The sequence below is a fragment of the Littorina saxatilis genome, linkage group LG12 (assembly GCF_037325665.1).
Source record: "Littorina saxatilis isolate snail1 linkage group LG12, US_GU_Lsax_2.0, whole genome shotgun sequence".
Taxonomy (NCBI): domain Eukaryota; kingdom Metazoa; phylum Mollusca; class Gastropoda; order Littorinimorpha; family Littorinidae; genus Littorina; species Littorina saxatilis.
In genome coordinates, this window is record NC_090256.1 from 4,867,928 (window position 1) to 5,005,639 (window position 137,712).

Below are 137,712 nucleotides of genomic sequence, written 5' to 3' on the forward strand. Positions count from 1 at the left end.
CTGTTGATGTACAGGGATGACTTGTTTGTAATGAATCCTTGTTTCCTCCACATTGAGTTTGCATTGCAGTTGGACAGAAATGAACAGGTGTTAATTGATAAACACATTGATAATGGCTTTTGAGAAAATCAATCAATTCTGCAAAGGAATTAACTTGATGACATCAAAACTGCAGCGCCATTTGAAGAATGGTTACCATTTCTGTTTCTTTGATGGGAATCAAACAAATAAAAACATTGACTATCCAAGTTACCATGAATGGCAATAGTTGACTCCTGAAAAGTAGCAAGGATATAATTTGAGACGATAAACGCCTGATGCAATCCCTCCTCAAGGTCAGTCAACTCAAAACCTTCATCATTCGCAACATCAGTAGGCAACACAGCGGGATTCGTATGTCCAGAAATCATGTCGAAAAAATATTACATTTCAAAAGCATGTCCAACCACAGTTGTTGGCAAGTGTTCGTGTCCGAAGTAGCCTTCAGTGTGTGTATATGTATTCATGTGACAGAGAACGTGACCTCATTGTTCAATCCTCTCTCTCTCTTCTTTCTCATTCGAACGCACACACGCAAGAACGTAGCCTATGCACGCGCACGCACACACACACTCACACACACACACACACACACACACACACCCCGCTGACGCACACGGCAAACCACGCACACACACACTGACTGTCGGCAAGCATCTCTTTTTGTTTTCTTTACCTTTGTTTATTGTGTTTTCGATATTTGTGTTTATTTTTTGCTTGACTTATCTGTTTTATTTTAATGTTTGCTATCCACATCGTGTGATAAATGTTTCTTCTCAGTCTCCGAGTCAGTTTAGTTTCTGCACGCCGCTTTGGTACTCCTTGTTTTTCTAACTGGTGTATTGTGCGCGACTGATTTGCGGATTTATTTTTATTCCTTTCATATGCAGTTGAAGTGTTGTGGGTGTTATTGTCTGTATATGCTATGATGCGTCTGTGTATGCCTACAAGAATTTTGGGTGTAATGTGCCTGTGGTCTGCTCGCAGTCGAGCACAGAAAACATGGCGGCGCCCTGTGGCAAATTCGTGGAAAGTCTTCCCGACCGCAGATACCAGCGTCGTCCGCGACGCTGGAACAACAACTACAACCCCTACAAACAGGGCCCGACGGTCGAGCAACAACTGAAAGCCTTCCAGAGGCAGGTCAACAAGCGGCTAGGTGTCCTGGAGAATGCTGTGACAAGTAGGGGGAATATCGCCCCCATTCTATACGGATAGTTTAGAGGTTGACCATGGGCAGCGCCATTTTGTTGTGAAATACGTCATCAGTTTGTGTACACAGGAAGTTGTGACATCCGTCACCCTATGGGAGGGGTGAAGGCAACATTGTTCATCTGTAGAAAGTTGTGAAATCCGTCACCCTATGGGAGGGGTGACGTCAAAATTGGTCATCACAGAGTTTGTGTAACACAGGAAGTTGTGAAATACGTCACCCTATGGGAGGGGTGACGTCAAAATTGTTCAACAAAAACATGATATGTCGCATTGTGCAGGGTCAACTGCAACAAACTCAAACCGAGCCATTCATACCTAGCTGTATTTGAGAGACTTATATACCCGACATTTTTATTTCTTATTTTTAGCACAGGTGTAGGAACAATCATGAACCAAAATGTTATTTATTTTCTAATTTAACATTTTTTTTACAAATATGACCATGGTCTTTTAAACATACAGTGACATTAAACATTGTTATGTTAAAAAAAAGAAAAAAGAAATAAAGCTTTTGTGCACAAATCAGAAAATACATTGTACATTTTACCTACAGGCCAAACAGTGTCTGTTGGCGGCAGAGGGCCCAGCAAGTTGCTATTTTTAGATCGATTAAAAGTTGTCAAGAACAGGCGCTTACATTTGGATGTGTCCACTGATAGTAGGTTTGGTTGTGATCAATCAGAATGATGTAGGAATAAAAATGTATGACAGTTTGGTATGATGACATGTAATTCAAATATGCTGAAATGTAATATTATACATGATATAATATTATTATGGCTGTTGCCATGACCATGAACCCCAAGAAAGGTTTAATGTTATGTCAAATCAAAATACCAAAATCAAGCACCTACTAATCTGGTCTTCGGTGCGGCTTGGACCAAAAAAGGATGGACACGCAACTCGCTCAGCCAGCCAGCGCTGCGAGACTTACAGCGGCCAACTTCGCCGCGGCGCGCTCATTGGCTAAGTATTGAACTTGCGTCAAGGCCGATGCGCGTAGATTCCCAGAATGTTTACTTTCGGTTAGATTCTTCGACAGCATTCGCAGAGGTGACTGCCGTATTGTGTACCGCAGTCAGAAGTAATTTATTACTTTTGGGAGTTTAGTAACGTGATATCAGTTTTCAATTGTTCGTTCACTTATATTGCTTTCAGATTTAACACACAAGAAACAGTAGCACGGTTTTCGTTGCGAAAATGTGCATTGGCAGTGCTACGCGATCGAATTGTGTATTATGTACACGCGGTGTTCTTCTCAGGAAAAGACCGAAGCGACATGTGACGTCAGTCGTTCAGCCCGCGAGCGGTGGGATGGGGGGGTTCACATGGTTTGTTTGTTTCAGAACCACACCCATATACACACATTTCACATGTAAACCATTTGTCCGCCCCCTGTCGATATTTATCGACTAAGTTCCTTGTTGTTGTTGTTGTTGGCGGTGGTTGTGGTGGTGGTGGTGGTGGGGGTGGTGGTGGTAGTGGTGTTGTTGTTGTTGTTGTTGTTGTTGTTGTTGTTGTACTTGATGTTGTTTTTGAGAGTACCTACGCTTTCCACTCGCGGGGGCACTTGATGCAGAGTGGGTAATTGTCAATCAGAAGATCACGTGAACGAACGTATACAAGCATGATACAGTGTGTGTGTGTGTGTGTGTGTGTGTGTGTGTGTGTGTGTGTGTGTGTGTGTGTGTGTGTGTATGTGTGTGTGTGTGTGTGTGTGTGTGTGTGTGTTTGAGTGTTGGTGTGGAATGGGGTGCGATTGTCTTAGGGGGCACTTGTCACGTGGGGGAGGGGGGATTGACCCAGGGGAGCAATTATTGTTCAGTGGGCACTTGTCGGGGGAACTTGTCCGGGGGGGGGGGGGGGGGATAGCCTAAAAACATGATTGGTACACCGTATCACAGTGGTAACAAATGCTGTGAGGGGCTGGGGGAGGAGACGGGGGGAGGTAGAGGTTTACGGGTTGGTTGGTTGGTTGGTTGGTTGGTTGGTTGGTTGGTTGTATTTTCATGTATCGGGGGGCAGTTTGGGTAAGGTAATGTAAGGTGAGATAAGTTAAGGTTAATAAATACCAAATGGTTCTGTGATGTTACCCTCGGGAAATTCGGGTTGCCTTTTCCCTGTCAAAAGCGAGCTAGCATTCAGTAGTACGGCGCTATCCATATTTGTGTCTTTTTCCCTGTCAAAAGCGAGCTAGCATTCAGTAGTACGGCGCTATCCATATGTGTGTCTTTTTCCCTGTCCAAAGCGAGCTAGCATTCAGTAGTACGGCGCTATCCATATGTGTGTCTTTTTCCCTGTCCAAAGCGAGCTAGCATTCAGTAGTACGGCGCTATCCATATGTGTGTCTTTTTCCCTGTCCAAAGCGAGCTAGCATTCAGTAGTACGGCGCTATCCATATGTGTGTCTTTTTCCCTGTCCAAAGCGAGCTAGCATTCAGTAGTACGGCGCTATCCATATGTGTGTCTTTTTCCCTGTCCAAAGCGAGTTAGCATTCAGTAGTACGGCGCCATCCATATGTGTGTCTTTTTCCCTGTCCAAAGCGAGCTAGCATTCAGTAGTACGGCGCTATCCATATGTGTGTCTTTTTCCCTGTCAAAAGCGAGCTAGCATTCAGTAGTACGGCGCTATCCATATGTGTGTCTTTTTCCCTGTCCAAAGCGAGCTAGCATTCAGTAGTACGGCGCTATCCATATGTGTGTCTTTTTCCCTGTCCAAAGCGAGCTAGCATTCAGTAGTACGGCGCTATCCATATGTGTGTCTTTTTCCCTGTCAAAAGCGAGCTAGCATTCAGTAGTACGGCGCTATCCATATGTGTGTCTTTTTCCCTGTCAAAAGCGAGCTAGCATTCAGTAGTACGGCGCTATCCATATGTGTGTCTTTTTCCCTGTCCAAAGCGAGCTAGCATTCAGTAGTACGGCGCTATCCATATGTGTGTCTTTTTCCCTGTCCAAAGCGAGCTAGCATTCAGTAGTACGGCGCTATCCATATGTGTGTCTTTTTCCCTGTCCAAAGCGAGCTAGCATTCAGTAGTACGGCGCTATCCATATGTGTGTCTTTTTCCCTGTCCAAAGCGAGCTAGCATTCAGTAGTACGGCGCTATCCATATGTGTGTCTTTTTCCCTGTCCAAAGCGAGTTAGCATTCAGTAGTACGGCGCCATCCATATGTGTGTCTTTTTCCCTGTCCAAAGCGAGCTAGCATTCAGTAGTACGGCGCTATCCATATGTGTGTCTTTTTCCCTGTCAAAAGCGAGCTAGCATTCAGTAGTACGGCGCTATCCATATGTGTGTCTTTTTCCCTGTCCAAAGCGAGCTAGCATTCAGTAGTACGGCGCTATCCATATGTGTGTCTTTTTCCCTGTCCAAAGCGAGCTAGCATTCAGTAGTACGGCGCTATCCATATGTGTGTCTTTTTCCCTGTCCAAAGCGAGCTAGCATTCAGTAGTACGGCGCTATCCATATGTGTGTCTTTTTCCCTGTCCAAAGCGAGCTAGCATTCAGTAGTACGGCGCTATCCATATGTGTGTCTTTTTCCCTGTCCAAAGCGAGCTAGCATTCAGTAGTACGGCGCTATCCATATGTGTGTCTTTTTCCCTGTCCAAAGCGAGCTAGCATTCAGTAGTACGGCGCTATCCATATGTGTGTCTTTTTCCCTGTCCAAAGCGAGCTAGCATTCAGTAGTACGGCGCTATCCATATGTGTGTCTTTTTCCCTGTCCAAAGCGAGCTAGCATTCAGTAGTACGGCGCTATCCATATGTGTGTCTTTTTCCCTGTCCAAAGCGAGCTAGCATTCAGTAGTACGGCGCTATCCATATGTGTGTCTTTTTCCCTGTCCAAAGCGAGCTAGCATTCAGTAGTACGGCGCTATCCATATGTGTGTCTTTTTCCCTGTCCAAAGCGAGCTAGCATTCAGTAGTACGGCGCTATCCATATGTGTGTCTTTTTCCCTGTCCAAAGCGAGCTAGCATTCAGTAGTACGGCGCTATCCATATGTGTGTCTTTTTCCCTGTCCAAAGCGAGCTAGCATTCAGTAGTACGGCGCTATCCATATGTGTGTCTTTTTCCCTGTCCAAAGCGAGCTAGCATTCAGTAGTACGGCGCTATCCATATGTGTGTCTTTTTCCCTGTCCAAAGCGAGCTAGCATTCAGTAGTACGGCGCTATCCATATGTGTGTCTTTTTCCCTGTCCAAAGCGAGCTAGCATTCAGTAGTACGGCGCTATCCATATGTGTGTCTTTTTCCCTGTCCAAAGCGAGCTAGCATTCAGTAGTACGGCGCTATCCATATGTGTGTCTTTTTCCCTGTCCAAAGCGAGCTAGCATTCAGTAGTACGGCGCTATCCATATGTGTGTCTTTTTCCCTGTCCAAAGCGAGCTAGCATTCAGTAGTACGGCGCTATCCATATGTGTGTCTTTTTCCCTGTCCAAAGCGAGCTAGCATTCAGTAGTACGGCGCTATCCATATGTGTGTCTTTTTCCCTGTCCAAAGCGAGCTAGCATTCAGTAGTACGGCGCTATCCATATGTGTGTCTTTTTCCCTGTCCAAAGCGAGCTAGCATTCAGTAGTACGGCGCTATCCATATGTGTGTCTTTTTCCCTGTCCAAAGCGAGCTAGCATTCAGTAGTACGGCGCTATCCATATGTGTGTCTTTTTCCCTGTCCAAAGCGAGCTAGCATTCAGTAGTACGGCGCTATCCATATGTGTGTCTTTTTCCCTGTCCAAAGCGAGCTAGCATTCAGTAGTACGGCGCTATCCATATGTGTGTCTTTTTCCCTGTCCAAAGCGAGCTAGCATTCAGTAGTACGGCGCTATCCATATGTGTGTCTTTTTCCCTGTCCAAGGCGAGCTAGCATTCAGTAGTACGGCGCTATCCATATGTGTGTCTTTTTCCCTGTCCAAAGCGAGCTAGCATTCAGTAGTACGGCGCTATCCATATGTGTGTCTTTTTCCCTGTCAAAAGCGAGCTAGCATTCAGTAGTACGGCGCTATCCATATGTGTGTCTTTTTCCCTGTCCAAAGCGAGCTAGCATTCAGTAGTACGGCGCTATCCATATGTGTGTCTTTTTCCCTGTCAAAAGCGAGCTAGCATTCAGTAGTACGGCGCTATCCATATGTGTGTCTTTTTCCCTGTCCAAAGCGAGCTAGCATTCAGTAGTACGGCGCTATCCATATGTGTGTCTTTTTCCCTGTCCAAAGCGAGCTAGCATTCAGTAGTACGGCGCTATCCATATGTGTGTCTTTTTCCCTGTCAAAAGCGAGCTAGCATTCAGTAGTACGGCGCTATCCATATGTGTGTCTTTTTCCCTGTCCAAAGCGAGCTAGCATTCAGTAGTACGGCGCTATCCATATGTGTGTCTTTTTCCCTGTCAAAAGCGAGCTAGCATTCAGTAGTACGGCGCTATCCATATGTGTGTCTTTTACATGCACGTGTTTATGTTTTCCAAGCCCTGAAACTATCGCTGTCAACTTCTGGATCTTTGCCGTGTGCATGTGTGCAAATGGGATTATTCCAACACCGAGGAGAGTCTGCAAAAAGTTGACTTTAGAAGAAAAATCCTTCGCTGAATCCGAAATTTGAAACGATCTCGCTTCCAACTTAGCTACCGACTAACTAGTACGGTTGCTAGAAGCGCTGACCAACAAGTGTTCAGATATTTTTCTAATTGTCGTTTCTAGATAGTAAAATATGTGCTGAAAACGGTCAGCTATCGCACCATCAAGAAATCGGTTCCCTAGTACCCTTTTAAGGCTCTGGAACCACCCCGGGTGGCAATATCGGGTCGCAACAAAGAGTGTTCCCCATAGCCGGAAAGAGCCTCAACCGTGAAAGATAGAAAGAAAGGTATTGAACAAAAAAGACGCACAACACCAATGTGAACCATTTGTGTTATCATACTTATATTAAAATATTGATGACCATGGAATAAATGGGTTATTTTTAGATTTCTGACAAAAAATCGCGAAAAACATGACAAATTGTCTTTTTTATAGCCTAAACTATGAAAGATTTAAAGACAAGTATTGAACACAAAAGATAGCAATGGATAATGGCAACAACATTTGCTCTCATTGCTGTACAAAATTGTTGATTGTTTTTAATACTTTTTCGTTTTTGTGGATTTCACAAAGCATACCAATTAAACGGCAGTCCAGGTAACTCGTCCGAATTTTTGCGGCTAAGAGCCTCAACATTTGAAGATAGAAAGACTATCATTGAACAAAAACTATGGTAAACACTAATGTTAATAACTTTTGATCTCACACTGATATTGAAATATTGATGACCATGCAATTAATGGGCTATTTTCAGATGTGTGGGTACAAAATCGCCCAAAACATGACAAATTGTCTTTTTTCTAGCCTAAACTATGAAAGATTTAAAGACAAGTATTGAATATAAAAGATTGCACGGAATAATAGCAACAACATTTGCACTCATTGTTGTACAAAATTGTTGATTGTTCTTGAATATTGTCTGTTTTTGTGGATTTCACAAAGCGTACCGATTAATCGGCAACCCGTGTCAATCATCCGAATTATTTCATGCTGCGCCAAAACGATTGAAAATGGATGGAATATTAGTGTTTGAAGACAAAAGACGCACATTGTCATGTTAAGCATATCTTGTTACACCGTATACACATCAAAATCGTGATAGCTCTTGGTTTGAATGTTACAATGTTTGATTTTGTGCAAGTTACACACATTGATACTGACAAAATGTAATGATATTCCAGGACAATATATCCAGCGCGCTCTTTGGGTCCCCAAAACACTGTACATGGTGAGTCCCATTGTGGTGCCAAAGTAGAAAATAATTATATTCACTTTAGCGATAGTCCGCAGTGGACGACATCAAATGACACAGACTGTATTGATAACTCAAAACTCGTCATCGCTTTCAGCAAACGCGTTTAAGTCAACCTCCTCATCTTCTTCCTCGTCTTCCTCGTCATCCTCTTCTTCACAACCACCATCTGCCAGAAGATCGATCAGCGACACAGGTAGGATGGGCTTGAGGCACCACACGGGTTCCAGGACACCGTCTGCATTTTTCGTCCATCCCTGCCCCTGGTCGTAGGGTTTGGGCCTCTCCAGAATGCCTTCATGAGCACGCTTGTACAGGGCAACGCGGTGGTTTACTCGCTGAATGTGCGGCATCAGAGCAGATTGGCAGGGAGGCATGTGGGCTAGATCGACCTTACACTTGGACATGAGTTTCTCGTTGTCTCCCACCATCTTGCGGAGTAGCTTTCCACGAACGACATCAACTGATTTCTCACGACTGTAATTGTACATCAGGCACGTAAACTCTTCCAACTGCTTCACCACCCGAAGTTTGACATCCCAGTCTAAGAAAAGACCTTGGAGATGGTGAACCTCCTCGACGATCCAGACTGTCCAAAGGTGGGGAGACATCGCGAACTGGAGAAGGCCGAAATCAAAAAAAGCGAGGAGGCTGTTCAGAGAGTCATCACTGCTGTCAAGAACTTCACGAACCCGTTTTCCATCTCAGACAAAGACAGGCTCTACTCCTTGGCGTCTGGTGCCCCTGTCCGCATGGACGTCGAACGGGACTTGCTTCAGGCGGAAGCTAAAGGCATGGTCGCCAAAACTGACTTCATCACCCGCCTTCAAAGTGGAGAGCCAGGAAGCTTCTTTGACACTATAAAGAGGCAGAAACTTAAGACAATGGAGGCTTGCAGCAAGAAGGTCACGCTCACATCCCCACAAGGAAAGGCCCTCCAGTACCAGGTGCAAAGCGACCTCGCGTTTCTACTTCTCGTCAAGTCACAGCAACTAGACGAACCATTGGACTTGGACAAAGTCATGATGGGTGGTGCTGAACCTCCATCATGCCGCAGCGCTGGGATACAAGAACGCTGTGGTCAGAACCCCGGACACGGACATCTTTGTCATTCTTCTCTACCACGCTGAAGCCATCAAGTTGACTGTATACCTGGATACGGGATCAGGAAAACATCGGCAACTGATCAACCTCTCTGAGCTTGCAGAGTCCCTGGGGCATGACTACTGTGCCACTCTTCTTGGGTTCTATGTGTACAGCGGAGAGGACTGCACCAGTGCATTCAAAGGAAAGGTGAAGGTGGGGCCATTAAGAAACTGAAGAAAAATCCCAAGTTTCACACGGCATTCAGGCAGCTTGGTGACGACTGGGATGTCAAACTTCGGGTGGTGAAGCAGTTGGAAGAGTTTACGTGCCTGATGTACAATTACAGTCGTGAGAAATCAGTTGATGTCGTTCGTGGAAAGCTACTCCGCAAGATGGTGGGAGACAACGAGAAACTCACGTCCAAGTGTAAGGTCGATCTAGCCCGCATGCCTCCCTGCCAATCTGCTCTGATGCCGCACATTCAGCGAGTAAACCACCGCGTTGCCCTGTACAAGCGTGCTCATGAAGGCATTCTGGAGAGGCCCAAACCCTACGACCAGGGGCAGGGATGGACGAAAAATGCAGACGGTGTCCTGGAACCCGTGTGGTGCCTCAAGCCCATCCTACCTGTGTCGCTGATCGATCTTCTGGCAGATGGTGGTTGTGAAGAAGAGGATGACGAGGAAGACGAGGAAGAAGATGAGGAGGTTGACTTTGACGCGTTTGCTGAAAGCGATGACGAGTTATGAGTTATCATTACAGTCTGTGTCATTTGATGTCGTCCACTGCGGACTATCGCTAAAGTGAATATAATTATGTTCTACTTTGGCACCACAATGGGACTCACCATGTACAGTGTTTTGGGGACCCAAAGAGCGCGCTGGATATATTGTCCTGGAATATCATTACATTTTGTCAGTATCAATGTGTGTAACTTGCACAAAATCAAACATTGTAACATTCAAACCAAGAGCTATCACGATTTTGATGTGTATACGGTGTAACAAGATATGCTTAACATGACAATGTGCGCCTTTTGTCTTCAAACACTAATATTCCATCCATTTTCAATCGTTTTGGCGCAGCATGAAATAATTCGGATTATTGACACGGGTTGCCGATTAATCGGTACGCTTTGTGAAATCCACAAAAACGGAAAATATTCAAGAACAATCAACAATTTTGTACAACAATGAGTGCACATGTTGTTCCTATTATCCCGTTCAATCTTTTATATTCAATACTTGTCTTTAAATCTTTCATAGTTTAGGCTAGAAAAAAGACAATTTGTCATGTTTTGGGCGATTTTGTACCCGCAAATCTGAAAATAGCCCATTAATTGCATGGTCATCAATATTTCAATATCAGTGTGAGATCAAAAGTTATTAACATTAGTGTTTACCATAGTTTTTGTTCAATGATAGTCTTTCTATCTTCAAATGTTGAGGCTCTTAACCGCAAAAATTCGGACGAGTTACCTGGACTGCCGTTTAATTGGTATGCTTTGTGAAATCCACAAAAACGGAAAAGTATTAAAAAACAATCAACAATTTTATACAGCAATGAGAGCAAATGTTGTTGCCATTATCCATTGCTATCTTTTGTGTTCAATACTTGTCTTTAAATCTTTCATAGTTTAGGCTATAAAAAAGACAATTTGTCATGTTTTTCGCGATTTTTTGTCAGAAATCTAAAAATAACCCATTTATTCCATGGTCATCAATATTTTGATATAAGTATGATAACACAAATGGTTCACATTGGTGTTGTGCGTCTTTTTTGTTCAATACCTTTCTTTCTATCTTTCACGGTTGAGGCTCTTTCCGGCTATGGGGAACACTCTTTGTTGTGACCCGATATTGCCACCCGGGGTGGTTCCAGAGCCTTAAAGGGGTACTAGGGAACCGATTTCTTGATGGTGCGATAGCTGACCGTTTTCAGCACATATTTTACTATCTAGAAACGACAATTAGAAAAATATCTGAACACTTGTTGGTCAGCGCTTCTAGCCACTAAACTAAACCTCTTTCTTCCCCTTTGTATTATGTTGTAATTTCTTCTCTCTTTCTTTTTCAGGTCTGGCTTCTGAGTCATGTGAGTACTCAACAGTCGATTTCTCAACACAAAACTGTTCATTTGTTTGGTGATTGTTGGAGGAATTTGTTTGCTTGCCAAGGTCGTCTGTTTGTCTGTTCGTTCGTACGTTTGTTCATGCTTTTATTCGTTCGTTTTTCTATATGTTTGTGTGAAACAGGTCCAGCTATTATTGACACAATGCAAATTTAAAACATATCAACAACAAACAAACAAAACACGCTTATACAGTTAAGACATTACTGATTGCAAGATACACAGAATATTCAATTCGCTTAAAACATTTTCAAAACATTTATTAGCCTAAAAGATCGAAACTGAACACTGGTTTATATATAGATCGCATCGACTAAGTTTAAAACCCCTTCGACTGAGACAGTGCTCACTCAGGAGTCCTTAAGCAAAAAGATGAACCTAAGTTGCATCTAAACGGATTTGTTTACACATTTTCAATTATATACATACTTATTATGTACATATCTTTTGTTAAGAAAATAAAAAAGAATACAATACAATCATTTTTCATTTGTTATTGCAATTTTGATAATTCGAGCAGTATACCGCCTCTTCTTTTTTTTTAGCCGTATATATATGACTTCTTCTAAAACATGTATCGACAAATGGGGAACAGCTTCTCGGGATATTATCTGGAAGAATTTTTTAAAATGTCACGAACACCTGTCCAGACACACACACACTCACACACACACACACACACACACACACACACACACACACACACATACACACACACATGAACGCACTCAGGCACACACATATACACGACAACCCTCGTATCGATTCACAGTTTACCGAGAAACGTTGTTTTTTTAAATGTACTACATTAAAGAAAAAGAATTTTTTTTATAAAATAATACAAATAATAATAATTGTCAGTAAGTACTGGTGTCACATAACTGATGTTTCTCTTTGAGTGCGCTAACAATCGCAGAGAGCGTATTCATGCGCCTGTGCCCAGTCTTTCGATTTGAGAAGTTTTATCTCATCCTACATTTGATAATAATAATAATCAAATAATAATATATGAGCCAAAACACATTCAGGGTGACATTTGTATTTGATGTTGCCAGGTCGGACGGGTCGCGCGAGCATCCAGAACTGTCCCGGCTTCCGAGAGGCTGCTCAGAATAATATCATTCTCTGTGTCATCGAGCCGATCACAGGAGACAGCGGAGCCATCAGCCAGGCCTTCAACATCCCTTTTGATCCTCCCTTCTTGGTAAACAATTTCTTTACGATATAGTAAGGAAATACATTTAGCAATACAGGTAATGATCAATGTGGATCAGTTGGCAGAGCACTGGACTTGTGATCGCAGGTTCGAATCCGGGCCGGGACGTACCCGGGTCAACTTTATGCGCAGACTCAGAGACAGTATCCATGTTCCACCTCCGTGTCACCACTGTAGCACGTAAAAGACCTCGGTCATTCTGCCATAAGTGCAGGTGGCTGATACCACCTAAACACACATACACCTGTGTAGCGCATTCAGTTGATGCTGCTTTCTACTGGGAGGAAGCGACCCGAATTTTCCAGCAATGGGACAATAAAGTAATGAAAATAAAAATGAACAAGTCGCGTAAGGCGAAATTACTACATTTAGTCAAGCTGTGGAACTCACAGAATGAAACTGAACGTAGTCCGCCGCTAGTGCAAAAGGCAGTGAAAGTGACGAGCCTGTTTGGCGCGGTAGCTTTACTGTACCTCTCTTCGTTTTAACTTTCTGAGCGTGTTTTTAATCCAAACATATCATATCTATATGTTTTTGGAATCAGGAACCGACAAGGAATAAGATGAAATAGTTTTTAAAACGATTTCGGAAATGTAATTTTGATCATAATTTTTATATTTTTAATTTTCAGAGCTTGTTTTTTATCCAAATATAACATATGTATATGTTTTTGGAATCAGAAAATGACGAAGAATAAGATGAAATTGTTTTTGGATCGTTTAATAAAAAAATAATTTTAATTAGAAGTTTCCGATTTTTGATGACCAAACTCACTCATTAGTTTTTAAGCCACCAAGCTGAAATGCAATACCAAACCCCGGCCTTTGTCGAAGATTGCTTTGCCAACATTTCAATCAATTTAATTGAAAAATGAGGGTGTGACAGTGCCGCCTCAACTTTTACAAAAAGCCGGATATAACGTCATCAAAGGTATTTATCGAAAAAAAGAAAAAAAATGTCCGGGGATATCATTCCCAGGAACTCTCATGTCAAATTTCATAAAGATCGGTCCAGTAGTTTGGTCTGAATCGCTCTACACACACACACACACACACACACACACAGACAGACACACACACACACACACACACACACACACAGACACACACAGACACACACACAGACGCACACACATACACACACACACACACACACATACACCACGACCCTCGTCTCCATTCCCCCTCTATGTTAAAACATTTAGTCAAAACTTGACTAAATGTAAAAATGAAATTAAATATACAGGACGTTCAAATAGGCTTTAGTACACTTATCAAGAGATTTACTCAGAGCTAAGTATATAAACTGTATCGTTTTGAAGAAATCGTTTCTGTAAAGGAAAAACAATTGAGTATATTTCTTGTCTTTACAGAATAAGTAAGGGAAATAACTCCTTGCATAAATTAAGCAAGCAGGAGAAGTAACTTCAATTTCATTAGTATGCCCTTGAGGACAGATTTTGAGAATACCCATCCTTCCTTCTATTTTACAGAACACTCCCGTGGTAGAGGTGAGCTTCAACGGACAGGCGATTCTGTTAGGCAAGAACTGCTCGTTGGAGATCGTGTCCGCCAGCAACAATTACGAGTTCACCTTCCTCTACGCTACCGACGACTTCTACGCCGTCGCTTCCAGCATCACCTGGTTCGCTTGCCCCTCCGCCCTCCTGCAACCGGGCCAGCCCCTCTCTGGCATCCCCAGGTTGGGCCGTGCCGGGAACCGCGCAGGACTTCCCGTATACACCAATTTCGTCCTTCCCGGAAACAACAACTAGTGCCAAAACCTCATAATTGTAATTATCAACGGAAAATTACTAATTTTCCCTTAATAATTACCATTTTCACGGGTTTATTACTAATTTTCCCGGGAAAATTACTAATTTTCCTGGAATAATTACTAACTTTCACCTGTTAATTACTAATTTTTAGTTTTGGCTCACTTCCTGACGGATTGCTAGTGCCAAAACTAAAAATTAGTCATTTTCCCGTGAAAATGAGTAACTAACAGGTGAAAACAGTAACTGACAGCGTTAATTAGTAATTATCACGTGATAATGAGTAACCCCAAGTTTTGGCACTAGTAAGCCGTCATAAGGCTTACATGGGGCCAAAACCTCATAATTGTAATTATCAAGGAAAAATTAGTAATTTTCCCTTGATAATTATTACTAACTTTCACCTGTTAATTACTAATTTTTAGTTTTGGCTCACTTCCTGACGGATTGCTAGTGCCAAAACTAAAACTTAGTCATTTTCCCGTGAAAATTACTAATTATCCCGTGAAAATGAGTAACTAACGATATGACGGCTTACTAGTGCCAAAACTTCATAATTGTAATTATCAAGGGAAAATTAGTAATTTTTCCTTGATAATTACCATTTTCACGTGTTTATTACTAATTTTCTAACTTTCTCTAATTACTAACTTTCACCTGTTAATTACTAATTTTTAGTTTTGGCTCACTTCCTGACGGATTGCTGGTGCCAAAACTAAAAGTTAGTCATTTTCCCGTGAAAATTACTAATTATCCCGTGAAAATGAGTAACTAACGAGTGAAAACAGTAACTGACAGCGTTAATTATCACGTGATAATGGGTAACCCCAGGTTTTGGCACTAGTAAGCCGTCATATAACGAGTGAAAACAGTAGCTGACAGCGTTAATTAGTAATTATCGCGTGATAATGGGTAACCCCAGGTTTTGGCACAAGTAAGCCGTCATAGCGTGGATGTGGCGACGTAAGAGAAGAGTGTGGAGAACCCCGTCAGGCCAAACCTTGAAACTCCGCGGGGAGCACAGTGGTTGCCGTTTGATTGTTATGCAGACCAGTGCGCATGACTGATCCAAACATTGAACCCCGATAGTACATAGGTACCGCAGATACAATGAACTGGTCAAAGGGAGACAACAGCATGCTAGTCAGTATAGATACTTACACAGACAGATGCTCTCTCTCTCTCTCTCTCTCTCTCTCTCTCTCTCTCTCTCTCTCTCTCTCTCTCTCTCTCTCTCTCTCTCTCTCTCAATTTTTAACTATATAATTGTGTGTCTATGCGTCCCAAGGACAGATTGTAAGAAAAGGCGTAGCCTTAAATCTTAATCCTTGTTAAATAAAGTTCAATTCAATTCAATTCAATTCAATTCTCTCTCTGTCTCTGTCTCTCTCTCTATCTCTCTGTCTCTGTCTCTCTCTCTCTCTTTCTCTCTCTCTCTCTCTCTCTCTCTCTCTCTCTCTCTCAATTTTTAACTATATAATTGTGTGTCTATGCGTCCCAAGGACAGATTGTAAGAAAAGGCGTAGCCTTAGGCTAAATCTGAATCCTTGTTAAATAATGAACGAATGATAGCGACTCATAGACAAATTATTTGTAGCACTAATCAACGTAGCGATAGCGGCACGTAGCACAAATCACAGTGACACGTAGGACAAATGACTGGGCGTTAAGCAAACAAACAAACAAAAAATTATCTTAGAATGTTGTGTTACTAATAGTTACTAGGATTTTGATTGGATGTTTGTGACTTTAGCTAAAGTTTGATCATGTATGTACATGTGAGAGAGAACTGAGAGGCGCGAGAGATCGAGGACGTGTGTTGTTGTGAGATCCATTAATTGATCCAAACGTAGATCGGCTCGTTGTGTGCACCTGTGTTGAGGTTGGCAAAGGAAGGGTTGCGTTCACTACACTGACTTCTGGTAATAGTCAAATAAAGTCACGTTACTACTACCCCTGACTTGGCGTTTCTATTCCATGCTTCATGCCTGAGCACCCCTCCTCCTCTACTTCACCCCATCACAACTTGTTTATTCTTTAGCCATTTTAGAGTAGTCCCTCTTTAGGGCGAGGGCCAGATGTAAAAAGGCAGATCATTGCTTACTCTATTACCCTCGTTGAATACAGAATTGTTCTTGTTCTTGTTCTTCTTCTTGCTATTCTAGTCATCGCAACGGTAGTGAGCTTGAATTCACCATACTTCTGAAAATAGACACAGATATAGAGTCTATGATAGACGTAGACAACTTTATCATCTAAAGAAGAGAAACTCGGGTGTGGTATATGACAGCAGCAGACAACAAACAACATAAACGTATTAACATAAAACAGTCAAACTCCATGTATGCACAGCATTATTGTAGGCTCCTGATGCAAACATTTGATGGCAAGAAAACCGTGTTTATTGAGATGATAAAAAACTCCAAAATAAAAAGGCAAGAACGACTTTGCAAGAAGCACTGCCAGCTTATCTGTGAGGTTTGCCTCGAGTCTTGAGACTTGAATGTAAGTTAAGTAAGCAGTGGCACGTTCAGAGAATGCATGACTATTGCCCAGATTGCTGCCAAAAATTAACTGAATTAAGCAGCTGTTCACTTCTTCTTCTCCTTTTCCTAATCGTGTGTGTGTGTGTGTGTGTGTGTGTGTGTGTGTGTGTGTGTGTGTGTGTGTTTGGAACGTCTGGCCACCTCACACACGTGTTTGAAGGTTATGACACTCTCAAAGACGAGATGTCTTGTCTTAATAATAATAATAATAATAATGGAAACTTATAGAGCGCTTACCTAGAAGCTCCAAGCGCTTTACAAAGACATTACTATACACATGTACAAAACCAAAGTACAAGCATTAAGACACAAAAAGAACAGGAGTACAAAAGCAAATTCATCGTCTAAATCCATGCAGTCACAAACAAACACACGCGTGCGCACCGGCGCACATACGCGTGCGCATACACACACACATGCTAACACATGCACAGATACACACAGACACACAGAGACACATCCACACACACGCACACACACACACACACACGCATACAGACAGGCACACACATAAATACAAACACACACACATACACATACACTCACACATGAATACTAGTTTATCCTACATACGTGAGAGAGATACCCGTGAGATAAAAATCGTTCAAATCACACGTGTGTATATCATGTAAATGAGGTCAACCGGAAGGTCATGCTATGTAAATTAGTAATTACATTGTATATTCATGAAGAACTACTTTTGCAACAAAATGGCAACTGCCACGAAACCGATTTGTCAACACTGAAAGAATTTTTGAGTGATGAGCTGTTCGAAGACATGTTTGGCGATGACGCTAATGACGAAGTCGATGAAGAAAAAAGCGAGTCATCCATGATTTATGATTTTTCTCCAATAGACTCATTCGTTCAGACAAACAAGAACAAGAACACTCTCCGAAAAACGGTTTACGATATATACGTCGCCTATCGACGTTTATGGCGAAACACGGGGACAAAAGAAACATTAGCACCATCCAACCACAAAAATTATGCAAAATTCTCTGCTCTCTTTTCATGAGTTTGAAAAAACCGGATGGCAAAGAGTATGAACCATCCCCACGCTGAGGGGCCTTCTCAGCAGCATCCATCGACAGTTGAAGTCTAAAAAGTACTGTGCACCTGTTATAGACGGCCCCGAATTTGCACTTGTAACTGAGAGAAGTCGTGAAGACAAAGCAGAAGATTGTTAAACAGGAAGGTTGTGGCAACTTACCTAACAGGGCTCAACCGCTGAAAGATGAAGATGTTGACAAGCTGTGGCAGACAAAACAGCTCGGAGTCGCAGATCCAGAAGTAATCCTGAATACTCTGTGGTGGCAAAACACAGTCAACTTTGGTCTGCGCAGCGTGACACCTCACAGGCACATGCAGTGAGGAGACGTGTCCTTGCATGAAGACAGTAATGGCAGAGAATGTCTCCAATTTTGCGAAAGACAATCCACAACCAAAGCCAGGGCGACATGTGAAGAAAAGCTGGGATCATCAACCCGAGGTAGATCTACACCAACCACTCTGCACGCCAGTTCCTAGTGCAGAAACTTTCCGAGAATAACGTTCCTCCGACCAAAATAATGCAGCTATCTGGGCACAACAACGTTAAGCAGCATTTCCCAAGAGGAACACCGTGGCTTCAGTCTGATGCTAAACGGCACTGCACCGGTCTCGGAGCTGTCGCCAGTGTCGGCAGACGACACATTGGATTCGCACGGCCACTTCAACTCCAGCCGTCTCCACTGCCACTGCCACAATCACATCCCAGCAAACGCTAACAACACTGTTTGCAAGGCCTGTGCACGTTGGTACCATCGACATCAACCAATATTTGTCCAGTCACCAAACCGAGAAGTGACCATCTGAAAGCTGTCGACTCGCCTGGCTCCGACTTGACTGTCATCCTATCGCGGAAGGATATGCTTTGCTATTGTTGTTCCTTTTGGTTTCTTTTATCCTGTGGCCACTGCTTTTCTTTTTATCTGGTATATTTTGAAGTGACCATCATTTCGTTGTTCGAATTTATGTAATCAATGTTCAATATTAAACTTAACAGTGTTAACAAAGGCGAACTACTTTGTCCTAGTTTGAGAGTGTGTGTCATGGCGGAGGAATGAATGTCAAATTGAGTAAAGTGGTTTGAAGTTCTAAAGCGGGTTGATCCAAAGGCAATAGCGCTGTCGGTGACTTTTAGTTAGATCTGGCACAGAAGTATATAATGTAGGATAAACAGAATACTACATGGCTTGCCGTGTCGTACCAGATTTACACTCGTTGCTTTTTCAAATAGTGAACAGCTCGCTTTCGCTCGCAGTTCACTATTTAAAAAAACAACTCGTGTAAATCTGGTACGACACAGCAAGCCATGTAGTATTCTCTATATACCTACACAATCTGCATACATGGCATCAGAGACATAAAATCGCAGATATAATCACAAAACCAAGCTCGTGCTTATGCACATCCATTTATCTAGCTAGATAAACCGATAATGTGTAGTTTGCACAAGGAAAGAGAAAAAAGTCGCAGCACACGATTTCCAGAGGCCGGCCGCGCAACAGCTGGAGACGAGACACTGATGCAGAGATCAACAGGCCAGTGACGGAAGACACTTTTGGTTGCACTGGTTGCCAGCTTCACGGAAATGTGTACACCAAGCGTCTACCTGGGTGGGGTGGTCCTAAGCGGCGGGACACTGTGTTTCTCCGTACCCCCTTCCTCCATGGAACCTCTTGCCCCCTACATATAGGGCAGGGAGATTGCTCAGACGGCAGACTGAGGCACTGGCTTTGAAACTAGTTGTCGCTTTCGGCGTGGGATTAATTTCCGAGAGTCAACTTTGTGCAGACTCTACTTGGTGTCCGAGCACCCCCGTGTGCACAATAAAGATCCCAAAGTCACAGCAAAAGTCTCAGGCTTTAGAAAACACGAATACACGCCTGTTGGCGCCTGATCTCACACGTCTGTCCTTATCTTAACTTTTTACTTTTACACAATATTCTACCTTTTTATCTAGGGGTTTTTTTTGTATGAGGAAGTAAAGTCAGTCAGTTATCTTTTAGACATAGGTTCTAAATTGGCGTTTCAATTGAACAAACATGAACAATATCACTATTTATATGTGACCCTCCACCACGAAATGAGTCGCATGTCACCTCGCGCGATTCTGCGCTAGGCTTAATATAAGTCCGGGGAGTGTCTGGTAACAGTGTGAGGGTCACCTTAGTCACAGGCTTATAACTCAAACAGTTTTCGTTCTTTTCTAAAACGGTTTTCACCACTGGATAGAGCATAAAAAACTCTTTAGGAAAATGTAAAAATATGAAAATCATGCAAAGGTGACATATGCGACTCATTTCGTGGTGGAGGGTCACATATATTTTTACTAAATTATGCTTACTCCCTTCGTGAAGCACTGTCGGGGTTCTGGGGTACCAGCAGGGAAATAGGAATACATGAAAATAAAGAAACGATTTCTCTTACGTTTTGGTCACAAAAACGTCACAATTCAATTTCATACATTTTCTTGTCACAAACATTGTAGCTATTTAATTTATTATGAATGTAGGACGAATCAGAGAGTGAAAGCTTTCAGAAATAAGATTAAATGAGAGATCACGACTGAGTACGCGTACGTCCTTGACCAAGCAAAATGGCGTCGCTGATGTGCGCGGTTGTTCTAGTGGGTGCTGCTTTGACATTAGACCTACAGCTTTCTTTGACATATCCCCCCCCCTCCCCCGTTAATAGATTTGAAAGTGTACAGGCATGATAATATTGATCGCAGAAATTCCTGTTGAAAAGGAGACCCCGGAACTGGATGCAAATCCAGTTCTTCGTGCACATCCCTTTCATTTATCTACAATGCTGATTCAAATTTCTTCATTGATATGAATATAGAACCGAATATTTCTCAACTTGTGTGTGCGTTTCAGTTCCTGTGTGTGTGTGTGTGTGGGTGAGTGTGTGTGTGTGGTGGGGGGGCGTGTGTGTGTGTGTTGTGTGGGTGTGTGTGTAGGCTATGTGTGCGTGTGTGTGTCTGCCTGTCTGTCTGCATAGTCTGACTGTAACTCTGTCTATAACTATGTCTGTTTATCTCTCTATCTCTGTTTCTGTGTGACTGAGTGTTTGTCTGTGTTTGTGCAATGTCTATTCTTCTCCCAAAACGTTCATCCCGGACGCTTTTTCTCTGTTTCATTTTCACCTCCCACGACCGGTACGCAAGTGCGCGCGTGCACACACACATACACACACATACACACACACACACACACACACACACACACACACACACACACACACGTGTTGGCTCTTTGATACATGAGAGAAAGGTAAAGTCAGACAGACGTTTGCATTCTTGGCTAGCCTCGAGTGACCAAAACTTTTCCAGCTTTAACTTATTATTCGACAATGACGTAAATTGGCGTCACAGTGGGGAGAAGTTATTATCATTGTAACAGATAAGGACAATTTACAGAAGGACAACAGTTAAGGACAGATTTCAGATAAGGCGCCAATAAACGCATCTATATATATATATATAACTTGTGTCTGTGTGTGTGTGTGTGTGTGTGTGTGTGTGTGTGTGTGTGTGTGTGTGTGTGTGTGTATTCGCGATGCACGGCCAAATTTCTCTATGGATCTGCTTCAAATTTGGTGGGCATATTCAGGTAGACCCCGGACACAACCTGGTCGATGAGAATTTTCAACACGTGCTCTCAGCGCGCAGCGCTGAACCGATTATGATTTTTCTGTTCATCTTCCCAGATCCATTCCCAGTAACTCTTCCTTATCTTCTCCAGTGTTTTGCGTTATCTCCCTTCCTTCGTGTGGCGTCAATCCATATTATTATTATTATTATTATTGTGATAATTTTGATGCGCCTAATCTAGATATAGCCCTAGGCGCTTACATACTAATTTCTGCCGTTTGAATTGGAATTTTTTACAGACAGACAGACAAACAGACATTTTTTACACACAATATATAACGCATTCACATCGGCCAGTAAAGCTCAGTAGCCTATTAGGCGAGCATTCACCTTTCACGGCCTTTATTCCAAGTCAAACGGGTATTTGGTGGACATTTTTATCTATGTCTACTATTCCCGTTACTATTTTTAGTCCACAACGCTCAATCCATATCCCGTTACTATTTTTAGAAGGTCACTGTCCACAACTCTTCCTTATCTTCTCCAGTGTTTTACGCGTTTATCTCCCTTCCTTCGTGCGCCGGCAAAGCCGGCGTACACCCGGCAAAGCCGGGTCCCCGGCGCAGCCGGGTATTCGGCTCTACTTCTTCCCGGCGAAGCTTGTACCCGGCGAAGCGGGTAATCATCTAGTGCAACATATACCAAATACTCTCTCTCTTAACAGTCGTAAGCGAAGCCAACGGTATATCAACGAAGGACTCGGATAACGTCAAAATATATATAATCTAAGAAGGAAAAAAGTGACGCTATTTTTGCCGTATTAAATATTCAGTCGTAATCCCCGCAACCTCAATAATATCACTAAATCCACCACAGGTGGACGTGCCCAGGGGTATGCGTGGATTTTTGGTTGGCTGATATCGAAGATATGATAAGTAGTTAATCCGACAGGTTGACGTCAGCCGATCTGTACCCTTTGGGCACTGACTCGGTGTTGTTTGCCTAAACCGCGTGACACTGAGATTGAAATCAAACTTAGCACAAGATAATTGTCAAGCTAGTATGTAACCGATTGCACAGCCGTATACAGACACACATGTACACACACACACACACACACACACACACACACACACACACACACACACACACACACACACACACACACACGTACGTACACTTACACTAACACTAACACTAAAACGGATGAAGACGCGCGCGCGCACACACACACACACACACACACACTGACGCACACACACACGCACGCACACACACACATATTATTAATCTACCCAAAAAGACATGGCATGTTTCGAGCACTGCAACTGATAATTGCAGCTAATGTCAGACGTATAATGTTCTAAACACAGGACAGAACCTCGTTCTCTTCTTAGTTAAGCTGGAGTATTATGGAATATCTGGAAATGTCGTGCGATGGATTAGAGATTTTCTAACCAACAGAAAACAGAGTCAGAGTGGGTAATGTGCATTCTGATAGTACAGATGTTTTAAGTGGCATCCCTCAGGGAAATATTCTGGGACCTGTCTTGCCTTACAATCTTTATTAATGACCTACCGGATATAGTACAAAGTACCTGCAAAGTATTTGCAGATGATACCAAATTGTACGATGTACCCCAGCGATACCAAACAATACAAAATGACATTGATAATCTCCAGAAATGGTCAGATAAATGGACCTCGTATTTTAACGTATCTTAGTGTAAAGTCCTGCATATGGGCAAAAACAATCCGAGACATGATTATTCCATGATGGTGAATGATGGTGAATGATGGTGAATGATGGTGAATGATGACATGAAAACAGTTATGAAGTGCGAGGAGGAAAAAGATTTGTGTGTAACATTTGACAATCACCTGAGTTTTGACAAACATATCCAAAACATAAATAAAGCGAATAAAATGCTTGGCATAATAAAGAGAACATTTTCCTATCTTGACAATGACACATTTACAAAATTGTATAAAGCATTGGTTAGACCACATTTAGAATATGCCAACGTTATCTGGCATCCGTATCTAAAGCGTCAATCAGCCGCCCTTGAAAGGGTGCAAAGGTGAGCGACAAAACTGGTTAACCTTCGCCGTGCTTCCTGGGTATTCTACTACCCAGAGACACATTAAAACCTTAATATCTCTGGAACCATTAAGCATATTCTAACCAAATTTTATGTATTTGTCATAAACCTACTTTGCCCTAACCCAGTTTATTTTTGTGTGTTTTCATGAAAATGATTTTTTTTAATAAGTTACATAACTTTACTATAACGGATCAGATGATGTGGGTAGCACAGTACCCATACTTTGTAAAGAGCAGTGAACACAACCACCCCTATTATGGTGTGCGCGGGTTTTGCAGCACCCATACTTGCTAAAGAGGAGTAACTGCGTTTCTCCTTATTCGATGCTGCGCGTGAGTTGTACAACATCCAGGAAGCGAGAAGGCCTACAGGAAGCATCTCTGGCAGTCACCGCATTCTTTGTTACACACGCGATTGCTCCTGTCGACGCACACAGTACGCCATCGTTTACAAAGATACTTCTGTTTGCCACACATCTGGCATACTATAAGGTCAGATAAACTATTTCATTTGTACTTTATGCAGTTTTATTATGTCTGCAAAGCATTCTATTTCTAGTTGCCGATGAACACATTCTGTTTCTTTTTTTTTTTTTTTTTTTTTTTTTGGCGATGCACGAAAAGCCGACCGGTGTCGACCTGGTGATAACCCCTCTTCAATCCCCCCCCTCTCTCTCTCTCTCTCTCTATATATATATATATATATATATATATATATATACTAGCGGAAAAAAGTTAAGGACGGTTCACACACGCAATCACAGCAAAAGAACGAATGAACATATCGTACGGAAATTTGGAACACGTTTACTTCAGTCAATGTGCAGCGCAACTGCAAAATTTGGGTTTATTTCATCGAGCCGATTCGGTTATTCATGTCCACAAATAGCAGAGGGGTCACAAATAAACATAACAAGTCTTTCATGAGGTCAATAATGGGTGTGTCCGCTACGTTTGCGCTCAAGTTCACCACACCTTGACCGCATAGAGTTCATAAGCTTCGTGAAAAGGGCCTGTGGAATGGCCTGCCACTCCTGTTGGAGCATCTGCAGCAGCTGCTGCAGGTTTCTGGGAGGCTGGTGGTTGGCCCTCACCTGCCTGTCCAGTTCGTCCCATACATGCTCTATGGGGTTCATGTCTGGCGAACAGGCACGGAAATCCATCCTGACGACCCCGGTTTGCTGGATGTAGTAGTTGACAAGCCTGGCCCTGTGAGGAGTAGCATTGTCATCCTGAAACACGGCGTTTGGGCCAATCTGCTGCAGGGTCGGCAAGACAATAGGGGCGAGAATTTCATCCCTGTAGCGTTGACCAGTGAGATTCCCGACCACATGGTACAGGGGGGTGCGTTGATGAAGGCTGAAGCCCCCCCAAACCATGACAGAGCCCCCGCCGAAGGCCACCCTCTCATGCACTGTGTCGTCTTCATAACGCTCGCCCTCACGCCTCCAGACCTTGCGCCGGCCGTCAGAATGGTACAGGTTGAACCTGGACTCGTCACTGAATAGGACCTGAGCCCAGTCCCGGCGCGTCCATCTCAAGTGGCGGCAACTCCAGGCCAGACGAGCCCGGCGATGAGCCTGTGTCAGCAGGGGACGCACAGCAGGACGACGACTCCGCAGCCGGGCGTCATGCAGGCGGTTGCCGATGGTCCTCTCACTAACGTTGATGTTAGTGGCCTCCCGTAACTGCCCTCTGATGACCTTGCAGGTGACCCTCCCAGTGGCGAGGATGAAACTACTGACGAGGAGGGCCCTCTGCCACCACTTGATGACTCTTCCCCTGAGCAGTCTGAGGATGAACCAGAGGAGGATGAGCCTTCTTCCCAGACTGCAAAGGATGGCACTCTATGGCAAAGTGTGCCAAAACCAAAAGTCGGCAAAACGCCAGCCAAAAATGTATTTCGAAAGCCACCAACGCAACTCCAAGGATGTCAGAATGTGACAACATCCTCACACGCTTTCAACTTGTTTGTTTCAGACAAGAATATATCTGATGTAGTCAAGTGCACCAACATTGAGAGCAGGAGGGTAAAAAAGGATGCATGGGTTCCGACTAATGACGAGGAGATTGAAGCTGTCATTGGCATGTTGCTTTTCTTGGGCACCAAGAAGCACAACATGCTTTCTACCGAGGAGATATGGGACTCTAGCAATGGCCACCCCATTATTCGGGCATGTATGGGTCAGAGAAGATTCCAAACCCTCATGACCCACATGCGGTTTGATGACAAGTCAACAAGAAATGCCAGGAGAGAGAGGGATGTCTTTGCTCCATTCAGGGATGTCTGGGATAAGTTCCAGAAATCACTCAAGAGCCATTACATCCCAGGTCCTCTGCTGACTGTCGATGAACAACTTGTTCCATTCCGAGGCAGGTGTTCTTTTCTCCAATACCTCCCATCAAAACCAGACAGGTATGGGATGAAAGTGTTCTGGATCGCTGATGCAGAGCAAAACTTCCCTCTGTACGGTGTCCCATATCTGGGTCGACCAGCTGGTCAAGAGAGGCAGGTTAATCTTGGCCGAAACATTGCCGTTGAGCTGGCCACCCCATTCTTCAAGAGTGGAAGGAATGTCACTTGTGACAATTTCTTCACTGATCTCACGCTATCTGAGACACTCTTGAAGAATGGCATGACTCTCGTCGGTACAGTGCGGGCAAACAAGCGCTTCTTGCCTGACTCGCTCAAAACAAAGAAGCACCTTGCCTTGAACGACAGTGAGTTTTCCTTCACTGCAGATGCTACTGTCGTTCGTTACCAGAGCAACAAAAAAAAAGCGTCATTTTGCTGAGCTCCATGCACAACAGTGGGGTTGTACCTCCTCAAGGGGAAAACCCAAAGAAGAAACCGGAAATTGTACTCTTCTACAATTCCACCAAAGGAGCCGTCGACACATTGGACAAGATGGCTCATTCGTTCACTGTGAAACGCAAGACACAGAGGTGGCCAATGGTCATGTTCTTCAATATTCTGGACCTGGCCACCATTGCTGCTCGGTGCATTTGGAGGATCAAGTTCCCACAACATGGCCATTCTTCGAAAGATGGGCGTTCTGCTTTCATTCGAAGCATAGGTGAGCAGCTGATGCTTGGTCACATGAAACAGCGCATGGAATCTGTGGTGATGAGCAGAAATCTTGGTCAGACAGCAGAGAAGATCATCAACAGGCTTGAGGTTGCCACTGAGGGCAGGTCTGAATGCCGACCATCTGCCAAGACACTGCTTCCAGTGGCTGGACAAAAACGGCCTGCCTCCTCTACCTGACTGCTGGCCACTTTCTTGACACACTGTGGACAGAGTTTGTGCGTGTGATCGGGGCAAATGAACTCTCCACACTCGCCGCACATTTGCTTCGTTTTTCTGTCCAATCTCCAAGTACAGAACAGGCACCGCTTCGGATTCTTGGCTTTGCAAGAACCAGCTGAAGAATTTTGGTTGTGGCTGGGGATCAATTCAATTCCATTTCACTTTATTATGCCAAGAATGGCAAAGAAACAACACATCAACATATATCACAAACACTACAGTCAATGCTGCCAATACACACATTATTATATTTGTTCTCGTTCATTTGCAAATCTCTTTCTCTCTCTCTCTCTTTACCCCTCTCCCTCCCTCCCTCTCTCTTTACCCTCTCTTTTTACCCCTATCTCCCTCTCTCTCTCTTTACCCCTCTCTCTCCCTCCCTCCCTCTCTCTTTACCCCTCTCTCTCTCTCCCTCTCTCTCTCTTTATCCCTCTCTCTCCCTCCCTCCCGCCTCTCTCTTTACCCCTCTCTCTCCCTCCCTCCCTCTCTCTTTACCCCTCTCTTTTTACCCCTCTCTCTCTTTACCTCTCCCTCTTCTTCCAAACACCTTTCAGCAGCCATTTTTGCAGATGATGAAACGGTGAAGGCGCAAAATCTTGGTCCCTAGGCCTGCGAACCGGGCTGTGGGTATCCTACTACCCGCGATGACTAGGTAAGGACTAAGCTGTTCAACTCTTCTTTCCGGAGTATGGGTATTCTAAAACCCGCTTCATCCGATTAAGGATGGACACAAAAGAGCCTATGTGAAATGTATGGGTATTCAGACACCCGCCCCATCGTGACTGTGTAGTCAAACACGAGATCCGGTGAAGGTTAAGGCCTTGAAAAACATGACATGTTGAACTAGATGATTACCCGCTTCGCCGGGTACCGGTGTAGGATCCGGTCCGGTCCCCCCTCTGAAGTAGTCCCCCGGGGGACCAATTCGTGGCAAAAACTGCTCTATAATGGTCCCCCCTTAGACATCCAGCTTGTTACAATGTTAGTAATGTTACCAGCAATTTTAGAGAAAAGAAAGGAAAGAATCAGAGACTGGTTTCATTTCTTCTTATCAGTATTTATTTATTATTCATTTTATTTCATGTGATTTTTCTTTTGAACGGCACTATAAATCAGATCTATTTTATTTTCTGCAAAATATAGTCAAACAAAGAGATTGCTGTCTGTGCACTACATCATACCGGACGAAGATATAGATTGAAAATGGCTTGAATGCCTAAGAAAAACGAGGCTGGATGTCTAAGGGGGGACCATTATAGAGCAGTTTTTGCCACGAATTGGTCCCCCGGGGGACTACTTCAGAGGGGGGGACCGGACCGGAACCTACACCGGCTTTGCCGGGAAGAAGTAGAGCCGAATACCAGACTGCGCCTGGGACCCGGCACGAAGGAAAGGAGATAAACGCGCAAAACACTGGAGACCTTCTAAAAATAGTAACGTGCAGTGACCTTCTGAAAATAGTAACGTATTAACGGGAATATGGATTGACGCCACACGGAGGAAGGGAGATAATCGCGGCTGAAAACACTGGAGAAGATAAGGAAGAGTTACTGGTAGAGGATCCCGACAACAACAAAACAAACAAACAAAAAATCGGTTCGGCGCGCACAGCGCTGCGCGCTGAGAGCACGTGTTGAAATATCTCATCGATGAGGTTGTGTCCGGGGTGTAGCTGAATACGGTGTCCAAATTTGAAAAAGATCCACCGAGAACTTTGGCCGTGCATCGCGAACAGACAGACAGACAGACAGACAGACACTAGTCGTATATATATATAGAAGACTACGGGTACTCAATCTCCCGACCCTTATATCGAGAAGACTCAGAGGCGACCCGATACGTAGAGGTTACATGCCGAGTCTCAGTGATTATTAAAAATAATGGTCGAAGTTAGCGGATCATGAAAAATGCGAGCTTTAGCGAGCTTTTTCATGACCGCGAACTGAGACCATTATTTTTTATAATCGCTGAGACGAGGTGTGTAACCTCTTTATTCCTCCTTTCTTCAGTTATTCAAAGAAAAGAGGAGTTTTTTTTTGTGAAAGTTTGATCGAATCCTATTCACTCAACCAGTCAACCTGCACAGGCGATCAATGCGCGGTTGTATAGTTCCGTTCAAATCATTCCATTCTGTTAACACTTCTTGTCAGTTTTCCTATTTTGGACTAAAATCAAGTACACAGCTTAGGATAATGTTCTTTCGTCAAATGGGACTAGCAGACGAACTTTTGCACCCGTGTTCCAACGTTAAAAACTGTATGAAGTTCAGTTTTCTGGGGGAAATAGTGTATGAAACCGCTTTATGTTGTTTAAATTGATGATATGTGTGCATTTGGTTGCGTTTGATCTGTTTATTAAATAAAATATTGTTGAAAACTGACCGTCGGATTTCAGTCTGTTGTCGAAGAAACTGAGTGAAAAGAAATTTGAAAGGGGAAATACTCTTGTCGCTAGACAAAGTATGAGAGTTACTTGCCTTGGGAATTTGCTTGTGATGAACGTTCGTGCACAGCAGACCTAGATTCAGAAAACAACCAAACTCATGGATTTTATATGGAGATTCATGTGTTCAAGCCTGTAGTTGTTAATTTAAATGCGGTGTGCTTGTATTGTTTGCTCCAGAGATGTATACTTCGTACATTAGAGCGTTCGGAACTTTTCAGTCGCAAAAGTAGTACCGACGCAGAACAGCTTCTCAACCCATTGCGCTATCGAGGATTCAGGCTGTTGCTGGGTCGTTATTTGTTTGGTTGCTGGGTGTTTATCGAAAAATAACTAGCTCTACAAGTTTACAGAGGTAAAGAAGCAGAGGGGGGAATAAAGACCTATAAAATCTTACAGGGTATTGATAATGTCAAAGTCGAGTCTTTTTTCAAGAAGTTTACCACTGATGTAACGCGGAGGAAAAATACGGATAAAATCTTTATTGAATTTAGTCAAACTAGTATCCGGAAACATTCCTTTTCTAACAGAGTTGCAACACCATGGAACACACTGTCTAATGTTAAAAATGCACAAACTATTAACACTTTCAAAAATGTGCTGGACATGCAAAAACTTATGACTGAGTCACTTTATTTGTACTATAATTGATGAGTAAACACGACTTTAAGCATGTTAATATGATTGACCTGCAACAAATTTGATAATGAGATGGGACGCGAAAAAAGCCGTGAGGTTTATGGATACCAATCCGGCCCCTAACCACTACTACTACTACTACTATTAGGGTAAGGTTATGGCAAAAAGACGTTTCCTAACAGAGTTAACTTCCCTTCAAGGCCAGTTACTCTTGACGACAACTTGACTCAGCACAAGTAGAACGAAAACTAACTTACCCGAAACTACGACACAAAATGTTGAAAACAGTCGAAGGACGACGTCCGATTGTTAAGAACAAAAAATATGCACCAGCAACAGGAATCGAGTATGACTTCGAAAAGGTGCTAACAGCTTTTGTCGAGACAAAATCTGTCAGATACGAAGACTTTGCCAAGTTATGGCGAGAGAAAAAGCTGTCACTCATTTGTGCGGGCAGATACTCGCAAAGAGAAGCGATTGAGGTGAGGTTAGATTACCTGCAAAATAAGTTCAAGACCATTCACACACACACACACACACACACACACACACACACACACACACACACACACACACGCGTATTGAATAGTTTGGAGTTCTTTTGTTGTTTCAACCATGCGTTTCAAATATTTGCAGAACAGTCACTTTCGGATCATTTGAACGAATTGTGAGAAATAGAGGGTTGGACCTTTGTCCGCTACAAAATAAATACTGCAAACCAATCATTTTCTGATGTGTTGAGCTAGTTACTCTCTTTATTTCACACGCATTGTTCACTTTTGTTCTCAATAGGATCACATTGATTTAGTGTCTTGTTGATCATATACATAGTCATTATAATGACATTATGGGTACTGTAGTGACGGCCGTGCTGTAAACATATAACAAGACGGGACAGTTCACACAGTACAGGGGCTCACATCCACATCGGACATACACAGATATTTTTTCCAAATGTCCTATATATTTTTCATGCAAGGGGACATATGTCCTATTGTTTTAGTCACAAAGTCAAAGTGGTCATTGCCCGAATTATGCTTTCATTTGATCCGACCATTGTCAGTACTTTCCAATTTACAGTAGTTTCAGGGATGTCGTTAGGTGTCGGACATCGGACATTTATTGATGAAAATCCCCAAATGTCCGATTCACATTGCCGCATGTCGGTCAGATGTCCTATCGTTTTAGCCTGAGCGTGGTCATTGTCTGATATGTACTCCATTCCTTCGGACAGCGCGATATTCGTTAATTTTCATTTCAAGATACAAATCTTCTAAAAGACCGAACGCTCTCGTGTTCAGCTGACACTGAAGTTGCCAGTGCCGCGTGCGGATCTTTTCTTTTGTCGGGAATTCCCGAACCGTTTGCGGTATGCGCCGTTTGGGTATTTATAACCGTCTCGGTGCAGCGCACTGATCTAAAAATAGTGGATTATTTTTAGAATAGATCAGTGCATGCTACAGGAGTACGGGAGACAACTCCAGCGGCTCTGAAGTTGTTCATGTTGGTTTCTTTTTTTGTGGTTTCTTTGAAACAAAACAAATACAACATTATACACACACTGTGTTGATGTATTTACTATATTATGTGTGTGTTCTACAGCGCGCGCGCATGGGTGTGTGTGGGCGCATGACTTTGGAACAATTCCATGGAATGTTATAAGCTGTTTGGCGCAAATTCATAATGTCCTATGAAACTTTCTGAAAGCGGTCAAATGTCCTATTGATGCTGAAGAACTCAGGACATTTGTCCTATAGGTATGAATTTGTAGCAACATCCCTGTAGTTTGATTTGCTATTTTATCGATGTTTTGCAAAGCGATGTGTCACGTACTCCAGCAGACGAAACTTGTGGAGACTTTATGTGCTTTTTATAGAGAATGTCCTATTGATTTATTTTTGTTCAGGACAAATGTCCTATCACTTTAGCATTGTCCAGGACATATGTCCTATGCCACCTCTCATGGATGTGAGCCCCTGCATTATGTCACTTGACGTACATAGATACACACGTGGTTAAAAGGCATGCATGCAGTACCCAAGTCCAGCTGGGAATGCACTGCTACTGCTAGATAAAAGACGTAAACGCCTCCTGGAGTCTCTAAGGCCCAGCCTTATCGTAGGCCCGGACAGCATGACGCCACGACTACATAATGTCGACTCACATAGAGGATAAGCTCACCACAACAGGCAGACTTACCAAGTCTCTTGTTGCAGCAAAGTATCTTGTACATCTTACTTGGGTTGGTTTGGTTTTCGGTTTACACTAACGAATAAGCCCGCCGAAGCGTGGCTTATTGGTTCCGGTCACATGCAGACCTTACAGTACTCTATGGGGTAAAAATTAAAGCAAGGTATATATGTGGCAAACTGAAGACATTCTTCTTCTTCTTCATATTGAGGGAATCCCTATACAGGGCAATTATCCTCTCTGGTTGGTGCGCCTAAGGTCCCTAGAGTGAAAGATAAGTGGATAGTGTACCTATGACATTTATATATATAACAAGTTGCGTAAGGCGAAATTACAACATTTAGTCCATATCATGTCAAACTCACAGAATGAAACTGACCGCACTGAATTTTTTCACTAAGACATAACAGCTTCGTCAATCCCCGCGGCACTTTTCCCGTGCAACACGAAGTGAAATTGACAAGTCAGAATAGCACAATAGCGTATTGTGGTGAGCAGGAAAGCGCGCTTTTCTGTATTCTTTTAAACTTTCTGAGCTTTTTTTGAATAAAACATTATATCTGTATGTTTTTGGAATCAGGAAATGATAAAGAATAAGATGAAATCATTTTTGGATTGATTTCTTAAATTTTAATCGTAATACTAATTAACCTGTTTTCGTTAATTGTGATCACATTTTAAAAGTAAACATGACATATGTATATATTTTTAGATTCAGAATTTAATGAAGAAGACGATGCAATTAATTTTAAATCTGTTTGCAAAAATTTGATTTTAATGACAACTTTAATTAGCAAACTTATTAATTAAATTTTAAGCCTCCAAGCTGACATGCAATACCAAAGTCCGGCCTTCTTTGAACATTACTTGACCAAAATGTTAATCTATTTGATTGAAAAATGAGGGCGTGACAGTGCTGCCTCAACTTTCACAAAAAGCCGGATATGATGTCATCAAAGACATTTATCGAAAACATGAGAGAAAAAAACGTCTCGGGATATATCATACCCAGGAACTCAACTGTGAAATTTCATGAATATCGGTCCAGTACTTTTCTCTGAATCACTCTACACACACAATCATAAATACATACACATGCACATACATCACCACCCTCGTCTCGATTCCCTGTCTATGTTTTGTTAAAACATTTAGTCAAAACTTGACTAAATGTAAAAACAGGGATTGGTTTGTATAGGGAAGCTACTGCTTTTTCGCGATTCGCCCTGGCGCCCACTTGGATTATATGGTATATTACCTCACAATAACAGGTCAATCGTGCACACTAAGGTAGAAAAGTAAACCTCAGGCTCTCTTCCCTTCATTGACATCCAAGATGTGGTTGGACAGGAGGACTTGATGGATTTCTTCAATACAAATTGCAAAACTAAATCGTATTTCTTCGAAATCTAAAGAAAAAAATGGATGGAATGATATCAAATTTTACAGATGTGGCTGCATGAGCATCACGTTACTTTTAACGAGATAAGGCCAAACGCTACAGGAAATGCACCCAGAGGCATTTGCTGTATACAGGGAAAAGGCCTGCAGGAAGTGCATCTACATGGAATGCATCCACTTTTGGTCGACTTAGACCGGTGCTGTGTTACTCGGCTTCAGGACCAAAAGGTGGAGAACATTTGGTCAAGTGCCAAGTGCGACAAAAGGTCGAGGATTTAAAGGTCGATGAGTGGATTGTGAAATATCAGATCTGTGAGGGTTTGGAGAATGATTATGAGCTGCCATTTGTTTGGAGAATGATTATGAGCTGCCATTTGTTTGGAGAATGGTTTGACTGCTGTATTGCATCTCTGTTTTCATACGTCCTCAACAACATATGTCTGAACAGCGCCAGTTCACACATGACTTTTGTTGTAACAGTAATAACCTTTCTCTGACTGACATAGCTCAACCCTGTGTCTGTGTCCCTGCCCTTAACCTCCTCGCACTTGACCTTTTGCTGTCGACTTATTGTCCCATACGACTTTTTATTGTCACTATCGACGTTTTGACTCTCGACCAAATGTCCTTGACCTTTTGTGCCTTGACGTTTTTGTCCTCAACCTTTTGTCGCACACCCTGTTACTTAAACTGAGGTGACTATATATAAATATATATTTATATTTATATAGCACTGAACATGATGAACTTTAAAAAAAAAATGTGTTATCTTTCTTGTTTTGATCAGTTCATGGAGGAGTGTATGAAGGTTGCGTTCAAGATGTTCCTCCCACCTTATGGTTTCCAAGCCCGAGTGGGTGCCTTGTACCTGATGTACGGGCTGTATTTCACACAACCCTGTATTCCTAAAGTGAAGGTACGTCTCATTAGTTAATGTTGTTGACAACGATTGAAGTTGAAACCTGCTTATATATGTTTATGCTTACACTTTTACTTTTAGACACAAAAACGTTTTTAGTTGTTTTAACAACTCTTTCAGAGAGTGAAAATAAAGGATCAGAGTTCATAAATCTATGAGACAAAATATGTAGGAACTTTAAAACAAAACATTATCATGAGAAAACTCATGGTGCAGGGTCACATTTAAGTACTTCTGATTTCTCCATTTCTGTCAATGTCATGTTCTAACTGACATACATGGCGACACATGTTTAACTTCACACAAGTTTGGTATTGCATGTTTTTACACTTTTAACAGCTACAAATTATATTTATTTACAGTTTTGATTTTTCATTGTCACCAGATTCGTGTGACAAGACCGGACTGGGTTCATGTCAAGGGAATGCAAGAGGAGTTCACAAGCAAGAATCACCATGACAGTAACTACACTCTCCAAAAGCTGTTGGCTGACGGAGCATTTTACTTCTGTGCAGCTTTAGAAGAGGTGATGGATAAGCATGCATGCAATTCTCGTCTGAAAGTTCTTGATCCTGATTTTGTGACCTGTTACAGTTCTTGGTTGTTTTTCCCAGGATGAGTCTTGATCCCGACTTTTGTTTCCTGATGTGTGACAGCAGTTCTTTTTACAGTTGCTGGCTTTTGGTTTTTATTTGTCAATCTTGTTTTTGCCCGCTGAGCCTCAAGCAAGTACCTCAACATTTCTTGTATAGTCTTCAGAAATTATGAGAGAGAAAAATGTGTGACTGTGTGTGTGTATGTGTGTGTGGTGAACGCCATCAAAGATGTGTTATGATGTTAATTATACAGGCGTGATAAAACCCATGAACTCTCAACTTCAATCTATTTCAGTATATGTATACATGTATTCATTTTCATTTTTGTTGACAGCCGAGAAGTCGCGGTCAAAACGAAGACATCAACAAAATTATGGCTGAGGAGCTGCGAGAGGACAGGCAGAAAATTGATGATTTTTTTTCGGATGAAGCAATGGAGGTGAAAATGGCCAAGTTTTATTTTTATTTTATTTTTTATTTGAAACTCTCTCTTGTGATCTCTCTCTCTCTCTCTCTCATTCACTCATGCAGCCAGCATCCATTAACAGTAGGCTAATTTAGTTGTCCCTTATGGTTCTGAAAATTAAACACCTTTTCTGCTCATCTCTGTAAATTGTAATCAGCACCTTTGCTATTATTGTACTGTCTTTGCAGGAACTTGAATTTTTTAGTATTTTACCAATTTTTAAAAGAAATGTCATACAAGTCACTCCCACCGGCTGGGTTGCGTTTGGCAGGATTTAATATCAAAATAATGCAAGTGTTGTTTCATTAATCAATCGATCGATCAATATGAGGCTTATATCGCGCGTATTCCGTGGATACAGTTCTAAGCGCAGGGATTTTTATTTTTTTTATTTTTTATTTTTTTTAATTTGTATGCAATTTATATCGCGCACATATTCAAGGCGCAGGGATTTATTTATGCCGTGTGAGATGGAATTTGTTTACACAATACATCACGCATTCACATCAGCCAGCAGATCGCAGCCATTTCGGCGCATATCCTACTTTTCACGGCCTATTATTCCAAGTCACACGGGTATTTTGGTGGACATTTTTATCTATGCCTATACAATTTTGCCAGGAAAGACTCTTTTGTCAATCGTGGGATCTTTAACGTGCACACCCCAATGTAGTGTACACGAAGGGACCTCGGTTTTTCGTCTCATCCGAAAGACTAGCACTTGAACCCACCACCTAGGTTAGGAAAGGAGGGAGAAAATTGCTAACGCGCTGACCCAGGGTCAAACTCGCAACCTGTCGCTTCCGAGCGCAAGTGCGTTACCACTCGGCCACCCAGTCCACAGATTAGTCTCAGAGTGATCGACAGTTTGACCTGGGTTGAAAATATGAATAGGTTCTTAATGTCCAGGCCTTTTCTGCTTGATATGTAGTAAAATTGATAGTCAAAAGACCTCCTATGTGTACATGCCCACAGTCAGGGTAATTAGACCAATGTGTCAGATTAAAATAGTATGCATCTGAGACTGCAGACTGAGGCCTCGGGGAACAACACTGTAAAGCTATTGCTTTGTTGCAGCTAGCTGGCTGCCATTACCAAGTGACTTCAGTTCTTTGTTACATGTTTTTGTTCGTTGCATTTCTTTTGCCTTTTGGTAAATACCTGTTGACAAGAAAGTCCCGTGAGATAATAATCGTTCAAATCACACGTGTGTATGTGTGTATATCATGTAAATGAAGTCATGTCAAGCAATTAAGGTCTATGAGTGTGTTGTACAGTGGAACACGTACCTCTTTTACAACTTGAGAAAATCAGGTCTTAAAAGCGAGTGAGATTAAAATGGAGGTAAATTCACAGAGACCAAGAACAGAGCATCTGAGAAAGGAGGGTCTTAAAAAGGATGAAGTCTTAAATTCGGGGGGGGGGGGGGGGGGGGGGGGGTCTAACAAAAAAAGAGGGTTCCACTGTATGCTTGAATTCATTTTTTGCAGCAACTTGGCCTGGTTCACAGACAGTACCACCAGCTGAAGGTCCGAGTCGCTGGTCCTGATGCCAGTCGTCCTGATCGATCCCTTGACGTCTTGCAAGACAAGTTTCCCTCCTCTATCCAAGAGTATGCAGAACCATCACTTCTTTTTTTTTAAGATTTAATGAATGGCATTGATTTTTTTCTGGTTCTGCAATGGTGGATTTATTGATCCTGTACCACTTGTGTTCTTGCAAATTAAGTTCATTTTTACTTTGCGGAGCAAATATGAACAACTATTTACCTTTCAGTGCTAGAATGTCATAGTAGGGCAAGATGTGCAATTTGCTCTAAGCCTCTTAGGCTGCAAGATTGATTGATAGTATAGTACATGTTCAAAATTACTGACCAAACAAAGACTGTCAAGTGTTCTAGCTATATCAATGTGTTCTTCAGCTCATTTGAATGGTTTGGTAAATTCAATTATTCATGTATATAATCTTCTTTTTTTTCATCACTCAGACACATACAAAAGCACCATGAAAGATGGGACAAGAAAGAGTCATCAAGGGTAAGTTTTTCTTACAATATATCTATTTTGTTCCTAAAGGAGGACATTTATAAAACTACTAATTATTACCAGCTGCAGCAGTGTTTTAGCTTTCATTTTCTGTATGGGGTGTTTGGAATATCTTTGATTGTACTTAAGGCATGTTTTACCTCTAATTACGTAACAGTTCATTGCCTTTGAAGAATTTGGTGGTGGAGGTGGTGACATTCTTTCTCTTTGTGTGTGTGTGTGAGAGAGAGAGAGAGAGAGAGAGAGAGAGAGAGAGAGAGAGAGAGAGAGAGAGAGAGAGAGAGAGAGAGAGAGAGAGAGAGAGAGAGAGAGAGAGAGAAAGAGAGAGAGAGAGAAAGAGAGAGAGAGAGAAAGAGAGAGAGAAAGAGAGAGAAAGAGAGAGAAAGAGAGAGAGAGAAAGAGAGAGAGAGATAGAGAAAGAGAGAGAGAGAGAAAGAGAGAGAGAGAGAGAGAGAAAGAGAGAGAGAGAGAAAGAGAGAGAGAGAGAGAGAGAGAGAGAGAGAGAGAAAGAGAGAGAGAGAAAGAGAGAGAGAGAGAAAGAGAGAGAAAGAGAGAGAAAGAGAGAGAGATGTTACATATTCACAAAGAGACCCTACTTTCCAACACAGCAAGGTAAAAGGTCCAAGCCTCTTCCAACAATACAAGAGGATGGGGAATCCGAGGCTGCTGACACAGATCCCGGGGAGGGTCAGGTGAAGAAACCTTTTTCTTTCTTTCTTTCTTTGCATATTCAAACGCGGATTTTTTTGATGTTAATTTTTGGTTCTTCCTCTTTTTATATTGAGTCGATATTAACTTAATGTATTCCGGTTGACTGGGAATCATGGGGTAGGTGAGAGTGATGCATGTGTGTGTGTGGAGCAATTCCCAGAAAACTACTGGACAGATGTTTATGGAACTTTGCAATGTAAATTCTTCCAAATCATATATTAATCCTCAGACTTTCTTCTCATTTTATGAATACAAACTTTTGATGACAAGTTTTGATGATTAGATATACCGAGACAACGCTGTGTCAGACAACTTGTTTTGGTCAACCAGGACTTGGTGAAGACTTTTTAGTTCTGTTCTGATGTTTATTAAGGCCAACCGATTAAGGGGAGAGGTGGCACGAAAAATTAAATCTGAATATTTGTAAGTTTTCTTTGAAGTTTAGGGGTACTTTATAGAAAGAAAGCATAAAAACGCACCTGCATGCCCATTCATTGACCAAGCAAGTAATATTTTCACAAAAAAATACCAATTTCTTCAAAAAAATATGAAAATTACACACCACGCCCCATGAAATTCAAAAGACATTTTTGAAGCTACAGGCTTCAAATGCAGTGAAAATTACTCCCAGATATCAGTTTCAGACTTATACAGAGCCATTTTGACCAAATTACCCCAGTTCGAATTCAGCAGCATAAATTGAGAGATATAAATTTTTGCCCCCAAAATACCCAATCAGGCTTATATTATATTCTCTAAAAAAATTTTTTGATGGGTTTTACAAAAACCGCTCTGTAAGAGTCTGGCAAAATCAAATCTTACTCCTGTAAAAAAAAAATTATAACTCTACCACAAGTAGTTCTGACGAAATATCATTTCCCGCGTTGATACCGTCCTTGAAAACCCATATTCAGAGAAAAATGCATTTGAAAGTTTGTAAAGTGTTTCTTTACACATTATGAAGACACATTGCTGAAAAAAGAGTCTGGGTGTGTTCATGTATTGTTCCGAGTCTTCTTCAAATGATGTTGGTACTTATTCCCCTCCATCCCCCATCAGTCCAGCACCGTACACCTCCCCCTCCTGGTCTTCTCGCTGCTCCAGCTGACGTTGACGACCAGCACATCTGGCCCTACGAGCTGCTACAGCGGCCACATCTGTTGCTCTCTCCGCCTTCTGGACCCTCACCTTGTCTTTTTTGGCCAAAGCAGACTGAGTAAGCTCAGTAATTGGCAAGCTCATGTGGTCCATGACCTGTGCCAGTGCAATGTTGCCTCTGTTGAACTTTGTGACAGCCTCAGCGGTGGCTGCTTCCACCCGGTCTTTCCCAACAAAGACTTCTTTGGGGCAGTGTCCCCACATGACATTGTGGAGAGACTCATTACTGTTCTGAGTCTTGCCATGGGCCACGCGCTTGAGAAGAATGGGATTTGTCATTCTCCTGTAGATGGGCAGAACAGCATGTGATACTTCCCTGGACAAGGCAGTGCCGTTGTGCCCTGCGTGTGGAGGTGGTGGTTGCCCTTCTGCCCTGGCTCTTTGAAAAAAGCACCATGAGGCTGGCCCGGCTGGACATCTGTCGTGGTGAGGGTCCTCGTCAGTTGAAGTCACATGGAAGAAAGTGGCCCAGATCGCCTGCTCCATGGCTCGCTGATCTTCAAGGTTGTTGAGGATCGCGCCACGGAAGTAGTTTTGCAAGCGTTGACACTTTTCCTTGGTTAGTCGCCCCTCCCCTCTTCCACCAAGCCTTCCATCCTTTGATGCCTTGCGGAGAGCTGTGCGCATTCTCTTGGGGAGGTGGTTGGTACATTCCAGCTTGGTGATGGGACGTGTGGGACCGTAGGGCTGAGCTGCAGCCAGAGCATTGAACGCTGTGGAATCTCCGTCCGACAGCGTAGTTCTGTACCTGAGGTTGTGACGCTCAACAGACCTGCAGCATAGAAAAATTAAAAAAAACTTAGTGTAAAGTACTGGCTGGATAACTACTGTCTTGAAAAAAATTATGAAAAAGACTGGGGTTCATGGGCCAACAAGGTCCTGGTGAGATACAGACGCAGACCCACGAATGAAAATGATTTTGGATATTACTTTAGTGAAGAGTATCAGGAGGCCTCTCCCAGCAGAAAATACATATATGTATTATTATTACTGGAAAGTGTGCCAATTTACATTGGCTTGTGTACTAAGTGTGTATAAAGTGATCTTTTCATAGAGGGTGAACATTTAACTTGTACTTGTTAGAATATATGTATACATACACACATCTCTCTCCCTCTCTCACACACACACACACACACACACACACACACACATACACACACACACTGACAATGATTTGATCCCAACTTGTTTGGGACACTTTTTCTTTTCAATAGAAAAGTTGTCAGGTTTCCTCTGAAATTTGCAGATTCAATAAAAAATTTCCCAGCCTAGCTGATCCTTTAGGACATTGTGAACATTTAATGATTTATCAACAAAAGAAAATGTATTTGTGAAGGGTTTGTGGACAGTGTTTTGTTGCAAAAATATGTGCTTCTGTGTTGTGTTTTGTTGGTCTTCATCTTTCTTTGTAAAGAAAAACAAACACCCACAATGTACCATGCTTTATACAATTCTAAATAAAATTTACTTTTTAGCGCAACCTTATTCATGTTGTCTTATTCTGTATTTGAAAATAAAGGATATATATATATAGGGAAGAGTGTATAGGCTATTAGAACAATATTCTTACCTTCCCCACAACTCCAAGGCTGCGTCCCTCTCCATAGACTTGGCAGATCCCTCATGGTTAATGCTGCAGTCAGGCTGGTGAAGCTGCTTCCACTGTAGTTGTTCGGCAGCGGTCATCCCCTCTAGTTTTTCTTTGTTCATCGCACATGTGTGACAGTATGTGGATTTCACACAGAAGTCCAGCACATACCCAGTCAGAACATCAACAACAACGCCAACTCCATAGTGTGAGGAAAATCCTCTCTTGTGCCATGTACCATCAAAGGCCACATCCACCCAGAGAATGCCATCATCATCTTCCCAAGCACCGTCTTCCTCACCATCATCATTCACAGCATTCACTCTGCCTTGAGGAAATGTTTCCCTGTAGGCTTCCCTCACAAACTCCACTGTTTCGTTAAGTGTGGCATCTGTAGCTTCCACAATGCTGGCATTGACTCGTTTGTCTATGCGATGATAGGAACTCTTGTTCATCGCTGGCATTCCAAAGACTGTGCACAGTTTGTTCACACTGGAGTAGCCACTACCTATCTCATGAGAGTATAGCACAATCTCTTTGTTCACTTCAAAGGGAACATTTTGTCTGTGGTTGAGGTTGTTTTCTCTTGGCGACGAATACTCTGTGCGTGAATACTGGCAGCTGTCGCAACACAGCACTAGTTCTTGTGACAAGCCCATCGAGTCACCAACTCGAATTGTCACATGTCCTGCCTCGCACTCCGGGCACTTCACATCAGAGAGAAGCGAGTTCTCAGTTCAACTGACTGCACTCGGCAAAACACCACGAACGGCGATTTAGCTCAGCTGGTGGTTGAGCATTCGGGTCGATGCCTGCACCACTAAATCTCCTCAGTTTCGTCGCCGAAGCAGAAATACCTTCGATTTGAGGCTGATTACGGTTCACATCGCCCAAAACTGGCCGAGGTTCGACTCCGAGTCGATTCGAAACATACGCGTCACCACTATCTCTCAAAACAACTGTCTCTGCTCTGCCAACTTCAGGCGCGTTCTCGTCGCCTGCTGGTTTTTCCTTCCTCGTTGTTCGAGCATCTGAAAGCTGATTCTTCCTTTTGCGTTGGGAAGATCCTTGCGAATTTCGGAGTAGACATCGACACTGTGTTTACAACGGATAAGGCAGTTTGCGCATGCGCGTCACTGTGGTCATTGACAACGACCAACCAGAGAAGTTTCTCAAAGGTTAGAGGTTGTTCTCATGAATATTCATATTACTGTCTGAAAAAGTTGATGCGCGATCCGGCCGTTGTTCGGAAATAACGGACTGTTCATGTCTATTTTTAACGTTCACAGAAAACGGGAATTCCCGCTCAACCGTTCGATGTGTTACTGCCAAGCTTATTCGGGGAATCGTGGTTGTTGCAAGGACTTGAAAACATAGATTGTTCAGCAATTTCTCACACTTGCTACACTCACACATGTACACATACTTTGAAAATCACCACTTTATTGCAAAATAAACGATGAAATTGACAAAATAAACAACACACAGTGATTCTATGATGTTCAAAGTACCTGAAAAAAACAAAAACCCAAAACACGTTTTTGAACAAATGTTTGCTAAAATTCCGTGCCACCTCTGCCCTTAAGTGAAGGTTTTGATACTTTTTTTACACTACTTGTTTTTTTCTGTCTCTCTCTATCTCTCTCTCTCTCTCTCTCTCTCTCTTTCTCTCTCTCTCTCTCTCTCTCTCTCTCTCTCTCTCTCTCTCTCTCTCTCTGTGACCCACCCTTTGAATGTGTGTAAAAAAAAAGTGCAAGCACTGTCTTGTCTCATTCTACAGTTTAATGGGAGACTCCCTGAATTCTTTCATAGCAGGTGCATAGATCTACCTTAAAGGAGTCAACAAAGAAAGATATGCCTTGTTTCAGACCTGTTTACCCTTACGATTTTGGCGTAATTTATTACGATTTTCTGCAAAAAATACGCCATTCCGCTATTCGTGTCAAGACTACGATTTTCATAAATTAAAAAAATGTAAAAAAAAAAAAATAATAATTTTTTTTTATCAATTCACATGTTTGGCATTGTTTTTTTCAATGGCAAAATGGGGTGAAAAAGCACAGGACTGACCAGAGATCATGTCTGTCTGATGAGACGCTGGAGAGCCTTATTCTAGTGGTGAAGTCTCGCCCTCACTCATTCGGCAAGCGCAAGTACAGTAGAAAAGCGCTTGACACACTGAAAAAGGCCTACTACGAGCAAAAGAAAAAGAATCAGTGATGCATGTGCTTTTGATGTGATCTTTGAAATTATGATGACTACAAAAACTGACTGATGTGTTTTGTTTGTGAATGATGGATATATGTGCATGATTGCGTTTCGCAGACACAGTTGTCATGTGCGTTGTAATTGGCGACGAATGCTGGATGATTACTATTTTTGTGCCAGGATTACTATTTTTGGGGCTGAGCATTACTCCAAAACACTTATGGGGGTAAACAGGTCTGCTTGTTTTCTATATTTATCATAGTTTTATTTAGGGAAAGTTCCTGAGGCTGATATCCTTAAAAGCCGTGTGAGCATTCTTTTGAAAGATGCAAAACAAAAAGAGCAGCCTTCCATAATCATTTCAACTGTTTTGAAAGAATATGCTCTTTTATCATTTATTATGAGTGAGTATTTTGACCCTGTTTTGCATACTCAGGCCAGAGGAAGTGTGGGTCAGAGACGTGCACAGCTGAAAGACATGGCGTTCCGTGGTGCCAAGAGCAAGCAGCGCTACAAACATCGTTCCATTGTTACAGAGGCCTCATCACCTGAAAAGTCCCCCACAAAGAAGAAAGCAAAACAAGGTGATCTCGCGAGTCTGCTGATTTTCAGTCAACCTTTGTTTCTGTACTGTACATGTATGACCTGTATCAGATTGAGCATTTTCTTTTTTCTTTTTTTTATTATCCCAGCGAAGCTGGAGGTATCCCGTGAACGCTATACTGTAATCGATTTGAGAAATGTGCATACCGAATAATACATGATAAAGAAGGATTCTTTGTGCCCGAAAATGGGCCACAGTTGGAGATGGAAGTTCACCAAAAATTGGGACCATACTAACAAAAATACGGTGGGTAAAATTGGCGCCCCCATTTTTTGAGCAAACGCCACCCAAGGCCGCATTGGACGGGTAGAAATTCTGTACTTTCCAAGTCTATTTGTGTGTGGTTGTTCAAGACTATGGATAAAGCTCGCGTGAGAAGATTACGTCACGGTCAAAATTCTTTGACGTCAATTATTGCATCATGACGTCATGCCTCCCTGTAGTCTTTCTCTCTCGCGCGGTGTGTGTGTTTGTGTTCATTTTGTGCACATGTGTTAGTGTTACTGTTTGTGTGTGTGTGTGGGTGTGCGCACGCGTGCATGAGTCTGTACTCGTGTGTGTGTGGTGTGAGTGTGTGTGTATTTGTGTGTGTGTGTGTGTGTGTGCGCACGCGTGCATGAGTCTGTACTCGTGTGTGTGTGAGTGTGTGTGTGTGTGTATTTGTGTGTGTGAGTGTGTGTGCGCACGCGTGCATGAGTGAGTCTGTACTCGTGTGTGTGCGCATGCGTGTATGCATGAGTCTGTACTCGTGTGTGTGTGGGGTGTGTGTGTGTATTTGTGTGTGTGTGTGTGCGCGCACGCGTGCATGAGTCTGTACTCGTGTGTGGTGTGTGTGTGTGTGCATAAGTGTATGTGTGTGCGTGTATATGTGTTTGTTTGTAAAGGTGTGTATGTCCGTCTGGCCATAATTATGTGCGTATGGGTGTGTGTTTTGTGTCTATGGGAAGTTTTTGTGAGAGAGTGAGTGAGTGCGTGTGAGTGAGTGTGTGTATGTGTGCGTGGGTGACTTGGGGGTGTGTGTGTGTGTGTGTGTGTGTGTGTGTGTGTGTGTGTGTGTGTGTAAGAAAGACTGAGAGAGAGGGAGAAAGAGTGTGTGTGTGTGTGTGAATGTGTGTGTGCATGAGTTTGTGTGTATGTTTTTGTGTGTATGAGTGTGTATATGTGTTTGTTTGTAAAGGTGTGTGCGTCCGTCTGTCTATGCGCGTATTTGTTTGTTTGCTTAACGCCCAGCCGACCACGAAGGGCCATAATTATCAGGGCGGTGCTGCTTTGAGACTAGTAAAGTGCGCCACACACAAGGCAGAAGTCGCAGCACAGGCTTCATGTCTCACCCAGTCACATTATTCTGACACCGGACCAACCAGTCCTAGCATGCATTACAACCCCATAATGCCAGACGCCAGGCGGAGCAGCCACTAGATTGCCAATTTTAAAGTCTTAGGTATGATCCGGCCTGGGTTCTAAGCCACGACCTCCCGATCACGGGGCGGACGCCTTATCACTAGCCCAACCGTGTATGTGCGTATGAGTGTGTGTTTTGTGTGTATGAGATTTGTGTGAGTCAATGTGTGAGTGTGTGTGTGTGTGTGTGTCTGCGGGTGTGTGCGTGCGTACATGCGTGCCTATGTACATGTGTGTGTGTGTGTGGGGGTGTGTGTGTGTGTCTGTTTGTATGGGTGTGTGTCTGTTTGTATAAGAGAGAAAAAGAGAGAGAGAGAGAGAGTGGGTGGGTGGGTGTTTGTACGTGTGCGTAAGTGTATGTGTGTGTATGTGTGTTTGTTTATATATATGTGCGTATGGGGGTGTGTTTTGTGTGTATGAAGTGTGTGTGAGAGAGTGAGTGAGTGCGTGTGAGTGAGTGTGTATGTGTGTACGTGTGTAACTTGGGGTATGTGTGTGTGTGCGTGTGTGTGTATGTGTGTGTGTGTTCGTGTGTGTTTGAGAGAGAGAAAGAGAGAGAGAGAGAGAGAGGTTTGTCTTTCGCTGGGGTATGCAGTGCCTTGGCGTTGCACATCTACTTAATTTTTTTTTTATTTTTTTTTTTTATGCGTGTCTGTGTGTGGTTTTTTTTTTTTTTTTTTTTTTTTTTGGGGGGGGGGGGTCTGAAGGGAGAAACAAATTGCCTTTTTTCAGACTGTTTGTAGTTGAAACTCTTACTCTGTCCACTCTTACATCAGTTTGCCATGCCTCACACTATTTTATCCGGTCGCCATTTCTGCTATTTCAGCACAACTGTGCTTGGAACTGGAGGGCTAATTTTATAGCCGACGCAGCGCGCGCTGTGAGCCTGTGACCTCTTTACCTCTCCCGCCGAAATCTCAGAGCACAAAGGCAGTCTTGAACTGTGTACAGCTGTGTTTTCCGGTGTGAAAAAAATCGTATTTCTTCGTATTAAATCGAATGGTTTCCGTGACTTGAAGGTTGGATTACCGTCATCTTGTGTATATTGTTACTCTGATATTCAGGCTTTGTGTATGTGCAAACTAGAGGTCAGTGTATGATTCGGTTTGTTCGATTTTGAAGTAAGACTGCTATCGACTCTACCGGCAGGTCGTTCTTTGTTTGTACTTCCAAGAAGCAGAATGTGCGCATTGTATACCACTTTGTAACCACGCTCAATGTTTATACCAACGACCGACTGTGTTTCTGATGTTGCCGTCAGTAAGTACTTAGTCTAAACTGTGTCATAGAGTGAGACTAAGTGCGTGGGATGTTTGTGTGTTTAACTTTGGAGCAGTTTTGTTTTGTTAATCCACGCGCCTCATCAATGCATGCACGGTTTGGAACAGGCACTCGACTCTAGTGCATTTCATCTTTTCTGTTTTTTGTATTGCTTGTTTTGCGTCCCCCCCCTCCTTTTTTTTGTGACGTGTTTATTCCTGACTTAATGTTGTGACTGTAATTGTGCTTATGTTCTTGCCTGTCTGTATCAGTGTATATGGTTTTGCTTGTTTATTGTTATCAATTTCTTTCAATTTGTAGTCACTCTATTTAAAAATACATTCTGACGTCAACAATTTGAAAAGGAGAGTTTGGGGCATGAAAAACAAGGGACAGCAACTTTGCCAGTTAATGAAAGAGCAACAAATTAAGACCTCACCGATGCTGCTTGACACCCCGCCAAAAACAAAATCCTAAACAAGAATGATAAAAAGTCATTGAGGCCTTTAGCATATTGACACAATAACAGCTCTAAAACATTGTTTTTTGTTGTTTGTTTTTCTTCTAAAATTGTACATATTGTTTTTTTTCTTCTTCTAACAATGTACATTGTGTTTTTGTTTTGTTTTTCTTTCTAAAAATGTACATAGTGTGTGTGTGTGTATGTGTGTGTGTGTGTGTGTGTGTGTGTGTGTGTGTGTGTGTGTGTGTTCATATGCGTGTGAGGGAATGTGATCCCGCGTAAAGAGTGTGTTTACACTCACATTTGAACCGTTTAGTTTGAAATTACACCCACTCTATTCCATTACAATGCACGTCATCTTTTTTTTCTTCAGCATCTCAGAGAAATAACAACCCCAACTGTTGTGCTGTGTTGTTTTGTTTCGTTTTGTCTGTTCTGTTTTGTTTGCGATAATGAAACAAACGTTAAATTGTCGTCGGATCGACGAGTTTTGTTTCCTGTGGTATATAGACAAGTTTGTGAGAACAATACGAGTGAAAAACTGTGTTGAAAAACTTTCAAATCGACTTGTGTGCTGCTATTGGATTACCGTAGGAGTGGACGTCAGGTAGGCTTTTTGTTTTCTTCACATGCAGCTAACAATTTGCATGAACATGTATTGAAAGACCGTTTTTTCTTTCTTTTATATTACAGGCATTAATTGCACTATTTTGAATTATATAAACGCAAAACAAATTTCACATGCGCACCATACGCATGCCTATAATATGTTTTTAAATACGACTGTATATACTCTGTTGTTTGTATATATATTTTGTAAAGTGTTGTACATGTATATCAGTGTACTTAGGGATTACCTTTGTCTTTTTTTCCAATATTTTGTGTTCTTTTATTGTGACACATTGATTATGATGTTTTGTTTACTGTGTTGTCTTCTGTCCTCTTATAGATTGTGCCGTGCTTTCGGATGTTGGGTTTCCTGTTTATTTAAAGGACCAGACCACGCTGTTTTAAAGGTTATTAGAACCACTAACCGATGACTGAAGGTTAGAGAAATGCACCTAAAGATTCCAAAAATGTAAAGAAATTCACCGATTCGTAGCTTAATCATTGTGATTTAATTAAAAACGTTCCGCCAAATTCGTCTGCTAAACGAGACTTCGAAATGGCCGCCAGTAGACGAGAACCGGCTGTGACGTCACTTAGTGTTTGGAAACCGAAAGTTACAGCTTACGCTCAAGTGGGCGTTTGCCTAAATCGAGCATCAACAGCACGCCGAAGGAATGCGCACGGCTGCTGATAGCTATGAAGTATAGAAAAAAGGTTCAGGCATCAGTTGTCACCTTTTTCCGATGGGCTTACAACTTCTGCAGCAAGACTGATTAACTGGAAACGGCCAACACGATGTTGTGTGTTTCGCGACACTTTCTTCCAATGCGAACGCAGTTAAGCCGGCAAAAAAACCTGGCACACACAAAACAGCTGTTGCCTAACGCAGTTCCAGTTCCGACAATTGTTGACCACTCACAGGAGGTCAGAAACCGGATACCAATGTCATCAGAACGATCTGCTTTCACTAAACGCAGACGAAAGGAAGTGAGTACATGTATACTGAATGTGTTCTGTAAGGGATAGGGGTTCAGTGTCACTGGGCGTTTTTGTCAGACTGACAGTATTTGTAGTGGAATGGCATCTGTTCCTAATTTTAAGCACATGTGTTAAGATTACAGATTAAAACATATATATCTGTTACTACATGTCCGTCCCCATGCACCCACCTTAAAGTTCCCTCTCTCTCTCCCTCTTTTACACTCACCTGGGTAATCGATGAGTCTCAGGTTTAATCAGTGTCCGTCCATATACACATAGACATTCACACAAACACACACACGTTGTTATAGTTGTTATCTAATTCAGTGTTGTATTAAATAGATAAAGAAATCGTTAATACAGCAAGCTTGCATGAATAATTTGCTGTTGTCCTTTTTTTCAGATCAGGTTCTGTAATACAGTAATTATAATTAATACAAGTACAAATTCATGTTTGCAGTCATACTCATAGTGTGTGAGTGTGTGTGTGTGTGTGTGTGTGTGTGTGGATCTGTGTGTGTGTGTGTGTGTGTGTGTGTGCGTGTGTGTGTGTGTGTGTGAAAAGCACTTTGATACTTAAAACATCTGTGTTATTTGATTTTATTACAAAACTGCAGTCAGAATATTAAGCAGACCTATTCCAACAATACATTTTGATCAGCAGTAAATGTAATGTCAAATTATGAACAACAATCATGTGAGCAGATATATCTAACAGAAACAAATAGTCTAGCAAAATAATACAACCAATTACATGTGTGGACATCATCATCCACATAAAAAAATTGATTGTAGGAAGAGCACTCTGTGTTATTACCACTGCTTCAGTCAAACTGCCAGTTCAACTTTATCTCTGTGGGTTGTTTTTTTTCTCTCAGAGTAACATGGGGAAAAAAAACCTTTAAAAAAACTTGCATGCTACAGAGCTGGATTGTTTCTAGTGATCATGCAGCATGATTTATCCGCATAGAAAACTACTGAAACACCTAAACAGAAATAACAATGTCTACAGAAAAAACCCACTGTTTGATTGCTGTCTGTAGTACTCCTCTTGCTAACAGTGGCATTAAAATAATTAAAACTAAGCTATGCTCTCTTGGGGGGGGGGGGGGGGGGAAAGTGCTCTAAGTACTTTTTGTGTCTACATAGGCAAAACAAAACTATGCAATGTTTCAGATTTCCTGACCCACCCTATGTTTTTCCTCCTTATCCTGGACTATTTTGGACTCTTACAAAAATGTAGGCTACTTCAAAAATGACAAATTTTAATTTTGCAGGCTTACAAGGAAATTGACTCTTCTCTTACAACCAGAATACACCATGATTTCAAGCAAATAAAAAACTACATGCACCTGAGAAAAAAAAACCTTTAATTCAAGAAGTTAGACCTAACCCCAGCTTTTCAATTCAATTCAATACGTTGTTGATGTTGATTATGGAGCTTAACGTCCTCCCAGGTAACTAGGGACCTATATTGGGGCATGATTTTTTATACAATGTTAAAAGTGTAGGGTGTAATGGGGGGGAGGGGGACTGGAGGGTGACGGGGTGTAGTCGCTAATAAATTTAAAGGTGCGTTTATTATCTAATATACCAGACATTTTGTTTTGGCTGGTGTACAGAATAACATCACATAAAATCGCACTCGTAAAACATACAAAACACATAAAATGTACACATCAGTACACACATAACCCAAACCACACATATCCATACCAACACCATCACACACATATCCACATACATACTCTAGTTTGTACATTATAAAAATAAATACATTATGATTAATATCATTACTAGTCAACTTAAATTAAGGCTCAAAATAGGTCTTAAGATGGATGTTATTTAGTGTAATGAAGAGATTATAAAAACCAAAAAAAAGCTATGAGAAAGAAAGTATGAAAGAATGATGCCCTTTCTCCGGTGAAAGTTCTGCTGATTGTGGTAACTTTTTTTTCTGTCTAAAACAGGCATCAGTTAACTGAACGAGCTGTTTGAGGGGGTGGTGATCCTAACACTGGCCTATGGCAACACTGGCCTATGGCAGCTACAACAAAGCTCTGCATACACAGCAAGACTACAATGCAACAGTGCCCAGACTTTGACTGCTACAGGCTGCTTTCCCATGCAAAGTACAAATATGCAAGTGTCCATAAACCAGGGTTTAATACAAAGTCATGTAGTATGTGAGTGAGTTCTGATGAAAAAGTGATTGTGTTGTAATATTGGTTATTACTGAGTGTTGATGTTACAATGATTACATTATAAAAACAACAACAGAACAATGTGAAGAGCAAACTTCTTCTGTGGGCATGCAAGTGAGTTAATCTTGTGTGTGTGTGTGTGAAACTATATGTGACTGAGTGTTACAAATTTAAATGACAACAGTTTTCTTGATAGCCTTTAAAAACAACAACAAATACATACATTTAACAATCAAACAAATATAGGCACCTCAAAAAAAGTTGTATGTACACCTTCGTGGCTGGTGATGCATTCTTGCTCCCCTGCAAGTTTTCATTCTACAATGTACCTCAGGCTAGCTTCCTCTCTCTCTCAAATCTGCCCCTCCCACACAATACAACAGGTACAGTGGCCACTCTGACACCAGTCTCTGAAATAATCAAGAACAGTTAAAACTGCGATGAGCTGTTGTTCTTTTACTCGTGAATGCAATGCATGAACACTTAAACAATATCCCACTTATTCGCGAGTGCGTTGACAAGGCGAGAGTGAAAAAATAGCACAGACTCGAAAGCAGACGATAAGTTCAGCACAGAGAGCGGGCGTGTTTACCTTTGATCGCTGAGACAAACAGTGTCGCAATTTTCATCGTCACTGTTTCACTACTGCTGGAAGTGGCCTCCACCCTCATCTTTCATGCTTGATTCGAGGAGAGAAACCGGTAGTTCGAACATGTACGGTTCAATTTCGTCTGCAGTTACGCTTGTTGTCATGTTGGTAAACAACCATCTCCACACGGTGTGACGTCACGGATAATTTATTCATAAACCAGTCTCGCGAAGATCACGCGGCACAATGGCGGGTCGTTTTGGAGAAGAAATCCGTCGCTTCGGTCACAAAATTCGTCGGATTACGGCCTTAGAAGATTCCGAAGTAAACCAAACATTGTTGAAGACGGTAAGAAAGTGGTTTTCTAACTAACTGCAAACATCGGGAAGTGTTCGGTCGCGCAGGAACACGATTCGAAGCGTTTTTGACGCTAAAACAGCGTGGTCTGGTCCTTTAACTGTAGCATACATGTGTTTTTCAGATCTGTAAGGTGTGGTATAATTATTTACTTGAAGAGCAAACACCTTTTTTAATTCTCTCATTTAGCCTTTTTTCTGTCTTGTAAATTGTGGCATGTTTTGTTTCATACGATTGACATACATGTATTATCCGCCTATGTGTTGTCTGGGGCTAATATCATGTGGCACTTCGAGCGGATTTGGGTGAGCGCGCGCGAGCTATTTTTTTTTCTCCTGTGGTATATTATATATATATATATACAAGTTTGTGAGACTTGTATAGGAGGGCCGTGAGGTAAGCTTTTTTGTTTTATTCACATGCAGCTAACAATTTTCATGAACATGTATTGCCGTAAGATCTTTTTTCTTTCTTATATGTTACTGACATTATCTACACTATTTTGAATTTTATATCTACACTATTTTGAATTTTATAATTATATAAACGCAAAACAAATTTTACATGCGCACCATCAATGACTTTTACTAGTAGTCCTTGGCATAATATGTATGTAAATACGATATACTCTACTGTTTGTATATATTTCGATATACTCTACTGTTTGTATATATTTCGTAAAGTGTTGTATATATATATGTGTATGTACTTGGGGATTACCTTGGTCTTTATCTTTCATTATTTTGTGTTCTTTTATTGTGGCACATTTAGGATGTTTTGTTTACTGTGTTGTCTTCTGCCGTCTTATATATTGTGCCGTGCTGAAAACACGCATTCTGAACAGTGCAGAAAACGTTCTCAGTTTTTTAGGCTCGGCTATCTCTCTAGAGCGCGCGAGCTACAGATCTTATCAACACAGCAGCTGCTAACATTAACAGAGCTGAGAGCTGGGCCACGCTAGCTGCAGACAAAGAAAGAGTGGTCTGTCAGGCGCCACTGTGGATACAATGCTGGGGCGGGGTAGGAGGGAAAAAAGGAAAGGGTAAATAGGCGGGAGGAGAGTGGTACTGCCGGTTATTTTTAGCTGGTGCCAGCCTGGAGCAGAGAGTACCTCAAATGGAACACAGTGGCCTGTCTGTGAGTGACATGCTCTGTCCACTCTTACATCAGTTTGCCATGCCTGTCTGTGAGTGACTTGCTCTCTAGATAAATACCTTATTAATATTACTTCACTGGAGTGAGCAAAAGGTGACCCCTGTGGCTCACTTCTTCTTTGATGCAGAAGAAAACAGAAAATGCTTCCTTTCTCTTTAATGATTTAGCGAATCGTCAATTAATCATGTACTGTGTCTGTTCAAAGGTGGAGGAAAGGGTGGCCTAAGTGTTCAGTGGGCCGTAAGATCAGCAGCGGAGACCGTTACAGATGGCCCCGACACAGATCCCCCAGACTCTTTGTTGCACATGCCACAGTTACAAGAGGACACCGAAGCAAAAGGTTTGTTTATTTGTTGCTTAACGTCCAGCCGACTACGCAGAGCCATATCAGGACGAGGAAGGGGGGGATGAAGGGGGCCACTTGTCAAGCGATTCCTGTTTACAAATGCACTAACCCATTACTTGTGTCCCAGCAGGCTTTAGTAAAACTAAATTAATACCTACTGGAAGATTACCAGTTTCCAGTATGTTAAAATAGGCTTAACCTATCTACTGCTGGACTTACATCAGAACACTAACAGATTAAACTATACATGAATCGCGAGACAAGCGGCAAGAGAAGAGATTTTTGGAAAAAATACAGGTGAATGAGCAAGAAGGCAGAAAAAAGAAAAGAATTCATGAAGAAAAAGAGAGCATGACAGGAAAGAGGAACCAAAAATCTACCTAACAGCAAACTAGAAAGCTCCTGCGGTTCCAAAAACAGGAGGGGCTTTTAATTTCATAACCGCAGTGCCCCACTGCGGGACCGAAGCAAAAGGTACGTTTGGCTACACTCTATGTGTGGCACATTGGAAGGAACACGACTTTGTGGTTGAATTAGAGATGTAAGGATTAATTTCACCATCAGTGTCGGCAATGTTTTCTGTTTGGTTGGTTGGTTTCTCTTCTTTTTTTCTCTTTTTTTCGAATTGATCTTTACATTTAAAAGTAGTTTGTGTGTGTGTGTGCAGTGCCCGTGTTTGTGTTTGTCTTTGTGTGAGAGTGCTTTGGGGTCTTCCGCATGTATTGCTGCACCTGCCCTCCTCTGCTTACCCCCACCCCCTCAGCCACCTCCGTTTGCATTGTGGCAGCTGTATCAACAATGAGGTCCTGATTTTTAGTAACTGCACTGACATGGCATTCAGACACTCTTTCCACACTGTTCAATTCAAACCAGGAACAATCAATATTACTTCCCTCTTACAGCCCAACTAACCACACATCCTCTTCTTCTATTCCAGGCAGCAAAGCCGGAAGAAAGCGTAAAGCAGACGCTAACATGGAGATCTGTGACGCACCTTCCAAGCAAAAGAAGACATCGACAGAGGACGAGCAGGAGAGTGCATCTGAAACAGCCTCAGCTGCAGAAGCTACGAAATCGCCCAAAAAGCGAGGTCGAGGACGTCCACCAAAGGCCGAGGGAGTCGCACGTAAGAAAGTTGGTCGTCCCCGGAAACAACCACAAACAGACGCTCATAAGGAAGGAGAAGAAGCTACAGAAGGGGTGAATTTCAAAGCCCCCAAACTGAGGGTAGTTCCATTAAAGATCAAGGACTCTTCAAAGAAAAAGAAGAAGCAGTGAAGTATTCACTCGGCATCTATGAGTGTGAAAAATATACAGTACAACTGCTGATTGGTGCTCTTTCCGCAAAGGAGAAGTGAGGTGTTTACTCTGCAGCTTTTAATGGATGTGTCAAATGTACTCTACACTTGCCCAAAGGTACTTAATTATTCTTGACTGCATTTTGGACTTTCTCTTGGGGTCTGATTAGTCTGCAAAAAAAAAAGAGAAGTGATGTGTAAACGTACTCTGCAACTATGGGTGTGTAAAATGTACTGTGTACCTGCCCAAAGGTACTTATTTTTGACTGCTTGCATGCTGGACTTATTATACTCTTGAAGTCTGCAATGAAAAGAGAAGTTAGGTATGTAAATGTACTCTGCAACTATGGGTGTGTAAAATGTACTTTACCCTTGCTCAACGGTGCGTTATTCTTCTTATACTCACCACAAATTGTAGACTAGAGAGATTGAACCTGCAGTGCCAAGTACAGTTCATTGACTGAATGCACAGCTAATACTACAGGGTGACCCCAAAAAAAGAGTACCCAAACAAAATTGAATAACTTTGTCAATTTTAACTTTTTTTTCTTTCTTTTTGAGGTGAGTCAAGCTAATCCACTGCATGGTTGGATGAAATAAAAGCTGTTCTCACAATGAACTATACTAATGATCAACGGACGTTTTGCATAGAGACCTATTTTCGCACAAAATCATTCAGAGATGTGCAAGTACAGTTCCAGAGACACTTCGGTCAGCGCGATTTCTATCTTTGGGGGTTCCTGAAAGACAACATCTACAGGAACAACCCACAGACAATCACAGAACTCAAGAGAGCCATCACAACAACCATTCGCGGAATCTCGCAACAGGAGTGTGTGCGGGTGATTGATAACTTTGCGCGGCGAGTTCAAGTTTGCCTGCAGCGGCGTTTGGAGCATGTTCTGTAGAATGAAACAGCCATAACTTTCCTGAAAGACAAGCTATAGAACGCTAAAATTTTCTGTGCAAATCATGCAGAGGCTACTTGTGTGTGTAAATAAATTTTATGAAGATTGCTTTATTTTTGTTCAATTTATGACGTTTTGTTTGGGTACTCTTTTTTTTGGGTCACCCTGTATTATAGTTATCAAGAAGCTGTGAAGTGTTCTTTCTGTAAATTAAATAGAAATGCTATACAAGGCTCACCATTGTTTTCTATCAGTGTGAATGGACCCGCAGTGCTAAGTTTCGCATAGTAAATGATTCCAGATTCAAGAATTCCAGAACAAGCTTTCATGTGTTCTGTTACAAGTGTATTCAGAAATCAGAATCAGAATAAGGCCTAAAAAAAAATAGGTGTGGTTACGGTAACCCGACCTACCCTATTTTTAGGGGCCGACCCTATAACTTTTTATTACATTTGTCAAAACAAAACAAAACAAAAAAAAAGAAAACGAGTGCAGAAAACGCAATGAATACGCAAGGGCCCGAGTCGCACACTTATTTCCCTGTCAAGTAGGTTTAATTTGTACACATTAGAAAAAAAAGTTTAAAAAAAAAAAGTGATTGCCTACCTTCCTACCCTATTTTTTTTGGCTATGTTACCGTAACCACACCTATTTTTTTGTTTGGCCTAATCTAAATGTAAGGGGGGGAGGGGGGATGTCGTTACTCTTGTTGTTCACAAAGTATCACGTGTTTCATGAGACCGTTTAAATTAGTAAACGTGTTTAGCTTACCAAGTGTGTATGTGTCCGTGTATGTGCCCCTCTCTGTCTGTCTGTCCGTGTATGTGCCTCTGTCTGTCTGTGTATGTGCCCCTGTCTGTCTGTGTATGTGCCCCTGTCTGTCTGTCCGTGTATGTGCCTCTGTCTGTCTGTCTGTGTATGTGCCCCTGTCTGTCTGTGTATGTGCCCCTGTCTGTCTGTGTATGTGCCCCTCTCTGTCTGCCCCTGTCTGTGTATGTGCCCGTCTGTCTGTGTATGTGCCCCTCTCTGTCTGTGTATGTGCCCGTCTGTCTGTGTATGTGCCCCTGTCTGTGTATGTGCCCCTCTCTGTCTGTGTATGTGCCCGCCCCTCTCTGTCTGTGTATGTGCCCCTCTCTGTGTATGTGCCCCTCTCTGTATGTGCCCCTCTCTGTCTGTGCCCCTCTCTGTCTGTGTATGTGCCCCTCTCTGTCTGTGCCCTTGTCTGTCTGTGTATGTGCCCCTGTCTGTCCGTGTATGTGCCCCTGTCTGTCTGTGTATGTGCCCCTCTCTGTCTGTCCGTGTATGTGCCCCTCTCTGTCTGTCTGTGTATGTGCCCCTCTCTGTCTGTCTGTGTGCCCCTCTCTGTCTGTCCGTGTATGTGCCCCTCTCTGTCTGTCCGTGTATGTGCCCCTCTCTGTCTGTCTATGTGCCCCTGTCTGTCTGTGTATGTGCCTCTGTCTGTCTGTGTATGTGCCCCTCTGTCTGTCCGTGTATGTGCCCCTCTCTGTCTGTCTGTGTATGTGCCCCTCTCTGTCTGTCTTTACTTGTCTGTTTCTTCTTTATGAAAACAATTTCCAAATTTTATATCCAGGTTTTTCTTGCCAAGAAAAGTGTGACTCATGCTGTGAACATTGGACTTGGTAAATATAATCAAACAGGAAAAAACCTCATAACAAGAATGCTGCACGCACACAAAGGTTTTGCCAACAGAAAATATAATCTATATAATATTAATATCAGCTTACACTATGTACACACAAAATGGGGATTGGACATTAGTAGAATTCACAGGCCGATAGATTTTTGGAACATGTAAATGTTTACGTCGAAAAATGTTCCTATCCTTGATTTTTACAACAACAACAAAAGCAAACATTATTACAAGAGCCAGCACAACTAATCTGTTATTCTTGGGCTTGCAGGCAAACCTCTAAAATGCATTCTTATAGCTTGAGGGAAGATCATGACTGTATCAGTGTATGCAGCGCAACACAGCATTTAGTTACCATTCTTGAAAAAGGCCTTTTGTTTTCCTAGGGCCTTCAACCTATTTTCAATCACCCATGCACACACACACACACACACAGAAGATTTTCTTGTGACACCATAAACACCCTTGCTCTCTGTTTCCTCTTTATGTCTGACCTCTCTTCTCTCTCCCCTGTGATTGCACCAGGATTTGTGGATATTAACGGAAGTGATTAGGTCAAATTACATTGGAAAATGCACATTTAAAACATTCTTGCAAAATGTTAAATGTTAACACAGAATAACCACGTACAATTTAATGCAATCATTTGGGCTTGCCTGCTTCTATACAATTAAACCTACAAGCAGTTCTCAAGAGAATGTTCATCATACCGCTTGTATACTTTTTTCTCTTGTCGCCATGGTTGAGCATAATGGCCCAAGCTGATCATTTTCATTGGTAAATTTCAGTACTTAAAATTAGAACACACTGAAACATGAAACACATGTAACTAAACTTAAACTTAAACTCTCTCTCTCTCTCTCTCTCTCTCTCTCTCTCTCTCTCTCTCTCTCTCTCTCTCTCTCTCTCTCTCTCTCTCTCTCTCTCTCTCTCTCTCTCTCTCTCTCTCTCTCTCTCTCTCTCTACACACAGTCCCCTCCAAGATAGCAATCAAATGTGAACAAATTCCACATTTTCAACCCCATTAACCAATGCAGGTGCTTATATACACATTTCAAATCACATAAATAGGTCATTGTACAGAAACATTGTTTACAACCACAAAATCTACAGAAAGCATGAATTCCAAACACAAGCGACCCCAATATTTGTATGCCCACATTATATACACTCACTGGATGCGATAACACCCTTTGAGAAAAGAACGTTCATTGTGTCCACAATACACAGCATGGTCCATTATACTGCAATAAATTATAGCTTTCAACATTCATCACATTCCACAACTTCTTTTTTTTACATTTAGTCAAGTTTTGACTAAATGTTTTAACATAGAGGGGGAATCGAGAAAATCGTCGTGGTGTATACATGTGTGTCTGTCTGTCTGTGCGTGTGTGTGTGTGTAAAGCGATTCAGACTAAACGACTGGACCGATCTTTATGAAATTTTACATGAGAGTTCCTGGGAATGATATCCCCGGACGTGTTTTTCATTTTTTCGATAAATACCTTTGATGACGTCATATCCGGCTTTTTGTAAAAGTTGAGGTCACATCCTCATTTTTTAATAAAATTGATTGAAATTTTGGCAAAGCAATCTTCGATGAAGGCCGGACTTTGGTATTGCATTTCAGCTTGGTGGCTTAAAAACTAATGAATGAGTTTGGTCATTAAAAATCGGAAACTTGTAATTAAAATTATTTTATTATTAAACGATCCAAAAATAATGTCATCTTATTCTTCGTCATTTTCTGATTCCAAAAACAGATACATATGTTACATTTGGATTACAAACAAGCTCTGAAAATTAAAAATATGAAAATTATGATTAAAATTAATTTTCCGAAATCGATTTAAAAACAATTTCATCTTATTCCCTGTTGGTCCCTGATTCCAAAAACATATAGATATGATATGTTTGGATTAAAAACAAACTCAGTAAGCTAAAACGAATAGACATACAGAAAAGCGTGTTATCCTCCTCAGCGCGACCACTACCGCACTATTCTGCATGGCTTGTCGATTTCACTGCCTTTGCCACGAGCGGTGGACTGAGGAAACTACGAGTATGTGATCTTGAGTTCAACAGCTTGACTAAATGTTGTTATTTCGCCTTACGTGACTTGTTTCTTTTCTTTTTGTACCGAATAGTAATTACATCTTTCAACAAGAGGCGAAGCCATCAAGGCTCACGTAAGAAATCGACAAACAGTAACACAAACTCAATCACTCCGTCACACACACACACACACACACACACACACACACACACACACACACACACACACACACACACACACAGAAAGAGCATAGGTGAAACTGTGCAAGAAAGCGAGACACTAGATCTAGATCTGTCTGTCTGCATGTAGCCTACTTACAGGGACACGACTGCCAACTAGTCTCGGCCCGCTCAAAATAATAATGACCGAGACTTTCAGTACTTCCTTCGCGCGACGTCTAACCCTCTTACGTCATAATGTGACGTCAATGTAATGTGACGTCTTCAAATGTTAGAGTTTCTACCACAGACATACACACACACGCACGCACATACGCACGCACGCACGCACAGACAGACAAAGTTACGATCGCATAGGCTACACTTACGTGAGCCAAAAACAGACACATTCAGAGATCTCAATTAAGTTCAATGAAGTGGAATCAATGGTCTAACGTCTGATTAAATACTTTACATGTAGTCTCGAAGAAAGCGTATGACAACCATGTTGCCGATAGTTCAATCAATGCAGTAACAGGATAAAGAAAATGAGTTGGTTGGAAAAAAAAGCTGACAAGCAGTCTTCATAAAGTTGTACAATATGTAGGTCTCAAAAAAAGTGGAACTGAATCGTTCTTTTGTCATGATCAATCGATCAACCCTCCTCATACAGATTCACTGACTGACATGCAGTATAACAGATAATTCATCATAATGTCCAAAAAAACAGATTTTTTTTTTTTAAACACACAGCTAGGTTGTCGGTATGCACTTCAACAGTCCTCCTCTCATATCCATTTTTGACTAGAGGCCAAAAATATGTATGAATTAAAAGCCACAACAAAAAACAAAATGCTAGTGAGCCTGACACTTCTATTCCAACATTAAGAGTCAACATCCATTTCCTCTGTTGGAAATATACCTGGCAGTCAAAGTTCAAAAGTTACAAATGTAAACCATGACAGATGTGTCCAGGTTTCAACACAGCTCCTTTAACTTAAAGACCACGTGCCAAACGTCACCAGCTTGGCTGCTTCCTCACTGCACAATGGCCGGCAAGTTTCTTGTTGAACAAACTTTGTAAGCGACACCTATTTCAATCTGCTCATTCATTTCAGCAGAAATTGTCCACTGCACAGAAAGTAGCCATGCTCTTGATGTATGTATACATGTCAAAATTGAAAGGCTATATGATCTTATGCAAGGTAAAATCCTGATCTGTGGTAAATATGATCATGTACAATGGGAGGATGTTCAATGTTATTTTGATTCATAAACACCCATCACCTGTCAGCAATGTAAGTTGTAAAGGAAAGTATCACCTTCTTCATTAGAAATACTCTAATTGAAGTTACATGGAAGGGTAGGGGACTATAATAAAGAAGAAAAACACGTACAAGAATTACCATTTCTATGACAGCCTTCTGTATGCAGGACAATAAGAAAGTGGGAATAGGGAAGTAACATGACTGGCATTTTGGGTGAGCCCAAAAGACCGAAATTTCAGAAGAAAAAAATTGGCACAGAACTAATAACAAAGAACTACATGTATTACAGACTTCAGCTCGTTAGTAATCATATATATAAAATGCCTGACACTTAACTTTCTCTTCCAAAGAACAGTTGCACCAAAGACCCTATACACAAATATGTATTTAAAGTCTTTAATTGCACTAAGCTAGCAAGAAGGATGGCTTAGTTGCACAAACACAAGTACATGTAGTGCCTTTGAAGAAAAGGACATTCCATCCACCAGCTGACTCACAGTCCTTGTAAAAAGCATTATGTAGACTGTCAGCAGGTGATAGAGCATTGTTTACCCATCACAGATACAACAGGTCATCAGCAGACAACCACCTCACAAATCTAACAACATTCGTTTTCAATTCGTCTTCATCTTCTGCGTTAATGAGCGCTTCTGGGGTGATAACGGGAGACAACTCCTGTGATCTTGCCGCGAGGTTCCGCCTGTTATCATTGTCTTTTTACCGTATAAAATGCACGACTTACACACGAACTGTTACCAAAGCGACATGCTATTTGGGACCAATGCACGTTTATTTCCTTTCTCGTGTGATCTTGCCGCGAGGTTCCGCCTGTTACCAGCCGAAAGAAAGAAGGGGCATAACCTCACCAGAACCACCCATTGGCCACAGCTCTGACATTCACTCCATTTTTCTTGCGAGTGGACTTTATTTCATGTGTATAACCATTTAACCGTTACATCGCCAACACTGCTATTAAGCGACAGTTATTTCTCAGCCCTGTTTTCACTCAATTTATACTTGTCAAATAAAACAGTTGCTTTTTTGCTTTCATCTCTATTGGTCCACTACTTCAGAAGATAAAAGCAGTTGAATACCAAAACTAAGATTTTGTGGAACTGGTTGTCATGCAAATGTCTTAGCTAGAAACCTAGAATGGAGATATGTGAAAGGGTTATATAGGCATCCACTTGCAAGAATAACATGACTTTTATGTTTTGTCCGATAGATCGTCCTCCAGCCATCACCATCATGACTGACGAATGTGTGAAAATGTTTGGCAGGCAGGAAAGAGTTGACTTCCAAAGCTAAGGACAGGCTTAACTGGGCTAAGTCGACTACGCAAAGTATACTTCGCAAAGCTGACCGCAAGAGGCTTTAGCACTGAGTTTTTGTAAAAAAGACTTCAGGAAGTCTGCATGAAGTCGACTTCGGGCTGAATTAAGGACCCCCTTTCAGGACAATCAAGCCTGGGCTTTGGCATCAGCTAATTGTCGACAGCTCCTGTAGCAGTTCTTGGTGCTGGGTGGAGAGGTTGGACACTGACTTGCGAACATCACAGATGATGGAACGTACCTGAAAAAAGATAAACTTAAGTCATAGAAGAATCCTCTCTAATCAGGTATTGTTTTGACTTTGAGTGATTTGTGTAGATTGACGCAAAACAAGACCTATTTATGCAAAGGTTCCGGCTAAAAAGTGTAAGGCACGTGAAAACTGCAATATTTACACAATATTCCAAAATTTTAATAATAAATTTTCATTTAATTAATATACTTACCCAACTCACATATAGCAATTAACTCTAGTTCAGTGCTGGTAACGCTGTACGCGTTCCCCTTGGTAACAAGGGAGACCACCCTAAAAAAGAGTGATCCATCCCATAATATCAGACCGATGTCCGGTCCAACATCCGTATGCGTGCGCATACGCCGCCATTTGTATCATTCGAACGAAGCCCAACTCACTACTTTTTTAGAACCCAATACCACCACAGCGGGGAGGCGGGAGGGTTTAAACGATGTGAGTTGGGTAAGTATATTAATTAAATGAAAATTTATTATTAAAATTTTGGATTAAATTACATATTATTACCCAACTCACATATAGCAAGGTGGTGGGTACTTACCAAAACTAGGCACGCAGGACCTGTCCCGCCGCTACCATGGCAGGCAGCGCGGAGCTTCCATCCTGTCTGACAGAAGCGACGTCTCTGAGGTAAAAGTTGACGAAAACGTCCTCAGAGCGCCAATACGCAGCTTCCAGTACCTCGGCTAGCTTGCCGGACCGAAGAACTGCCACTGAGGATGCCCAGGCTCTCGCCTCATGGGTTCTAGCCGCGGTGAGAGGCAACACTGCCCTAGCATCACCCGACTGCACTAGCCACCAGGCATATGCTCGTTTGATCAGAGTGGAGATCCATTTGGCCAGAGTCACCTTCGCTATATCCTTACACCTAGCCGTGTTTAAAGATATGAAAAGAAGCTTTTGACTTTCTGACCTAACAGGCCGAGTTCGAGACAGGTAACATCGGAGAGCTCTCACAGGACAATTTGCAATATCGGGATCTCCAGGAGCCAAAATCTTGCTCAAGGGTGGAATGCGCAAGATTGGAGAAAGCTGGCCAGGTTTCTGGTTTTTCGCGAGAAAGCCGGGAACAAATTTGAGAGAAATGGAACCATCCTTCTCGAACGCAATATCCTTGTCTAAACCCGACAAAGAATGCACCTCACTACCTCTCCTAGAAGTAGAGAGAAGCGTTAAAAACACAGTCTTACGCGTCAAATCGGCCAAAGTGGCTGACAAAAGAGGCTCGAACTCATCCGAGGCTAAGAAACGTAAGACCAGGAACAAATCCCATGCAGGGAGAAGCGATTTTGAACGAGCTGCTAAAAGGGCAGCCCCCTTAATGACACTAGCGATAACCCCTCCGAGCGAAATTTTGTGGCCTAATTGCGCGAGGGTCGAAGAGATCGCCGACCTCCGAACCCTAATAGAAGAGGGAGAAGCCCCCTGATCAGCCAACCAAGACAGATGGTTGGCTACATGAATAGACCTAGGAGAAAGAGGTTTAACCCCGTTAAGCGCGCACCACCTAGACCAAGAGGCCCAGTGCGATGAGTAAACCGAAGAAGTCGATTTTCTATGCGCATGTCCAACGAATCTCAGAGTAGGGGAAGAGGCCCCTGCCCTACGCAAAGCGCTTCGGACAGAATCCACGCGTGAAGGGCCAGGATCTGTGGGTTCTCGTGCTGAACGCCTGACCGAGGCTGCACGAGATCTCCTCTTTTCAGGGCGAGAGGGATTGGGGGCCGAACTGCTAGACGCAGTAGGTCGGGAAACCAGTGCTGGCTTGGCCACAGAGGAGCGACCAGAACCAGCGCTGGTTTCTCCAAGTCCACTTTCCTGAGGACTTTGCCTAAGAGGCAGAACGGAGGGAAGGCATACGCCGGAAGATCTGACCAATCCACTTCCAGAGCATTCACCTTCCAGGCCAGAGGATCCGGGAAGGGGGACACAAAGAGAGGCAGTCTCGCCGAAAACCTCGTCGCAAAGAGATCTATCTTGGGCTTGTCGATCTGCGACCAAAGCCGCTGCAAAGACTGGTGTGTGAGAGTCCACTCTGAATGAACAATCCTGTCCCCTCTGCTCAAAGTGTCTGCAAGGACGTTCAGACTGCCCTTCAAGTACACTGCTGACAACAGAATGTGCTGGGCGTGACACCACTTGAGAATGCGACATGCAATGTCGGAAAGACTGTGAGACCGAGTCCCCCCCTGCTTGTTCACATACGACGCCACAGACATGTTGTCGGTGTGAAGACGTACATGACTGCCCTCCAGGAAAGGCTTGAACGCTAGAAGCGCCAGGGAAACGGCCTCCAACTCCAGTACATTGATATGTAGGGAGGCCTGAGAGCAATCCCAAACTCCCGAAACCATGTGCTCGTCCAGATGAGCACCCCACCCCGTCAGAGATGCGTCCGTAAACAGCTCTCTCTCCGGCGGTGGACGAACAATGGGAACACCCCGGAACAAATCCGGAAGAAGCCAAATGCCTGTGGTCTGCTGAAACCAAGTTCCCAGTGCGATCGGAACACTCCAGTCCTGGGATGTCTGATCCCACCTTGACTGCAGGGAGGCCTGAAAAGGCCTCTTGTGAACCCTGCCCAACGGAATGAGGGAAGCCATGGATTCCATCTGACCCAGAACCGAAGTCAGAACCCTTGCACTGGCGTGATTCTCTCCGTAGAGAGACCGAATCAGACCCTGAAGTTTGTCGATCCGCCTTTGAGACGGACGGACAGACCACCGAAGTGTGTCGAATTCCATGCCCAGGTAAGTAAACGTCTGGGATGGTTCCAACTCGGATTTTGTCAGGTTGACAGAGAAACCCAGCTGTGCCGCCCGACTCAGCACCCTGTGCGTATGAGCCTCGCAAAGCCCCCTGTTCTGGTGAAGGATTAACCAATCGTCCAGGTATGCTCTGAGACGGATGCCTTCCTGTCTCACAAGAGCGCAAAGCTGCCTGACCACAATCGTGAAAATCCACGGAGCTAAAGACAGGCCGAACGGCAGAGCCCTGAACTGGTAAGCTTTGCCGCCCCAAGGGAAGCGAAGCCACTTCCTGTCCGCGACATGTATGAGGACGTGAAAGTAAGCGTCTGTAAGATCGATCGACGTTGCCCAATCTCCCGGCCGTAAGGCCTCCCGAACCGAGGTTGGAGTTTCCATGGTAAACTTGATTACTCTCAGAAACTTGTTCAAAGGAGAAAGATCTAACACCGGCCTCCACGCCCCCGAGGCTTTTGGCACTACAAAAAGTCTGCCGTAAAACCCCGGGGACCGCGCGTCCAAGACCTCCTCTATAGCTCCCTTGAGCAGCAGAGCCGAGACCTCCTCCTGGACTGCGTTCCGTGCCACCAAATCCTTTGGCGCCCTGCAGGGCGGGATTATCCTGACCAGGGGAGCCTTCTGCCCTGACCAGAGAAGCCGGAACCCCGAACACACTATCCCCGTGACCCACTTGCTGGCCACCAGTTGCAGCCAGGAAGAAAGGGCCCTGGACGGGCCGCCCGCTACAACTAGCGCGGGGGCCACCGGGATGTGTTGTTCGGGGAAGTTTCATTGGGGGTGAGGCTTACGCCCCGACCCCCTGGAACCCCCGAAAGACTGACCCCTCTTAGGGTATGGAGCTCCACGCCCCCTACCCCTGGAGGAGGATGACTGCTTCTGGGCCTTCCCACCACCTGACGAAGATGTCTGAGGCTTAGCGGAAGAAAACGCCTGAGTCTGAGACTTGCCCTGAGGCTTCTGGAAGCCCTGTGAAGCCAAACGCGCGATCGCTACATCCCGCGCGTCCTGCGTCTCTTTCTGGAGTGCATCGAAAGACGCCTGCCCTAGGAGAGACCCCTCAGCAAAAGGGGAGACCTTCAGCCGCTCCACAGTCGCGGTGTCCCGAAATCTGGACCCCGACAAGAAGGCTGACCTCCTTGACAGAACTGCGTGAGTATACAGCCGGGCAGACAAAGCAACCTGTTCTCTAGTCACCTTGCCCAGAGTAGCCAGCAGTGTGGAAACATCTGTCGGCGACGCATCGAACCGAAATTCAAAAGGATCAAGAGATGTGGCAATCGATCTGGACAAAGACCTTTGCAGAGACTCCGACACTGACGTGAGTTCCAGCAAAGACCTTCCAACTTCCTCCACAGCCGCGAGAGAACCGTCAGTACATGGGACAACTCTATCCCTACTGTACCCGTCTTCTCTCAAAGCAGCAAGTTCCGGCGTCACCGGAAGTGCCCCTGACGGCAGAGCAAAAGAGTCCATCAGATCCAAAGGATAAGGGGTAAGCTTGAACTTCGGAACACCGGAAGCAGCCCGAGCCCCAGGCTGAGCCAGCCAAGAGACGACGTCTTCCGGGGCATCGCCGTGCTGAACCAACAACGGCACCGCCGGTTTGCGTTTACCACACAAGACGTTAGCCATCTCATAGGCAATAGTTGACGATTCCCGGAAGCGGAAGCGAGGCCGTTGCTCCTGTGCACTCCGGAAATCGTCAAAAGCAGAGCGAGGTGGGTGAAGCTGAGCCTTGTCCTTCACCACCCCTTCCGGAAAGTACCTGAACGCCGTTTCCGCCGCCAGCGCCACTGCGGCTGACAGCTTCGCGGGCAAATTCAGTTGGGAATCCTCTACCACTGAGGCATCCCCGTCTTCCGCCCTACACTCCGACTCGAGATCAAGCTCGGAGCCAGGAGGCAGAACATCAGACCGTTTATCGTCGGCAGAACCGACCACTTCCTGCCCCCTGGGCGGAAGAGGACTAAAACGGTCCCCGATATTCTCATAAAGAGACGTACGGAGGCGCTCGTCCTTTCGCTGCTCATAAGAACTCTCACGACATCCATCGCCAGAGAGAGCCCCCTGAGCTCGCACACCGGCAAGCGGTGTAGACATACCTTGTACTGGTGTCACATTCAGAAGAGACACCAACTTGGTACTCCCATCCTGCGAAGCATGGACATCCGCCCGAGTCACAGTCGCCGAAGGCTGAACGGAAGTCGAAGCCGGAACTGCAGGAGACTGCCGTAACTGTGCTAAAGAGAGAACATCAGAAACACCCGACGGAAGCGCACGTAATTCCTCCCTAGTGGAAGATAATTCCGACGCAAGTGTCGAAACTTGAGCGCTCAAAGTCAACAATAAAGACGCAACTTCAGCTGGCGCTAACCCAGGGCAGCCATCTGAAGTTGAAGCAGAAGCAGAAGAAGAAGATCTTTTGCCCGAACCACCACTCTTGCCAGAACGTAAACAAGCCTGACCGGAAGTTAAACTGACGTCTGCTAACACGGGAGATTTAACAGAAGTTGAATCAGAAGAAACAGACGCGGATTTTCCTGCGCCCTTCTCTCTCCTCGAGCTACGTTTAGGAGGCGAATCGTCAGGCACCTGCCTCGAACTAGGCTTCCTATTCACGCTATCAACAAGCGCAGCCTCCGCCATAGCGAAAGAACTCACGAAAAATTTCAAAGAAAAACAATTTCAGAAAAATTTCACAAGTACAAAACGAGCGACGAAAAACGTCGCTAAAGTTATAACAAAACGGAAAGATCTCACCACACAAGTAGGTAAAGGTGAACAGCTAGGCGACGACCAAGGGGAGATGCCAAAGCCAAAGACTATGACAAAATGCTGAAGACAGCAGGAGCGTACATCAGGAGCGTCCTTCCCAGTTGAACCGCTGAGAGAGAATGATACAAATGGCGGCGTATGCGCACGCATACGGATGTTGGACCGGACATCGGTCTGATATTATGGGATGGATCACTCTTTTTTAGGGTGGTCTCCCTTGTTACCAAGGGGAACGCGTACAGCGTTACCAGCACTGAACTAGAGTTAATTGCTATATGTGAGTTGGGTAATAATATGTAATTTAATGTGCTATGAGACTTACTGGTTTGGAAATAGTACAAGCAGGAAAGAACACTTGGAGGCTAGCCCCTTTTGTCAACAGTTTTACCATTTAAAAATGCCATCCACCTTGAACCATTTCAAAACAAACAACTTTCATTTCTTTTATTTAAATGTTGTCCTGGCAGTCATCATTTCACATCTATGAAAAAAGTTATGACATTTCCTAACTGAAAGACCGGAGGGACTTTCATTTTAAAGTTATGGAGCTTCAAACAAATCCCGAAAAAATTTCATGAAAACTTACCAGATTGGTGAAAAAAGGGACCTCCTTGGGTTTTTCAGTGTAACGCTCAAACTGATCTAAACTGTCCTGCAGCTTCAGAGTCAGGGTGTCATAGTTTCCTCGTACTACTTCCAGTACCTGCCAATGAAGAAAAAAAACATTGGAAGTCAATTAAACAACACACACACACACACACACACACACACACACCACACACACACCACACACACACCACACACACACCACACACACACCACACACACCACACACACACACCACACACACACACCACACACACACCACACACACACAAACACGTGCGCGTGTGTGCACTCACAATCATACAAACATGTGCATATACCATCCTGAACTCGGGTCAAAAATGAGTTACTTCCCTTCGGGTCTCATTCTATCCCTGACAGGATGCCTTGGTTTTCCTTGTCTGGAGAGGAAATTGATTTTTTACATATTTAGATCTTTTTGTTATGTGTTATGGCTATAAGCAGATTCGCGATCATCGATAATGATTTTTCATGGTGTTGTGTAATTTTTAAATTACAGAGGAATTGATATGTAAGACAGTTTCAAGCGAGCTATCTTTCGCGGATGTATATACTGTGCAAACAACTCCAAAGTGTCACGTGACAATCAACTTTTGCGTCGGTGCGCGCCGGTGCAGACAATTTTTTCTGTAACCAGTCGAGAGTGATGCAACCATATATCACGGTCTCCTTCCGACAGCAGTCTCAAAATTTCGACTTGTTTTGACCTTAGAACGATGTCTTTATCATAACTGTGAAGAACAGAATGGAGATCACTGTCGAAGTCGGCCAATCTGCAATCATTTTCGTCTCGCGAACACTGATCTCAAATTTAGATCAGTGCTCGCGAAAAACATATGGGAGATAACTCTGTATTCTTGTTTTCATAGATTCGCGCAATAATTTAGCATGCTGTCAGAGAGAAACTGGCGATAGCCGTGGAGCGATGATTATCAGAATGGTGCATATACATGCATCCACAGCACACAATCGTACAAACACGTGCATAAATCTGTATCCACAAAAGCACATACACACTCAAATGATAACTTCATGGTACATATCTATTGCTGACCTGTTCCTCTGTGAGAGAAGACTGCTGGTGAGCGGCAGCCCAAGAATCCACTTTGGGAGTGAAATGGTTGATGATAGCTCTGAAACAAACAAAAAAAGTACCAATGTGAACCATGTGCCATATAACAGATTCACATATCTTTGTAAACAAAAAATCAAATGCACTGCAGCAACCAGTTTAACATTCACAACTACGCATGAACATGTACTGCACGTTAACAAAATGTAGGTTAACTGAGCAACTAGAAGTAACAAGTAACATAAAGTATAAAGTAATCTTTGCCTACCAAAAAGCAAAACGTAGAAATGAATACAATGGTCATTTTGTATAACTTGAGTCCTGAATTGATGGCGCTTGAAAGCATTTCTCTCTACAACATACAGTTTTGCTTTACTTTCTAATTTCTAGAAATCTTTTAATACAGTGTTATTATCATCAGCATAATGAAAAGACAAAAACAGAGAAAAAAAATTCTGGGTGAAACATATACCTGACATTGACAAGGTGATTGGTGAGCCTTGCAGCAGAATCCTTGTGCTCACTTTCTGTTGTTGTGTAACGCAGGGCTGAAACAGACGAAGACAACAGTAAATAGGCGTGATGCGTAATAAATAGAAACATACCATGATGTAAAGCATAAATGGCAAATAAATGACCTGATGATCAACACTTCACACAGTGAAATAACAAACACCAAAAAAACTGCACAGACACAGTGTAAGCTGCAGCGTAAAACCCAAAACATATGACAATTAGAGGAAAAGTACTTCTTATAAACGATACTTTCGTTTGAACCAGAAAAAAATGCAGCAGCGTCATGGATGTAAAAAAAAAATCAGACTAGAAAATAACAAAAATGTAGGTAACTAATTAAATGTCAATGTTCCTGCAAACTCCCAGAGCTCCTCGTGAGTATGCAAACATCAGGCTAATTGATTCGTGAAGACACTTGAGGCCTATAAATACACCTACCCATGGAGTAGAGGTTGCCGAACGTCTGGTGCATACGGATGATCTCATAGTACAGCTCATCGTAGCTGTTAGGGTTGGGCAGGAAGGTGTCACCGTAAGTGATGAACAAGTTGAACACATTTACAATCTGCAACACATAAGCACGGAGCAGCTTGAGCGTCTCTTTAAGGCCTGTCCAGACACTCCCGGCCGACCCTGTCCACATTTGACTTATGCTCAAAACGGCGCGCCGCAGCGTGCTATGATCGCGAAGCGTTATTTGCAGAAGAATAGCGCGTGTTCTAATTTCTATGACACAGACATAGAACGACGGAAATTTGACCAATCAGAGCAAACCAGAGCGATGACGTCAGCCGCTCGCGGCGCGGCAGTCGAATGCAACTGAACCTTCTTGTCAGGTGACCCGCTCCACTGATACCGCGTTGTGAAAAGAATCGTCGATGTGTGGCCACTCGGCAAATCCCGCGCGACGCACAAAACGGCCTGCGGCGCATAGAGCGTAAAACGGCGTCCAAGTCTGGACAGGGCTTTAAGATCAAAACAAAAAGAAAACACAACAGAAACCAGTGAGGTAAATTCATCATCAAATGTGTGGCAGCTAGCCTGTCGCTGACATCTTCTTTTTCATCTCTTTTTGAGTGAGGTAAATTCATCATCAAATGTGTGGCAGCTAGCCTGTCGCTGACATCTTCTTTTTCATCTCTTTTTGAGTGAGGTAAATTCATCATCAAATGTGTGGCAGCTAGCCTGTCGCTGACATCTTCTTTTTCATCTCTTTTTGAGTGAGGTAAATTCATCATCAAATGTGTGGCAGCTAGCCTGTCGCTGACATCTTTTTCATCTCTTTTTGAGTGAGGTAAATTCATCATCAAATTTGTGGCAGCTAGCCTGTCGCTGACATCTTCTTTTTCATCTCTTTTTGAGTGAGGTAAATTCATCATCAAGTTTGTGGCAGCTAGCCTGTCGCTGACATCTTCTTTTTCATCTCTTTTTGAGTGAGGTAAATTCATCATCAAATTTGTGGCAGCTAGCCTGTCGCTGACATCTTCTTTTTCATCTCTTTTTGAGTGAGGTAAATTCATCATCAAGTTTGTGGCAGCTAGCCTGTCGCTGACATCTTCTTTTTCATCTCTTTTTGAGTGAGGTAAATTCATCATCAAATTTGTGGCAGCTAGCCTGTCGCTGACATCTTCTTTTTCATCTCTTTTTGAGTGAGGTAAATTCATCATCAAATGTGTGGCAGCTAGCCTGTCGCTGACATCTTTTTCATCTCTTTTTGAGTGAGGTAAATTCATCATCAAGTTTGTGGCAGCTAGCCTGTCGCTGACATCTTCTTTTTCATCTCTTTTTGAGTGAGGTAAATTCATCATCAAATGTGTGGCAGCTAGCCTGTCGCTGACATCTTCTTTTTCATCTCTTTTTGAGTGAGGTAAATTCATCATCAAATGTGTGGCAGCTAGCCTGTCGCTGACATCTTTTTCATCTCTTTTTGAGTGAGGTAAATTCATCATCAAATGTGTGGCAGCTAGCCTGTCGCTGACATCTTTTTCATCTCTTTTTGAGTGAGGTAAATTCATCATCAAATGTGTGGCAGCTAGCCTGTCGCTGACATCTTCTTTTTCATCTCTTTTTGAGTGAGGTAAATTCATCATCAAGTTTGTGGCAGCTAGCCTGTCGCTGACATCTTCTTTTTCATCTCTTTTTGAGTGAGGTAAATTCATCATCAAATGTGTGGCAGCTAGCCTGTCGCTGACATCTTTTTCATCTCTTTTTGAGTGAGGTAAATTCATCATCAAATGTGTGGCAGCTAGCCTGTCGCTGACATCTTTTTCATCTCTTTTTGAGTGAGGTAAATTCATCATCAAATTTGTGGCAGCTAGCCTGTCGCTGACATCTTTTTCATCTCTTTTTGAGTGAGGTAAATTCATCATCAAATGTGTGGCAGCTAGCCTGTCGCTGACATCTTTTTCATCTCTTTTTGAGTGAGGTAAATTCATCATCAAATTTGTGGCAGCTAGCCTGTCGCTGACATCTTCTTTTTCATCTCTTTTTGAGTGAGGCAGAGAGAAAGCCAGAAGCCTTTACATACAAAGGTCCACTGGCTACTTAGAGTTGGGTACTTGTGTTAACAGGAATCTCTGCCAGACTAGACTAGCCAGTTAAAATACTGATGATAAGTCCACATCATTTTCTCTTCTTTATTTTGTGTACTTTTACTTATAACGTAAAGGTCTTCTCAGGACCACAGTGTTTTTGATGAAGTAGAGACAGTCAGCATAAGTGTACCTTACTTCAGTGCATGCTATGTGCCTTGAATACACACACAGGCATGTACACACACACACACACACACACACACACACACACACACACACACACACACACACACACACACACACACACACACACACACACACACTTTCTCCATCTCACTCACCCACCCCTTGTTATGAATCAAACATTCTGGGTAGCCAGTAATCATTCCCTCAATGCTTCCAAATATTATTGTTAACATCCAAAAGGCTTTTACCTTTGAACATAGGTGGAAGACGTTGTGCTTTTTGGCAAGCTGGGTTTCATGTGACAGCAAAAACTTGAGCAGGTTGATGAGAGCTGGAGAAGGAAATGATAACACACACTGAAACTGCAGAACATGCCAACTCTGTCGTCTCATATACATAGAGAAAAAATTCACCACCAACAAGATTAAATTAAGCTTAAGTTGACCAGGACAACACACAGACCTGCATGGAAATGTGTACTCTGTAATGATTCGCACTTCGCAGAACAAACAAACCCACCACAAAATCACAGTAAACAAATGTGAAACAAGAAACATTTTGCTTTACCATAATACTTGTCTTCACATCATTGGGAAAAAGGGTGCAAGTCCTGTGAAAACCTCACGCATGCTTTCAGCAAATGATTTTGTCCAAACTATTTTCATTGGTCGTCTTTGTCAATTTACTAGTTATGCCTCATTCTCTCTCCCTCTCTTCCGGAATTCCATGAGCTTCAATTACTAACACACACAAATTGTCAAAAAAGAGTAGATGACACAACACATACCTGTCCACAGCTCTTTCCATGGGTACTGGATGCGAACTCGCAGCTTCTTTTGGTAGCACAGCACTCTGTGAATGATCCCCAGACCTCTCCTGAAAAAGACAAAGTATTCATGAGGCTTATGCTCTGCCACAGCGAAGTATATATACAGGGCAAATACACTCTATTTGTTATAAAAGTGCCACAGCTACTTAGTGAGCTGTAAAAGCTGACTTTTTCCCGCTTATGTGTTGGCAGGTGTGTGTGTGTGTGTGTGTGTGTGTGTGTGTGTGTGTGTGTGTGTGTGTGTGTGTGTGGTGTGTGTGTGTGTGTGTGTGTGTGTGTGTGGTGTGTGTGTGTGTGTGTGTGTGTGTGTGTGTGTGTGTGTGTGTGCGCGCATGTGAGGGCGCACTGTATCTACACACCCATATACATTTGTGTGTGTTCAAACATATGCTAAGGCAAAAAGTATATACTGTACTCACAGGTACAGCTCCATTGGAAATGTTTTCATCATGTGGCTCATGACGAATTCAACCATAAGATCTGAAATAGTCAGCAGTATAACATTAAAGGTAAAGTTCTTCAAATCACGCAAAGGTCCTGAAAGTCAAAATAACAGCTCAAATTAAGAATAGTCTGTGAATTTGCAGATATAATCATTAACATAACTTAACATAACAAAAACTTCTCTTTTTATTTTGAAGAATATAAAACAAGAAACACATGAGTAGTGAATAACGTACACATTTCATGCAATAAGATAAAGACGCTGAATTTATATATACCGTACTTTCCGGGTCATAAGGCGCGACTTTTTTCCTCGAGTTCGACCCCTGCGTCTTGTATAACGAAGCGCCTAATCCATGTATGAAATACGAAAAAAATCAAAGAGACCGCCTGAGTACCAGTCAAACAACTTGTGATAATGCATGTTTCAGCTACTAGGTACTGCCCTGGCCAAGTTTCCTCGAGCTCTCAAGCCACCCAGCTATCACAATGGACCTGCCTTTGATCTCGCCGCACACACAGAGCACACATATTTCCACTCTGTTAAACTCGGTCACTGACCCCGGTGCAGGAAGTGTTTCCTCTCTCAGATATGACAGGGGAACCACCTCTCATGGCAAAAACTGGGTCATTTCCACTCTGTATTCTTTCTTTGATGTGCGGCTTATTTTCATTCTTCGACCGTTTGTTACCGGTATACTTTTTCAATTTTGGTGCGCCCTATCGGCCCCCTGCGCCCAATGGGTGACTGGATTACAATTTTTGTTAAAAAGAAGGGGGTGCGCCTTGTTACGCATTATAGTAACATTGGATTTTATTTCCATGGGTGACACCCTTAAGTCATTTCCTTGCGAGACGGAACGCCGTAAAGAGAGATGACGTCAAAAGCGTGACGTCAAAAAGGAAGAATGACACAGAGGAAAACACGAGGTTGGAAATGGTTATGATAGATCTCTACGCTTACACCGTATGAAAGATTATTAGATTTGCAAATTCATACGATGATTTCTATCAATAAAGACTTGAGATATTTGTCTTTTGTACTTCGCGTTAAAAGATGTATGGAAGAGTTGTTTTATTGAATTGTTTTGAGACACGTGCGAAGGCCTATATTCGTAGCGTAGAGTTTTACTTTGAGTCCATTCACCAAGATCAGTTGATTCTCGTTCCATTTTGGAGAACAATTCAAGCTTTTTTTCGGGAGTTATATTTCATCACAAACCTGAATTATGCAGGTAAGAAACTGCTAAAGTAGGAAAAAGGGAAGTAATAATATCGTTCTTCATTTCAGAAGTAGAGCGGCACATTTTCATCCCTACGTTCATCTGTTTTGTGTGTTTCAAAGGCGAAGCAGTTGGACGAAATCCAAAATTCCATTGGTTGTAAGTAACGGTCAGAATGATTAGATAGATGTTAGGCTCATAAAGCTGATGATAACATGTTGTTTTCACTTTGATCGACAGGTTTAGATGCTGTTTAGATGCTGGTTAGACGCTCGTGTAGATGCAAGCTGGAGATGAATCGGACGCCAACTGAGAGAGAGATGGAACCGTGTTAAAGAACTGATATCACCGTTCACCCATCGCCGAGATATCCAGGGCATCATCATCGTCATTCACCTCATCGTCGAAGACATCAAGGGCATCCTCAACATCGTTCGTCACATCATCAAGGACATCATCATCACCGTTGAACTCATCGTCAAGACATTAAACTTTAAAGACATCATCTTCATCACCGACGCCGTGTATAAACACTCCGAGAGCTTACAGTCGCTCATTTCGGCAAGATCAAACCTCTCACGCCTGATCCTTGACCTGTAGTGCCGAGTACGTCGATGCATGAAGATGAGTAACCAAAATTAAAGCCGTTTTTCACTCATTGTAGTTGTGTTCGTCCAGTTGCTTCCAGTGTTTATTCTTTCTGTCGATACCTTTGACTTTGAGTCTGTCTATCGTTCAATTAAGTTAAAAGGAACCACGCATATCACTAACTATAAAAGCGAACAGCCGCCAAATAATCATACCCTAGACAACATTAACAAAATTCGAGATTCAATCTTGAAAGAGCCGGACACGTGAAAATCCTCCCATCGGATTGTGACATATTGGTTGCCTCGTCCGGGATAGGCTATTTCGTTTAGATACATGTGAAGAAATTGTCTTGTGTGGTTGTGTGTATTCATTGATCATTCATTAGTTAAGTAATTAGTATATGTTTATTTGTGTATTTATTTAAAGGAAAACTATAGTGTAGTATGGGTAAAAACTCACTGTAGATCACATCCTTAATAAAGGTAAACTAAATAACACAACCTTACTGAAGGTAAAAACAAAATATAACTCTCGAGGAAAAACAAAACAAAACTGGAAAGTGAAAGTTAGATCACTTTCATCTACCTGTAGATCTCGTTCTAGCAGGTAGGATTAGTTGGCAACATTCTGTTGGGGAACGGCTCAAATTCCTTTCTAAGTAGAACCAACGAAACAAAAAGGAAGTCGAAATGGAGATATTTCGCAAAAACATTTTGAACTAGTTTATTTACGTTCACGCACATGGGAAAAGTCATTTGACTATTTGTGGTGACAGATTCAATGGACAGAGTCTGAGTATCTAGCTAATAAACTATTCATAATATTGAAGATCACGGATACTTTCTTAGTGTTGAAATTAGCTACTTCAATTAGTTCTAAGAAATTTTCTAGATAGAAACCGTGGGATCTTTATATACGTTGGATTACGTATGGTGATAGACTAGAGTGATAATACTGGGAGTCGAGCCGCAGTTGTATTGACCACTCTAGGTCACAGAACGAATGTTTACGAGTTGACAGTAACATTGTTCAGTTACAGTTTGTAATAACTGATTTTTCCATAAATGCGAAGTAGGTTCGAGATAGTCTGTGATGAGATAAATTCCATGCACAGTACCCGATATAGAAACTTCGCACGTCCTCAAATTTGGAGTGAAGGCGTGTGGTGAGACTGACGTGGAAAGCCAGACAGGTAAGATGGCTACTTCAGTGGATGCAGCCCTGGAAGCGACGAGGATTTTGATGGATAAAGGGAAGTTACTTGGTTTGGAGGGATCTGAGTTGCGTGATTTTGTTCTGGAATGTGAGCGTGAGAATGGTGAACGTGCGGAGCGTGCACGTGAACGTGCTGAACGTGCGGAAATTGCCGATGCTGAACGTAAACGCGCCGACGCTGAACGTGAACGTGAACGCGCCGACGCTGAACGTGAACGTGAACGTGAACGTACCGACCGTGTTGAACGTGAAAGAGAAGAACGCGAGCAACAAACTCGACTCGAGGAGTTGAGGATTCAGGTCGAATTAGCTCGCGCAACAAACTCACGCGATCGCGGAGGCGATGAAGAAGAAGGAAATCAGAACAATAACAATCACAGAAATCATAGACCTCGCGATACCGATAACTACCAACCGAAGTTACCATTCCTCGAAGACAAAGACGATGTAGAAGCGTTTCTTCTGCAATTTGAACGTCATGCTGAAGCATCACACTGGGACCCTAACACTTGGTCTGTACGTTTGTCCGCACTGCTAAAAGGTAAAGCACGCACTGCTTACACCAAGATGAAAGTCGCTGATGCACGCGACTACGCATTGCTCAGAAAGACTTTGCTGGAAAGATTTCAGATTACTGCGGAAACATACAGACAAAGATTCAGAAACACACGGAAAGAAAACGCTGACTCGTACAAAGAGTTCATTACTCAGATTTCCTTGTTCCTCGATCGCTGGGTTGAAATGTCCAATATCGGAGAAAGTTTCGATGATTTCAAAGACCTCATACTGACGGAACAAGTGTATGAGAGCATGCCTACTGAACTCGTCACGTACGTGAAGGATAGAAAACCAAACAGCATTGATGACGTGATCGACACCGTAAATCTCTACGAAGAAAACCGACCCAAAGAAAACCATAGACATGGGAAGAAACCTGAAGAGAGAGGACACAAGGCAGCACACGGGACGAATTCCACAAACAAGGACAAGGACGAAGGAAATAAAAGCAGAACCAGCGTCAAATGTTTCAGATGTGGAAAATTGGGCCATTTCAAGAAGGATTGTCGCCAGCCTCCGAAAGATGAATCAGCCAGTGCCGCATTTCAAGACGAGAATGACGTCGAGGGGAATGCGACACATGATCAACTGTGCGACAAATGTGTTCACAAGAAATTCACCAAACTGTCCCAAATCGTGGTTGAAGGCCAGGTAGTCACTGCTTTCCGCGACACCGGAAGCACCTCTACGATTGTTGATTCCAAACTAGTACCAGCTAGCAAGATTACTACGCGCACAAAAGAAACGTCTTTGGCGAAGAAATCAGTGAAAGAGAAACTATCGGTCGCACACGTTTACATGGACACGCCGTACTTCGTGGGAGAAACCGAAGTTAGCGTCATGGAGAATCCTGTCCATCCTGTGTTGATTGGAAACTCGATGGGTGTAGGATCGGAGAAAATCGAGACACCTGTATATCCAGTCCGTGAGACCGTAATCCCTGAAACCACTGCAACAGCCGTTAACCGAGGACAAGAAAAACGTGGAGAGGAGGGGAATGCGTCAATTCCCAGTTTTCCTATGGAAGGAAAGATCTTCACCGTTGCTGATCTAAAGAGAGAACAGCAAGACGACAAAAGCCTTGAGAAATTACATGTGTTGGCACGAACGAATGTAACTCGAGGGCGAGTTCAGTTCATCTATGACAAGGACGTGTTATATCGCCAATACAGTGACAAGCAAGGAAAGGACCACCGACAAGTAGTAGTACCTCACAAGATGCGAGCAAAGGTATTGTCCACCGGACACGATACGGCGATGTCGGGCCATCTCGGACAGAAGAAATCAAGAGAACGGATTTGGCAAGATTTTTTTTGGCCGGGGATCGTGGGTGACATCAAACGCTACTGCAGTTCTTGTGACGTGTGCCAACGTACTATGCCAAAAGGACGGACGAGGAAGGTACCTCTGGGAAAGATGCCTCTGATTGAAACTCCGTTCAAGCGTGTAGCCGTTGACATAGTAGGACCAATCAAACCCATGTCTGAGACAAAGAAGCAGTATATCCTAGTGATGGTGGATTTCGCGACCAGATATCCTGAAGCTGTTGCTCTCAAAGACATAAAGGCAGAAACCGTGGCTGACGCGCTATGGACATTCTGGACAAGATTGGGACTTCCAGAAGAAGTATTGACCGACAACGGAGCGCAGTTCACCAGCGAGTTGATGACTCAAGTCAACCAACTTCTCGCAATCAAGGGATTGACAACTTCACCTTGGCATCCTCAATGCAATGGTGTTGTAGAACGTTTCAATGGAACTTTGAAAGCGATGCTCAAGAAGATGACTTTTGAACAACCGACCAAGTGGGACCAGTACTTGCCAGCACTACTGTTCGCATACCGAGAAGTTCCCCAAGATTCACTTGGATTTTCTCCTTTCGAACTTCTGTATGGGCGGACAGTGCGTGGACCAATGCAAGTATTGCGTCAACTGTGGACGGAAGAAGAAAGCAACGACGAGATACGCACGACGGCTGAACATGTTATTGATCTGCGAAATCGCATTGAAGAAACGTGCAAGATCGCCCGCGACCATCTCGCCAAGTCAGCAATACGACAAGCTCACTTCTACGACAAGAAGACGAAGAAGAGAGAACTCATTGTCGGCACCAGAGTTTTGCTTCTACTGCCAACGAAACACAACAAGCTAGAACTTGCATGGAAGGGACCATACGTGATCGAGGAGCAGATCAACTCATTTGATTACAAGATCAAAGTGGGTCGCCAAACTCGTGTCTATCACATCAACCTTTTGCGAGAGTACCATGAACGAGAAATGATCGCTGAACCAGAGAAACTTCCAGAAGAAGTGGTGGAACAGAGCGCGATAGTCGTCGAAGATCTGGAAGAACAAGATGACGAAATATTCGCCAACATGGGACCTGATCCCAGCATACTCATTCCGTCTACAAAACGTACCGAGAATGAGAAAGATGTACATGTAGCTGACACATTGACGGCAAGACAACAACGTGAAGTCAGAGACGCATGTACAGAATTCAGCGCATCGTTGACTGATGTACCAAAAGCTACGACTCTAGAAATCTGCAACATCAAGATGACTGATGATCGACCTGTGTACGTGAAACCACGACCCATACCTCATGCGTTAGTGGACGTGGTGGAACGGGAAGTGAAGGAGATGTTGGATTTGAAGGTTATCGAACCAGCCACTTCACCCTACAACGCTCCGATAGTGATCGTGAAGAAAGCACAGGGTAAAGCAGTGCGTTTCTGCAATGATTTCAGAGAAGCAAATAAAGTCATCGAGAACGACGCTGAACCAATCACAGATGTGGAACATCTATTCTCTGAACTCGCCGATGCACGATACTTCAGCAAGTTGGACTTGACCAAAGGATATTGGGCGATTCCCATCAAAGAGGAAGACCGAGACAAGACAGCGTTTACGACCTCATTAGGGCAAATGAGGTGGATCAACATGCCATTTGGATTGAAGACCGCGGGCAGCGTTTTCAACCGGATGATGCGGAAGCTCCTGGGTCCTCTCAATCGCAAAGACGTCTACCATTTCATGGATGACATCCTGATCGCGACTGCAACATGGGAACAACACATTGAAGCGATCAAGGCCGTCCTGAAAGCCCTGAAAGACGCCAACCTTGCAGCGAAACCCTCCAAGTGCTACTTCGGTTATGAACAACTGCAGTATCTGGGACATGAGATCGGAAGAGGGAAGAGATGGCCTGTCGACGACAAGGTCGACAAGATACAAAAGGCTCAACCTCCTACCACCAAGAAGGAACTGAGAGCTTTTTTAGGTCTGACCGGTTTTTATAGGATTTACGTCCCGGCGTATTCCTCGATCGCAGCACCACTGACAGACAAGACCAAAAAGCAAGAACCGGAAAAGGTCAAGTGGACTCCGGCCTGTCAGGTGGCGTTCGACACACTGAAAGCCAAGCTAGCTGAACAACCGATCATCCAGATGCCAGACCATACACTCCCATACATCCTCAGAACTGATGCTTCAGACAAAGGAATGGGAGCTGTTCTACTTCAAGACAAGGGAGAAGGTCTGCAGCCGATCGCGTATGCCAGCAAGAAGCTGTCAGAGACAGAACAGAAATATGCCACCGTAGAGAAAGAATGCTTAGCGACCGTCTGGGGAATCCAGAAATTTGAGCGTTATCTCTACGGAAGACATTTCATACTGGAGACGGACCATCAACCTCTTCAGTATCTACAGCGGATGAAACCAACCAATGCCAGACTGATGCGCTGGGCATTGCAACTTCAACCGTACGTCTTCACCGTGAAGATCATTCCCGGCAAAGACAACATTGGAGCAGACTACCTCAGCCGTGCTACCATGAACTGAGGGAGACCATGGCAATGGTCGTCACAACTCAGAGATACTACCTGATTGTGAAGGGAATTCTGATCATAGATCCACGGGAACAATTAGTAGAATGTTATACACATATAGTATCAATGTAACTATTATGCATGTTCATAGATTATATAAAATCTTCCTTTCCAAGGGCGTGTGTTACGCATTATAGTAACATTGGATTTTATTTCCATGGGTGACACCCTTAAGTCATTTCCTTGCGAGACGGAACGCCGTAAAGAGAGATGACGTCAAAAGCGTGACGTCAAAAAGGAAGAATGACACAGAGGAAAACACGAGGTTGGAAATGGTTATGATAGATCTCTACGCTTACACCGTATGAAAGATTATTAGATTTGCAAATTCATACGATGATTTCTATCAATAAAGACTTGAGATATTTGTCTTTTGTACTTCGCGTTAAAAGATGTATGGAAGAGTTGTTTTATTGAATTGTTTTGAGACACGTGCGAAGGCCTATATTCGTAGCGTAGAGTTTTACTTTGAGTCCATTCACCAAGATCAGTTGATTCTCGTTCCATTTTGGAGAACAATTCAAGCTTTTTTTCGGGAGTTATATTTCATCACAAACCTGAATTATGCAGGTAAGAAACTGCTAAAGTAGGAAAAAGGGAAGTAATAATATCGTTCTTCATTTCAGAAGTAGAGCGGCACATTTTCATCCCTACGTTCATCTGTTTTGTGTGTTTCAAAGGCGAAGCAGTTGGACGAAATCCAAAATTCCATTGGTTGTAAGTAACGGTCAGAATGATTAGATAGATGTTAGGCTCATAAAGCTGATGATAACATGTTGTTTTCACTTTGATCGACAGGTTTAGATGCTGTTTAGATGCTGGTTAGACGCTCGTGTAGATGCAAGCTGGAGATGAATCGGACGCCAACTGAGAGAGAGATGGAACCGTGTTAAAGAACTGATATCACCGTTCACCCATCGCCGAGATATCCAGGGCATCATCATCGTCATTCACCTCATCGTCGAAGACATCAAGGGCATCCTCAACATCGTTCGTCACATCATCAAGGACATCATCATCACCGTTGAACTCATCGTCAAGACATTAAACTTTAAAGACATCATCTTCATCACCGACGCCGTGTATAAACACTCCGAGAGCTTACAGTCGCTCATTTCGGCAAGATCAAACCTCTCACGCCTGATCCTTGACCTGTAGTGCCGAGTACGTCGATGCATGAAGATGAGTAACCAAAATTAAAGCCGTTTTTCACTCATTGTAGTTGTGTTCGTCCAGTTGCTTCCAGTGTTTATTCTTTCTGTCGATACCTTTGACTTTGAGTCTGTCTATCGTTCAATTAAGTTAAAAGGAACCACGCATATCACTAACTATAAAAGCGAACAGCCGCCAAATAATCATACCCTAGACAACATTAACAAAATTCGAGATTCAATCTTGAAAGAGCCGGACACGTGAAAATCCTCCCATCGGATTGTGACACGCCTTATGCGCTGTAGCGCCTTGTCACCCGGAAAGTACGGTATATAGCATCAGTGTCACACTGTCAGTTCCCCCTCTTGAATAATCAAGTTTTTTTCGCACTCACCTAACAATGAACAGACGAGTGGTCGAAGGGGAGGACTGATTTCTACCTTTGCTTTTCTGTGGCGCATGGGCTGCAATTAAAAAACATAATAGTTAGGTCCAGATCCTTACTCCCGTGACCATTCTCTGGCTGCAAAGGTTTGACGATTGATTTGACTTCTACGGACCCTTTAGAACAAAATTAGACCCCCCTACACCTTCGAAAAATGCTGGCATTTTTCACCAGAGGCCAAAATCCAAGATGGCCGCCAGCGCTATCTGGAAAAATCAAGTTTTGAACCAAAGCACCTAGAATTATGTACAAAGACACTTTTTCGGGTGAGTTGACGACGAGGATTCCGATTCTGAAATTAGTTTGACGTTACGACATCATTTGGCCCTAATAATTTAAGATGGCCACCATCCAGTAGAGCGAGAACGTAACTTTTGTCCTTCAAGCAAACATCCTCCATAAGGATCTATTGCAGTAAAGCAATTGTTGAATGCATGACAAGAGAACTTAGTACACTTCTAAATAACCTCTGTATAATAACTGTAACATGAACAGTTTTCAGTTGAAACCAATTACAAACTGTCAATAATAATCGTTTTACTCTGAAAATGGCACTTTTTCGGCCCTTTCTTTGGACAAAGATCAGTTGATACACATTTAGAAGTCACCAATTGTGCTTTTATGTCCTTCCTTTCAGTGCTATGAAATCGATGAATCAATATGACATTGGTGAGATAAATTAGTCCGAATCAGAGCATGCTGCCTTGCTAGATTCTGAATCGTCATATTCCAATGCATTCTCCCTCCTCTGTACATCATCATCATCTTCCTCATTGCTCTCATCTTCCTCGCTCTCTTCAGCTGGCCCTTGTGCAGGTAGGTGCATAGGTAGGTGTATCGGGAGAGCAGGTTGCGTGTGGCGGACAGGGCAACAGCGACCACCCACCAGCTCGGTCGCATGCATGCATGAGTTTGACTCATTTCCGTTTGACCCTTCCTCACCCACCCTCCGCATGCTACAGTCAGCCATGCCTGCCTCTGATGAGCTGGTTGCGGATTTCAAGTCAGCCCATGCTGCAGGGGAGGAAAAGCTGACCAGCTTCTTGCGAGAGAGGGTGTTCAGTAAGAATACCTCCCTCCATGCACCCGTCCCTCTGAGCAAACGCTTGACGTTTGCCAAGATGCCCGACTTGGAGAAGCCCGGGGAGGAACTCAAGGCGAGAGCTGCTGAGATGGAGCGGAGCGCTCTCAAGGCAGTAATCAACCTGGTTGAGGTCAGTCAACTTGTGGACCTCTCTGAGTTGTTGGAACATCGTGTTGTCGAGGAGTGTGTGGCCTTATTCAACCCAAACGGCACATACAGGAAGACACAAAAGAGCAAGCTCATCCACAGGCTCTCTCTGCAACCTGTAGAACTGCAGGATCCCTACATCGCTCTCATCGACATGGGCATGATCTGGAGGATGGCAACGCCATCAACAGAGGATCGACAGACGCAAGATGGTACCCCATACACGTGGTCAGACTACGCCCACAAGGTGTCATCCATCATCATTGCCCGTCATGGTCATGCTGAACGTATTATATGTGTGAACGACCCGTACAACGCAACATACTCAACCAAAGATGATGAGCGAGACCTGCGGGTACAGGGTCAAGCACATGTCCCCAACACCTACATGAAATTGAGCGACCCCTTCCCCTCTGCCCACGCGTTCAAAACGCTGCTGTGTAGTACTAGTGTCAGCAACAAGGAGCGGCTACAAAAGCTTATATGTGACTACCTGAGAGACTTTGCACAGAGTGTTGATGCAGAGATTGCCTACTCTGTTGGCCCCCACTGCACCAACTTGTCAACCCAGCAACCATTGGAGAACTACAGCTTTGAGCAGTCTGAGGCTGACACTGTCCTCTTTTCCACATATGCAGTTCTGCGCGAATCAGGTTACAGTGGCCCTGTTGTCATTGATGCCGCTGATACGGATGCCTATGTCGCGGCTGCAGTCATCTCACAGCAGCTGCCAGGAATCCTCTGCATCAAGAGGAAGCAGGAGACGGTCTTCTGCCGTGGCCTGGTGACTGACGAGATGGCAGACTGTATTGTGCAGCTTCACCGTATGACAGACTGTGATGCCAACTCAGGTTTCTACGGCAAGGGTAAGACGTCAGTGTTTGACCGGGTTGCAAAGAGCGCTGTGGCCCGACGGCAACTCTTGAAGTGCGGAGATAGCCTTGACCCTGTGGAGGAGGTGCTAGAGGAGCTCTTCCAATTCACGCGACATGCAATCTATGACGACAACAAGAGTAGCACCATGGCTGAGGCCCGTGCAGCAAAGTGGAAGGCACTGAAAAACAAAGCATTCATCCGTCTGCCTCCAGATGCAGACAGCCTACGCCAACACTGCCTCCGTGCAAACTACTTGGCATATCTAGTGCGTCATCCCTTCCTGAAGAACCACCCCACGCCACTTGGAAACGGCTGGGAGCTGGTGGGTGGTCGCTGTTGCCCTGTCCGCCACACGCAACCTGCTCTCCCGATACACCTACCTATGCACCTACCTGCACAAGGGCCAGCTGAAGAGAGCGAGGAAGATGAGAGCAATGAGGAAGATGATGATGATGATGATGATGTACAGAGGAGGGAGAATGCATTGGAATATGACGATTCAGAATCTAGCGAGGCAGCATGCTCTGATTCGGACTAATTTATCTCACCAATGTCATATTGATTCATCGATTTCATAGCACTGAAAGGAAGGACATAAAAGCACAATTGGTGACTTCTAAATGTGTATCAACTGATCTTTGTCCAAAGAAAGGGCCGAAAAAGTGCCATTTTCAGAGTAAAACGATTATTATTGACAGTTTGTAATTGGTTTCAACTGAAAACTGTTCATGTTACAGTTATTATACAGAGGTTATTTAGAAGTGTACTAAGTTCTCTTGTCATGCATTCAACAATTGCTTTACTGCAATAGATCCTTATGGAGGATGTTTGCTTGAAGGACAAAAGTTACGTTTTCGCTCTACTGGATGGTGGCCATCTTAAATTATTAGGGCCAAATGATGTCGTAACGTCAAACTAATATCAGAATCGGAATCCTCGTCGTCAACTCACCCGAAAAAGTGTCTTTGTACATAATTCTAGGTGCTTTGGTTCAAAACTTGATTTTTCCAGATAGCGCTGGCGGCCATCTTGGATTTTGGCCTCTGGTGAAAAATGCCAGCATTTTTCGAAGGTGTAGGGGGGTCTAATTTTGTTCTAAAGGGTCCGTAGAAGTCAAATCAATCGTCAAACCTTTGCAGCCAGAGAATGGTCACGGGAGTAAGGATCTGGACCTAACTATAATGTCCAATTGACATTTTCTGGTAATAACTCTCAAAGCTAAATTACATGCTGTGGAAGAGATGTAATCCTGTTAGGTGAGTCAAGCTGTAAACATGCCAACAGCATTGCAAAGAACAAAATGCCAAAATGCAGCAAACACTAAATATGAAGTCTTTTCTTTTGAAAACAAGCACACCAAGCTTATTGTTTACCTGTGATGCTATCAATGTGAGTACAACTTAACTCATGTTCAAGGAATGCAAGTCTTCCACAGGGTTTTAAACCCTGATATTTATTTCAGAACATAGTCTATTAAGAGTGCTTCACTGTCACGTCATTGCACTGTAGACTGTGAGAAACTGATTGAAATCCTCTGCATAAAAGAAGCCTGATACAAACACTTTTGCTGTGAAAAGATCAAAACAAAGAACAGCAAAAGATAGATTCATTTTGTATGCAGAATCATTACTGCGTCAATACAGACCCTCCAATGGCTATTAACCTATAGCTTCTTTCTTGATGAAGGAGAAAACACATTCTCATTACATTTAGTCAAGATTTAACATAGATGGGGAATAATGGGTCGTGGTGTACCGTGTATGTATGTATTTGTGTATGTGCGTGTAGTTCGATTCAGAGGAAACTACTAGGCGAAACTTCACGAAACTTTACATAAACGTTCTTCCAGATAATATCCCCAGGACGTTTTTTTCTTTTTTGGGGATAAATGTCTCTGATGACGTCATATCCGGCTTTTCGTGAAATTTGAGGCGGCACTGTTACACCCTCATTTTGGGCGGGGATGTAGCTCAGTCGGTAGCGCGCTGGATTTGTATCCAGTTGGCCGCTGTCAGCGTGAGTTCGTTCCCACGTTCGGCGAGAGATTTATTTCTCAGAGTCAACTTTGTGTTCAGACTCTCCTCGGTGTCCGAACACCCCCGTGTGTACACGCAAGCACAAGACCAAGTGCGCACGAAAAAGATCCTGTAATCCATGTCAGAGTTCGGTGGGTTATAGAAACACAAAAATACCCAGCATGCTTCCTCCGAAAGCGGCGTAAGGCTGCCTAAATGGTGGGGTAAAAACGGTGATACACGTAAAATTCTACTCGTACAAAAAAACACGAGTGTACGAGGGAGTTTCAGCCCACGAACGCAGAAGAAGAAGAAGAAGAACGCCCTCATTTTTTAACAAAATTGATTGAAATTTTACTAAAGCTATCTTCAACAAAGGCCGGAATTTGGTATTGCATTTCAGCTTGGGAGGCTTAAAATTTCATTAATGAGTTTGGTCATTAAAAATCTGAAAATTGTAATTAAAATTATTGTTTAACATCAATCCAAAAATAATGTTATCTTATTCTTCATTATTTTATGATTCCAAAAACATATGAATATGTTATATTCGGTTTAAAAACAAGCTCTGAAAATTAAAAATGTGAAAATTATGTTAAAAATTAAATTTTGATTATCGATTTGAAAACAATTTACTACTTGACGGTTCCTGATTCCAAAAACATATAGATATGTTATGTTTGGATTAAAATCAAGCTCAGTTTTGATTTTTTTTTAAATGTTGATTGCAAACACAAAATCTGTTGTGTTACTGACCATTCTGTGAAGCGGAACCCTGAAGGTCATGTTAGCGTCATGCATCAGGGAGTTTGCATACTGGTCCTGGAAAAGTGTTTGAAACAAATTAGATTGAGCACCGGTCTTAAAAATGTTTACTTTAAAATGTAAAATCATATACAAAATTTATTGTAAAGCATAGGAATTACTGGCAGATTTAAAGTACCTGTCAGATTTGACTACCACTGAGAAATGACAAAAATTGGCTGATCATTTCCTGGTGTTATGATTCTGTTACAGGCATCATTGTGTTAATTTAATACGCTGAGGCTCATTTACCTTACACAGCCAACCACTAAATAACTAGGAAGACAGATATAAGATTAACATATTTCCAAACACGAGGCAAACACAGGAATAACAAACCTCTGATATGCAAGTCAGGATGATGAAACACAGTTTGGCATTGTTGTATCGTATGGAATCTGAAACACATATTTACACACTGATACTTTAGCCAGCCTCAGAAGAAAAAGAAACATAAACAGAGAGGCCTGACAAATGAAATTCACATTGCACAGACACAAGGCGTAACTACAGTCTCAACGAAAACAAACAACTGTCAAATTTATTTATTTATAAATCTCATTTTGACTATTATTTTCATATTTCACTTCCAATCATGCAGCTAAGCTGGCATTACTTTTTACATCAAGTGCACTATTTTCACACTTTAGCACAAGAATGTAGCTAAAAAAAAAAAATTTCTATCTATGAGTCAATGAGTCAGTTGTTATCAATAGTCTGAGGTTTGTCACACCACACTAACCTAACTCACATAAAGCAAGATTAAGCTGCACAAGAAAGACAGCTGACTACCACCAGCCACTGGTCACTGCATGACAGACCTTTTGTGTCTTGGATGACGATGGAGCTGTACTGTAGAAAGGTGACCAGCAGACTGGTAGGGTGCGAAGCGCTGGCTGTTTCCAGGGTCAGAGGAGGCGGTTCTTTGGGGTTGCCTGTAATATTGACAATCATGAAACCAGGCATATTATTTCATCTGTTCTGAGCAAAGGCAGCTTCTGCTGTGGAGAGTACAATTGAAATCAATGTGCTGAAAAATTGATGACAAATTAACTGGTAGAATTTCACTCTACTCAATGTCAATGGTTTGTTTGTTTGTAACTTCTCTTGTGAGACATCTCCTTTCAAGAAAACACAACATTTAACGAAACAAAAATTCATGACAAATGCTATCCTAGGATACAGTCCACGACAAGAGAAAATGCTGAAACTCACTGGTTGGATCGGCCCCTGGAGAGGAGGGAGGGCTTGGGGAGGATGGAGGAGTAGCTGGGGTGGAGGGTGTGTGAGACTGAAACAATTAGAATCATAAACAAGTCGCTTAAGGCGAAAATACAACATTTAGTCAAGCTCAGTCGAACTCACAGAATGAAACTGAGCGCATTGCATTTTTTCCGCAAGACCGTACACTCGTAGCATCGTCTGTCCACCGCTCGTGGCAAAGGCAGTGAAATTAACAATCCAGAAAAGCGCAGTTGCGGTTGCGCTGAGGAGGATAGCACGCTTTTCTATATCTCTATTCTTTTTAACTCTCTGAACGTGTTTTTAATCCAAACATATCATATCTATATGTTTTTGGAATCAGGAACGGACAAGGAATAAGATGAAATTGTTTTTAAATCGATATCGGAAATTTAATTTTAATCATAGTTTTTATATTTTTAATTTTCAGAGCTTGTTTTTAATCCAAATATAACATATTTATATGTTTTTGGAATCAGAAAATGATGAAGAATACAATAAATGTAACTTTGGATCATTTTATACAAAAAAAGATTTTAATTACAATTTTCGGATTTTTAATGACCAAAGTCATCAATTAATTTTTAAGCCTCCAAGCTGAAATGTAATACCAAAGTCCGGCCTTCGTCGAAGATTTGCTTGGCCAAAATGTCAATCAATTTTATTGAAAAATGAGGGTGTGACAGTGCCGCCTCAACCTTTACAAAATGCCGGATATGACGTCATCAAAGACAGTTATCGAAAAAATGAAACAAACGTCTGGGGATATCAAACCCAGGAACTCTCATGAAAAATTTCAGGAAGATCGGTCCTGTAGTTTACTCTGAATCGCTCTTCACACACACACACACACACACACACACACACACACACACACACACACACACACCACGACCCTCGTCTCGATTCCCTCCTCCATGTTAAAACATTTAGTCAAAACTTGACTAAATGTAAAAAGAAACAATTAAATTTTTTTATGATTAACAACATTTAATAGTAAAATGTCATATCAAACTCAACTGATTTAGGATAAAAAATAACACCCAAAGCAAATAGACTGCTAATGTTTTATATCAGGAATCAAAAAGGATAAAATGTTAACATCTGCATAATTCTTAAATGGCCGATTTTTCTGATCTTTCTTTATTCTTGCTCTCCTTGAAGCATGACACAAAAATCTCTATCTCAACATTAATTGGTTTTTATTTTCCCAATGATTGGAAATAAATGTTCCAGAATTATCAAAAAAATGAAAAAAACGTCTGGGGATATCATACCCAGGAACTCTCATGAAACATTTCAGGAAGATCGGTCCAGCAGTTTGCTCTGAATCGCTCTACACACACACACAGTGTTTTAATACTTACATGTGTTAATGCTGTGATGAAATTTCTGTTGAGATGAATTGCTTCATACAATGCCAGCAGAAGAGAGTCTTTTGCCCTGTGACAGGAAGGGAAAGCAGATTTGAAAATGGATACTGTAATGTCTTGGGGTTGTTATGCGGACAAAACCAACGAACACAAGAAGGGTGAGGTGCAACGGTTTATTCGGTGAACACATGGCAGGCTCCCTGTCGGGAAGTATCAGTGCGCATGACTGATCCAAACATTGAACCACGATAGTACATAGGTACCGCAGATACAATGAACTGGTCAAAGGGAGACAACAGCATGCTAGTCATTATAGATACTTACAGACAGATGCTCTCTCTCTCTCTCTCTCTCTCTCTCTCTCTCTCTCTCTCTCTCTCTCTCTCTCTCTCTCTCTCTCTCTCTCTCTCTCTCTCTCTCTCTCTCTCTCTCTCTCTCTCTCTCTCTCTCTCTCTCTCTCTCTCTCTTTGTATGTAAATTGATTATATGTTCTTACTTTCATTTTATTATAATCATGTAGCAGTAGTTTTCTTTACTTGCTTATTCTTTAGCAATTTTAGACTAGTCCCTCTTTAGGGCAAGGGCCAGATGTAAAAAAGCAGATCACTGCTTACTCTATTACCCTCGTTAAATAAAGAATTGTTGTTCTCTCTCTCTCTCTCTCTCTCTCTCTCTCTCTCTCTCTCTCTCTCTCTCTCTCTCTCTCTCTCTCTCTCTCTCTCTCTCTCTCTCTCTCTCTCTCTCTCTCTCTCTCTCTCAGGAACAGACACTAGCTCTCTATGGCTCTTTCATGTGAACAAACTTTGTGTTTTTGATGAAATAACTGTTCTTTTGCTCGTATGCTCTGATGCTGTTTTCATTACATGTATGATCATTACCATCCTGTTGTTACAGTTATTATCATCATTATATCATTATTATTATGTCTGTGACAAAAACACTGCATGTACATACCTCACCAACTCGATTTGCCTTTCTTCAGGAACAAACATGTTTCCCACCTGTGAAAAAAAAATGTAAACTCAAAATTACAAACAAAACATTCAATTAACTAAAGCTTAATCATGCGCATATCACTCCTAAACACAAAAAATCTTCAATCCTGTCATCTCAAGGGCTTTTACGTGAATTTCATCACACGCAGCATATTTGCAGGTTTCATGAAAAAACACTCTTGTTCAGAAAACTTTTTGAACCATCTCTGCTTTTACAGAAATTAACCACTAGGCTCTATCTAAAACAATCAATTGATTTTTTTTGTTAAACACTTCAAAAACAAAACAAAAAAATGTGAAAATTGTTTCTAAACCAGAGACCATAAGCTGAGAAAGGAAATAATCAATTTGCCCAGTCATCAAGGGAGGTAACTCACCCACACACAGTCAAGTTAAAGAAAACATAGCTGAACATGCGTGCACATATGAAACTCATACCAATCTCGTCTAACTCTTTCAATCAGATGAGAGAGAAAAAAAGAGAAATGTATCAAGAAACAGGGAGAGGAAACTGTGCAAGCCGAATTAGGCAAGCATCTTCTCCTCTCAATGAACCACTTTTTCTTGTTGCAGCTCACCCTGAAGTGTGCTTTTGTGACATACATCAAGTAAGCTTTGACTCAGGTGTTAATATCAGTTGATAGTAATTTCACAACAATTTTTAAAAAAGCAATCCAATTTGACTGCTACGAACAAACCATAAACCTGACACAGCTGTTTGTATAAAACTATCTTTTTTTCACATGCACATCAAGGCACCATGAAACTCTCACATGCTTCAATGTATCCTGTGTGTTTTCGAACCACAGAACAATTGATCCTTTCGGTTCAAGCATATGATGAATGGGGACTCATGCCATTTGCATGATAGTGCTAACCTTTCTGTTACGCACAGGCACCTACCCATCTGATCCTGAATTGAAAGTAATCTTCAATACTACAATAACCAACTATTAACAAAACAACACGAAATACATTCCCCATGAAAGTGATACTGCCTCATACCTGTCTAACCGTGTTTCAATATCATAATCGGACTGATAGAAGGAAGAGAACAAATAAAATAAAATCCTAACCACAGTGATGCAATACACTTTTCTCACAAAATGGTCATGGTCATATGAAAGGGAAGTAATAGTTAAAACCAGCTCATAGAGCAAGTGCCAGCTACCGGTTGTTTCCCTTTAGTTGGAATTCCAGTGAGCACTTGTATGATGAACAAATACTGCTAAACTAAACTGGCTGCATATCCCATGTGTATTACAACAGTCAAGGGGTTAAACACTTTGGAAAGGGGGGGAGGAGGGGGAATACAAAAGTGCCAGTTAGGTTATACATGTTGCAACCATTATGTATGTGCGCACATGCATGTATGTATGTATGTGGTGTTACACTTTAACATGTTTCCTGGAACACACCATTCGTAAATACCCCCCCCCCCCCCCCCCCCCAATCCAAGTGTTCTGGAAGCATTACCATGCTGGCAAGAGCTGAAAACCATCCTCCGGTATGGACTTCTGTGCTTTGTTTTTCATATTCTCTGAGGGAGAAAAGGAAAATAAGTAAGCACAACTGAAACACAAACCAACAAAACTCAAAACAGCACGACAGGCTTAAAATTAAATCTAAATTGCATTTATTTTTTCATTTATTTTGTTCATGTAATTAACTTTGGTAGAAAGCAAAATCTTAAACGCTCTGACAAGACTATTTCTGGAGACAGAAACTTTCATATCAAACAGGGGAATGCCTCCTAAAACTGACATTCCTGGACAAACTGGGTCCTTGACATTAATACCATGACCAAAATAATAGCTTGGAAATATAGAAATATCTTGCGTCAAGGAATTTCAACCATCAAAATGGTGAATGATTACAGCCTTATGAACAATGAATGAAATCAGTCATACTCTGAATGGTGCAAAAGTACTTCCAGAAGCAAAAATTATACCAACCGGTTGAAGTCAGCCAAGAGGACAGATATAACTTGTGCATATCCCTGCAAAGAAAAACACAAGCATTCAAAATAATTCTTAACAACAAACTCACCATACATTTATACTCTCTCTCTCTCTCTCTCTCTGTCTCTGTCTCTGTCTCTGTCTCTCTCTCTCTCTCTCTCTCTCTCTCTCTCTCTCTCTCTCTCTCTCTCTCTCTCTCTCTGTGAACAAAAATATTTGTTGCACATACCGTCAGCGCGAGTTCATCATCCAGTATTGACAGCTTGACAACGTAAGGATTTGCAGACTGAAACATATGTTTACAATATAAATCAGCCAGCAGTCCTTCAGATGGAAAAAATGCTTCGATTCACACAAACAAGGCAAAGCAGCACAAAGGCAAAAGAACACAAGCAATCAGGCCTAAAACTCCATATTTTCAAACAATTGTAAGCCTTACGTTTCATGGAGTCACATAAGAATAGCACTAAGCTAAATTGTTGACAATCATTATACCTTCTGTATCAAAAAAGCTTAGTCTTGCATGAACGAACATTGTACAAGCAACATCATCCCCCAAAGAAAATGTCAGTGAACAGATACCATACACTACTACTGCCAATGAGAAGAAACTACGTTTTCACTGACCTCATATTTTCTGTACTGCACCAAAAGTGTCAGCACAAGGGCGGCATCATGCCCAAGGAGTTGTCTCTGGGTAGGGTGTCCTAAAATCTGTTCATGAAACACAGAAATCATCATAGCATCATGCAATTACATCTCAAAACAGTTATTTAAACAAGCTGGTGAACAAATGAATACTGCCCCTGAGAATAGGTGTTTGATCTGCACCCCCACCCCGTTTAAGACCACCCACAAATCTGAGAAAATCAGAAGAGGATCAAGTCTTATTTTAAAATGGAGATAAATCTATAGATGTTATGAACAGACAATCATGCAGAGAAAGCAGGGTCTTAAAGAGAAGGGGGGGGGGGGGGGGGGGGGGGGGGGGCTTAAAATAGAGTTCCCACTGTACTCCTCCTTTGCCCACAAAGTTGGACACTCTCACAGTTATCATCAGTCACCACATCTATTATACACATGTAGTGACAGAAGTGCATTGTAATCTAATCTGAAGTGTATGGTGAACTTAGACTGCAGTACAGAAATATATATATACATATATACATCTTGAACAGTTTTGCTAAAAATGACCTCACATTAAAATAACTTGACAAAAAATGACCTCACATTAAAATAACTTGACAAAAAGAAATATCATAAGGAATGTCTATATATAGACAGCATTATTTTCTCTAAAGGGGTTCATTTACATCCAAAGCAGTGATGATTGTAGCAATGTCAATCACTATATTCATACGCACTCATAGGCAAACATTGACCCTCGACAGAGACACAAAATGCATACCTGTACAACAGCCTCGAACACACTGTTCATCATGACGTATTCCAGAAGAGTATTCTGGCTGACATTATCTGTGGCCTGAAAATGAGGACAAGATATGTATAGAAACAAAAGCCCTAGTGTTCTTTGCGCATCCTTTATCATTACGGTCATACATTTGTTTTTCCTTAAAAGAATTTTAAAGTCAGCTGTTAACCAAATGGTTTACCTTTTGTAAATGTTCATATTAGCTGAAAAACTACTCTGTTTTCTTCTTTTAATTTTTATTTTTATTTGTATTATTCATTCCATCACAGCTTCTGTGAGTCCATGATTATTTTCATTACTGTATGTGTTTGACTTGACGATGTGCCTCGATCTCTCTGTCTGCAAACATGTGTGTATGCTTCTGTGTACAGGTGAATGTGTGAATGCCTGCATACTTGATTGCTTGCATTAAGGTGGGTACATGTTTGACTGTTTGTATTGTGCAAATTAACCTGTTTACATGGATGTGGAACAATACAATGTCATCATTATTACTTTGATAAGCAAGTCCTAATTTCATTTATTCTTCAATGCAGTTTGTTCACGGGTTTCAATCATTTTGCAAGAATAACATATGTTGTGTGCACAAAACAATGTATTGAATACTCACTGTGATCAAAATCAGCAGGAACTTTAAGGTGAGAAGTTTCAACCCAGAAGGATGATCCCCAGTCAAGAAGGCATTCAGACACTCCACCAAGGTCTGGAAATCAAAGCCTCAGTGTGTAACGTTTACTAGACACTCAGTACCGAAGGTATCAGCATCTATATTATTTTATACCAGTACAGCATTAATGGCATGTTGATAACAGTTACTCTGCAAGAAGCCACGTCTACCCCAACATGGTGTGCTGACTTCTTCTGATTCTTGTGCTTCCCTGACACTATTTCAATCCAAGCTCAAGGCTTGTTTTTTGTTGTAGTCAAAATGTCTACCACTTGTCATTAAAGGCATATGTACTCGATGACTATACACGCTAATTGCTTTACCAACAGCTGGAGACATGCTAAATTAAGTTCCCTGCAAAATATTGTGGTCTAGGACCCCTTCAATGTTGAGATATGTTAATTTTCATTTTGATCTGGATCGTCCTATTTATAGATTTGGCAACACATGTAACGTTGATGCAAGGGAGCTAACACCGCGGCTTTGTTGACATCCTCACTTTTTCAGAGGCTAGAACAAGCTGTAATGCATGTATTATGGTCCGCGCATGGTGACATATCGTCATTATATGGTCTTATGGTGCGTTTGACATCGATTATGGGCAAACTACACTTTGTAAACACGGGAGCGCGTACATATGCCTTTAAATACAGTCAAACCTCTATTTTACATTTACAACCTCCAAAAATCAACAACAACAAAAAAGGTCTTATAAAGGGGGGAGTCTTAAACAGAGGTAATTTCACAGATTTAATGAAGGGAAAATTGTGTGAAACAAGGTCTTAAAACAGTGGTGGTATTGAAGCAGACGGTCTTTAAACAGTGGTGGTATTGAAACAGACGGTCTTTAAACAGTGGTGGTATTAAAACAGACGGTCTTTAAACAGTGGTGGTATTGAAACAGACGGTCTTTAAACAGTGGTGGTTTTGAAACAGACGGTCTTTAAACAGTGGTATTGAAACAGACGGTCTTTAAACAGTGGTGGTTTTGAAACAGACTGTCTTTAAACAGTGGTGGTATTGAAACAGACGGTCTTTAAACAGTGGTGGTTTTGAAACAGACGGTCTTTAAACAGTGGTATTGAAACAGACGGTCTTTAAACAGTGGTGGTTTTGAAACAGACGGTCTTTAAACAGTGGTGGTATTGAAACAGATGGTCGTTAAACAGTGGTGGTATTGAAACAGACGGTCTTTAAACAGTGGTGGTATTGAAACAGACGGTCTTTAAACAGTGGTGGTATTGAAACAGACGGTCTTTAAGCAGTGGTGGTATTGAAACAGACGGTCATTAAACAGATTTTTTACTCTAGTCTAATAATTTTGTCTGCAGCATTTCAGGGGATTTCTTACCTCCCTCATAACACTATTTAACTTTTCTCTCACCTGCATCACAGTCTCTGCCGAGTCAAATCCCACTAACAGGTTGATGACATCAAAACCGCAACTGCCATGGCTCTTGCGAAATATCCCTCGCACCAGTGCACAGAGTGTCTGAATGAACAAAGATGCACATAAACATCCCTTTAAACTATTTTAATTAATTCAAAAAATTTAACATAAAAATCAAAGCTTTCTTGAGCCAATTTAATGATGAAAGTGTGCACATTACTGAATGTGCAGTAAATATTGTTTCTATAACGAATGAATGTTAGATGACAATCAATGTCACAAACAAGAACCCTACGGAAACTTAACAGCAGCTTAGTTTCTCAGTTCAGATGCATGACAAACTGAGCATGTGCTCGTATGCACAGGTTTACTTAACATGATAAGAAACATGAGAGGTTCTGCCTGGGTAGCGTTCTGATATTATTATCTTCTTCCACGTATCATCAAGTCATGCCTTTCAAAAATCTAAAGACAGTTTGTTTGTAGAGATAAAAACAAGAATTACCTGCATAGCATTAACAACTCGGATCGGATTCTCCTGCTTTAAACACTCTGTAGCACGGAAGAAAAGAAGGTTGAAGTTGTCCTGATGAAAGAAACATACACATGAGCTGCAAAATTTCAATCACACAGATTTTCAATGAAAGAACACACACAGACTAATCCTTAGTAATGCATTATACTGTTTAGGAACATCTTCATTTCGTTGAATTTATTAATTGAATATTGGTAGTGGTACCTTATTATTCTTCCACACTGTTATACAGTACAATATGTATCTAGCACTATAATTCTACAAATAACAAGTCGCGTAAGGCGAAAATACAATATTTAGTCAAGTAGCTGCCATTTTTCAGCAAGACCGTATACTCGTAGCATCGTCAGTCCACCGCTCATGGCAAAGGCAGTGAAATTGACAAGAAGAGCGGGGTAGTAGTTGCGCTAAGAAGGATAGCACGCTTTTCTGTACCTCTCTTTGTTTTAACTTTCTGAGCGTGTTTTTAATCCAAACATATCATATCTATATGTTTTTGGAATCAGGAACCGACAAGGAATAAGATGAAAGTGTTTTTAAATTGATTTGGACAATTTAATTTTGATAATAATTTTTATATATTTAATTTTCAGAGCTTGTTTTGAATCCGAATATAACATATTTATATGTTTTTGGAATCAGAAAATGATGGAGATTAAGATAAACGTAAATTTGGATCGTTTTATAAATTTTTATTTTTTTTTACAATTTTCCGATTTTTAATGACCAAAGTCATTAATTAATTTTTAAGCCACCAAGCTGAAATGCAATACCGAACCCCGGGCTTCGTCGAAGATTACTTGACCAAAATTTCAACCAATTTGGTTGAAAAATGAGGGCGTGACAGTGCCGCCTCAACTTTCACGAAAAGCCGGATATGACGTCATCAAAGACATTTATCAAAAAAATGAAAAAAACGTTCGGGCATTTCATACCCAGGAACTCTCATGTCAAATTTCGTAAAGATCGGTCCAGTAGTTTAGTCTGAATCGCTCTACACACACACACACACACACAGACAGACGCACATACACCATACCCTCGTTTCGATTCCCCCTCGATGTTAAAATATTTAGTCAAAACTTGACTAAATATAAAAATGGTTAACACACATACATTCACTCACACACATTGAAAAGATTGTGCTGAAAATCAATTACTGTGCCTCCAGATGCTTTTTGTTACACTAAGCAAGATGTACAGTGAAAACTGTCAAATACGGTCACTGGACTTAGCGGACACTCGCAGAATACGGACAGTCAGTCTCGGCACGGACTGCTTTACACTGTAAAACACCTGTACGTTACGGCCACCTCGGCATTACGGACGCGGACACGTATTTTGGGTCCACAATAAGTGTGTGCGGCCAGATCAAAGGCATTGTGATAGCTGGGTGGCCTTGTTAAAAGACACGACCTTCTTCCCAGGGGTCAATGACCCAGTTTTTGCCATGAGAGGTGGTTCCCCTGTCATATCTGAGAGAGGAAACACTTCCTGCATCGGGGTCAGTGACCGAGTTTAACAGAGTGGAAATCTGTGTGTGCGGCCAGATCAAAGGCAGGGCAGTACCTAGTAGCTGAAACATGCATTATCACAAGTTTTTAAACTTGTTTTACAACAGTCAATATTAAATGTTTCTCTATTTAATCTAAACAGCTTCTGTTTTTTTTTATAAATGTACATGTACATGTGCAGTACTCTCTCTCTCTCTCTCTCTCAACTTGACTTTGTCGCGTTTACTTGCACCTGTCTAAAAAGGACACCTGCAGAATAAGGACACTTTTGTCTGGTCCCAAGGGTGTCCTTATTTGACAGGTTTTACTGTACAACTGTACTCACCTTCATATTCACCAAGCCTTCTCCATTTAGCTTTTCAATCTCAGTTTCAAGAAAAGTTGTGTTCACCTGTGACAGGAGGAATGAAACAGTAATAATTTAACAATCTACAACACTGTTCCTACATTCAAACCGGCAAATATACAGTTACAACGCTTATTATGAACTTCTGGGGAAAGTTTTCATTTTTGGCATCACAAATTAACAAGTATTGTATGTAAGTTGAGAAGTTCAATTCAAACTTTGGCTGTTTCAGAATTCCATGTGGTACACTTTGTTCAACACAAAGTATAAATAACACGACTGTAGCAATAGCAGAGTTAAAAATAAATGGATTTCACTGAAATATATATAAGTTAAAGGGGGCTCACACGTTATGTGTGAAATACAACTTTTACAAGTGGAGAAATATGACCTGATTCTGTTCTCACATGCATTCTCCAATCGTGACTTTACTTTTAATAACATTCTTTCTCTGAGCGAGATGCATATTAGTCATGATGACTTGACAACACCGAGCGCATGAGAGAAACTGTGGAAACTGCAATTGCAATTATTCTGGAGGAGGGAGAGAACAAATAAAGAGGAAATGAAAGATAAAAAATGGGTGCTTCCATGGATTGCTAAGCAAGGTAACTTTAATATGAGGCTTATATCGCGCGTATTCCGTGGGTACAGTTCTAAGCGCAGGGATTGTTTTTGTTATGCAATTTATATTTATAGTGCAGGGATTTATTTATGCCGTGTGAGATGGAATTTTTTTACACAATACGTCACGCATTCACATCGGCCAGCAGATCGCAGCCATTTCGGAGCATATATCCTACTTTTCACGGCCTATTATTCCAAGTCACTTGGTGCAAGTAGCCAGCATATTCCGCCTAGAGCGATGAAAGTACTGTTGGGTCATTGAGTTTCTCCAGAAAAAGTAAATACAACAGTGTTCTATTCCAATTCGAGCTCCACTCCATAGACACCTCATTCTCTGAAAAAATCTCACTTTCAGTTTCACAGCCATTCTACGGTTTTAAAACTCTATTAGTGAGCCCCCCTTTACTAAGATAACATACGCAGCCTTCTCTCCTCACGGCAAACAACTCAGGAGCCCAAATTCTGGCCAAATTGCAATGCAATATAAGCAAGCGCGCACACACACACACACATCCAATTTTGAAACTTACTTTCAACAAGAAAAGTTCATCCCAAAAGTTGGGATTGCCATATGAAGGATCTTCTCCCTAAACAGAAGAAAACCATTTTGGTAAACCTGGTAATTGATGAAGGCATAAGTAATCCATTTTTTAAAAGTTATAACGGCAACCGTAAGATTTCTGAAGATAAAAAAAACCAGCCTTGTTTGTTGATTGCATGTTTGCTTGTTAAAGTTGTTTACCTGGTTGGGAATGAGTAAATTTCAGCATGGCCTCTATAATCATGTGCAATTTATAGTTATACTGTGTCAGGGTTTAACCTGGAAGAAAAAGGCGATGGGACTTTTGTCCCCCTCAACCAAATTCCGATGGGACAGTCGAAGGCAAGAAACGCCAAAGAGGCCTGTACGCGTTTTTGACCAAAGATGCAAAATGGTGCAATATATATGGTGCCAAATTAGCCCCTATTATCCATGTGTGTGTGTGTGTGTGTGTGTGTGTGTGTGTAATCAATGTCAAGTGTAAATTTTGTGGCGTAGTGGTAGGTAATCTCAATGCGCCCTTTGACGCACTGAAGGGAATTGTGATGGGACATTTTCAGATTTAATGCGCCTATTGGCGCAAGGTGCACTAGTAAATGAAACCCTGCTGTGTTAAAGATTCGAGGATGTATTACAAAGAGATTAAAAATGTACATGTATAAATGTCTGCATGTCTGTTTATACCTTATCTGTTGTAGCTGTGTTGGTGAATTTGAACTTTTAGTTCAGAACCTGACAAGCATAATGCACACGAGGTCAGCTAGAGTAGAGCTAGACTGTGACGAAAGAGTGCAGATGAAGGAGCTCTAGTTATTCTTAGGCAAAAAAAAAAAAATTGTCCTTTTCTGGTAACATGGCTAAAAACAATAGGGTCAGTAGGTAGGGATTTTTTTGATTTTTTTTTTTTTACCCCAAATGTAGACCAATAAAACTAACTTTAAAAATCGCGCAAAGAGACTGGATTCACTCTACATAGAGACAAGACACTCAACACATTTACAAATCGTCAGCGGACTTTCGTTTTCACACGTTTTTGTTGTTCATTTTCTCACCCTGTCCTTTACCACCAAAACAACAACAAAAAAATTTTGAGTTTGGAAAAAAAAAGTTTAGGGTCGGCGCCGAAATTTAGGGTCGGTCGGGTGACCAGAAACAGACAATTTTTTTTTTGTGCCTTATTGTTAATGTTATTTGAATCAGCTTAATTCACTTTTGTGTGCTTACTCTATACAGGGTTCATTATGTATTGCAACATCCCCACCCCCATTCTTTCTTTCTATTGTATGAAACAGCAGCTAGTGGCTAGGACAGAAAAAAACAACATATATTCAATATAATATTGACACTAATTGAGTATCTACCAAACACTTGATTTTATTTGTTTGTTTGTTTGCTGCTTGTTTTTGGTACAATACTCTACCTGGAAGAAAGCTTCATAGATCTGGACTATCTTTTCTTTCAGAGCCATTTTCTGGTTTGAAGCTTTTCTGAGTAGATGGGGCTTTTCTTTTCCTGGCTGTGGATCTGAAGTACTCATTGTTGCACCGTCTCACAGACTCACATTCCTGTCATTGAAAATGACATTGGATAAGAGCACGTTTTGTATCACAGAACTCTAAATTATCATTAATGGACAATTAATATGATGTAGTACGTAGTACGACAAAGTCTACATTTAGAACAATTTGAATTAAAGATATAACTGTTGGTACAACAAAGTCTACATTTTCATTATAGAACAAGATACTGTTGGTCTGATTTTGCTCTGGTACCACAAAGAAATGCCATTCGATATATGCAGTCATAGGATTAATTACGCTTCCACTGACTGCTAAGAGTATATATATATATATTGAAAAGCTATCAGTAGCAGACATGCTCAATGCTGGCACAGACATAATAAATGTGTTTATCATGACTGCATTATTTTACTGTCAATCTAAAACTGCTGTGTAACAAAAATCGAGTGAATCCAACCGTTTTAAAAATGTCCACTGTTTACACTTAAAGCTGTCTTACATGAATGATAAATCAATGCAATCAAATATAGAACATTACACAAAAATTCTGCGAAGTATCCACAAGCAGAAGTCATCTCGGAAACAGTACAGACGATCACTTCCGGTATACAGTTTCGCAGTTGGACGTGGTCTATTTTATGAATATCACATAATTAAAAAAAATGAACATACAGAGATACCAATATTGTACTTTTCAGTGAATTTATGATTACCTTCTCATATAGTTATAATATTTTTTGCGTAAATGAAAGTTAAGGATCAAAAGTAGTTATGGCAACCGAGAAGGCTTGCGAGGGGATGTAACTCTTAGAGCACATCCATCTCAGGTAAGTTGAATTATTAAAGACGCGTATGCAGTCAGTAAACGATGTTTTACCGCTTTTGAGATTTGAAAACAGCGACAAGAAACTCGTACGTGTGTTTGCTATTTTCCTTTTTTCTTTTGGTGAGGGGCTCCACAATGGAAGCAACTCAGAAGCCACGCATGAAGCTGGTCCACATGCATGCAGCACTGCAACAGTTTAAATCAAATTGCATGTTTACATCTTCAAAACCGCCTGATTATTTGCTGTTTATTATTACACTTCTTATGTGATGTCCGCTCGTTTTAAACTTGAACTTGAACTTGAACTTGAACTTGAACTTGCGATGTTTAAGGCCTTAGGCCTGTTCATCGATCCTGTCGAATAGTACTCCAATATCACTCTCTCTCTCTCTCTCTCTCTCTCTCTCTCTCTCTCTCTCTCTCTCTCTCTCTCTCTCTCTCTCTCTCTCTCTCTCTCTCTCTCTCTCTCTCTCTCTCTTTTACTTTGAGAACAATAGAATGATCCAAAACCATTTAGGGAGTGTATTTCAAACTTGACTAGATCAGAACTTAAATAAATGCAAGTGTTTATCACACAGGTAATATATTTATGCAAACATATCAGTTTTGCAACCAACAATTAGTACCCGTAGATCTTAACCAGCAATAAACCGATCTAGCCCAGGGTGAGGTTCACTGCCACACTGGATCTTAATTCTTTCAGCATGTGCATACAGGGCGCATTCGTTAGTATATACGTCTTAACAATAAGCATCTTATAATACCTATAATCTCTCTTTGTTTTCATCCCCACCAGGATAAAACTGCAGGTTGAAAGTGCAGTCAGGGTTCCATAAGGTCCCAACATCCCATCATGCAACTCACCAAAGATCTAGGTGCCGAGCGCATTCACTTCTACAAAGAGCAAAAGATTCTGAGCGACATTGCCCGGGAAGCCAGAGACCACGCTCGAGGTTATTCAACTCTCACAGAAGAAGCTCTGTTTGAAAAAGTAGAGGGAATCCTTGTGGAGAAAATTAAAAATGGGGACCAGAGAGCGTATTTCCAGCTGGGCTTGCTCTTCTTTGAACAGGTGTGGATTGAAATTATCACAATTGATCGATGTTGGTTTCGAGTGCCTATATCTGTCAGCCAGTCTGTCTGTCTGTCTGTTTTTGTGTGTCTGTCTGTCTGTCTGTGTCTGTTTTTCTTTGTCTGTCTGTCTGTTTTTTCTCTGTCTGTCTGCCTGCCTGCCTGCCTGTCTGTCTGTCTGTCTGTCTCTGTCTGTCTGTCTGTCTGTCTGTTTGCATCTCTGTCTCTCTCTGTCTCTCTGTCTCTCTCTGTCTCTGTCTCTCTCTCTCTCTCTCTCTCTCTCTCTCTCTCTCTCTCTCTCTCTCTCTCCCCCCTACGTCTATGTCTGTTTGTTTTTCCCTGTCACTCGCTCTCTCTGTACAAATATATTCATTTTTAATGCCTTTCAGCCAGATTTATTTGTTATTTAGCATAGTACGTGGTCATAGGCAGCATTTTCCTTCACATGTAAAATTCCATGATAAGACCTATTATCTGTTCTAAGCTCTATACTATAGAAGTTAATGTTTGTCTTTCAGCAGCATGAGTATTTTGACATTGTCAGTGCTTTCCATGATTTGACCTGTCTCGTTCCTTCTTCCACAGGGAGATTTTTCAAAAGCTCGCATTTACTTCATGCGCTCGAAGGATTTTGACTTCCAGTCATTGTATCAGCTGAGCGTCATGATGTACGATGGAATAGGAGGTGTACAAAACACAGTAAGTTGACAGCCATGTATTGGGTAGCAAGCTTCAAATCAAATCAAATTAAATCAAATCAAATTAACTTTATTATCTCACATGGAGAAATCGCAGTGGTGTTGCATGTAACGTGAAGTCAAACAAAACACTACAACATTAATATAATATTTAAATATATGTACTAATTAATAACATTGCTCTCAACTAAACACCTCTCTGCATACATATCTCTCGCTGTTAAGATTTAAGACAGATATGTAAAAGAGTCATTCACAAAAAAAGCCATCCAATTCCGTTTGAAAATCACAAACTACTACATTGGAAAGATAGCAGTAGATATTATATGTATACTCAATTTAAAAAAAAGAGAGAGAAACTCGTTAGTACTGCATGACAAGCAACAAGACAGTCGCAATTAGGTTTCTAAGAATAAGATCTGAACATTATATATAGTTTTATGATTTTATCATGAATTAATGTATGTGATTATATTTGTTTTTTTAATTAGTTTGGACCCTAACCAGGAAAATACAAAAAGTATGGGTTTATGCATTTCCGTTTTTAAAAATTCCACACCGTGTCAAGATTTCAGAGCTGAAAATATGCTTTAATTTATGGATGCAGCTTTTTTTCTTTTGTGTGTGTGTGTCTGCTCTTGAGACTTTCTTAATACAGTGTGTAGCTGTCAATGCTTTACCTAGCATATTTTTTTCTTTCTTTCAGGAAGAAGCCGTGGAGCTCATGATGAAGTTGTCAAATTCTCCTTCAAGACATTCAAAACATTTGCTCTCTGCTGTGAGATACAACATCGGAAGGTCATACTTCCAGGGATATGGTGTCAAACGTCAATCTGACAGTGAAGCCGAAAGGTTTGTTGCAGTTTAACCTTCTGCAGAAACTTTAACTGCTTTTGATTTTGATTTTTTTTGTATAATGATCGAGCTTGGGTTTAGTGCATTGACATTTTTTTTCTGTCTTGTTGCAAACACACACACACACACACACACACACACACACACACACACACACACACACACACACACACACACACACACACACACACACACACACACACACACACACACTCACATTCACACTCTCACTCACTTATATTTGTATATGCATCAAACACACGTGGTTGAATTGAACGCAGTCCACCAGCCTGAAAGAAATAACTTTCCAACCAGTTTGCCACTTCACCTCTCTGATCTCTTCAGTCAAAGTTATCATCTTCTTAAAAACTTGTTATGATGACTGTGTGCACGCATGTCAATAAGTTCACAGTGAAAGTCTCAGGGCTTGGAAACATCAATACACGCATGCAGGGAAAAGGAAACAAGTCGCGTAAGGCGAAAATACAACATTTAGTCAAGTAGCTGTCGAACTCACAGAATGAAACTGAACGCAATGCAACGCAGCAAGACCGTATACTCGTAGCATCGTCAGTCCACCGCTCATGGCAAAGGCAGTGAAATTGACAAGAAGAGCGGGGTAGTAGTTGCGCTGAGAAGGATAGCACGCTTTTCTGTACCTCTCTTCGTTTTAACTTTCTGAGCGTGTTTTCAATCCAAACATATCATATCTATATGTTTTTGGAATCAGGAACCGACAAGGAATAAGATGAAAGTGTTTTTAAATTGATTTCGAAAATTTAATTTTGATCATCATTTTTATATTTTTAATTTTCAGAGCTTGTTTTTAATCCAAATATAACATATTTATATGTTTTTGGAATCAGAAAATGACGGAGAATAAGATGAATGTAAATTTGGATCGTTTTATAAAAAAAATAATTTTGTTACAATTTTCAGATTTTTAATGACCAAAGTCATTAATTAATTTTTAAGCCACCAAGCTGAAATGCAATACCGAAGTCCGGGCTTCGTCGGAGATTACTTGACCAAAATTTCAACCAATTTGGTTGAAAAATGAGAGCGTGACAGTGCCGCCTCAACTTTCACGAAAAGCCGGATATGACGTCATCAAAGACATTTATCAAAAAAATTGAAAAAAACGTGTGAGGATATCATACCCAGGAACTCTCATGTCAATTTTCATAAAGATCGGTCCAGTAGTTTAGTCTGAATCGCTATACACACACACACAGACAGACAGACACACACACATACACCACGACCCTCGTCTCGATTCCCCCCTCTATGTTAAAACATTTAGTCAAAACTTGACTAAATGTAAAAAAGGGGCCGTATATACTGTATGGCAGCTTGCTTTCCCCAGTGAGAAAACAACTTGAATGTCCATGAGGGTAACCTCACAGGTTTATATGAAATCTTATTCTTATGATTATCCTCATCCTTGTCTTCCTCTTCAAGGTGGTGGCTGTTGGCTGCGGATGATGGTAACCCATTGGGAAGCATCAAGGCACAGGGCACACTGGGATTGTTCTATTCTCGGTCAGGCGGCACAGTCGAGCTTAACAAAGCATTCTTCTGGCACTCAGAAGCTTGCGGCAATGGCAATTTGGAATCTCAAGGTTGGCTGAAGATTAAATGAATTTGAATTTTAGGAAAAAAGTAAATGATATAGTCATGCCCTTTTTGGCTCACGTAAGTGTAGCCTATGCGATCGTAACTTTGTCTGTCTGTGCGTCCGTGCGTATGTGCGTGCGTGCGTGCGTGCGTGCGTGCGTGCGTGCGTGCGTGCGTGCGTGTGTATGTCTGTGGTAGAAACTCTAACATTTGAAGACGTCACATTACATTGACGTCACATTATGACGTAAGAGGGTTAGACGTCACGCGAAGGAAGTACTGAAAGTCTCGGTCATTATTATTTTGAGCGGGCCGAGACTAGTTGGCAGTCGTGTCCCTGTAAGTAGGCTACGTGCAGACAGACAGATCTAGATCTAGTGTCTCGCTTTCTTGCACAGTTTCACCTATGCTCTTTCTGTGTGTGTGTGTGTGTGTGTGTGTGTGTGTGTGTGTGTGTGTGTGTGTGTGTGTGTGTGTGTGTGTGTGTGTGTGTGACGGAGTGATTGAGTTTGTGTTACTGTTTGTCGATTTCTTACGTGAGCCTTGATGGCTTCGCCTCTTAATTGTTTCTGTTGAGATCATGTTAATCTTATTGTGAATGGATGGAGTGGAAGGGGTGGAGTGATCAGGAATCATTCGATAGATACGCCAAGTCAGGGGTTGCAGTAACGTGACTTTTATTTTAACATGTACCAGGAGGCAATGTCTGATGACATAATATAAGTACATGACATAACAAGTGTAAACGCACCATTCATACCAATGCATCCAAACCATACAACATTCCAGTAAACATTAATTACCATGAAAAGGAAGGGGGGGGGAAGCGATGGGGAGACAGGGGTAATCCATTATTACATTAGACCACTGAGGACACGTCACACATGCAAGCGTGACTAGGGCCGATAACTTCAGGGTATATTACTCTATAAAGCTACTAAAGGGAGGTTACTCCAGCGCCACACAGCGAGCAAAGCGTTACACTGCGACAAAACAAAGACCTCTCTGCTGGCGGGAAACACAAAACTGACGCTATGACGTCACTACAAACGCCTGTCAAAATGGCTGACACACATACGTACACACCATAGCATCTATATCTATATACGGCTTGTGTGTGTCTGTCTGTGTGTTCACGATTCACGGCCAAAGTTCTCGATGGATCTGCTTCAAATTTGGTGGGCATATTCAGGTAGACCCCGGACACAATCGTGGAAAATTTTCAACACGTGCGTGCTCTCAGCGCGCAGCGCTGAACCGATTTTGGTTTTTCTGTACATCCATTCCCAGTAACTCTTCCTTATCTTCTCCAGTGTTTTGCACGTTTATCTCCCTTCCTTCGTACGGTGCGCCGGCAAAGCTGGCGTACACCTGGCAAAGCCGGGTCCCCGGCGAAGCCGGGTATTCGGCTCTACTTCTTCCCGGCGAAGCGGGTATTCATCTATAGTCAATCATACGTGAAGAAAATGTCTTTTTTACCTGATCCAAACGAGTTGAATTTTAGTCTCAAAATGCACCAGATTGCACAGATTTTAATGTACCATTTTAAAAAATTCGAACCCCCCTAAAATAAAGGGATTTCCTCTTTTTTCATCACAAGAGAGTCCCGGCCCGGGCTCCCCTGATTATTGGAAGTAAGATTGTTGTATGAAGTAACAATTAAAGCTTTAGTGTCTGTGTTTTAGTCAAGATCTTAGCCAACTTTGATTGGTAAACTGACACCTACAGCTGGGTGTACTTTTGAGTTCAAAGCTAATTAAGTTCTTGTTTTGGTATGTGGGGTACCGGTCCTTAATGTTTTAGTGCTGTTGATCTTGTATTTCAAGCAGCATAGGACTCCATGCACACAGAGCAAGTCGTCTTGCAGGTTCAGAAGTATTACTGCTTATACTTGCATGTTGATCAACTTGAAAGTGATCTCAAATGTACTGTTATTAACATTATTTCTCTGCAACCTTTTTTTTCAAACACTATACAGACATATTTCGTAGAATGTTCACTTTTACATAAACTATAGACTTTAAAGATGCGGTTTCATTTTGAGTGTGGTTGTTTCACTGTGATATTTTTTTTCTCACATGCCAGAGTATATAGGGTTCACAAAAGTAGAGGTGCAACCAAATATGTGACCCTCCACCACGGGATGAGTCGCATCACCTTTGCATGATTTTCATATTTTTACATTTTCCTAAAGAGTTTTTTATGCTCTATCCAGTGGTGAAACCCGTTTTAGAAAAGAGCGAAAACTGTTGGAGTTATACGCCTGTGACTAAGGTGACCCTCACACTGTTACCAGACACTCCCTGGACTTATATTAAGCCTAGCGCAAAACCGCGCGAGGTGACATGCGACTCATTTTGTGGTGGAGGGTCACATATGTTGACATGATCCTTATATTTGTTCCGGGCTTTCTGAGGTATAATTATTCATGCCCTTTCAATTAGCTACTTCCCTTTATGCTTACACAGTAAAATCAAGATTTCAAAGAACACTTGTCATGTTTGTTTGTTTTTTACTGCACAGTTCATCACCTTTTTCTTCTGTCTTTTTTATTGGATTTTTTCCATTGTCATCTTGTATACTACGTTTCTCCCTTAATCGTCTTTATGTGCATATACTCTTGATTCTACAATGGCGGGGCAGTTGATGCCTCATTCAAACTGGTGCATGTTCAGATTTATTTACAGTTGATTACAAAAAAATACTTTACTCACGTTAACACAAAGGTTTTTAACTATACTCACATGCAGTCACAATTGTTCTTCTGCTTATACAATAATTTAATGCCATACATATTCTTGTTTGTTTGTTTGTTCGTTCATGGGCTGAAACTCCCACGGCTTTTACGTGTATGACCGTTTTTACCCCGCCATTTAGGCAGCCATACGCCGCTTTCGGAGGAAGCATGCTGGGTATTTTCGTGTTTCTATAACCCACCGAACTCTGACATATGGATTACAGGATCTTTTTCGTGCGCACTTGGTCTTGTGCTTGCGTGTATACACGGGGGTGTTCGGACACCGAGGAGAGTCTGCACAGAGAGTTGATTCTGAGAAATAAATCTCTCGCCGAACGTGGGGACGAACTCACGCTGACAGTGGCCAACTGGATACAAATCCAGCGCGCTACCGACTATGATAACTATGTACAGCAGATAACTCTTGATAACTATGAACAACAGATAACTCTTGATAACTATGTACAACAGATAACTCTTGATAACTATGTACAGCACAACCCTCTTTCAAGACCCTTAAAGAACCAGACGAAAATCAGGTCTTCAAAGGGAGGAAACTGGTCAATTTACAGACCATGTACAGACAAATTGTAAAAACAGTATGGTTCTTAAAAATGGAGGGTTGGGGGGGGGGGGGGGAGAACGTTGTGTCTTAAAAGGGGGGCTTCCATTGCATAAAAACTTTATATGCAATGGAACCTCCCTTTTAAGACACCCCCTCTATAAGAAAGACTCAGCAAGAAAGACTCAGCAAGAAAGGGTTCTCCTATATGTTGTGTATTTTCAGTAACTGTAAAACAGCACTTATTTAGTCAGTGACCGTTGACCAGCAAAATATGTGAGAATAAAACAATTTCTTTAGCAGCTCTTGCTAGTGGGAATTGAAAAGCAAGAACTAAACTCAGGTTAGTTATTGGAATGATCATAACACTCCAATCAGAAACAGAACAAAACATTCATCCATTATCTCAACCTAGCGGTCTTTGAAACAAGAAGCCTTTCTTCTTCTTCTTTTTACATTTCGTCTAGTTTTGACTAAATGTTTTAACATTGAGGGGGAATCGAGATGAGGGTCGTGGTGTTTGTGTGTGTGTATGTGTGTGTGTGTGTGTGTGTGTATACGTGAAAAAACTACTGGACCGGTAACGATCTTCATGAAACTTCACATGAGAGTTCATGGGTATGATATCCCTAGACTTATTCTTCATTTTTTGGATAGATGCCTTTGATGACGACATATCCGGCTTTTAATGATTGTTGCGGCGGCATGTCATGCTCTCATTTTTCAACCAAATAAATTGAAATTTTGGTCAAGCAATCTTTGACTCAGTCCGGACCATGGGATTGCATTTCAGCTCGGAAGCTTAAAAATGAGTTAATTAGTTTGCTCATTAAAGTTTTCATTAAAATCGATTTTTCACAAACAAATTTAAAATTGATTGCATCGAATTCTTCATAAATAAATTCTAAATCTAAAAATATATATATATAATATACAAATGTCATGTTTACTCTTAAAATGTGATCACAATTAATGAAAATAGGTGTGTTTGTAAAATTAATCCAAAAATAATTTCATCTTATTCTTTATCATTTCCTGATTCCAAAAACATATAGATATAATATGTTGTATTCAAAACAAGCTCAGAAATGTAAAAAGAATACAGCAAAGCGCGCTTTCCTGCTTACCGCAATACACTACTATATTGCTCTATATACTGACTCAACTTGTCAATTTCACTTCGTGTTGCATGGAAAAAGTGAGTGCTTGCCGCGGGGATTGGTGAAAATGTTTTGTCTTGGTAAAAAAAAATGCAGAACGTTCAGTTTCATTCTGCGAGTTTAACAGATTGACTAAATGTTGTAATTTCGCCTTATGCGACTTGTTTACATTTAGTCAAGTTTTGATTTTATCTTATTTTGGAATGATAGCAGTCTGTTTTAGATCTGTCACATGGGGGTTACAGCTTGCATGCATTATGTGACATGTTTTCAGGAGCTCTGGGTGTGATGTACTTATACGGCGTTGGCGTGAAGGCGGACAGTGATGCTGCCTACATCTGTCTGAGAGACGCATCTGACAGGGGCAATGTCTACGCCATGGGTAACCTGATCTCACTATTCTACCAGCGCAAGCTCTACACCAAGGCTGCTGATCTTGCCAGCAAGTATGTGTCTGTATGTGTGTGTTTGTGTGTGTGTGCGTGTGTTTGTAATTGTGTGTGCGTGTGTGTGTGTGCAGGGGCGGAGCAGTTAATTAAGCCCGAGGGAAGGGGGGGGGGGGTTACAACCTGGGGTCCAGGGGTTGGTAGAGGTTGGGTACCGGGGTGTTGGGGTATGCATGTGTGTTAGTCAAGTGTGTGTGGTATGTGTGTGTGTGTTAGTCAAGTGTGTGTGGTATGTGTGTGTGTTAGTCAAGTGTGTGTAGTATGTGTGTGTGTTAGTCAAGTGTGTGTGGTATATTGTGTGTGTGTTAGTCAAGTGTATGTGGTATGTGTGTGTGTTAGTCAAGTGTGTGTGGTATGTGTGTGTGTTAAGTGTGTGTGGTATGTGTGTGTGTTAGTCAAGTGTGTGTGGTATACATGTGTGTGTGTTAGTCAAGTGTGTGTGGTATCTGTGTGTGTTAAGTGTGTGTGGTATGTTTGTGTGTTAGTCAAGTATGTATGGTATGTGTGTGTATTAGTCAAGTGTGTGTGGTATGTGTGTGTGTGTTAGTCAAGTGTGTGTGGTATGTGTGTGTTAGTCAAGTGTGTGTAGTATGTGTGTGTGTTAGTCAAGTGTGTGTGGTATGTGTGTGTGTTAGTCAAGTGTGTGTGGTATGTGTGTGTGTTAGTCAAGTGTGTGTGGTATGTGTGTGTGTTAGTCAAGTGTGTGGGGTATGTGTGTGTGTTAGTCAAGTGTGTGTGGTATGTGTGTGTTAGTCAAGTGTGTGTGGTATGTGTGTGTGTTAGTCAAGTGTGTGTGTTAGTCAAGTGTGTGGGGTATGTGTGTGTGTTAGTCAAGTGTGTGTGGTATGTGTGTGTGTTAGTCAAGTGTGTGTGGTATGTGTGTGTTAGTCAAGTGTGTGTGGTATGTGTGTGTTAGTCAAGTGTGTGTGGTATGTGTGTGTGTTAGTCAAGTGTGTGTGGCATGTGTGTGTGTTAGTCAAGTGTGTGTGGTATGTGTGTGTGTTAGTCAAGTGTGTGTGGTATGTGTGTGCATTAGTCAAGTGTGTGTAGTATGTGTGTGTGTTAGTCAAGTGTGTGTGGTATGTGTGTGTTAGTCAAGTGTGTGTGGTATGTGTGTGTGTTAGTCAAGTGTGTGTGGTATGTGTGTGTGTTAGTCAAGTGTGTGTGGTATGTGTGTGTGTTAGTCAAGTGTGTGTGGTATGTGTGTGTTAGTCAAGTGTGTGTGGTATGTGTGTGTGTTAGTCAAGTGTGTGTGGTATGTGTGTGTGTTAGTCAAGTGTGTGTGGTATGTGTGTGTTAGTCAAGTGTGTGTGATATGTTTGTGTTAGTCAAGTGTGTGTGATATGTGTGTGTTAGTCAAGTGTGTGTGATATGTGTGTGTTAGTCAAGTGTGTGTGGTATGTGTGTGTGTTAGTCAAGTGTGTGTGGTATGTGTGTTAGTCAAGTGTGTGTGGTATGTGTGTGTGTTAGTCAAGTGTGTGTGGTATGTGTGTGTTAGTCAAGTGTGTGTGGTATGTGTGTGTTAGTCAAGTGTGTGTGGTATGTGTGTGTTAGTCAAGTGTGTGTGGTATGTGTGTGTTAGTCAAGTGTGTGTGGTATGTGTGTGTGTTAGTCAAGTGTGTGTGGTATGTGTGTGTGTTAGTCAATTGTGTGTGGTATGTGTGGGTTGATTGTTATGTGTGTGTCGGTTTGCATTTCTGTGTACATGTATTTGCCTGCTTGCTTGTGTGCGTGCATGTGCAATGGAGACAATGAAATACCAAGGGAGAACATATTTCCTTTTTGATTGGTAGCTCGACTATTGTATTCTCAGAATTGAATGGTTCATCTTTACACAGCACATGTAGTGTAGGATAAGTATATTAGCTATGGCATATTGTTTTTTATTTACTCATGTGTGTGTAAAGGTTAAGTCAGTGCATACAATATGAGCTGTCTGAAACTGTACACTAAATAAATATATATATAATGGAAAATCAAGTGTTCACTTTCTCTCTTTCTCTCTCTTGCTCTCTTTAAAGATTATATCCTGGTTTTAGGCAATGTGCATGCAAGCACAGCTAGGTGAAAATGAAACTGATACTGAAAACCGTAGATCAGTTTATAATGGATTGGTGTGGGGAAACTGATCTGACATCATATCCCAGGCAACATTATTTTTGTTTTGTTTTCCTTGCTCCTCTTTTAATTTCTGAGTACTTTGAACAAACATAGAATTCCCAGGGAGACTATGAAATCAGTTACACTTGATTGAAATCTTCCTTTTCTGAGTGGCTTGTTAGATGCATGAGTACAGGCATGTGTGTGTGGGGTGGGGGGGGGGGGGAGCGTAGGGTGAAAGGTCAAGGCTTTGTATTTCAGTTTTAGGAGTTGTTTTTTTTTTAAAGCTGTTAAAGCTTTACTTAATTACAGTACACCATTCTTATCTCAACCAATGTGACAGCTTAATTCATGCAGCTCGGATAACCATATACAATTGTTCCATGAACCTGTGTGCTTCAGAGTAGCAGTACTGAACGACATTGATCTCATCGCCCGAGAGACCGACTGCCTCCCAGGTTACATTTCGAAAGGCGTCAGCATGGCCTGCTTTTTCTTCGCACGCTGTCTCTACCGCGGGCTAGGCGTGAAGCAAGACCCAATGCGGGCCAAAGAGTTTTACTCCAGGGTATGCAGGAAGTTTGTCTTCTTTTCTATTTTCTGTTGGGCTTGAGGATATACAGTGGAACCGACCCCATTTTACGACCTCCAAAAATCTGAGAAAATCAGGTCTTAAAAAGGAGGGAGTCTTAAAATGGGGGTAATTTTACAGATGTTAAGAACAGAAGGTCTGAGAAAACAAGGTCTTAAAAAGGAGGGAGTCTTAAAATGGGGGTAAATTTACAGAAGTTATGAACAGAAAGTCAGAAAATCAGGTCTTAAAAAGGAGGGAGTCTTAAAATGGAGGGTCTTGAAAGGCGGGTCCCACTGTACAGTAATATCTGTGGTATCAGGCCCCTTGGATGAGATCTGAGAGGGCACCTGTTAACAACAGAACCTTACTGGTGTCTCTTTGTCCATTATCTTGATTAAGAGATTAAGATATATATATTTGTTGTGAACGGCCTATGATACATAATATAGTGACAGTGATCGAAGGGTTGGCCCGATGGATTATGTTTTATTGCATGTACTCCTGTAGCAAATTACTTGGACTGTACGTATAGGACCGTCATTATATATAAGATGATCATCTGCTGATTTGAGCCCTTAAATAATGTAACTAATCTTATTTTCTGTGATTTTATGTTCGTAAAGTCTGTAAGTTTACATCCCCAAATTGAAGTCTTTCTTCTCTTCATTTTTGAGTGAATTCCACCATGTCAATCAATATGAGGCTTATATCGCGCGTATTCCGTGGGTACAGTTCTAAGCCCAGGGATTTTTTTTTTTTTTTTTTTTTTTTTTGGCAATTTATATCGCGCACATATTCAAGGCGCAGGGATTTATTGATGCCGTGTGAGATGGAATTTTTTTACACAATACATCACGCATTCACATCGGCCAGCAGATCGCAGCCTTTTCGGCGCATATCCTACTTTTCACGGCCTATTATTCCAAGTCACACGGGTATTTTGGTGGACATTTTTATCTATGCCTATACAATTTTGCCAGGAAAGACCCTTTTGTCAATTGTGGGATCTTTAACGTGCACACCCCAATGTAGTGTACACGAAGGGACTTCGGTTTTTCGTCTCATCCGAAAGACTAGCACTTGAACCCACCACCTAGGTTAGGAAAGGGGGGAGAAAATTGCAAACGCCCTGACCCAGGGTCGAACTCGCAACCTCGCAACCTCTCGCTTCCGAGCGCAAGTGCGTTACCACTCGGCCACCCAGCCCATGTGATACCTTTATACATGTATAAAAATGAAGTCTTTTTGCTTAATATAAGTCACTGGGTTTGCGGTTTGGCAGGCTCAGCTGGTCGGGTGGTTAAATGGGATGTTTGTTTGTTTGTTATTTTGTGTTTGAAAATAGAAAATTAGGATTCTTGTGAGCCTGGGAAGAAAATATACCATACACAATGTCATCACATTCATTTTTCTGTCTTTTGCAGAGCTACCGATTTGATTCAGATGTCTGCGCCAGACTTCAGAATCTCACTCAGCATGGTGTTATCTAGTGCAATCTAAGTCATCGTCCCTTTTCTTTCATGTTATCTAGCTCAAGATTTGCCTCTGACATGTAGTCTAGTATTCATATCCGGTCTTGAACACAAACAGGATACACAATTACAAATATGTGTGAAACAGGATGGTTGTGTGGAGAAACAACAAGGTCGTTGTGTAGGCTATGGTGTGAAACAACAAGGTTGTTGTGTAGGCTACGGTGTGAAACAACAAGGTCGTTGTGTAGGCTATGGTGTGAAACAACAAGGTTGTTGTGTAGGCTACGGTGTGAAACAACAAGGTCATTGTGTAGGCTATGTTGTGAAACAACAAGGTCATTGTGTAGGCTATGGTGAGAAACAGGAAATCGGGATGACTCATATACTTTAATTTTTCACCTGTCCTAGCTGAATTCAACCAAGTTGCTGTTCGAGTACCTAGTAAAATGCTAGCTGATTTAAAAGTAGTAGCACCTCTTTTTATGCAAGGCAAAGGGGTTATGGGCTGCTTGAGGAGTTATATACTTTGTTTTCATTGGCTCTATGATGTGTCCTGCATTTTTGTGCCTGAAGAAGCAATAGCAGGCATGCAGACGGGCTGGTTTTCAGAGTGTCCTTAGGAATTATTTGTTGCTGACAAGATATTAAAGCTAAGAAAGTGTCACAAACGCATCCCTGCATTTGACTAGAGCTCTCTAAAAAAAATAGCTGCAAACACATTGAAGAGATGTTCATACGTATTTTAAAGGGAGAGAATCAAGCAGCAATGGACAGTTTGGGCAATGGCTGTACATGTACCACATGTTATTATTTATCACACCGGTATCATATTTCATAGTTATCGTTTATATGACTTGCTTTTCAACTCTTTTTTACTGTTGAAGTCCAACAATGCTGACTCCACAGAAGTTGGTGAGCCATTGTTGTTTTCACAAGATTTGAGTTATTTTTGACACTTGCATTTTGTTTTCTATGTGCTCATTTTGATTTGTGGTGCCTCTGGTTGTATTAGCACGTGTGTGTGTGTGTGTGTGTCTGTCTGTGTCTGTCTGTGTCTGTGTCTGTGTCTGTGGGTGGGTGGGTGTGGGTGGGTGGGCGTGTGTTGCATGATTTTGCATCTCTGCATTATGTTAATACACCGGCGGCATATGGTTAATTGTCTATGGAAAAATGTTGAACAAGGGGAGTTTTTCATGAAGCATGGTAAGCCATGTTTACGTTAATGAAAATGTCGATTTTCCTTCCCACTATTGTACCCATGAGCTTATATCATCGATGAAGATTCTTTGTCTTAATTGTGGCAAATCGGTTTATGTTGCTCATCCCAGACTGATTTTCGATAATAAACTCCCTGGAAAATTGAAGGTTTCAAGTGTCAAATTTGTGAACCTTTAAAAAATATTAATTTGTTAACTACATGTATAACCAAAACATGAACATAAGTACATCCACAATGAGGGGATTCTACCGTAGGCTTGTGACAGGTACCACAATATTAGCTGGTATATGGAAAACGGTGTTGTACATTTTTCTCATTGTCCTTTGCCAATCTATGCGGTGTGATCCTGTTATAACATAATGATCACTTCTTGGCTCAATTCCAAAGAATAGTCTTGTGCCTCACAGTGAATGAAAGATTTATACATTATAAGTTCCAAAGACTATATCCATAGTGCTCAAAAATAAACTTGTTTCATGTACATGAAGATTTACAAGAAGGAGAACATATGATCATATTACACACCAGTGTGTGTGCTTGACATTGTGTGAAGAATGTGTTCCTTTACTTTGTTCCCTGGTGTTTTCTAGCTGTAGCACATACTGTTATGACGTGTTTTACTTTTAGTGAAATAATTTAATAATAGAAAAGAAAGCTTGATGACCGTGCTGACTCTTGTTTGTGGCCTTAGGCTGTGGGGATGTAAAAGTATACTGTGGATTTCTCTGTCTGTACTCTCTCTCTCTTTCTGTCTCTCTCTTTTTCTGTCTCTCGCTCTCTCTCCCTCTAGCTCTCTTTCTGTCTCTCTCTCTTTCTCTGTCTCTGTCTCTCTCTCTCTCTCTCTCTCCCTTTCTCTGTCTCTGTCTCTCGCTCTCTCTCTCTCTCTCTCTCTCTCTCTCTCTCCCTTTCTCTGTCTCTCTGTCTCTCGGTCTCTCGCTCTTTCTCTCTCTCTCCCTCTCTCTCTCTCTCTCTCTCTCTCTCTCTCTCTCTCTCTCTCTCTCTCTCTCTCTCTCTCTCTCATTATATTCTTTCACCCCGTCGAGACAAAATATCACGCGATACCATGGATGGACGGAGCTGTAACGTATATTTGGCATGACCAAAGTAAAGAGAATTTGTCAAGGGATGTGGAAACAAATCATTGGAAATTCACCATGGTCAACCCAAGCCTAGAAGTTGTAGAACTATATTTTGTTTCAGTCTTGGCAAGGCCAGTTTTGTCCAGTTCCGGAAAAGACGTCATGAATTCATTCACCCTGCCGGCCGAGACGAAAAAAACAATTCCATAGATGAAAACGTATAAGCTTATTATCCCGTGACGAATAAAAGCTAAATTTTGTTTTGAAATGTCTTCACAACGTACAGATAACTTATAACGACATAATCGCCTTCACAAGACAGGAAAAACGCACACTTTGTTTATCGTCTGCTACAAATCTAGTCTTGTTGGTTGACGGAGAGAATAAAGCTTCAATCGTACGGCTTCATCAACAGGAATAAATGCTCAATCCGCTGTCAGTTCGCAACTGAACCTTGTTTTGTTTCTTTAACTTTTTGGTTAACATTGAAACGGCAATCCAAAAGAGTGTTTCAGCTGTTTCAAGACACAGGCTTAGCTCCTTTGACGTCATTTACTTTTGTTGATTCGGAATTTTCCGTCTGTTCCTAGCTTGTCAGTGATGACCCAGGGCCGGATCTGGGGGGGGGGGGGGGGGGGGGGGTTCCTGGGTTCCGGACCCCCCCCCCCCCCCCCCCCTGGCCATCCAATGTACCTCTCAGAGAGAAAAAAAGTGGACATTTTAAGCTCTTCCCCCAACTCCCTCAGTTTATTTGGTCTTCCAAAACTATTTCAAATTATGAACAACATCAAGTCGACAACGGCCTGCCCTCCCCGTTATAAGTCCATCATCATAGTAATATTCAAAGTAAAGAGTCCTGTCAGACTTATTTACAAAGCATATATGTCTTTGGGATTATTCCACTGAACCACTATGGTAAATGAATATATGAAGTATTTTGTTACTGTTGAAAATGTGTAATTTTGATTCCCAATTGCAAGGAAAGACCAAAAAATGACCTCACAAATGCAAAATTTTCTCGACTTCTGGGAGGCTTTGCCACCCAGACCCCCCAGCGGGGCGTTGCCCCTGCACCCCACCAGGGCCTGGGCGGCCTCTGGACCCCTGCCTTCAGTTGGACCCCCCCCCCCCCCCCCCCCCCTCAAACGAACTTGGTCCGGCCCTGAGACCTGACGTGAGTAAGCTTACCCAAAACGTCTTTGTTCTCTATTCACATTGCAGCTGTGAAATAATCAGTCTTGTGTCTCGGTCGTGTAGGTACAGAGTTTGCTTCTGCAATCATTGTGTTCGCGTTGATGACGGCTTCATAAGACAAATCAGCGAATCTATCGTGAGGAAGACGTTTATGTACAAAGTCACCGAACCCAACCCATTTTTGTGTGCATTTTTCTGAAGAATAAACTGCATGTGGTTCAGTAATTTCATCCGTTTAATGCTTGTCGAAACGAGCCATAAGGCTTTGTAGAATAAAAGATTTCACGCATTGCTTGGCCATCTGATCACAGATGAGGTCGCAGTTTGTAGGTTGAATCTATGAATCGGCCAGAGATAGATCTGCATTTCTGGTACGACCTTCCAGATTATCAACAGCGAGTTCATGGTCGGAATCAAGAGGTCAAATTTGCGTGGCTCCCAATCATTTCCTAAAAGATTTTCATTTTCTTGTTTCTGCGGCTGCGCAAGTTATTTTGCCTAGGTCATGGCCGAACTTTATGCCTACGGAGAAATATCGCTGGATATTTTCTCCCTGGATCAACAGAGACAAAGAAGGGAAGTCATGCTGTATAGACTCTCATTGTATAGCACGAGACTGACAAACATCACACATGATGGTCAATTAACATTAAAGAAGACTGGAAGATTGAGGTTATCAGGTAGATATCAAACATTCACAGCTAACAAGAAATGTCTTTATGAACTTGGCTTGGATATGGATTTTACATCTTACTGCTTTTCATCCTAGAATTTAAAACCCCCATCAGAAATGTTTTGCACATAAATTATATTTGCCTTTACTTTAATGACAGGAGTTGTGTACACACACACACACACACACACAACACTGACACACATACACACACATACAACACACACACACACACACACACACACACACACGCACATAGAACCACACATTAATAATATACTCACACACGCGAACACACACAACAACATAACTTGAGCGTTAACAAAAACTATATTACAGGGCGATCCTCCCAAAAATGTAACTCACAAAAATGCAAATAACTTCTACGTCTGCTTACCAAATAACTTTCCTATTTGATGAACATTAACTTCATCTTATGACCAGCCCACAAAGTGGAAAGTTTGTAGGTCAAATGGTCTGACTTTTGTGGTCTTTGTGGTCTTTGTGGTCTTTGTGGTCTTTCGATAGACACAATACGAATTTGGGGATCCACTCAACCGAACGAGGTTTGAAATTGAGCGGTGGCCGAACTAACCCGATTTTAACAGATTTCTGTATTTAGGACATAGTATACTATAACCAAAACAGGGCCGGACCAAATGAGTTGTAAGGTGGGGGTTCCTCCTTTTTTAGGGGGGCAAAGCAGGCGCGCGAACTAGGGGGGTCCGGGGGCATGCTCCCCCGGAAAATTTTTGAAAAACGGTTAAAATCTGTGCAATCTGGTGCATTCTGGGCCTTGTTTTGAGGGTTAAGAGCAGCATTGTTTTGGTGCTAAAACTAGTAAAAGTCAAAGCAAGGTACATGCTTTTTCCAGGGGTGGGGTTCCGGAACAGCAGGATCAGGACATGGAGGAATGCGTTCGTGTCAATGATGAATTTTGCGCGCTATCATATGAAAACGAGTGTCTACCGGACGAAAAGGTTTTTAAAAAAAGAAACAGAAAAAACTCCAGTCATTCCCCGCTTTCCTCTTTCTCTTTCTTTATTTGGTGTTTAACGTTGTTTTCAACCACGAAGGTTATATCGCGACGGGGAAAGGGGGGGGGGGGGGGGGAAGATGGGATAGAGCCACTTGTCAATTGTTTCTTGTTCACAAAAGCACTAATCAAAAATTTGCTCCAGGGGCTTGCAACGTAGTACAATATATTACCTTACTGGGAGAATGCACGTTTCCAGTACAAAGGACTTAACATTTCTTACATACTGCTTGACTAAAATCTTTACAAAAATTGACTATATTCTATACAAGAAACACTTAACAAGGGTAAAAGGAGAAACAGAATCCGTTAGTCGCCTCTTACGACATGCTGGGGAGCATCGGGTAAATTCTTTCTCGTCCCAACCAATATGGGACTCCCCCTAACCCGCGGGGGGTGCTCGCTCCACTTGAAACTGCACATTCACAACACACGATCCTCTCTCTCTCTCTCTCTCTCTCTCTCTCTCTCTCTCTCTCTCTCTCTCTCTCTCTCTCTGTGAAAACACTCACAAAGAGTCTTCACAGGACCCTGTCTAGATTATTGTACAGGCAAAAAAATGCACAAAGCAAAGTGATAGATTGATCAACACTGATGGCACAGATACGAGACACAGGCACATGTCAATGAATTGGGGTGAGGGTTTGGATTAGGAGATATAGCGGCAGTCTTCAAAGCCTAACTAAAAAATACCGGAGTCGTATTCCCGGGAGGTTAGTACCCCAGGTAATTAATCATAAGGCCGACTTTGGAGAGGGCCGCACCCCTACCCCTATCCCCCACACGAAACACAAAACTACTTTCATGTGCCGATGATAGGATATCTTCGGCGCTGTGCCGAGTTTTCACGCAGATGATAATGCTTTTTTAACAAGGCATATTATGTGCACTGACCAGGAAGTACAATATCAAACACACACACACACACACTGCACTCACTGCACTCACTCACACACACCGCACATACACACACACACACACTCACACACACTGTACTCACTCACACGCACACACACACACACACACACATAACCACATAAACACACACACACACATAAACACACACACACACACACGCGCGCGCACGCACACTCTCAGACACACACACACGCGCGTACACTCACTCACACACACACACACACACACACCTCTGTCAATTGGCACCCGTAAATCGCTAACCCCCACCCACCCACACACAGACAGACACACACACACACTGCACTCACTCACACACACACACACACACACACACACACACACACACCCCACTGCCAATCGACACCCGTACATCGCTACCCCACGTGGCGACCTCCCCCCCTACCCAATTACACACACACACACACACACATAAGCACACGCGCGCGCGCGCGCACTCACACACACACACGCACGCACGCACACACACACACACACACACACCCCTCTGTCAATCGGCACCCGTAAATCGCTAATCCCCCTCCTCCCCCCCCCCACACACACACTGCACTCACTCACACACGCAGGCACACACACACACACAAACACACACACACACACACACACACACACACACACACCTCTGTCAATCGGCACCCGTAAATCGCTACCCCACGTGGCCACCTCCCCCCCCCCCCACCACCCGCCGCCACCCCCCCCCCCCCTCCCCACCCCGCCACCCACCCCCGCCCCCTACCCAATTACCTGGTGTAAAATGATCCCTCTATATTTTGTCTAAACCAGTGGCCTACTTCCTCGAATATATCCGACACTTCTTTTATTACCATAATCATATCCGATTTTATTTTTTACTTTACTTTGTCTTCTTCCCTCTGTTACTTTCAACATGGAGTGCTAATCTCCATTAACTGGCGTACGATTATTTCGAGAGCACAAAAACAGTGTCAACTAGTTGTCGCCACAATGATTCTGCGTTTTTCAACGTGTCACACGTATCAAGTTCCGTTTTGCAGGTAGTATCTGCCCAAATCCACATGTATCCTATTATAAACGTAATTTCCTGGTAAGGGGTATTTCTCAGGAATTAATGTATCTATACGCATGTACACCTGCTTTGTTCTGTTTTGCAGGTTTTTGTTTGTGTGTGTGCTACCTTTTGTGGCGTAGAAACTGGGAGGGGGGAGGGGGGGGGGGGGGTCGGCTCTGGCCATACCTCGATCTTTTTGCACGGATCGGCCAAAATATTCTTCAACTCTACCTCCTTTTCTTCTTCTTTTTTTAATTTTTCTTTTTATTTTTTATTTTTTGGGGGGGGCTAAAGTATTGTTGCACACGCCTGACCTGTGTATACTGATCGCTTATTTATAGGGCGTAAGCTAACCCGGGTTTCTCTAACAACACTGTGTTTTGCCTGTCACAAATAGGGTCTTTTGTCAATGTTAACTAGACCACTACCACAAGCATACAAAGCGACATGCTACAACTTATTTTTACACATGTAAAACATGCACCAATACAAGACGAGGCGACGTATAGTAGTAAGCAGCGTATATAACTCCTTTTGCGGATTTCTTCCCACGAACCGTGCACAAGAAGGTCACGTCTCACACTGAGCTTAAAGGCACACGGTGCAGCTCACAGCCTTCGTTTTGCGTTTTTGTTGCAGCTGAGTGCATTTACAGTTCAAAAATCCTCCTATGGTAGTAAAACAAACCCAAAAACTACCCAACGACGACATCTGTGAAGCTCGACAGTTTCTTGTTCACGCGAGTACATAAATTAACCTAGTTATTACGTGGTGTTTGGTCGGAGTTCGATTCAACTGAGTGATTCCGGCCTCCATTTTGTTTTACACAAACTCATGATGACGTCTGACATAGTTTGCTAGTGACGTGTCTTTTTGTGCATGATGTGGTAATCTACCTGATCTAAATTTAGATTCAAAAATAGGTCAAGACCAGCCTGGTCCGAGTACGAAATTAATTCGTAGAAAAATCGCAGTTCTTGACTCTTTGGGTGCAAGTCAATGAAACTTGGTAGTTCTTCTAACGGATAGCTGCCTGAGGTATGACTAAAAGCCCCAGGGGCTCCGTGCACCTGGATTTGACAAGTTCAGTACCTTTAAAGGAGCACACCCGATCCCGTGAAAACAGTCAGACCCCTCCCCCCCCCCTCCCTCCACTTGGTCACATACAAAAATGAACAGCCTTGGTGTTCTCTGTGCACAGTTTTGTTGTAGAAATAATTTCGTAAAAGCCATTAATTCGTCAGCAAAGTCTAACTCATCGCAGCAAGCACTCGGGGTGTTGTGCTTTTAGTTATGCGCTGTAGAAATCTCCTTAATAAATAAAAGACAAGGGGTATAATTAATGTCCTACAGGCATACATGTTTTGCCTCTCAAGGACAGGAATGGGGTCATATGATGATTCAGAGTGTTGTGTACAGTGAAATCTCTCTTTCAAGACCCTGCTTGCATGATTTTTCTGCTCCCTGTATCCGTAAATATACCACCTGTATAGAATCCCCTCTCTTTTAAAACGTGATATTCTCAGACTTGTGGAGGTCTAATAATTATGGGAGCGGATATACTACTGAGAAAAAAAACCAGCGCCTAAACTCCTCTATAAAAAGGGTCACTTAATCAGGCAGTTCAATAGTAAGTGGTTTCAAACCGGACGACGTCTAATTCATTTGCATCTCGCCCCTGCTTCAAGTGAGCGATAGCACCCGTTGAAGGTGCAAGCCTCTTGATGCTACCCACCGAGAGAGTGCAGATAATCTGCTGGATATTTTATGAAGGAGGAGAACTAACTGTGGAGGCTTTTTTCCCGATAAAACCCGTACTTCCCGCACTTTTAAAGGCACAGTGCAGCTCACAGCCTTCGTTTTGCGTTTTTGTTGCAGCTGAGTGCATTTACAGTTCAAAAATCCTCATATGGTAGTAAAACAAACCCACAACTACCCAACGACGACATCTGTGAAGCTCAACAGTTTCTTGTTCACGCGAGTGCATAAATTAACCTAGTTATTACGTGGTGTTTGGTCTGAGTTCGATTCAACTGAGTGATTCCGGCCTCCATTTTGTTTTACACAAACTCATGATGATGTCTGACATAGTTTGCTAGTGACGTGTCTTTGTGTGCATGATGTGGTGATCTACCTGATCTAAATTTAGATCCAAAAATAGGTCAACGGACCAGCCGGGACAGAGTCCGAAATTAATTCGTAAAAAATTCGCAGTTCTTGACTCTTTGGGTGCAAGTCAATGAAACTTGGTAGTTCTTCTAACCGATAGCTGCCTGAGGTATGACTAAAAGCCCCAGGGGCTCCGTGCACCTGGATTTGACAAGTTCAGTACCGTGGACAATGCACTATCTTTTTTCCAGTTACCTTTTCTTTCAATTTTAGCGAGCAAGTGATAGTGACACATCCGGTTGAGCTTACAGAAAACCGAAACCGTTCCTTCCTTGTCAACCTCAGGCCTACATTTCCATCAAATACACCAGGTACCCACATAAAGTATAGGTCTATGCTTACGCGTGCGAAAGCTTGATACCCAACACCTACGGTTCAGCGAAACCGTGACTTTCCGATTCCCCAGCATATGTTAATTTTATCACTGACCTGCTTGTGATTCTAGAGCATCGCGTAAAACCCAAACGTAAATGAATGTCCTGTAAAGTGTCATTTGTCTTCTTCCATGTTGATATCATAATTACGTTGCCGGCGAAACCGAAATGGAACGGTTTTTTCAAAAGGTGCAGACTCGATCATTCCCCCACACACTGCGTAGTCTACCTTTGAGAGCTGTTTCCTGCTTTGTTATAACGTCTTGAGAGTGGGGTGATTTACTTACATACCCTATTCAAGATGCTAGCCATGATGACCCAGTCGATTACGGAGTTTTAGCATAATAATTTGATTGATTAAAATAAATGTTTTTCGCCGCTTGATATGGATGGCAACTGTCGAATGAAAGACTTCGACATTTCAAAGTGCATAAGAACTTGTTCGTTTCTCTTTCTTTGTTTCTATTGGTTTTTTTGTTTGTGTGTGTGTGGGGGGGGGGGTGGAAAGACAACGGACGTTATACCATGATAAAACAATCGCCCCGCAGTGTCCACGTCCAGGTATTTGTGCACACATTTGTGCCTTGTTAGTCGCCGAAACCATTTTTTTTAATTAACAAACATTTTAAAAAATTCGAAATCTGGGACTGCTGGGGCCCACTTTCCAGACTGGCCGAAACTCAGTACTTTTTGTGGGTATCCGAAAGTTTTCAACTTCTTTTTTTTTCAAATTATAAAACATCTGTGGAGGGACAGACGGATGGGCCAACGGATAAACGCGGATTTTATTCAGTGTTTACGTTCACCAGGTTTTGTGTTGTTGTAGTTAATCGATTTTGTTATGTGACCGGTCAGTCCTGTTCATATACATATATATTATGTATGTCCTGTGCCAGCTCTCTTTCAGTCAAGTTCTGAAGTCGCAATTGCCTCTCATTGCTGAGAATTGGCGTTTAGCCCGCTCATAACCTTTCTTGCTGTAAATTGAATATCTGGGGCACCGTGACACCAATTACTTTTCTCTGATGTCCAACAAAGCACTTTCACTGGAACAGCTTTCAAAAAGGCATTACGCCGTACAAAAGAACTAAACCTAGGTATAACGTTCCTTGTTTAGTGCGCGTAACCTAAGCTATAGTCAAACACATATCACGTAATTTACACATCAGGTAAGGTTAGGTACGGTACATTTCTTATTGTCACTTGAGGTTTCCCATGGAAATTCTATATCTAGTTCATATCAACTATATACAGGCACACGAACAAGCAGTACATTACTTCCTTTTTCAACACCGCTTTATTGCTGTTTGTAATCAAGGAGCGTAGGCTGACATTATCGCTGTGCCAGACTCATCCAAATAAGAATCGGACTGGATGAGGCACAACAATTAGTCATGGAGTGACCGTTGTTACTTGAACATCCGGGCTACTTAGACACACTGGCGCGAGGCTAAACCAAATAAAGATTGACCCATATATGGAGCACTAATCGTCTGCTCGAGAATCGCCTCCACTCTACTCGAGACAACTGTGTCTGCCTTGAAGTTTATAACAGCATTTAAGCAGCAGCTGAAATGTTTTTAATGGAAGCTGTGTTTTACTGTTCCAAATACCAGTGATGTTCTTCTCCTATCCAATAGCAAGACAATACGCACAGACGCAGACACAGACAGAGCGGAGACAGACAGACAGAGAGACAGACAGACAGAGAGACAGACAGACAGACAGAGAGACAGAGAGCCAGACAGAAAGACAGAGAGACAGACAGACAGAGAGACAGACAGACAGACAGACAGACAGACAGACAGACTAAGACAGACAGCTCGGAGACAGACAGACAGAGAGACAGAGAGCCATACAGACAGACAGAGAGCCATACAGACAGACAAACAGACAGACACACACACACACACACACACACACACACCGTGCATACACACAGGCACGCACACACACACACACACACACACACACACTGTAACACACACACTGACACACACACACACACACAAACACAAACACACAAACACGCACGCACACACACACACACACACACATACACACACTCACACATACACACACACACTCTGTAACACACACACACACACACACACACACACACACACACACACACACACACACACACATATTTGTATCACAAGTTTATTAAAGCAGCATTTTGCACATATCACAAGAACGTAAGTACGACAGTAGGGCTGAGAATGAAAACATAAAAGCTGAAATACACACATTGGAATTCAGTATGTACAACCGGGTCCCGTCAATCTTGAGACAATACAAAGGTTAGGCAACTATATGTTCTACTTGACCAGTAAAGCTGAGATCTCTGTGAATGCAGAGTGGGCGTAGTTTTGAGCATGCATTCTTTTCCGTGTAAAGGACCATGCCAACAGTCACAGATCTGTCCAGGCGTTTACATGGCATGAGAGTATCCTTTTACGTGAACACATATCACCAATCCACAGCATTGCTGCCTGTTACGAAATTTTCTTTCGCCGAACTGAATATTTTTTCTCCCCCACCAACACGTTTCACTCATTTTTGAACCAAAAACAATTCTTATGTAAAACCATCCTCTGACTACGGGTTAGGGGTAAGTTTGGGGAATGGGTTAGGTATGTAAACAGTTTTAAAATGCGTCAATTTCTGGCGATGTTTGTGAACGAAGATTTCGGGTATGTCTTAATACCGAATTCCCGCGGACGGCGTCGATTGAATTCTTAGTTCACAAACATCGCCAGAAATTGACGCATTTTAAAACTAACCTACATACCTAACCCATGCCCAAACTTACCCCTAACCCGAAGTCAGAGGATGGTTTTGCAGAAGAATTGTTTTTGGTACAAAAATGAGTGAAACGTGTTGGTGGGGGAGAAAAAATATTTCGGCGAAAGAAAATTTCGTGTCACTGCGTTCTGTGCAGTGTGGCGATTTTCTGATAAATAAAATTCGCATGTTGATGCTGGTGTCAGTTATGAATTTGAGCGAATTAAACATATCTGGATTTGCTTTCGTTCGTCGTCGGAATTCGTTCGTAGCACTCTTAATCTCTCAACAATGCATCACTGAGCGCAGTCACTGCAAATAAGACATGTCAGCACGATTTTATCACACCAATGTTCAAGACACAATGATCCAAGCATAAGAAAGTGAATTTCTTCTTCGTTCCTCGTTCCCCTTGCGTCTGTCTCTCTCTCTCTCTGTCTCTGTCTCTCTCTCGCTCTCTCTCTCTCTCTCTCTCTCTCTCTCCCTCTCTCATTCTCGCTCTCTCTCATTCTTGCTCTCATTCTCGCTGTTATTCTCTCGCTCTCTCTCTCTCTCATTCTCGCTCTCTCTCTCTCTCATTCTCGCTCTCTCTCTCTCTCTCATTCTCGCTCTCTCTCTCTCTCTCTCTCTCTCTCTCTCTCTCTCTCTCTCTCTCTCTCTCTCTCTCTCTCTCTCTCTCTCTCTCTCTCTTGTGCATTTGTTCACCTTTACACCCTTTTTTCTCCCTTTTTTCTTCTTTTTTTTTTTTTAGGGGGGGGGGGGGGGTTGTTTGGAATTTTTACAATGAGTCGAAAAAAATCACTACATATCACAACCAAGGTCGAATGTTGAGCAAAATGTCTTTTAGCGAACATTCTGTACTATTATGCGCCTAATTAACAGCAGGCATACCTTCATGTCCACAGATGAGAACAGTGCGAGACACGGATCATTGAACAGCTTTAAGCAGTTCTGAAATCAGTTCTCACCGGTTTGTTTGTGGGTTTTTTCGTTTTTAAAGAACCGCAGTTACAATAGCTGCCAAAACATTAGTATTAAGTAACATTTTATAGAACGAACTGTCACGGTTTCGATTTGTGTATTAAAGTTGAACATGCAATAGCTTATTCACGTGTCTGTTTCGTGGATCATCATACACCAACGGCGTGACGTAATGTGTCCTCCGTCCTTTAAACATCACATGAAATAAAAGTACAAGTATATACAACGAACATCCAAACAACCACCACATGCAACTAGCAAACACATTGATCATTACCCCGTGCAGTTTCCAGTAGCTGTAGATTTTTAATCATGAGTTCTGTACAGCTACATCCTTGGTCTTACACACTGCTGAACAAAGAATGTGTGATAGCCATGAGCTGGTTTTAAAGTCGCGTCTAAATCATGACCTGTAAGTCATACTGCAATTCATTCTCTCTCTCATTTCTCTCATTACTTTATTGTCCCATCGCTGGGAAATTCGGGTCGCTTCCTCCCAGTGGAAAGCTAGCAGCAACGGAGTCGCGCTACCCAGGTGTCTGCGTGTTTAGGTGTATTCAGCCACCTGCACTTATGGCAGAATGACCAAGGTCTTTTACGTGCCATTGTGATGACACGGGGGTGGGACATGGCTTCCGTCTCTGGGTCTGCACATAAAGTTGACCCGTGTCCGTCCCGGCCCGAATTCGAACCTGCGACCTTTCGATCACAAGTCCAGTGCTCTACCAACTGAGCTACCGGGCCCCCTTGTCCGGACAACAGAGCTTCCTTTGGGACACGACTGGCAACTCCTGGGTATTACACGACAACTGCGTTGGAGGGCGTCAAATCGCTATGTATAAATCACAACCTTTGTCTTGGAATGCAATTGTCGAAAATCCATTACTAACCCTCAAATATGAATGCAGCTGACGAAACATGTGTAGATTTTGGGTACAGAAGCTGCCAAGGAAGTCCTAAACAAGACATATGTATAACACGATATATCTAGAACCCACTTGTTCCTCTTGGTAGGAAATTGTCTCGACACAGTAGATTCGTAGGTGTAAAACTCGTCAGGTTACGGTATAAGATAAATCAAACATCTGTCTTTGGATTTAAAAAAAAAAGGTGTCTACCTGCATTCACCACCAAAACAACGCAGTCCAAAGGGTATTCTTTGTATTCCTCAGTTGATGACGACATTGATGACAAAGAGGAGACAGGTGGCCTTGGAGATAAAGCTGACAATATTATTGACGATGCTGACGACAGTGACGCGTGTGATGTTGATGACGACATTGATGACGAAGAGGAGACAGGTGACATCGGAGATAAAGCTGACAATAACGAAGACGATGCTGACGACAATGACACATGTGATGTTGATGACGACATTGATGACGAAGAAGAGGTAGATGACGCTGGAGATAAAGATGACGATGATGATGTCGACAATACCTCGAAGAATTCTCTATAAAGTCTTCGCTTTGCCTTTTGTCTTGCTCACTGTTCCCTGCCATGCAACTTGGAGATCGGTAGTTCGAGATAGGATATGGTCATCATTAGCACTCACAGATGTTTGGAGTCCTAAATTGTAAGTACCTCTCCAAGCACATCGAGAAAATGAACAGTGTGGTTCCACTGGTCGTGATTGTTGGAACGTATGCTTACGTAGAAGGGCGGAATGGTTGTAGAATAGTATTCATATTATCATAATCACATAATGATATTTTGGCAAGGTGCACGAATACTCTTAGGTTTCATCAATGGACGTTTCGTTTCAGAGGAATTATTAAAAGCAAACATTTTGGTGCACACACACACACACATACACACACACACACACACACACACACACACACACACACACACACACACACACACACACACACACACACTTTTCAGCGTCCACGTCTTCCTTTCTTTTTCTTATTAAAACGCACACGTGCACATACGTAACGTTGAGTATTGTGCTTGTGCCTAAAGGGCCACAATCAATCGTTTTTTCTAGAGACTGGTCCATGATCTTCACCGAGATGAGGCTGATCTGACTGACTTTACCAGGAGAAATGTTCGTTGGCAGAGGAGACAGCACATCTCAGGGTGAAGAGGCCACACGCTTCACAACGACACAAAAAGGCCAAGGTTTGTCAGGGAGCTTGAGATGAGATAATTATTATTGATGGAAGACAGGGATGTTGCTGGGGGACAAGTTTCGGCAATTTTTTTTTTAAAGTTTTAGGCAGTCCTTGGCGGCACCTTTACCCCGCCGTGAAAAAGTTCGGCAATTCTGCCGAAATGTGGACACAGATTTCGACGATTTGAAATAGGTCCGGGCCTATTGACGACTGCCGACGCCGAACTACATCCATGGCAGAGTATTTCTGAGGCATAGCTGCATCATCATGGGTCCGCATCTCCCTGACTACTTGTATTAAACCCTCGTCGATTCAATTAAACCATCGTTGCTGTTATTTCTCGAGCTTTCTTCTGAATCATTGGACGTTGTGACTGTTTGTAGGCTAATTGCTTCGTGTGAGGCATCTGGAACATCCAGCCTTTGAGAAGGACGTCTTTTTCTGAAAAAGAACGCCAGTATGACAATCACGCAAATCACTGCTAATAGACAAATAGGGACTGTAATCATTGCTATCGATGCCATAGGTTGTACTTGTTTGGATGGTTTATCGATCAACGATGGTGTATGAGCCGGAAACACGCACACGTTTGTCTCGGTGTCGATGTGAACCTGGTAGTCTCGAGTCCCAAAAATGTACACTTCCACCATTGCGTCACCGGCGCAGAACGTCATCTTTGTTCCATAATAGGGCGACACTATGGCGGGTATGGTGTTCGTCTTATGCCCGTCCCAGTAAGTACACTCCGCCTGTTTGGTCAAGCTCAAATTATCCACGAAGACTTCTATAAAAGGCAACCCCTTTTCGTTGATACCAGCCCGACTTGCAATGAGGCAACCGTCTCGGGTGGCTTTGTTGATTTGAACCGCTCTGTCATCGCACACGTGTGCCGTCACTTGGCATTCTGTCACATTGACAGTGACGCAGGGTCTGTCTGTCCTGCAAAAACAGAAAATCAGCTTGAGTTCTCAGAAATTTTCTTCTTCTGTTTTTAACTTTTGCTAGGTATCTAACACAACCACTTAGCTTCAACAATTAGGCTTGAAGAATAATTGAACAAAGCACAACCACCAAACACAAATTAAAACTTCTCTTTCAGGAATAAAAGCTAGTTTTCAAAATAAACAAAACATGGCCCATATCCAGAGCCGTTCCCCTAATAACTAACAAACTGAGTACATTTATTACTCTGGTTCGCGCCTTCATAGGCTATATAAAATTAGCAAAAAAAAGTGTTGCGACACATTTTGCACCCCAATCAAAGCTTTACTTCATTTCATTTCAACTTTCTATGCCATATTAGGCCGTCCGCTGGACTATCTGACACACCTTTTAGATACAAAATATCTTCAACAGGGATCACATGACCATCGCTTAAATAAGGGTACCCAAAAAAATCGACGTTACAAAAACGGAAGGGACCAATCACACATCGACTAAACATCATAATAGGCACAACTTGGTAACTTTTACAAACGTGGAGAAAATCAAATCAATTATCTACCAAGAACACGTTGTTTTGGTTTAGCTGGCTTGTGCTTTTCGTGTGCTATGCTATTCCTACTGATGCAGGTGTCGATCGCATGAGGAGTCTAAAACGGGAGGTTTTGCGTCAATTTGTTATTTTGTTATATGAAGTCTTATATCGCGCGCGTATCTCCAGACTCGGACTCAAGGCGCAGGGATCTATTTATGCCGTGTGAGATGGAATTTTTTACACAATACATCACGCATTCACATCGACCAGCAGATCGCAGCCATTTCGGCGCATATCCTACTTTTCACGGCCTATTATTCCAAGTCACACGGGTATTTTGGTGGACATTTTTTTATCTATGCCTATACAATTGCCAGGAAAGACCGTTTTGTCAATCGTGGGATCTTTAACGTGCACACCCCAATGTAGTGTACACGAAGGGACCTCGGTTTTTCGTCTCATCCGAAAGACTAGCACTTGAACCCACAACCTAGGTTAGGAAAGGGGGGAGAACATTGCTAACGCCCTGACCCAGGGTCGAACTCGCAACCTCTCGCTTCTCGCTTTGTGTGGGGGGTCCATGTCAAAAAGCGCTGTATTTTAGCAATGACGTTGTGGATTTCTCCTCGTAGGGCCTATGTAAAAGTTGCCAAGTGCCAATATTGAATTTTTGTCGATTTGTAATTGGTCCCTTCTGTCTTTGTCACGTCGATTTTGGGGGTACCCTTATCTGTAAAAGAAATCTGCAATCCAAAAAGTGGGACAACAAGTTAAAGTGGACGTGCCTAAATGGCATCGACAGTTGTAATGAAATGAAACGGGAATTAATGCTTTAGTTGGGGTGCGAAGTTTGTCGCAATAATTGTTTTGCTAAGTTTATATAGGCTTAGCTTATAATGCGCCATTGCCATGACTACATTTTATGAAACATCGTAATTTGCACAGTATCCGAATAATTCATTACATCCAATAACCAACAATAAATGACATATCCCACTAACAGTGTTTCAATACCACCGCAACAGCGTTCCAAATCAATCGCGGTTCGGCGAGTGTTTTCTCTTTAACTTCACAGTCAAGATGATCATGTGGATTTTAGATGCATTTAATGTTTCTCTTAAGAAATTGAGATACCCCGTGATTAAGATAATACACGAGATTAACCTAAGAAACAAGCTTTGAAAACTATATTATAGTCTCATGAGCTGCTTCTTTGTCTCTGTAACTCAAGGGACTGGGTGGCCGAGTGGTAACGCACTTGCGCTCGGAAGCGAGAGGTTGCGAGTTCGACCCTGGGTCAGGGCGTTAGCAATTTTCTCCCCCCTTTCCTAACCTACGTGGTGGGTTCAAGTGCTAGTCTTTCGGATGAGACGAAAAACCGAGGTCCCTTCGTGTACACTACATTGGGGTGTGCACGTTAAAGATCCCACGATTGACAAAAGGGTCTTTCCTGGCAAAATTGTATAGGCATAGATAAAAATGTCCACCAAAATACCCGTGTGACTTGGAATAATAGGCCGTGAAAAGTAGGATATGCGCCGAAATGGCTGCGATCTGCTGGCCGATGTGAATGCGTGATGTATTGTGTAAAACAAAATTCCATCTCACACGGCATAAATAAATCCCTGCGCCTTGAATATGTGCGCGATATAAATTGCATAAAATAAAAATAAAATAAAAATATTAAAAAAATCCCTGCGCTTAGAACTGTACACACGGAATACGTGCGATATAAGCCTCATATTGATTGATTGATTGATTGATTGAAGTATGCACATATTTCTGGTGTTTGCACGTTAAAGATAATCTTCCTTCCCGTGAAAGAACGAACGCGTAAGTTCTCTCTCTCTCTCTCTCTCTCTCTCTCTCTCTCTCTCTCTCTCTCTCTCTCTCTCTCTCTCTCTCTCTCTCTCTCTCTCTCTCTCTCTCCCCCTCCCCTCCCCTCTCCTCTCCTCTCCTCTTCTCCCTCTCACTCTCTCCCTCTCTCTCTCTCTCTCTCTCTCTCTCTCTCTCTCTCTCTCTCTCTCTCTCTCTCTCTCTCTCTCTCTCTCTCTCTCTCTCTCTCAACCACAAACGTTTCGAGGTTGATTCCAATGCTCGTGTAAACTATTGGTACTATTGATCTGCAGTCACAGAGAGAGAACATAGAGCAACAACATCGGTGTGGTATTTACGGTCACAGATAACTCTTCCGGATTGAGGAGGGAGGAGGGAAGAGGGGGGGGGGGGTACGTGGTTTGGGACTTTAGGCAAGGATCTTGAGAAGTAAAGGTGGAACGGCCGGTGATGGTGATCTAGAACATATGTACTTCGAATTATTAGCCGGTGTGGAACTTTCGCACAGCTCAAAAGACACGTTCTTCTTTTGTGATTTTCAATTAAATCCTCCTTAATCACTGACCGAAACGAATACAACCAGCGTACATGGGTAAAAGGTTGTTTGGGGAAGGGAGCGGGTGGGGGGGGGGGGGGGGGGTCAGAGGAGGGTAGGGAGCCGGGCGTGGGATACAGTTGAAATTATTCGAAGGTCTGGCATTTCTCAATCGCACATATTACGAACCGTCAGCTGAACCTTGCACTCACGGTTACAAAGAAACCCGTATGTATGTGCTGCTTTCTGTGAAAACAGTATTCAGTATTCAAGTGCCATACTGCGGTTAACCGCAGACTTAACAAACATTAGCGAAGTTAAAATCGTGACACAAAATTATGCCCGGACGTGCTGGCATAATACAAAAAGATTTGCATTGCGAAGGCATAGATCTGCGTTTACTTCGATGTGTTTTCGTGTGTGTGCGAGTGTGTGTGTGTGTGTGTGTGTGTGCGCGCGCGCTGTGTGTGGGTCTGTGTGCACGTGCGTGTGTGTGTGTGGGGATGCGTCTGTGTGTTTGTAAGTGTGTGCTTGTGAGTGTGTGTGTGTATGTGTGTGTGGGGTGTGTGTGCGTCTGTGTGTTTGTGAGTGTGTGTGTGCGTCTGTGTGTTTGTGAGTGTGTGTGTGTCTGTGTCTGTGTGTGTGTGTGTGTGTGTGTGTGTGTGTGTGTGTGTGTGTGTGTGTGTGTGTGTGTGTGTGTGTGTGTGTACACAGCGTACACCAGTCTATGACGACCGCTTAAGACATGTTCGAAAGCACCAAAATTAGAACAGCCTTGGTGATAATAATCCGCTGTGCCGAGTAGTTTGGTTTTTGTGTGTGTATTTGTTGGTACGTGTTCAAGTTGCAGCATGCAATGACCCTTGGACGAATTCATGGGGATATTCCGCGTGGTCTACAATTGATTGAAGGGTTATCCAACGAGCTATTCAAGTAACATTATATTGTATACTATTGTGAGCGAAGGGACAGGGGCAACCTGCCAAAGACCAGAGTATCTCATTCGCCTTTAGGTCACCACTTGAGCGCTGGTTATTCTTGCGTGTTTTGATGTGTCTGGTCTGCATTTTAAACCACTTGAACTTCGCTGGTTATTGATAATATTTTTGTTGTTGAATTCAAACATGATATATTGTTTACATATCTTAAAGCGTTCTAAAACGCCACGTGCTCGATACAATGTAGAAGGGGTCAGGGGGGGTATTTGCCTTCATGAATGTCGATCGATTATCAATTCGCTCTAATCGATTAAGCAGAAACCGTTTTATAGGCCTACATTGTGTGGTCTCGCGTCATCGACTTCTTTCTTGGCACTGTTGTAAACTCATGCAGTAACAAAACAACTTACTCTTTCTGCGAGAGATAGTTTGACTCGCTCGAAGGAACAAACCCAGAGCCGGTGTAACACGAAATTTTTACTCCACGAAAAATTAACTCCGGAGTAAATATTTCGTACGAAATTCTTACTCCGAGTACACTTTTCGTACGAGAAAAGAACTCCCCAAGGCACGAAAAAATTACTCCCTCCACGAAATTTTTACTCCCCATTTTTTTTACTTCCAGTAAAAATCTCTTACGCAAAAATGAGATGCGGGCGAAGGGATAATGCCAATAAGTGATCTCGCGCACACGAATGTCGCGCTACCCTCCTTCCACCTCTTCCACCACCAAGACTAACAGGGGACAAGGGAGTAAAAATTTCGTACACCTGGCATGGGAAGTTAAATTGGTCGTGTTGGGGTGAAGTAATTTATTCGTTATTTATTCGTCAGGGGAGTAATATTTTTGTATGAAATGTTTACTCGGAACTCACCTGTCTTGGGGAGTAATTTTCTCGTGCAATGGGGGAGTGCTTTTTTCGTAAAGGGAGTAACTTTTTCGTACGAAATGTTTACTCCGGAGTAAAAATCTCGTGGGAGTAATTTTCTCGTGTTACACCGGGGTAAACAGTACTTAAAAACAAATGTAGAACAACAAAGTAGAAAGAACACGCCGTATTAATAATAATATATTTTTGATTATTTATATGTTTATGTCGTGGTCTGCCGGTTGAGAAGGCTTAATTAGTGCAAACCAGGATCGCAGCTCTTTTTCCAGCATTTACTGTAGACCTATAAAGAA

General features: G+C 42.2%; 5 protein-coding genes and 1 non-coding gene across 7 annotated transcripts; 4 read left to right on the forward strand and 2 right to left on the reverse strand.

Annotated features, from left to right (window-relative positions):
• The first annotated feature begins 30,158 nt into the window (after positions 1-30,158).
• On the forward strand, positions 30,159-54,695 carry LOC138981108 (snRNA-activating protein complex subunit 1-like). The gene is made up of 10 exons (XM_070353944.1): positions 30,159-30,435; positions 34,332-34,460; positions 34,849-34,989; positions 35,394-35,498; positions 37,016-37,137; positions 37,513-37,561; positions 38,179-38,262; positions 43,675-43,822; positions 53,067-53,201; positions 54,145-54,695. Exons 1-10 carry the CDS (start codon positions 30,229-30,231, stop codon positions 54,483-54,485), a joined length of 1,461 nt encoding a protein of 486 aa, XP_070210045.1. The 5' UTR covers positions 30,159-30,228; the 3' UTR covers positions 54,486-54,695.
• Positions 38,669-42,617, reverse strand: LOC138981107 (uncharacterized). Its single transcript, XM_070353943.1, has 2 exons — positions 41,013-42,617; positions 38,669-40,211 (listed from the first exon to the last, which is right to left on the reverse strand). Exons 1-2 carry the CDS (start codon positions 41,687-41,689, stop codon positions 39,317-39,319), a joined length of 1,572 nt encoding a protein of 523 aa, XP_070210044.1. The 5' UTR covers positions 41,690-42,617; the 3' UTR covers positions 38,669-39,316.
• A 2,838-nt stretch (positions 54,696-57,533) lies between the features above and the next one.
• On the reverse strand, positions 57,534-102,619 carry LOC138981109 (armadillo-like helical domain-containing protein 3). The gene is made up of 27 exons (XM_070353945.1): positions 102,566-102,619; positions 101,928-102,072; positions 100,497-100,553; positions 99,319-99,384; positions 97,450-97,530; positions 96,939-97,046; positions 95,498-95,590; positions 94,864-94,938; positions 94,083-94,169; positions 93,685-93,741; positions 93,450-93,493; positions 92,971-93,034; positions 91,454-91,500; positions 90,494-90,569; positions 89,100-89,175; positions 88,706-88,819; positions 88,224-88,282; positions 87,837-87,902; positions 82,908-82,977; positions 73,860-73,920; positions 73,399-73,487; positions 72,860-72,942; positions 70,330-70,456; positions 69,848-69,923; positions 69,358-69,436; positions 68,263-68,379; positions 57,534-62,121 (listed from the first exon to the last, which is right to left on the reverse strand). The coding sequence occupies exons 2-27, from the start codon at positions 102,042-102,044 to the stop codon at positions 62,029-62,031; spliced, it is 2,082 nt and encodes a 693-aa protein (XP_070210046.1). The 5' UTR covers positions 102,045-102,072; positions 102,566-102,619; the 3' UTR covers positions 57,534-62,028.
• Positions 92,312-92,407, forward strand: LOC138983401 (small nucleolar RNA U13). Its single transcript, XR_011461137.1, has one exon. It is a non-coding gene; the product is annotated as a small nucleolar RNA U13 (small nucleolar RNA).
• Positions 102,620-102,754: 135 nt separating the features above from the next.
• On the forward strand, positions 102,755-118,027 carry LOC138981111 (LRP2-binding protein-like). Of its 2 annotated transcripts, none has more exons than XM_070353946.1 (8): positions 102,755-102,854; positions 103,650-103,925; positions 104,510-104,623; positions 105,329-105,474; positions 106,939-107,099; positions 111,828-111,999; positions 114,502-114,667; positions 116,098-118,027. In XM_070353946.1, the coding sequence occupies exons 2-8, from the start codon at positions 103,707-103,709 to the stop codon at positions 116,161-116,163; spliced, it is 1,044 nt and encodes a 347-aa protein (XP_070210047.1). In that variant the 5' UTR covers positions 102,755-102,854; positions 103,650-103,706; the 3' UTR covers positions 116,164-118,027. The 2 variants fall into 2 exon arrangements, with proteins under 2 accessions (XP_070210047.1, XP_070210048.1); XM_070353947.1 differs by lacking the exon at positions 102,755-102,854 and adding an exon at positions 102,859-102,939.
• Positions 118,028-130,028: 12,001 nt separating this feature from the next.
• Positions 130,029-131,082, forward strand: LOC138982103 (uncharacterized). Its single transcript, XM_070355325.1, has 2 exons — positions 130,029-130,035; positions 130,796-131,082. The coding sequence occupies exons 1-2, from the start codon at positions 130,029-130,031 to the stop codon at positions 131,080-131,082; spliced, it is 294 nt and encodes a 97-aa protein (XP_070211426.1).
• The last annotated feature ends 6,630 nt before the right edge of the window (positions 131,083-137,712 follow it).

Bases quoted from the DNA above. Each gene is read 5' to 3' on its own strand.
- LOC138981108 (XM_070353944.1), top strand. From the start codon at position 30,229: ATGTTGAAAACAGTCGAAGGACGACGTCCGATTGTTAAGAACAAAAAA. The intron at 37,138-37,512 runs GTATGCAGAACC...TTCATCACTCAG, and splicing joins TTTCCCTCCTCTATCCAAGA to ACACATACAAAAGCACCATG. The intron at 38,263-43,674 runs GTGAAGAAACCT...TTGCATACTCAG, and splicing joins CAGATCCCGGGGAGGGTCAG to GCCAGAGGAAGTGTGGGTCA.
- LOC138981107 (XM_070353943.1), bottom strand. From the start codon at position 41,689: ATGGGCTTGTCACAAGAACTAGTGCTGTGTTGCGACAGCTGCCAGTAT. The intron at 40,212-41,012 runs GTAAGAATATTG...TCTATGCTGCAG, and splicing joins GCCTTGGAGTTGTGGGGAAG to GTCTGTTGAGCGTCACAACC.
- LOC138981109 (XM_070353945.1), bottom strand. From the start codon at position 102,044: ATGAGTACTTCAGATCCACAGCCAGGAAAAGAAAAGCCCCATCTACTC. The intron at 89,176-90,493 runs GTAAGTATTAAA...TAATTGTTTCAG, and splicing joins TCATCACAGCATTAACACAT to TCTCACACACCCTCCACCCC. The intron at 82,978-87,836 runs GTCAGTAACACA...TTTTAATTGCAG, and splicing joins GGGTTCCGCTTCACAGAATG to CCCATGCGCCACAGAAAAGC.
- LOC138981111 (XM_070353946.1), top strand. From the start codon at position 103,707: ATGCAACTCACCAAAGATCTAGGTGCCGAGCGCATTCACTTCTACAAA. The intron at 104,624-105,328 runs GTAAGTTGACAG...TCTTTCTTTCAG, and splicing joins TAGGAGGTGTACAAAACACA to GAAGAAGCCGTGGAGCTCAT. The intron at 112,000-114,501 runs GTATGTGTCTGT...TGTGTGCTTCAG, and splicing joins GCTGCTGATCTTGCCAGCAA to AGTAGCAGTACTGAACGACA.